Source organism: Musca domestica, unplaced genomic scaffold, assembly GCF_030504385.1.
Source record: "Musca domestica strain aabys unplaced genomic scaffold, Musca_domestica.polishedcontigs.V.1.1 5, whole genome shotgun sequence".
Classification (NCBI taxonomy): domain Eukaryota; kingdom Metazoa; phylum Arthropoda; class Insecta; order Diptera; family Muscidae; genus Musca; species Musca domestica.
Genome location: NW_026712346.1, coordinates 21,341,232 through 21,452,604, shown reverse-complemented (window position 1 = coordinate 21,452,604; position 111,373 = coordinate 21,341,232). Strand labels below are relative to the sequence as shown.

Genomic DNA, 111,373 nt, shown 5'->3' with positions numbered 1-111,373 from the left:
ACATTAACCCCACATCCATCGAACATTTCATGAGAATCGGGCCATAAATATTGTTGAATATTATTAGCGTACTGTCTGCAGATGTTTGTTCAAATGAAAGACGACTGTTGCTGTTGAGTGCTTTATTACGAGTAAAACTTATTCTACTTACACACTATGAAACCTTAACACTTAGAACTAATCTATTTACAAGGCTGTAGGTGTCACACATTGCGAACACACCGCAATTACTCTGTACGTGTGTTGTACGATCGTATCGTGGAGATACTAATATTTCAATACTCCTCCTCAACACACATACCAAAAACATAATTTTGTAAACACATTACAAAATGATTTCAATACACACAGTATTAAATCAGTATATGACAATTTCTAAAATGCTCCTCCTCCATTCGCTTCTTTATGTTGTTGTGTCAGTGGGCTCACCCCTTTCTGATTATCGTAACGGCAACTTGTTGTTTTACTTGCTCGAAACAAATTCGAACCTCGATCGTCTGCTTGTTATGCGAGCTCTCCTCTATTCGACGACCGTAACTGGATTTTATTGTGTTTGTTGTTGCACTCGCCAGAAACAAATTCTCACTTGGCTCCCTTTGCAAAAACAAATTTCCGACCATTCTTGCTGTCAGTCACTGTTTTCCCCTTTCACTGTTTTCCCCTTTCTTACTATTCTGGCACATTTTTCTCAAAAATTTCAAATATTACATCATCTTTTGCCGCTACTCTGCCAACCGATATAAAATTACATTGTAGATCAGGCACAAACAACACATCATTTAACTCGATGTCCCCTTCATTGATCAGCACTCTTCCCCTTCCCTTGGCTTCTATTGTCTGCTTGCCAGCTAGGAAGATCTTTTCATTATGAAGCGCAAAATTCGAAAACACATTACGATCGCAGCATAAGTGTGATGATGCACCGCTATCCAAACACCAAATGTTCTTACCTACATTGTTATTGTTGCTTATAGATCGAACGGCGTATGCGTGCTCGTTGGGGTTTCTCGGCTTACCCTTTTTCTCTGCCGTAGAACATTGCACTGCGTAATGGCCTCTGCCTCCGCAATTGTAACACTTGAAATTACTTCTGCTTGTGCGTGAATCACTTTTCTTGCTACATGCAATTTTGTTGTTGGACCTCTTTACATTTCGATTTTGCGCATTGGATTTTCTGTCTACCATTGTTGTTGCTACTTCTTTTGCTTTGTGTCATAAATACTTGGTTGGAACAATCATCTCTCACATTTGCTGATGATTTTCGCCTTTCGCTTTCCTCTGACAATTTTACCTTTAATGCACACAGCTTAGGTAAATCATCCCGTGTTTCCAACGCAACCACAAAGTTTTCAAATGACACTGGCAAACAGGCGAGAAGTATTATGACTAAGAGTTCTTCAGCTAACTCTATACCTGTCTGATGCAACTTATCCACGACGGACGTGAAATCGCACAGGTATTCCTGAATTCCATCGCCTTCATTCATACGCATGCCTAGCAACTGCTTGAATAATGACACTTTTCTTACTGGCCCTTTTGGTTGATGTACCTGACTCAAACTATCCCAAGCTTCTCTAGCCGACTTACAGCTCTTTATGTAAGATAGCTGGATAGGAGTAACGTTCAGTATGATCGTTGCCATCGCCTTTTCGTCTCTTTTTTCCACTCTGCACTTCTTTCGGCATTATCATTGTCGGAAATTAATTCCCAAAGATCTTGGTGGATAAGAACGGCCTTCATCTGCATACGCCATGACTCGTAATTGTCTTCTGCTAATTTCTCTATGCTGAACATTGAGGACATTTTGCTTGAATAATGACACTTTTCTTACTGGCCCTTTTGGTTGATGTACCTGACTCAAACTATCCCAAGCTTCTCTAGCCGACTTACAGCTCTTTATGTAAGATAGCTGGATAGGAGTAACGTTCAGTATGATCGTTGCCATCGCCTTTTCGTCTCTTTTTTCCACTCTGCACTTCTTTCGGCATTATCATTGTCGGAAACTAATTCCCAAAGATCTTGGTGGATAAGAACGGCCTTCATCTGCATACGCCATGACTCGTAATTGTCTTCTGCTAATTTCTCTATGCTGAACATTGAGGACATTAGGTGTGTCTGGTTACCCTAAAATTTGTAACAATTGTTACAAATTGTTACTGGAAGTCGTATGTTAACCCGAAAGTTCTGCAAAAGAGAGCGGTTGGAGAGAGAAATTTTGACAGTTCTTTCAGTGAGAGTTTGCAAATTCTTGCTGGACAAATTTCTTCTTGCAATCTCTTGCAACTCTTCTTCTTCTCATTCATCGACATTCAATCAGATGTTTTCTATTGTTTATTTATGTCTTTTTGTGATTTTAATTTGAAAATATTGTTTTGAAATTAGCAAGACTAATTGTTTTTGGAGAACAACTTTACAAAATGTGAAAAAAAGTAAATATTAATATGTAATAAGAAAATAAAAGACTATTTCCAACATTTTTAGACAAATGCCATTAGCAACAGCTTTAAAAGATTCCGCGAAACACATCATATCTATCTTCCTTTTATTGCTCATATTTTTATTCTATTGTCAATTTCCTTTTTATTTATAAAACTTGTGAAATTGGTGGTAGTTCCTTTCGTTTAATTCTTTTAATGGGGGACAAACTGGTTTGTTTTGACAAATCAGCTGATTAGTTGCAAGCTTTTGCAGGAATACCGTCTGGTTACTTTTCGCAATTTCCTTGCAAAAGAGAATAAAACTATCTTTCTCTCTCGGAAAGATGTTGCTGGACAATTCCTGCAGGAAAAGTAACCAGACACACCTATTTTGTTCGGGTTTATTATCGACACACGATTGAAATAAATTGACACACAGTCACTGGCGCACAAAATGTCTTGCTCTTTTGTTTTCTATGCACTTCAACTTATCAATCAATCACGCAGATTGTTATTCACTCTCTATTGTCTTTCCGTTTTCCAATGCGTTGTCCTTTAAATTATCCTGGTCACCAAATTATCAATTTTTATTTTTCCAATACTTTGTTCCAATGCGTTGTCCTTAGAGTGATTCTGGGCCCATAACCTGTTGAATATTATTAGCGTACTGTCTGCAGATGTTTGTTCAAATTAAAGACGACTGTTGCTGTTGAGTGCTTTATTACGAGTAAAATTTATTCTACTTACACACTACATATGAAACCAAGGTAGATCTAACAGGTAACCGCATCGGCGAATTGCTACAACAAAGCAACTTTTGTGGTACCCTCAAATGTCAAAATTGGCATCTAAGGCGAAAAATATATATTCGCCATGACATTTAAAGTTTGCGGCAAATTTGTTTCAACCAATCGGAAACGAGATGATTGTTTACATTTATGTTGTGTGTGGGGACCATTGCAAAAGCCCCAAGTTGATAGCTAGCCCTAACTAGCTAGCTAATATCTTCTACGTCTGGACCGCCTGGAAATGTCCACGATAAATTACATATTAAGGCCAGTGCTGGACATAATCTCAACACCAAGGATTTGAATGACATTGCACCACATGGCATGGATTCACCCGCTAGCATCTCCAGCAACATTGCCCAAAATGTATCGGATGTTAACAGTGTACATATGCAGCAGCAGTAACAACAATTCGAAACGTTCCATGCAAAATCAGGGCACCAACACTCCAATGCATACACCACATATTCAGAATATGAATATCAGTAATCAAAATCTTAATAATTTGACCAATAGCCAACAACATAATACCCAACAACAAAACCTTTTTCATTTTTTACTGGCAATCAGTTCAGAAAAAAATACTTTTAGTGAAGAAGACATAAACAAACTTTGTTTTTGTGTTGCATTCATTTAGGGCGAATTCAGCATTACAACAACTTGTTTTGACATTTAAAGGTACCGTCAGCTGGGCTGATGCGACTACCTTGTAGATCTACCTTGTATGAAACCTTAACACTTAGAACTAATCTATTTACAAGGCTGTAGGTGTCACACATTGCGAACACACCGCAATTACTCTGTACGTGTGTTGTACGATCGTATTGTGGAGATACTAATATTTCAACAAATATGCCCCGTATATAATATCCTAACTATATAGTGTTGTAAGGAGGAAAAATATTACAAAATGTAAGATTCAATATTGTAAGTCAAAATAAAAATACCTCATGCGACAAAAATATGACAAAATGGAAAAATGAAAGTATCACAAAATCAATATTATCATCTTTTTTAGCTGCAATACTATTTTAAATGTGGCCACAAAAGCATTTTGGTGATAATTTTCCAGAAAAAAAGTTATTCGTGATGGAGTTCAAGCGTGATAGTGTGATTTTTTTTTCTATTTGGCTGGAAAACCACAAGCGGCTATCGTTAGAGCACTCCAGCATTTAAATGTAAATAAATCTTTTGTGTCTTGACTCAAAAGAGCTTAAGAGTTGCTTGGTCGAAAGTGGTGAACTGCCGATTTTGGTTTTCTCTCCGTTGTCCAGTAGTTTGTAAACAAACAAAATGATCTTGTTTACTTGCCAAAGGGGTCAGCTGAATATGTGCCATGGTGATGGTGTGGGCCGCCATAGCAGCCGGTGGTCGCTCTCCGCTTGCATTAATCGACCGTGACATCAGAATAAATGCCGAATATTATCGCGAAAATATTCTGGAGGGTGTATTAAAGCCTTGGGCATGCAGACATTTTGGCCACAGACCTTGGACATTCCAACAAGACTCAATACCATCGCACTCAGCACGCGCCACCCAAGAATTGTTACGAAATGAGGTTCCTCGCTTCATTTCCAGCGCATAATGGCCACCAAAATTTCCGGATACCAATCCGTTGGACTATTGTGTCTGGAGTATTTTGAAAAGCAAGGTTTGCACGAAAAAATACCAAAGTGTTGATCACCTCAACCAAGCGTTTCGTCGGGAATGGGCCAAAATACCGCAGAGCAATATTTGGGCAGCGTGTGACGGTTTCATTGGCCGATTAAAGGCCATAATTCGTGCCAAAGGCGATCATTCAATAAAATTTAAAAAAAAAAATGTATAAATGTTGGCGTTTGACTTTGATGCAGTTTTTTTATCTCACCCTGTACTAGCTGAACACGGTGTGCTTTGCTACCCCTTTGGATTTTATATACATTCAAAATTTTACGAATTTTGGTTTAAAAATAATATAAAACAAATTCAAAAATATAAAAACGTAATTATTGCAAAACTTTAATGCTTAAATAAACAAATAGCTCGGTCTACCTACGCGTGAACATGCCAGGGACAGCTGACCATGAGAAAATCAGGAACATGTCAAATTTAGTCGAAGGGTTTGTCCTTCGGATTTATTACTTTCATAGCATGAGAAAATCAGGAACATGTCAAATTTAGTCGAAGGGTTTGTCCTTCGGATTTATTACTTTCATAGCAAATGCCAAGCGAGCACGAAACGGCAATCTTTTGAAGTTGAGTGGCATTTCTGTTGCTGTTATAGAATTCAAGGTAGCAACATACTTCCCGAAAATATATATGGGAAGTATATCAAAACCTCAACCGATTTCAATATAATTTGACAAAATTTACTTTTACACCAAATTCCGTCAACCTAAAATATTTCATTGAAATCGGAGGTATATACCTTGTTTGGTGCGTCAAATATGTAAACTCGGCCGAAAATATATATGGGAGCTATATCCAAATCTGAACCTATCTTAATATAATTTGACAAATTTTTTTCCTGAACAAATCCCGTCCCTCACTCCAAATTTCATTAAAATAGAATATACATATCGCGTTGGGTGCATCAAATATCTAAAACCGGTCAAAAATGTATATGGGAGCTATATCCAAATCTGAACCGATTTCAATATAATTTGACAAATATATTTACTGATCAAAACCCGAACCACAATCCAAATTTCATTGGAATTGAACATACATATCGTGTTTGGTGTATCAAATAAACGAAATCGGTCGAAAATATATATGGGTGCTATATCCAAATCGGAACCGATTTCAATATAATATGGCAATTTTTTTGTACCAAATTTAGTCACTCATGCCGAATTTCATTGGAATCGGACATACGTATATATCCACATCTGTACCGATTTCAATATAACTTTGCAAATTTGTTTTCTGATCAATTCCCGTCACACATTCCAAAGTTCAAATAAACGAAATCGGTCGAAAATTTATGTGGGAGCTATATCCAAATCTGAACCGATTTCAATATAATTTGGCAAATGTTCGTTTAAAATTCCGTTACACATTTCAAATTTCATTGAAATTAGAGATGCATATCGTGTTTGGTGCACAAAATACTTGAAATCGGCCGAAAATATATATGGGAGCTATATCCAAATCTGAACCGATTTCAATATAATTTGGCAAATTTATTTTTTTTTTCAAAATTCCGTTACACGTTCCAAATTTCGAGACTGTATCTATAATTGATAAATAGATATGTGCATATAAAATCTAAATTTTTGGAAGGTACCTCCGATTCTGATGCTATATCTCCAGTTCCAAGTGGAATTTAAAAAACTTATATAGCCTATGTTACTTTCAGGCGATGTTGTAGTATATTTGAAAATTTTCAGGAAAATCTGTGCGTGTGTTCATTGTTCCAGCAGCTGTGTCGATGCGTCTACCTATATTCTTCTACCACGGTTTGTGCATAAATGTTATTAATAAGCATTTTCATGGTCATAAAATATTTTTCGATAATATTTAATTCACATATTGCTGAAATCTATTTTATTACATTTGTTGGCTATCGCTTATTTTCCAGCCAAATGTTAAAAAATATATGAATTTTAAAAGTTAAGATATTTGAAAATAATTTTTTTAAAAGATGCAAATTGGTGCAAACTTTTTATTTAAAATATGATAGAACGCTTTATTACCTTTCACCACATCTATATTGTTTGCCAAATACGCCCCAATACCGAAAGTTCTACTCCAAATGACACACGGACGAGAACAAAAGCTATATTAAAAGACACTACACATTCACCCAAGAGAAAATTACTAACTTCAAAAAATGATTTTTTGTCTCAAAACCATGCCATGGGCCCCATAGTGGAGCATAAGGACAAACGCAAACTAAGTGAGTAACCTTCAACTCCTTTGCTCCTCTCCGAAGAAGCCGATGACTTAAGCCAGTCAAAAAAGCGTTTTATTTAGAATCTGCGAGAATGTAAAAAATGTGTTTCTACGATATTCGATTTTTCCTTTATGATATGGAAACCATTGCTAAACTTGTAGATTCCGACAGAGCAGATATTTAATCAAAGTTGTCAGTCAAATGGTATAGTTAAGTAGATAAAAAAGTGAGAAGGCAGCAAATAAGCTTCTTTCTCAGACATGAGGGAATGAAATCGAACCTATTAATAAACCTAGGTCCACGCTACCCTCATTGAACAAAAATTGTTACACAAAAATTGTTCTGTTCCAGAACTGTAAAAATTGGTCTGTCCCAGAACTGCAAGGATGTAAAATCTTTAATACGATAACCGAATTTCGCTTTGTGATATCAAAAAATTGCAAGTAGATTCTTGCAGGTTCCGGAACATCCTTTACGATATCAACGAAAATAATAACAATAATAATAATATAATATAATAATAGTCGATACGTGCAGGTTCTGGAACCATGGTATTCTTCTGCGATGTCTGGAACAGAGCGTCTGATGACTTGAACAATAATCGATTATTCCAGCAGATTAAACGTTTTGTCAAGTATCGGCTTAAGTATCCCTGGTTGTGGTACTAATGAAAAAAAAAACATAAACATGAGCATCCAATTAACTGCAAACCAAAACATTACGACCTAGCTTTCAGTTTTAAAGAGTAATAAAGTAATTAAACACATGAAATGGTTTCACAAACACGAAAGCGTATATTAATATTACTGAGCGTTGTGGTAATACTTTTCCTCCTGGTACGTTATGTTTTCTTCAATGGATCTTTAGAGGCAAGTATTTCTTCTGCACCTCAACTTGTGATACCACAACAACAGCACGAAAGCCACGTAGGTTATTTATGGAAAATACATGCCATTAATCACCTAATTTTGACCATTTTCATCTTTAGGATTCCCAAACATATCGTCGTGCTCCTGGTGCTCCAGTAATAGTAACAGTGTTCTATGAAGCATTGTGTCCAGACAGCAAACATTTTATAACGAAACAATTGATACCGGCCTTTAAAGAAGCGTCCATTTTAATGGATACGCGACTAGTGCCATATGGAAAGGCCTCTACTATGACGAATCCCGATGGCACATTTCGTTTCGACTGTCAACATGGCCAAGTGGAATGTGAGGCAAATACATATCATGCATGTACAATAGAAGCAGTACAGGAACCGCAGGCGCGTCTTGACATGATCGCCTGTATGATTCGAGATAATCGTTTGCCGAAGGATGCGTTGCATAAAGTAGGTCAAACTAATTGTAACATTCCGAGGTTTCTTTTTATATTTTAATTTTTCATTACGGCCTCTTGGTTCCCATAACGCTTCTGTTTAACACCACAGGTAGTTAATATCGTTGGTAAGGCCGGTATGTTAGGCATGTGAATAAAGGTAATCGGCAAAGAATTGCTAGTACATTCAGTGTAATTAGAATAAAGATAGGGTTCCAAACAATGGTATATTTGTGAACGAAAGAGTTACAAAAAGTTCGTCTTGGAGAGGAGAAGCACAGCCACCTTCATATTTAAACAAGTATTTAAAAACCGACGCACTCAAAACGAGGATTTTGGTTTAGAGGCATATAGCGGAGGATATTGCCAACATTTCGTTTGAACACGATGGCGCAACGGGCCACAAAACCCAAACTACAATCGATTATAAAAATTTATTCGGCGGATCTTATTGGACGTGTAGAAGGATATGTGGACGAAGAGCAACTTTGGAAATGAGTAATAATATTTGAGGCAATAATTGAAGTAGAATAAATAAGATATGATTTTTAATGGATATAGATAAAGAATAGAGAAAGCACGAAGAAACTATCGCTTTAGTTTATATTGACACAAAAATAATTTTAAATAGAGATAATTGGAATAAAGGTTCCTAGTATGAGTGAAAGTGGATATAAGCGGCCAGTATTTTGGCGATCACTGGTCTGCCATGTCATACTGTGAGGGCTTACCTATCGAAATGCTCCCGAATAATTAATTAGTCTTACTGCTCGGAAAAGCTTTTTTCCAAACATACAAATTAAGTTAACATTTTAAAACAATAATCGGCATGTCTTTATATTTTCAGTGTGCCAAGCAGCACAACATTGATAATGTTGATCTCATACAAAAGTGTTTTGACAGTTCTCATGGAAGTGAATTGTTAAAACTAAATGGCGACCTAACCCATGCGTTACGGCCTTCAATTACATTTATACCCACCATTACATTGGACGGATATCAGGGAAAGCAAGCTTTAATACTAAAAAATCTTTTGGCGGAAATTTGCAAAATTGCTGGTGACAATGAAAAAGCGGATGAAATATGTGGCCAACATTCGTAAACATACAAAGAACACAACACAAATGTCTTCAGATAACGATATTGCACGATATTTACTATTCCAAATGAAAACAATAGCTGCCTATACATGCAGGCAATCCGGCATTTATTTTATATTGATTTGTTTTTTTAAATCAAGCAACGACGAAGGAATCGCTTTTTCATCCCCTCTCATTCTTTTTAACACCAAAGATGACATATTTTTTAGAACAACTTACTTCTGGTCAAAAAGTGTATAGAAAGCAAAAGCAACAAAAATATAATTATTTCATAAGTCTAAAAATGGTTGACAGTGGTTTCTTTAAAAACTGAAACAAGTAAGGGAAAATTTGTTAATAAAATATTTAAAAAACCCATTAATGCAATTTATTGATATTTCGGAAAAACCCGAACATTTTATTTAAAAATACAAAGTACATAATGAAAACAATAAACATAATGAAACAATTGGTTCAATATTAGATGTTAAATGTTTAAATTAGATGTATTTATTTGCGATTAAAATTATTTGACAAAACCCAACTTCTGTTTTCAATTGGCAATGTACGGGCAGCGATATAAAGTTTAAGAAGCAATATAGGAATATTTAGCGTTACAAAAAATTATTGCATGAAATAAGTTTTAATCGTCTTAAGAACTTTACTTTGGTATAGTTGGTATACGTAAACAAGGTCTTTAGGGTCGGGAAAATTCCGAAAATTACGGATTTACACATTTTGTGTATTTGGACCTTCAAAATCAAAATAAAACTCGTAAGTTCTTGCAGATTTAATTAAGGTTTGCAGATTTGATTTGATTAAAGATTTTATTTTTTTTAGTAACTCAAATGTAAGTGGATTGAAACCAAGAAATCTATAAAGTATATTCTTTTGCGTAAAACTCTAAATCGATTTTGTGATGCCCGTCTGTTTGTGTGTCTGTCTGTAATCACACTGTATTTCGAACGAATTTAGATAGAAGGGTAACATTTGGCATACCTATCGTAGGCGTCCATATAAAGTTACTTTTAAATATTCGGTAGTTTGACAAAGTCACATTGGAAATATTTAAAATTCGACCCTTAGATTTCGCAATGGGTTCTACCTCCTTTGTCAATCAGTTTATTGGCTGTTCTTTTAAATAATATGTAAAGCAAGTTGTATTTAAAAAGGTGTAATTGACAATAATATGGTTTTAAACTTCTTTCGTTTGTGCATAAACCTGTTTTGTGGCGGTAAAAGTTTCTAAATTAATATCGGCCAAAGGCTTTTTGTACGCATTGACGCAGCGAGCCACAACTTAAGGACTTGTTGCCTCATGATACTGCCGTTGTGTTGACTGTAGAGTTTTTTTTTGGCTATAGCCATTTTTATACTCTCCACCATACTATTGAGGGTATATTAATTTTGTCCTTCCGTTTGTAACTCCTCGAAATACTCATGTTAGACCCAACAACGTATATATATTCTTGATCAGCGTAAAATTCTAAGACGATTTAGCCATGTTCGTCTGTCTGTCTGTCTATTGTAATCACGCTATCTATCGAACAAATTGAGATAGAGGGCTAACATTTTGCACACATGTATATTTTGCCAGTAGGCAGGTTAAGTTCGTAAATAGGCCATGTAGGTCCAAGTTATCATATAGCCCCCATATAACCGTAAGCCCCGATATTCGGTATTTTGATGATTTTGGCGACATTATTCACCGGAATTGCTTCGAATTTGGCATTTGAAGTTCCTAAGACAGAATATTATCTGTGCAGGTCCAAGTCTTCGTATAGCCCGCATATACCGTACCCCCCGATATTCGGTATTTTGATGATTTTAGCGACATTTTTTACAGGAATTGTTTCAAATTTCGCATGTGAAGTTCGTAATGGATCCCCATCCCATGCCAGAAAATTTTCTGTGCAGGTCCACGTCTTCGTATAGCCCCCATATAACGGTACCCCCTACATTCGGTATTTTGATGATTTTAGCTACATTATAAACGGATTTTTCCTCAAGTTTTGCATTTAAATATTGTAATAACTTATGACAAAAATTGTCTATGCAGGTCGTTGCCAAATTTGTACCAAATGGTGAAGGGTATTAAAAGTTCGGCCCGGCCGAACATACATCTTTTTTACTTGTTTATTGATGAAAATCTTAATAACTAGACAGCATGGCTTAGTGCTAATTAGTCTTATAATCCAAACACGGAGTTCTTTGTGAGCACTTTACCCCTGAAACGGAATTGTCTATATAGGTCCACAATATCGTATATCCCCCATATAACGGTACTTCCCTATATTCGGTATTTTGATGATTTTAGCCACTTTTTCCAATGGAATTATCTGAAAATCCACACAAGGAGTTCCTTGTGAGTACTTTACACCCAGACATAGATTTGTCTTTATAGGTCCACAATATCGTAAATCCCCCCATATCGCCACCTTCCTATATTAGATATTTTAAAGATTTTAAAAGAATTTTTAATGGATTTTATTTTTTTGAAAATTTTCTAATTCGTTCCAAATGGTGGAGGGTGATCAACGTTCGGCCCGGCCGAACTTACTGCTTTTTTACTTGTTTATATTGATTTTTTTGGCTGTGATTGATTGAACTGTATAAAAACAAAATTTTGATGTAGATAACTATTAATAAGTTTGTAGTTGTAACTATTAGATTAAAGAAGGTGGCGTTACGTCGTACCGTTATATGGAGGCTATACGATATTGTGGACCTATATAGATTATTCTCTGCCGAGGTATAACGTACCCACAAGGAACTACTTGTGTGGATTTTCAGACAATTCCATTGAAAAATGTGGCTAACATCATCAAAATACCGAATATCGGGGGTACCGTTATATGTGGACTATACGATATCGTGGACCGATATAGCCCATCTTCGAACTTGACCTGCCTGCAGACAAAAGAGAGATCTGTGCAAAATTTAGCTTCCTATCTTAATTCGTTTAGACTGTAGCGTGATTACAACAGACGGACGGACAGGGCTAAATCGTCTTAGAATGTTACGCTGATCATGAATATATATACTTTGTTGGGTCAAAAATGATTATTTCGATGAGTTACAAACGGAATGACGAACTTAATATACCCTCCATACTTTTTTTGGAGGAGGGTATAAAAAGGTATTCACTTAGAATCTAATCTTAAATCTAAAACATAAAACATATACTAAGGGAAGGGAAACTTAAAGCTGCTATTTACATGTGCATGTACAAATATTGACTGCGTCGTAATGTATACGGTGTCAGTTACGTTTAATGTATTAAACCGTCGATGATAAAACATTAAATTGTTGTAATTATTATAAAGGAGGTTCTGCGCATTAAGTTTTAAGAGAGCTACTGGCGGGAAGAGTTTGCGAATCGCTAGAGTATCTGCATCAATATGAAAATCCAGGGATTCTCTTAAAAGTTCATTTTCAACAATCTGTGCTGTCCCAAAAAATCTTAATGCTCCTTTCATGAGGAAGAGGTCAATTCTCTCTAGTTCGGCCGCGCCGTAAATTGTTCTACATAAACGTCTTCTAAAAGAACCATCTGGTCTTATAACAAGCCCCATACGCAGACAGTTAACGACGAATTTGAAGTAGTCGCTAAGGCCAACCGATAGATACCAATGTTGTCAACTTTTGTTTCTTTTTTATATAAAAATGTTGGGTATAAAAGTTACGGAATACAGGTAGATGCATCAAAGCATGGGAGCATTGATATGTCAAAAAAATTTAAATATTTTTTTAAATATAAGTAGATTTGTATATGTTTTCTTATACGACGTCATTCGGAGGTTATTATAATTCATGTTTTTCAACAATTTTTATGAATTTAAAATAAAGCCCTGGTAAAAAGTTGCATTTTTTTCTAGTTTCTCTGAGTTTGAGCAACCTTTCTTATTGGACCATGGCTACAAGCATGGTAGACAACCATGGTATAATTATTACAGGTAACAGCAAGTCCCAACTGATTTGAATCTATAGTAATACTAGAGTCAAATTCGATATATATATATATATATATATATATATATATATATATATATATATATATATATATATATATATATATATATATATATCATTTACATTAAATATTTTAAGAAGTATTCTTCTGCATTTTCGATTTAATAATCCGAATTCCAAAAATTTATATTTTTCAAATTTAAATAATTTATTGAAAATTAATTATTTTGTTATTATTCTACCATGGTAGACAAGGCATGGTAAAAGACGCTTGGGAACATCGGTATGTCGAAATTTTTATACCCTCCACCATACATAGTATGGAGGGTATATTAAGTTCGTCATTCAGTTTGTAACTCATCAAAATAATAATTTTGGACCCAACAAAGCGTATATATTCTTGATCACCTAAAAATTTATATTATGAGGATGATTTTACCCACATTTTCAATGGAATTGTCTGAAATGCTAAACAAGGGGTACTTTATGAGTACTGAAGGAAAATTCTCTATATCTGTCCAGGATATGGTATAGCCCCCTGAAGGAGAATTGTCTATATCGGTCCAGGATATCGTATTGCCCCCACATAACGTATAGCCCCCTCTAGAAGAGAAATATCTGTATCGGTCCAGGATATCGTATAGCCCCCATATAATGGTACACCCCGATATTCGGATTTTGACGATTTTAGCCACATTTTCAACGGAATTGTCTGAAATTCTACACAAGGATTTCCTTGTGAGTACTTTATACCTCCCGATATTCGGTAATTTGGTGATTTCAGGCAAATTTTTTTAATGGAATTGTCTTAAAATCCACACAAAGGGTTCCTTCTGAGTACTTTACCCCCTAGAGAATTATCAAAATAGTTCCACGTTCAAGATAGAGGGACAATGTTGTTTTATGCCTGGTACAATGAAGACAAGCGCCATTTTTTTTCTCGAGAGAGCTGCAGTCATAAGTTGAGTTTAGGGGCTATGCTTGGATTGACCTGAAATTTTTACCGCAGGTAGGTATTTGTAACCTGATTACGGCAATATAATTTTTTTGTGGGGGAAATACCCGGTTACCCGGTTATTCGACCCAAAAGTTCGGATACAACATCCGGTTTATATCCGGTTCTACGTAACCGATATCAATAATATGGGTATCATTTGAAAGCTTATGAAAATATCTATCCAACGGGGTAATTGGAACCTGTTTCGGAGAAATTTAGGAAAATGTATGAGTAATTTTTGAAAAACCCATAAAAACTCGAAAATGGACCCATTATAGGGTCTTAAAATCTATACACAATATTATAGCTAACACTATTGCCTTTCCAAAATGGTGTCATATGTGTTGATATCTTTTGTAGTTCCGAAGATATTGACTTTTAAAGTCGTTACTTATGAAAGCAGTTTGAGTGAACCCAAGTTTTGTGTCGGGTTTAACGTTCTTGTTAATCTGCTTTGTTTTTAATTTGGTGTTGTTAGAATATTATGGATCGCGTAGTGGGTGTTGGACATATCTTAAGCCCCGGCCGAAGGCCGGCTACTCACAAAAATTACAATTTTTAGAAAAACTATGGATCGCGTAGCCGGTGTTGGACATACCCCAGAGGAGAAAATCTTAAGCCCCGGCCGAAGGCCGGCTACTTTCGAAAACTACAGTTTTTAGGAAACTATTGATCGCGTAGCCGGTGTTGGACATACCCCAGAGGAGAAAATCTTAAGCCCCGGCCGAAGGCCGGCTACTTACAAAAATTACAATTTTTAGAAAAACTATGGATCGCGTAGCTGGTGTTGGACATACCCTAGAGGAGAAAATCTTAAGCCCCGGCCGAAGGCCGGCTACTTACAAAAATTACAATTTTTAGAAAAACTATGGATCGCGTAGCCGGTGTTGGACATACCCTAGAGGAGAAAATCTTAAGCCCCGGCCGAAGGCCGGCTACTTACAAAAATTACAATTTTTAGAAAAACTATGGATCGCGTAGCCGGTGTTGGACATACCCCAGAGGAGAAAATCTTAAGCCCCGGCCGAAGGCCGGTTGCTTAAAAAAGCTATAAAGGTCAAAGTCAAATGCATCTAGACTGGAGAAAAATATAATTTAATGAATTCTATCTCTTATATCCACGGAACCACAAAAGATATCAACACATATGACACCATTTTAGAAAGGCAATAGTGTCAGCTATAATATAGTGTATAGATTTTAAGACCCTATAATGGGTCCATTTTCGAGTTTTTTAGAGTCATATGACTACGTAGAACCGGATACAAACCGGATGTTGTATTCGAACTTTTGGGTCGAATAACCGGGTAACCGGGTATTTCCCCCACAAAAAAATTACATTGCCGTAATCAGGTTACAAATACCTACCTGCGGTCAAAATTTCAAAATGATCCGAGCATAGCCCCTAAACTCAACTTGCTCCGAGCTGCAAGTTTTGCTAGTTTTTGGAGTACGGGAACGCGTTGTATCAGAATTAGTATTAATTTGTAGGTTCTGGATCACAACTTAACTTAGTATTTTTTGCACTATTACATGATCCAAGTATAAGGTCCTCTTCCAGCGCAGCTGATTACCAGACGATCTGTCAATTAAATTTGAATTCGCTGCAACAAAACCAAACTTCAAAACCAAGGTAGAAGAATACAGGTAGTCGCATTGCATAGCTGCTGTGGCAATGGACTGTCAAACCAATTTTTAAGTTAAAATTTTAAAATGAACCAGTAAAGAAAGTCCTAAAGTCGGGCGAGGCCGATTTTATGATACCCTACACCACTTTGCTAATTTAGTTGAGCTCCACTTAATAATTAAAAGTTTTTATGGGAGAATTCAATCATACACGCTATGATTATAGTTATAATTTAAAATTCAAAGGACTAAATATGCCGAAGCATTTGTATCTTTTAAATTCGGACTTGTATTGCCCATTTGGTGCAAAATTAATTTGAAATCAGATAAAGATATATATGGGAACTATATCCAAATCTGAACCGATCTCGATAAAATTTGGCAAGATAATTTCTGAGGTGTATTTGATATATTTCCCTGAATATCGTTATTACGGAGTGCATATTACGGCTGTAGGTAACAAATACAACAAATCGGATGAACAATATATATGGGAGCTATAGCTATATCTGAACCGATCTTTGACATACTACCCTCTAGACTAAATTCGGTCGTATGTGCCAAATTCCATCCCATTTGGGCAAAAATTAGACGTTTGGTGCACAATAAAAGGTAAATAGGACGAAGTTATATATGGGAGCTATATCCAAATCTGAACCGATCTCGATAAAATTTAGCAAAGGTATTTCTGAGCTGCATTTGATATATTTCCCCAAATATTGTTGTTGCAGAGTGCATATTACGGCAGCGGAGGACAAAAATAACAAATCGGATGAACAATATATATGGGAGCTATAGCTATATCTGAACCGATTTCGATCAAATTTGGCATACTTATTTTCAGACTTAATTTGGTTGTATGTGCAAAATTCCATACTATTCAGGCTGATATTACACGTTTGGTGCACAATAAAAGGCAAATCGGAAGAAGATATATATGGGAGCTATATCTAAATTTTTACCGATTATCTCAATCAATAGGGTTCGTCCTTGGGCCAAACAAATGTTGTTTGCAAAATTTCATCTCAATCGGATAATGAATGGACCTGCATTTTGTTCACCAGAATACATGGACAGACGGACGGACGGACAGACGGACTGACATGCATAAATGAACTCAGAAAGTGATTCTATGCAGATCATCAAAAGGAACTATGAGTCTATCTCGTTTCCTTTTGCCTGTTACAAACAAATGCACAAAGACATAATACCCTGACCACCTTGTGGTGTAGGGTATAAAAATTGTTCAAAAAATTATTGCAATGCTTGGGAACATTGATATGTCAAAGTTCTTAAAATGTTTTGCCAAAAATAAGTAGATTTTTATTGTTTTCTAATACGACGCAATTTGGAGGTTGTTATGACATGCAATTTTTACAAATATCAACAATTTTTCGTTTAACATTTTTAATTTCAAATTCGGTTTGACGGTTCATTGTCCCAGCAGCTGCGTCGATGCGTCTACCTGTATTTTTCTACCATGTGTTATACATACAAAAAATGACAACAAACATATTCGCCACAAAATTCTTCTGTCTCGGCAAAGAGTAGCAAGTTGTCTTTTATTGGGTGGTACTGTTTAACGACGATGCTAAAAATAGTTCAGCTTCGACATCTGAGTTAAAGTTGACAGAGTTTATGAGGTTTTTTAGGAGATCGAAAGAAGTCCTTAGGAGGTTGTTCAATATAACCAAAATGGAAACGGAAGATTTAGAGCCAAGTGATCTTCTATGTTACATTACCGAGGATCTGCAGTTACGCTATCAATCAACCAAAGATGTGGCGCAACAATCGCAAATATTTCAAGACTTTCTTCGACGTTGGGAAGGAGACACCGCTCTGGATGTGTTAAGAAAACAAAAATATGAATTTGGAAAGGGTGAATAGAGCAAAGAATTTTTTTTGGCTTTTTGTGTGCAACATAATGTTTTCCCAATTTGTAGATTTGGACTGGTTCAATGTGAGTCATCACTTAACCTTGGAGGGATTACGTGGTAAATTAGTTATTTTGGACTTCTTTACCTATTGCTGCATAAATTGTATGCACATATTACCCGAACTTAACAGCTTGGAAAAGCTGTACCCCATTGAACGTGGTCTAGTGGTAGTGGGTGTACATAGTCCCAAGTTTGAAAATGAGAAGGATGCGGTGAATATTTTGGCTGCAGCGCAACGCTACAATATTGAGCATCCCATTGTAAATGACCCTACCATGTCTTTGTGGCGAAATATAGGTGTTCGATGTTGGCCAACTCTAGTAGTCTTGTCACCATCTGGTGCGCCACTACTTATGCTAATGGGAGAAGGCCATGGTATCTTTCTGGAACGTTTTACAGAACAAGCGCTGCGATTCTTTTCACAGAAGCAAGAGCTTAAAGAATTCTCTTTGCCCCTAAGGCCTTCAGTCGATTTGCTACCGGCTTCAAAGCTAAAATTTCCAGCCAAAATAGCTCGAAGTGAAGAAGGACGTTTTGCAGTAGCGGATGCCGGAAATCACCGCATTATTGTTTTCAATATCGAGGGAGATGTTCTTCTAAAAATTGGTAGCGGCTCGTGTGGTTTAGTAGATGGCCATATCACGTCGGCTCGTTTTAATTCGCCACAGGGTGTGGCATTCCTTAACGAGAATACCCTGATAGTGGCCGATACCGAAAACCATGCAATTCGTCAAGTAAATCTGTTGACACAGATGGTTGAAACATTAGCTGGTACAGGTCATCAGGGCCACGATCGTTCTGGTGGAAAGGAGGGGCCTCTTCAACAAATATCTTCACCATGGGATGTAGCTGTATACCGCACACGCGATATGGATATGTCATTCCACTTGGATGAGCAAAATGTACCTGAAAAAACAATAATATTGATATCCATGGCGGGAACTCATCAAATATGGGGATATTTTCCAGAAGCAATGATTTGGTGGAAGTTCCGTAAATTTGAACCCCGCACTTGTGTATCTCTAATTGGAAATGGCATGGAAGAGAATCGAAATAATTCATATCCACAAAATGCGGCCTTTGCTCAACCTTCAGGTCTGGCCATGGGTAAAGATTTTCTATTTATTGCCGATAGCGAGAGTTCGAGTATTCGAAAGGCATCAATGTTAGATGGAAAAGTTTTAGCAGTAGTAGGAGGAGATCGTAATCCACAGGTATGTAAAAGAGAGGGGTATTTTTAAAATTAAATGTAATATTAAATAGCTCTTACTTCACAATTAGAATCTTTTTGCATATGGCGACGAAGATGGCAAACAATTTTCTGCTAAATTACAACATCCTTTGGGTGTTTGTTTTAATCACACCAATGGAAAAGTCTATGTGGCTGACACTTACAATCATAAAATCAAAGTAATCAATGTCGAGAATAATGTTATCGAGACTTGTAAATATGTTCAGGATGATGGTGCCACCATACAGAATTTCAACGAACCGGCTAGTTTGTGTTTTGATAATAGCGGCCGATATTTACTTATATCCGATACCAACAATCATCAGTTATTGCGAGTAAATGTAGAAACAAATACCACAACACAGTTTCTATTGAAATTTCCTCAAAATGCTGCAGAAGATGAAAGTGATGGTCTGCTGCGTTCGGGCTTAGAACTATTTAAGCGCTTGCCCTTGACCAAAAGCAAACAACTAAAGTTATCGGTTTCTATATCTCTCGATGACAAACTTAAATTCACCAATGAAGCACCTCAAAAGTGGAGTCTCAATAGTGCCAATTCAGCTTTAAAATCATTAAATACTCGGGGATCTATTTCGGATGGCAAATTTGAATTACAACTTAAACGATTTGACCCCTCTGCTCTAAACCTGGAGAATCAGGCCTTGAAATTAGACTTGTCTTTGAGCCTTTGTGATGACAAAAGATGCCTTATGAAACGATTTTCGTTAATTCTTAATGATGACGATGTTGATGGTACTACTGAAGAAGAATATGAAGTCAAGGTTCATGTTACACCTAATAACATAGAATTAGTGTAGCTGTAAATTCGAAACAAATATTATTTTATTTTTTAAACTAACATATATTGTTTTTCAAAAATATCGCATATATCTTTTTATATATTGGCAACTAACCAAATTTGTAAAGCTAGTTTTACTAAGCGCATATACCAATAAGATGTTCGTTGAGTGTTAAAGCATTTTCTTATCAGATTGTAATTGTATTTATATATTTATATATATGTTTGAAACAGGCAAAAGGAAACCGATAGACCCATAATTTCCTTTGATGATCTGCATGGAATCACATTCTGAGTCGATTTATGCATGTCCTTCCGTCTGTCTGTCCATATATTTTTGTAAAAAAAAAGTACAGGTCGCATTTATTGTCCGATCCAGTTGAAATGTTGCACAAGTTATTTGTTTGACCCAAGGAAAACCCTATGAAATTGGAGGTAATCGGTCAAAATTTAGATATAGATCCCATATATATCTTCGTTCGATTTGCCTTTTATTGTAATTTGTACATATGGAAAAATTTAGCCTGGAATAAGTATGCCAAGTTAAGATATAAGTATGCCGGTTAAGATATAGCTATAGCTCCGTATACACTGGTGGCCAAAACTAAAGCAACTGAAATTACAAGGAGAATGAATGCTCTGTAACCTTTTTCAAAATTAAGAAAATGAGAAAGTTTTTTTTAGTTTTTAATTAGGTACTTTATTCACTTTTTAAATACTTAAAACAAAAAACCAAAATTCATATTTATACATAAAATAATGTATGGTGAAGTCAACTAACCCGATTTTGACTTGGACAAAACAAAAGCAACTCTGTTGTACATTCATATGATCGCTGCAATTTCAGTTGTTTTTGCTGTTATATTTTTCGCTTTTTGCTTCCTTCGACAATTTCGTTTGTCATAAATCATTTTTGAGAAGTTTTTTTACATCAGCACGTGTTTGTTTTCGATTTTTGAATACTGCCAAAAAAGTTTAATGGCTAGAAGCAAATACAGTACATGCATAAAACAGCAAATTATAAGTGACAATGAAAACAAGCTATCGCTCGTCGAATACTAAGTCGGTTTTATGAAACTGAAACTAACAGTCTATAACGGATGATCATTGGATATAAGCTCGAGATCAATGCGCAGACGAGTAGTGGCAGCCATCAAAAAAGCCATTAAATCGGAAAATATCGGAAAGCCAGGATGGTTTTCGGAAACGATAATATTAACTGGAATCCAGCTCAATAGAAAAACATTTTATTCTGGGATGAGTCTACGTTACGGGGGGGGTGGGGTCAAATATAGTGTGGTGTTGCTTTTCTTTTTCTTTCATAAAATAAAGGAAGTTATGAATCGGTTTGTTTACAAAGATGTTTTGAACATCAGAAATACCTTTGCCAAATTTTATTGAGATCGGTTCAGATTTGGATGTAGTTCCATGTATATCTTTATTCGATTTCAAGTTAAGTGTGAACCAAATGGATAATATAAGCCCCAACTGAAAGTGCACAAATGCCCCGGCAAATTTAGTAGCAAGGATATTACTTTCCATTGGACTTTAAATTATAACTATAATCATAATTGGTATGGTTCTCACAAATTCCACATAAAAACATTTTTGTTATGTGAAGCTCTACTAAATATACAAAGGGGTGTAGGATATCATAAAGCCGTCCTACTTTAAAACTTTCTTTACTGTTTTTTCGTTAATTTTCCAATTTGAGGAAAGTTATTCAGCCCAATCATGAAAATCCGGGCGGAGGCAAATCCAAAGACTAGTGTATCCTACTTGTTTTATAAAAAATATGTTCCTGTACCGCCAATTTCACCAATTGAAGTGAAATCCTAAAAGAAACACTTGCAAACTTTTTACCCTAGTGGAGAATTTTGATATTTGTGTATGCTACGTCAAATTTAAAGTAACACTGCGACACTAAAGTGTTAAAGTGTCTAAAGCAACGATTTTTTTTTGTAATCGAATCATCTTTTAAAACATCTGTGCTAGAATATCTCTTAGTGAATAGTCTATACTCTTTTGGTCTGTTCCAGAACCTGCAAGAATGTACTAGTTTTGCAAGTTTCTCCGATATTATAAAGAGAAAATCCGTTATGATAGTAAAAACTTTCACATTCTTGCAGTACTGGAACAGACTATATACATTCCTGCTTTGAGCATGAGCAGAGCATGTATTAATATAGAACTGGTTGCCATTGCATTTTTAAAAATTTCTTGTATTTTGTATTACAGCGTTACCTAAAATTCGACGTGAGTCACACAAATATTCGACTTCACCTAAAGGGTAAAACGTTTTGTACGTCCGTATTACTTAAATACATCAGGTCCAAATATTAGAATCTACCAAATAAAAACGTTTTTAAAATTGATACTTTATTAAATTCACCACATTGTATTATTTTCCGATTCACATTTTTTGTATTATTCATTTATATTTTCAACACAAAAAAAAAGAAATTGTCAATGTTGAAATTGTTTCACTTTAAAATTTCGTATGTATTTGGGTATTTGGGTAACTACATAGCTCAATAAGACAGGTTGCTCCACTTCAACTCTGTAACGGAGTTTATAGTGTCAAATAGACTTTTAAATGTGCAACAGTTGGCTTTCTTTATGTTTATTTTTTTCTTATATTCGGGAAAACCATCGAAACAAGAATGGAGTTTCGGGGATATAAAATTGTAGGACAATACAGTTTTATCACAAAATTTTACAATTGTTTCCCATTTACATCGAAATTTTGAATTTATTTTGCAAACAATTTTGAACTAATCTCAAATTAATGATTTTTTTTTCAAAACAATACACACACATACACAAAATGTGTATACGTTTTGACCAGCGTTCGAAAATAAACAGTATGGTACTGTACCGTAGTTTTCTGTACCGTTCCGAGGTGGAATGGTACACTAAGATAATGTACCGTACACAACCCTTAAAAAATATTTTAGTGATACTGTACCGGAGCACAACGAGAATCGTACTGTACCGCAGTCGGAGTACTACGAAATCGTAGTGTTCCGCAGCCGGAGAACTACAAAACTGTACACTACGATGGCGGAACATTAAATATATTAAAATAATGTACCGGTGTTGAAAAAATTAGATGTTTTTGATAATGCAAAAAATTGCTAATACAATTCAATATCATGAAAGTAAAAGCTGAGTTTTTTATTTGTGATGTATGTTAAGATTGGTTGCGAAATTGGAGATAATAGAAAAATATGAGAATAGGTAGAAAGAATAAAAAAGGACTAGATCTGAAGTGATAATAATTTGTATTCAACCATTGAAAATTGAACATTTACAGGGTTGCCCATATTCGACCCATTGCCAGATGGGTCCGGCAACGCCATAACTTTTGACAGAGACGTACCGCGTTTGACGTACCGCGTTTGAAGCGTCAGTCCAAGCAGATTTTTACCATGAACCAATACACGCCACGCGAGCGCTCTGAAATAGTTGAAATTTACATTCAACCGAAGAAGTCAATTGTGAAAAAAATGTGAGAAGTGCGCCTTCTAAGAACATCATTAAGCGTTTATACGAAAATTTTTCGACTGGTAAGGCTCTTTCTAATCCGAAGAGGCCATATAAAAGTCGACCAAGGCGATCGGCCGGGAATATCGCTGCCGTACGAGCCAGTGTTGAGAGGTCCCCAAGAACATCCCAAAAACGCCGTTCTCAGCAGTTGGGCGTGGCTCGGTCCACTTTACAACGGATTATTCGCATTGATTAGCATTTGTTCCTGTACAAAATTTAATTGACGCAAAGAATGTTGCCTGCGGACAAGCCTCGTCGATTGGAATGGGCCCAAAAAAAAAACATGGGTCCGTCGAATGTGGGCAACCCTGTAAATATTCCGCGAAAAAGGGTATTTGAGTGGTTGCGTTGTAATGGGTGGTTATGAAGATAATTTATCTGCTATTTTGTGGTACTGAAAATCAATGAATGTTGGTGTAAAAATCTAAATATTTTGTAAAGTATTGCTGAGTGTTTAATATCAGTTTTATGATTTCGGTGTAAATAAAACCGAACTACAGGTACTACAACAAGATATGTGCTGACATCTAGAATATAGTCTGTCAGAATTTCGCATTTTTAGAACAGTATTTTTTTTACAATATATGCAAACATGCAAATGTCCTATCTTTCAATTCTTATCAAACGTTCAGTGAATAATTACAAAAATGCGGGGACCTAAAAATATTATTCTTTTAGATATGTCCAATACAAATGAATCAAACGTTAACGAAGTTGTGTGTAATTTGCAACGTGTATCATTTCTTTGCCATTATACGGACATATTTATATGTCATATGGTATTGGGTTTTGATGCAAACTTCTTGATCAAAGTACTAAGAGTTTGTTATATAATTGTAAACAAGATTTTAAGTGTATTTACAATCCTTAATTTATTTCATTATAATCATTTTATTCATTATCAATGCTAAAGCATTGTTCTAACTTTAGTTATTTTGCCATGGGTAACTCTAAAAATACGTGTGTTTAAATTGTGTGGTGAAAAACATTGACTGAGTATGCGAATTTTAGGTAACTCTGTTATATGTTGTTAATTATAATTTTTTCCACCAAATGCCATTAAACAGGTAAGTAGAATGAAATCATTGAAAACCCCTAAAACACCTAAAAACAAATCCCAAAACACCTTCAATCTGGCCGAACAATTATATGGGAGCTGTATTAAAATGTGAATCTATATAACCCTTTTTCAATAACAAATTCAAATTCAACGGACCTGAAATGCATCTGAACAAAATTTTATTAACCTACTTCATTTAGTTCGGAATCTGTATAACCCATTTTCAATAACAAATTCAAATTCAACGGACCTAAAATGCATCTGAACAGAATTTTATTAACCTACTTCATTTAGTTCGGAAGTTATAGTGATTTCCCAGAAGGATCGACAGGCTAAATCGACTTTTATGGGACGCTTATCAACAATATACATACTTTGTGGGGCTAAAAATGCTTATTTCGAGGAGTTACTTACCATGTGTGGTGGAGGATACAAATTAAATAATATGAAAAGAAAGGTATGCCCTTGGCATAATTATAGAAGGTAGAACAAAGCTACCCCCTATTATGTCAAAACATATACACAGTTTGTATATATGTGTGTATTGTTTTGAATGAAAAGAAAAATAATTTCAAATTATTTCAAATTTAGGGACAATATAAATGCATATTTTTCACGTTAACGCATAAAAAATGTATAATTTTGGCATAAAACAATTTTGTCCTACTATCTTGGATTCAATTTTTTTGAGAAAACCCAATATTCCATTCAAGTTTTTGCATAATATTTTTCTGAAAAAAAAGTTATTGATAAACAAAACCAATTGTTGCATGTTTAAGTCTATTTGACATAATAAGACACCAGCACAGAGTTACGTTTTTCTAGTTTCCTTGAAGTTAGCAACCCTTCTTATTGAGCCATGGGTATGCCTTTAATTAAATATAAATTGTAAACAATATATATGATGATAATTTGTCTGCGTGTTTTCGCAGAAAACAAAAATAAACTCGTAAACACTGGTCATCAGCTGGAGTAGAGATTCTTCTTGAACTTTTGGCAAATGATATGGTTAATCTTCAAGGAGCCAGAAAAATAATAGATGGAATCGCTCAAAGTCCATCCGGAAACTTTCTCAAAAAAAAAAAAAAATAAATAAATAAATAATGTGAATCTAGGGATATCCATGTCTCACTTAAAATACAAATACATATTTACATACGTAGACAAATTCATGACACAACCCTGCAGCGAGTATCTTTAGTAAAATTGTAGTGTTTTGCTGGTGACGTTGTCACCAGTACTAATGCAAAAGTGTACCCAAACCAATGTAATTTCCTATTTTCGACTCTTTTTTGATCCGGTTGCGCGATTAAAAAGCTGGAATATGAGCGCATTTTCTGCTCATAAAAGACTCAGTTGTCGGGAGAAAAACGTGACCTCCCGCGACTCTTCTAAATAAATCACATATGAGCCTTCATCTAGATTAGTTAAGAGTCTTTTTCGACCATTTTCTGATCGTTCTACGAGTCTTTTTCGAGTAGTTTTCTAATAATTTGTTGCGCTAAAACGCTTAATTTGTGAATCTTTTTCGAGTCTTTTTTAATTCATTTTTTGGATGTTCCGTAAAAAAGAATTTAATTATATATGTTCATATAATAATTTATTTAAAATAAAAATAATTCAGCTTTTATGATTATAATTTGTACCGTAATATCAATAAATGCGATTGTAAAAAATATAGTAAAAAATTAAATAAGAAAATAAAAAAAAAAATGTAAGAAAATGAAATAAAAAAATGAAAAATAAAAAATCAGGAACTGCAATTGGGCAGTCTTCTATTTGTAACGCGGTCTCTAGCGTGAATAAAATGTTTTTGTAGGATTGTGTTCATATCCTTGTCGTTGCTTGAGTATTTGAGATGACACATATCTGAAATAATATATGTACAAGTCTGTCCATTTTACTAAGTATTTATATAAGTGTTTAAAAGACAAACTAACTTTTGATTACTGTAAATAAATAACACTTTTCTCCACTCAGTTGTACCCTGTCCCCTTCCAGCTGTATTGGCAGGCTAATTTATCTGTTAAAACCTTTCGCAATAAACTCTTTCTGGAAATAGATTATCAAAAAAATATATAAGTATTATTAGTTTATAAAGTAGTGAATTAATCAATCAAATACCCAATTTTCTATACTTACAAATCATGTTATGTATCATTTTGCTTCACCAATTCACGTTTCTGGACATTTTCTTCATTTTTCTCATATTCAGTTTTACTTCTTTTTTCCAAAATTAAATTTTCTGCCTCTCTTTTGCCATTGTTTTTATTTGAGACTTTTCTATTTTTGTAATTTAACTTGCTGACATTTTTTTTTTTATAAAAATTAATAAATAAACAAAGAGATAAAGGTACACTTTTTCATATTTTTTTTACTTTTCAATATTATACACTTTTGCTGTTGACGCCTCCATGCACTTTTTATAAATGAACAGTAATTCAACTTTTTAATAGTCAGTCAAGAAACAAAATGACCCTTGCATAACAAAAAAAGCAGCATTTATGCACTTATCTGTGCAAAATGTGATCAAAAAATACATAATTCTGATCACTTTTCAAACAGCTGCAAGATCTTTTTAAGACTAATCATTTTTCAATCTTTAGATGATTGCAATACAATAATAAATAACGGAAAAATTGTCACATTTTGCACATCTCAATGACTGATTTGCGATTCCCCTACATTTTGTTGTTGTATATTAAATTTATCTCTTTCCACTCATTAGAGAGAGTCATTTTCGAGTCGCTTTTCGATCATACAAGTCAGTTAATCATTTTTGGTCGCCAAAAGGATTCGAAGAAGACTCACCAAAGTGATTTTTTCAAAAACAATCTTCCAAATGCTAGCTGGGTATATTGACTAAGTAGTTCTTTTGGAACTATATGGTAACATTTGCACAAAAAAGTCACCAGAAATAAATATTAAAATTTAAGAGATTTAAAGAAAATAGTAAATATTTTTATGCGAATAATTGTTAATCTAAAAATGTAAACCTCTTGTGAGGAAGGTCACAGAAGGAATGAACTGATAAATGTGAACTGATAAATGATAAACATATTGCAATGTGTAAAATTTGGAGAGGATTTAATGTTTATTTCACAATTTATTAGCGTTTGGTTATTCAAAATTTTGACGAATCTGTGAGAGATTTACCACAATAAGTGAAACCATATCTACCATCTTCACACTACATCTTGTGCTAGAAGAAATATTGGGATGTGTAAGGTTTGAAGAGAATTGAAGAATGCTTATTTCGTATTTTATGAAAGTCGTATTTATTCAAAATGCTGACCCGTTGTGTGGGAGGTACAAAAATAAGTGGTCCGACACATTCCTTGTGTTGTGTGTTGATAGAAATATTGGAATGTGCTGAATGTGAAAATAATCGAGTGTTTATTTTGAATTTGATGAAGTTAATGTTGTCCCTTTGTGGGGAGGTACTTGATAGAGTTGTCTATTTTCGGACCTGACCGAGAACTGATCATAATATCAGGATTTATCGTGCACACCAGCCAGCAGACAGACGGACCCTAGATCGACTTAAAATGTCCTGAAACGGATTTGGTCCAAAGAGACCCACGCAAAGACATAGAAGTATAAAGATAGTACAAGACAGAGTCAAAATATGGCAATCCCGTGAAAATACCTCTGTTGCTACGATATCATAACAACAGTGTTACAAATGTTAACTGATTAAACCGCTAAGGCTATATGCGAATTTTTGGAAAGGTGTATGGAATAGAATTTTGAAACCAAAACTTTGTATTTTTCAAATTTTTATTTATTATTCCATTCTGTAATTGTGTTTTTTATATTAACATGCCTCTGTCATGAGCTGATACTTTATATATTGTGACATATACCCATGGTAGAAGAATATAGGTAGAAGCGTCGACACAGCTGCTGGGACAATGAACTGTCAAACTAATTTTAGAATTGAAAATGTTGAATGATAAATTATTTAAATTTGTAAAAATTGTTGAAAACCCCGAATTATAATAGCCTCCGAATGACGTAGTATAAGGAAACATATAAAAATCTACTAATATTTGAAAAAAAAAAAAACATTTAAATTTTTGACATATTAATGCTCTCAAGCGTTGATGCATCTACCTGTATTCTTCTGCCATGCACATACCTTTTGCTCAAAATGCATTTTGTCTTGTCTTTACCATGGTACATTAAAAAGGTAAGGTAGAGCTCCCAGCTGATTATAATTTTCTTCTAAGTGTGCCCGACTTCTGCCAATTTTGTGTATGTATTTGTTGTTTTGAAAAATAAAAACAATCAGGGCTGTCACAGAAATCATGTCTGTTTTGCTTATTGTCGTTTTTGTAAACCAATGTTGGTTTCATTTGGTGTCATGAAACCAAGTTGGTTTTGTCAATTTCAAATGTAAATAAAACCAATGGTCGAAACAGCTTTTGTTGCTTACATGTGTTGTTTGTTTATTTGTCATTGAAATATCAGTAAAAGTAAAGTAAATAAAAAAGGAATAAGTCGCTATAAATAAAGTAAGATGGCATCAGCAGTGGTAGTTTTTGTGTTGTTGGACGAAGAACGCTCAGAAAAGGTGACGAGAAAAGCTTTTAGAGATTTTAGCAACCCACTGGAATTGCCGGAGACAGCGTAAGTAAATTTTTTTATTGCGAACTTACTCATAAAGCTGCATTGCAGATTTATGGTTTATGGTCCTTTAAAAAATCTTTACAAAATCCTTAAAATATCCACGTTAATGGACCTTTAAATATCTTTTAAAAAATCTTTAAAAAATCAACGTTTATAGTCCTTAAAAAAAACTTTAAAAAATCCTTAGAAAATCCACATTAATGGACCTTTAAATATCCTTTAAAAAATCTTTAAAAAATCCACGTTTATAGTCCTTAAGAAAAACTTTAAAAAATCCTTAAAAAATCCACGTTTATGGTCCTTTAAATATCCTTTAAAAAATCTTTAAAAAATCCACGTTTATGGTCCTTTAAAAATCCTTTAAAAAATCTTTAAAAAATCCACGTTTATGGTCCTTTAAAAATCCTTTAAAAATCTTTAAAAAATCCACGTTTATAGTCCTTTAAAAAATCTTTAAAAAATCCTTAAAAAATCCTTTAAGTATCCTTTAAAAAATCTTTAAAAAATCCTTAAAAAATCCACGTTTATGGTCCTTTAAGTATCCTTTAAAAAATCTTTAAAAAATCCTTAAAAAATCCACGTTTATGGTCCTTTAAGTATCCTTTAAAAAATCCTTAAAAAATCCACGTTTATGGTCCTTTAAATATCCTTTAAAACCACTTGAAAACATCCTTAAAAAATCCACGTTTATGGTCCTTTAAATATCCTTTAAAACCACTTGAAAACATCCTTAAAAAATCCACGTTTATAGTCCCTTAAAAATTCTTTAAAAAATCCACCTTAATAGTCCCTTAAAAATTCTTTAAAAAACCCACGTTAATAGTCCCTTAAAAATTCTTTAAAAAACCCACGTTAATAGTCCCTTAAAAATTCTTTAAAAAATCCACGTTAATAGTCCTTTTAAAATTCTTTAAAAAATCCACGTTAATAGTCCTTTAAAAAATCTTTAAAAAATCCACGTTTATGGTCCTTTAAAAATTCTTTATAAAATCCACGTTTATGGTCCTTTAAATATCCTTTAAAATTCTTTAAAAAATCAACATTTTTAGTCCTTTGAATATCCTTTAAAAATTGTTTAAAAAATCCAAAGCAAATGAAAAGTGACAGCTCTAAGCAACTTGGTTTATTTCCAATAACAAAACCAATAACATTTGCTTCTATGACAACCAAAACCGACAAAATTCTAATTCGAAAATAAAACCGATAACATTGATTTTCATGACACCAAAGTATTATTTCTTGTCGTTTTTAAAACCAATAGTGACAAAATTGGTTTCTATGACAGCCCTGAATATATTTTCAAAATTAATGATTGGAAGAGAGACGAGATTTGCCATGGAATTGAAAGATTAAACACTTAGGATCATATTTTTGAGAGAACATCCAGGCATTTCATTCATCTTTCGCACTATTTGACTCATTTTAGAAATGAACAAAAAATATTAAATAAATGAAAACAGCTTGTTGCATGTAATTTTGAATAATTCTGACAAGAAGCGGGCATAGCCTCAGGACTGTATTTCTGCAGTTTTACGAAGCTGTTCTACCTCCTTATTGTACCATGGTCTTTACCATTTTAGGTCTTTGACCCAGGGTCAAAAACTATTTTTTCAATGAGGAACGTTTTGGTCGTATCAAATGATGTATACCCTTTGTAGGGTATAAGCAAAGACATAGAAGTAGAAAAATGGGACAAGGCAGAGTGAAGATGTGGCAACCCTGTGAAAATACCTCTGTTGTTATGATATCGTAACAACATAGTTAGCAATGTTAAGCGATTTAAACCGCTTAGGCAATATGCAATTAATTGGAAAAGTCTATGGAATAGAATTTTGAAACCAAATTTTTGGAGTTTTAAAGTTTTGTTTGTCATTTTTTTCTATAAATGTGTTTTTTTATATTAACATGGTCCTGTCTTGAGCTGTTATCTAGACAGTATAGACACAAACCATTTGCTCAGAATGCATTTTGTCTAGTCTTTACCATTTTAGGTCTTTGGTGTAAGAACTTAAAATTTTATTTGTCGTCAAGGTCACCAATGTGAATAAACACTTATTTTTCAACGTCGATTGTGTTTGATACAACATTTTTGAATTCTTTTTTGGTTGCTGTGCGGCATTTAAGGTGTATGTACATAAAAAGCTTAAAATCATGGCATGGCATATTAATGTCAATTTATAATGGAAAACGACGGCAGGATTTTAGTGCGGCTCTGTAATCCCTTTATGAAATGTCACAAAATATGCCTAGCCCTTTATATCCTCCTAAGGCATGGTAGAAAAATACATGTAGTCCATCGACACAGCTGCTGGGACGATGAACTGTCAAATCGGTTTTGCGATTGAAAATGTTAAATGAAAAAATATTGAAAATTGTATAATTTGTTGAAAAATGTATATTATAACTAACTCTGATTTGCGTCGTATAAGAAATCATAAAAAATCTACTTATTTTTGAAAAAACGTTTTACAAATTTTGACATATCAATGTTCCCAAGCGTTGATGCATCTACCTGTTCCCTTTTACCATGTCCTAAGGATTTGTCACACGATTAACCACTGGATTTAATAAGCCCAGTGGGCATGATAGAAGAATATAGGTAGACGCATCGATACAGCTGTTGGGACAATGAACTGTCAAACCAATTTTGGAATTGAAAATGTTGAAAGAAATATTATTTAAATTTGTAAAAATTATTAAAATACTCAAATTATAATAACCTCCGAATAACGTCGTATAAGAAAACATTTCAAAATCTACTCATATTTGAAAAAAAAACATTTAACATTTTTTGACATTGATGCATCTACCTGTATTTTTCTGCCATGCCAGTGGGTTAATCTTCAATAGTATAAATGAGTTTTACATGTTCCTTGGTATTTGGCCAGCATCTGGCAACACATTGCCAGCATCTGGCAACATTGCAAACTTGGCTATCAATTCAATTACTCTTCTTTTTTTCTGTCTGTTATTAATGCATGTTGGATTCCCAAAATTCAGCACTTGTCAATTGCTAATATTTTGATATTTTTCTTGTAGTTTTAGTAGCCACCGAGTTTGCATCTAATCGGAAGGTTGAGTGGGCTTTGATTTGTATTTGCATTGCGAGATAAAAGAAAGGTGAAGCTGGGAGAACATTTTTTTTCTGCCAAAATAAAACAAAATTCAAAGGAAACTTTTAACAGACAACCGTGAACCCGTGCAAGAAATTTGAGGTGGATAGTGCCGTGTGTCTTATTGTGTGTTTTTGCTTCACGTCTCTTATTTTTTTTGTCGTACAATAGAATTAAAGAATAAAGTGATAATCTAATTTATTTTCTTTTATGATTTCTCTTCAAGTGAATAAATTGTGTCAATTTTTTATACAATGAAAATGGAAAAAGTTAAACGTTTGCCCTGTTCTGAGAATTGCCAAAGACGGACTAGAAATTCTAACGAGAAATATAAAACTAATAGTAAATCGATAATGCTTAAACATAATCGAAATGTGAAATCCATTGAAAATGAAAAATCAATGGGATGTCCCCGTTTTGGTGGTATCCAAATTAACGCCCCCTCACCCACCAATTTAACCATCTCACCAGGGATATCAACAAAAAACCCGGTCAATATTGTTATTTCCACGTTCTCTTCTGAATTGTCGTCAAAGAATTTTTTGCGTCGTCTTTGTTTTTCACCTCTACTTGTGTACGCATTGATTTTCTTAGTCTTTACGAGCACTTTTAGTTTTGGAAGTTGTTCCGTTAGTAGCGCTGGTGATTCATTAATAAATCAAGCTCACACAAGTGTGGAGGATCCAACAACAACCACATCATCAACAAAAATTCTAAATGCATTGAACAACAAAAACATCAACAACAATCCGAAGCTGAATGATACTCACAATTTACTGTTGCCCAAATCAGCTGAATCACAAATCAGGTAAATCTTTTATTCCAATAAGAATATTTTGGCTTAAATTGACTTAATTGGGGATCCCAGGCATTAAGTTCGTCCATAGGTTGTTTGTTTTGATGATACTCAGTCTAAACGTCTATTTAGAAAAATATTTAAATGTTTCTTTTGAAATTTGGAGCAGGCATACGTACCACTTCATGAAATGGTGAAAGGCAAGTGTTTCCCAGACCTAAAAATGCCTTATTATATAAATAAAAAATAATTTATGAACATTTTAAATACCAAACAATGTGAACTATGTTATATTATTTATTTTAACACTGGGTCAACGTCATACACATCTAATACATCATTCTATTTAATGTTAAAAATTATGTTTAGGGTCCGTTTACGATATGATATGAATATGAAAGTATTGTTATTCTGTAAAATAGCAGCGAATAAAAATATTTAAATAGATATTTCTTGTGTTGCTGTGCATTATTTTTGTTTAAAAATACTTTTGACTGTTAATGCAAAACAAATTTTAGACTCATGCGAACATATGATATAGCCATGGTACAATGATATAAAGGTAGGGCTATGATACCATATGATTTCATTTTTTTTATTTTCTTGGCTTAATATGTCATCTATATTTGTTTATGTATGTGTTTTCTTTTCAATAACAAAAAATTTGTTCAGAAAACATTCAAAATCGGGTGTTTTCAAAATGTTTATTACAACGTATGCATCGACAAAATCTAGAGTTTTTGTAGCGAAATAATCCTTTAGAGATATATAGTACATGATTTTGAAAAGAAGTGTTGACCTTTCATTCAGTTATCGCGGTTTTCAATTATTTATTCAAAATAAATGCAACAAGTTGTTTGATTTTTTATTGTTTTGATACTAATTCTGACATTACAAGCCAAACAGGTAGACCTCTATACTTGCAATTTTTTCAAAATTGACCTACCTTCTCTTCATTGTACCATGGATATAGCTACAATTTTTATATTAAATTTTCATTGACAACGTGAATGGACATTTCTTTTTTTACTTCTCGAAATGGTAAAAGCATAAACAAAAAAAGGTGTAGACTAAAAAGTTGTCTCATGTGTTATCTTCGAAAAAAGTGCTTCAATAGATGTCGGTCATGCTGTGAAAGAGCTTAAGTCTGGTCACTCTATTCTCTCAAAATACAAAATATTTAATATTTTTATGATTTCCTATCATGTATCAATTGAAAATAAAAAGATAAAAAAAAAAAATATTGAAATATACAACTTAAATAGCAGAAAAATCAAAAAATTGTTTTCGAATTCGAGTGACTTCACTAGCCTTGAGTGACTTTACTGTCCCAATGATCAAACATTGTGACATCTGCCGGAAGGGGTAAAATTTAAAACTTTTTAGTACATACCTTTATATGTCTATGGTAGAAGATTATTGCACATAAAAGAGCAAAGCTAAAGTAAAGGATTGCAAAAACTGTGTGGATATTAGACGAAGTAAAATTATTATCTTGCATTTACAGACAATATGGCCTGATAACATTATAGGTCTTCTTTATTTTTTATATATAACAAGTAAAAAATCTGTAAGTTCGGCCGGACCGAACTATGAATACCCTTAAAATTCTGTTAAAGTCTTAAAAATACCGAATGCAGACATAACATACATTTGAGTAAAATTTTATCAATCTACTTCAATTCGTTCGGAAGCTAGAATGATTTCCACAGACGGATAGACGGACGGACATCGCTAAATCGACATAGAAAGCTGATCAAGAATATATATATACTTCTTGGGGTCTAACATGTATATTTCGAGGTGTTATAAACGGAATGACAAAATTAATATACGCTCCATATCATGGTGGAGTATATAAAAATCAATTGTTGTTCGTTGGTAATTGCATCAGTTGAGAACGGCTGGGCCGATTTGCATAATTTTTTGTACAAACTTTCGCCTGAAATCCTTATATTTTGCAAAATAGTGAATTAATCGGCTTGGAACAGTTTAGAACAGCTGAAACGATTGGATAATTTTTTTAAATGTTCGTCCCAACCCGGATTATGCAAAGCATAAAACCCATTTTTTCGATTTACCTAAGATCCTAATATTTTCCAAAATAATGAAGATGTCTGTTCCACAGTAAGAATACAACGTATTCTTCACTCTCCTTCCAACCCTATGTATCTTTTTGGGCTCAGAGGAACTATATGTCTATATGTTTTATATTTAAAAAAGTATTGTAACACATCAATTCAGAAAGGCTGGTCCGATTTTACTCAAATTTTCTTTTGGTTATTTATAATTTCAGTGAAAACGTTAAGAATACCTCTAGAAAAATCGCGGAACTAAAAAATTGAATGTTCTATTTTAATATAGAATTTTGTTTAGAATGCGTTTCGAGAATCGAGAAAATTTGCATATATTCTATACATGCCATCATGGCAGCCATACCAACATTTTTCAATTTTGGGTTAAAAATAGTTTTCAAAGCATCAAAACATATAAAATCTCAACGTACTTTTAACTTGTGGCTATGTCTAATGGGGTACCAATAGTAAACAGTTATTGTCGGTATTGATTTCACAATACTGAAAACTTTTAATTTCAAATTACAGTTCATTTGCCAGAAATTTTTAAAAAAGGACGAATGTTTAATGGTATTATTATATTATATTATCTATATACTTAAAATCAATTGTTGTTCGTTGGTAATGGAATCAGTTGAAAACGGCTAAACCGATTTGCATATTTTTTTGTACAAACGTTCATCATATCCCAAGTTAGGTTTTTAAAGAAAAAATATTGACAACGCCTACTTTTACGTCCATTATCTTGATTTATCTAAAATCTTTTTATTTGCCAGATAATGAAGACATCGGTTTGAAAATTATTACACGAGATACTGTTGACTTTTCCTCCAACCCTAGGGATTTACTTGGGGGCTGAGGAACTGACCACGCATACTTCTAATCTATCTATATATTAAATAAAGTTGTGTTAGTTGCTACGCTTATAACTCAAGAACCGCTGATCTGATTTTAACGATTCAAACAAAATCGGAATTGTCTCTTGGAAGAAATAGATAAAATCCAAAAAAATCGCGTAAAAATGTGAAATTTGAAAATGTTCATTTTGACTGTTGAGGTGTACAATAGTAATGTTTTATTTTGCATGATTTTTTCCATTTTGACTTACTATTTTGAAATGTACATTTGTAGTGTTTTTTTTCTTTTGAATTGAATTCTAATATGATGTGTAGTTTTTTTTGGGTAGTATAAAGCGACGACAATTATGGAGTTACGGACCTAAATAGATGATATCAAAATAATTTAACGTGGTCAAACCAAAGTTAAAAGATAACTCCTTTTTTCAAAACTGCTAAAAAATCAAAAAAGAGCCTATTGCATTGCAAAATCTCTAAAATCGGGAAAAAATAGAGAACATTTTTTTCAATGGAATCAAATTTCAAAATAATAGTAAGGACCAAACTTCGTAAGGACCTTTAAACATTCGCTGTAAAAAACCAGCGAACAAGTTGAAGATTTTTTTTCAATTTGTTTATTAGTTACTATGCTTATAACTCAAGATCGTTTTGACGGATTTTCACAATTCATACAACTTCGGAATGGAATCTTGGGGGAAAAAATTGCGTAAAATACGCCAATAAAAATATAAAAGAAAAAATCCTTTTGGCGTGAATTTTTTTCAATTTAAAAACTATATAGAAGTGTACATTTTTTATTGTTTTGATCTCTGAATGAATAATATCAAAAATAAAATTGTACGCAATACGATGTTAAATAGCGACCTTTCATGTCTGAAATTGGCAGTTAGCTTTCAAATGCAGGATCTACATCGTGCTTCAGCTCGAAGATGCGAACACATTTAAACAACAAAAAAAAAAAAAAACCGGCAAAAAGTTATGGGGCTCATATATATATATATATATATATATATATATATATATATATATATATACATATATATATATATATATATATATATATATATATATATATATATATATATATATATATATATATATATATATATATATATATATATATATATATATATATTCATAATCAGCATAAAATTCTAAGTCGATATTCAAACCGTCTTTCTGGTATATAAAGTTTAAAGTGAAACACGCTTGAATTCATATACTTTTATATAAAAATGTTTCCTTTACCCTAAGGTGGATGATAAAAATAGTTCTGCCCGGCCGAACTTAATTTTTTTACTTGTTTTTAAAATAATATGTAGTATTTGTCATTGAAATTGCACGTTGGAGACCCCATAATGTCCATAACTTTTATCATAGAATAATTTAAATTTAAAGGCGATTAAACAAATGTCCGGTTCCTTAAATCATATGATGGTTATACAAAACGTGATCCCAAATTACCAACATTTGCCGAAATTAGTATGAAAATATGGTTAAAATGTAAGATATACTTGAAATCGGGTTATATCCTTATGGGGTTATGACCCATATCATAAACTGCAAAAGCAATTTAAGGTATCGTGAAAGTTTAGGAAGAATTTCTGAAAGAATAGAAATCTTTTTCTTTCTTCTTTTTTGGGCTCTTTATATTCGGTATTTCGCTGATTGCAGTCCCAATGAATTTTGCATATTGAGTTCTCATCGGACGGATTATTGTCATGTAAAAGAAGTAGGTAAGTCCCCGTTTTGAAATGAGCCCCATAACGTTTTGCCGTTTTTTTAATGTGTTCGCATCTTCGAGCTGAAGAACGATGTAGATCCTGGAGTTGAAAGCTAACTGCCAATTTCAGACATGAAAGGTCGCTATTTAACATCGTATTGCGTACTATTTTATTTTTGATATTATTCATTCAGAGATCAAAACAATAAAAAATGTATACTTCTATATAGTTTTTAAATTGAAAATATTTCACGCAAAAAGGATTTTTTCTTTTATATTTTTATTGGCGTATTTTACCCAATTTTTTCCCCAAGATTCCATTCCGAAGTTGTATGAATTGTGCAGTTTTGAAAAAAGGAATTATCTTTTAACTTTGGTTTGACCACGTTAAATTATTTTGACATCATCTATTTAGGTCCGTAACTCCATAATTGTCGTCTCTTTATACTACCCAAAAAGACTACACATCATATTAGAATTCAATTCAAAGAAAAAAAAAAAAACACTACAAATGTACATTTCAAAATAGTAAGTCAAAATGGAAAAAATCATGCAAAATAAAACATTACTATTGTACACCTCAACAGTCAAAATGAAAATTTTCAAATTTCACATTTTTACGCGATTTTTTTGGATTTTATCTATTTCTTCCAAGAGACAATTCCGATTTTGTGTGAATCGTTAAAATCAGATCAGCGGTTCTTGAGTTATAAGCGTAGCAACTAACACAACTTTATTTAATATATATACATAGATTAGAAGTATGCGTGGTCAGTTCCTCAGCCCCCAAGTAAATTCTTAGGGTTGGAGGGAAAGTCAACAGTATCTCGTGTAATAATTTTCAAACCGATGTCTTCATTATCTGGCAAATAAAAAGATTTTAGATAAATCAAGATAATGGGCGTAAAAGTAGGCGTTGTCAATATTTTTTTCTTTACAAACCTAACTCGGGGTATAATGAACGCTTGTACAAAAAATTATGCAAATCGGTTTAGCCGTTTTCAACTGATTCCATAACCAACGAACAACAATTGATTTTTATATATATAGATATAAAATAATTCGTTTCCTTGCTATTGAAACAGGAAAATTATGTAACAAAATCTCATATATATATAACATTATGTTATATAATTTGCCTGTTTCAATAGCAAGGAAACGATTATCTCAAACTATGTAATTTATATTTTTTTAAAACAATGAGTGACATATTTGTTAAATTAAATTTTCTTATAAATAGATTCCCGATGGTAGGACAAATCGCAACACGCATAGGTTATATATTTCGCCGCCAATTGTTGTCGTCAGATTTGTATGTTTTGTTATTTTGTTGAACATAATTTGTATTTTCCTCTTGCGTTTTACATCATCCACAAGTGTACAACCACAAAATATTCTATGTCGGCTGTTTGCGGAGCAAACCCAATGTTTTTGCAAAGATAAACACTGGGTTCCAACAGCCTAAAAATATTGATTTAAACGTTGGGGCAAAAATATTTCACACATTCACAAAATGATGACAAGCATATGTTATGTATAAGATTCCCACTGTTTATCGTTCAACATTAACATAGCGAGAAAATAAGGAAACATTCTCAAACATTGCCAACCCTGACCAATTTCAGCCACCCAAGAATCCTGGCACATTACTCAACGCAATTTTCTTTGCAAAACAAAATATTTGCTAGTTTGCTCACTATTTGTGAGCATTTTTTACAACTGTCTCTCTTATATTTGATTTTGGTATTTACTCTCCCTCTCTCGCTCTTTATCTTCCTGCATACTTTTTGGTAGATTTATTGTGTTAAGGTCAGTGTGACGTAGATATTGTTGGAACGCCAAATGAAATTGAGTCGTCGTAATCGACATCATCATTGTCTTCATGGTAGCTGTTTGTCTAGCAATTGGCGGCAAATGTTTTTTGTTTTTGTATAAGGGGGTGAGTTAAAAATTACAAAACTAATTATTAAGTCGTTTATTTGGCTTTGTTTATTGTATTGCTGGTCAAAATTGTGTCCACCTTCAAAAGTTACCATTATGTTGAAACAATATAAGTTAACGTAAATCGGTCATACAAAATTTTAAAATATTCTTAGACAAATAACGAGATATTCTGTTTTGGAATTCTCTTTGCAGTCTTTGGCATAAGGTTTAAGGTATGTCAAAGCGAGAAGAATTCATAAAACAAACACTGTATTCAAAGAAGGTAGTATTCCAGAGAATAAATATTATATAATCAGCAACAAGCTATTATATAGAGGTATATTAGAACGCCGCTCGATATTTTCCCTTGAAACTCTCCAAAGCATTATTATAGATTAGGCGTTGTAAGCTGTTCCTAGCTAGTTATTCAGCTTTCCCATTTCCAAGGCCAATAAACATTCAAGGGTGGTATGAATTTTATATTGGACGATCCGATGATTTTAACAATTATTTACATTGGCGGTTTCCGATTCAAAGATCCCAGTATCCCTGAATCAATTAATTCGGTTATAAAACCAGGGGAAGTAAGCAGAATTACTTTTATTTCTTGATTAATGTTATGCAATCGCTATCGCATTCAAGAAAGAATTACGGGGAAAATCCAGCAGATTATGAAAGCAGTTGTAAAAAAGAAGGCACTTGTGTTGGCATTGTTAAAATTAACATCAAAAAGTTACCAAAATAGAGATGGCAAGTTTCCCCTCATCCACATTTCTGGGAATTTTTTTTATTAAGATTCTTCGGAATCCGTACATTTTGGATATATATATTGCTTCGGCCACATTATAGATACATTTTCAAGGAATATTTTGGCCAACAAAGGGGACTTTTTTGTCCTTTTTTGAATATGGCTTAAAACTGGATCGTAGCAAGTTAATATATTATTAGCAAGTTATAGCATATTTGAAACACATTTTAGAGATAAAGCCGTACTTTGTGTGAATTTGTGGAAACATTTCCAACAAAACATCATTTTAGATAGATGGCTTCAAACAGAAAAATATTCTTCATCAAGTTTTACTAAAAGTCAACAAAGAAAAGAAATCTCTATTTCACTGTATATTAAAAAATGAATCAATGTTCCGAAAAAACTTTCCCGTTTGTTTTTTTTTTTTTTACTTATTGACGATGAGAGCCCTTTTCGAGTAAAATTAGGTCAAACACAGCTTTCCTAAAACAAGCTTCCTTTTGGTCCTTATTTACCTGTGACTTTGATCTGTGCTAAATTTTTGGGAGGACTTCGATGAGCAAAAGTAGTAGTAAAATTCGTCACATAGATAGCAGCCACATAGCATTTGAAAAGTATGTGGATTGCAGAAATTGCTGTGGTTAAAACAGTTTTAGGTAAAAACTGAATGACTTTAATACTTTAAGCCTGATCTAGTTGTACTTTGAAACCGTGTTCCCATCAAATTTTAAACATTCCTCATAGTTCCCACTGAATATGTATAGAATCTCCATGCACTCATTACATTTTGAAGCAAAAATTAAGATTTAATAACTTGTTTGTTGATGGTTTCTAGTTGCTTGTTGTTTTTCTTTCACTTGATATGCCAAACCAAAATTTTATACGTTTTTATTCGCTTTTGTTTATATATTATTGCTTCCAACGGATCATATTTCATTAGGCATAAGTAATTGGGTCTATATATGCAAATTCTTTTTCACTGCTACGCTCACTCAATCCTTTATTTCTTATTTTTTATTTAGAAATTTGCTGACAAATCAAATTCTTGTCGGCTTAACCATTTTTTTCGTTGATATGTTTGTTTTAAAAATCATGTTATTTATTTTTTGTTTGAGTTGAAAGTGGATATGAGACAACAATTGGGCACAATCACATTCTTTTAAAATTTTTTGTTGTTGACAATTTAAAAAAATACACTACTGACTCAAATATCATCTTATAACTTATCGTAAGCCAAGCGAATGTAACCCTAATATAATTTTTTGTAATATACGAAATCCATGTAAATAGATGCTAAAGCTTTATCTTATATGAATACAGGGTGAGATAAACTGCAACAAAGTCAAACGCCATAATTTTTACATTTTTTTAATATTATTGAATGAAAGCAATTTTTTCGAATTGGTCGCCTTTATCACGAATTATGGCCAATGAAACCGTCACACGCTGCCCGAATGTTGCTCCGCGGTATGTTGGCCCATTCCCGGCAAAGCACTTGCTTGAGGCGATCGACACTTTGGTATTTGTTAGTGCCAACCTTGCTTTCCAAAATACTCCAGACACAATGGTCCAAAGGATTGGTATCCCGAGATATTGGTGACCATTTTTGCGCTGGAAATGAAGCGAGGAACCTCATTTTGTAACCATTCTGGGGTGGCGCGTGCTGTGAGCGATGGTGCTGAGTCCTGTTGGAATGTCCAAGGGGTGCGGCCAAAATGTTTAATACACCCTCCAGAATATTTTCGCGATGATATTCGGCATTTATTTTGATTCCACGATCGATTTATACGAGTGGAGAGCGACCATCGGCTGTTATGGCGGCACACAACCCACACAATCACCATGGCCGGCACTTGAGTCCTGGTGGCCAGCCGAATGTCATATTTACAGCTGACCTCTTTGGCAAGTGAACACGAGCATTTTGTTTGTTTACAAACTGCTGGACAACGAATGTTTTCTCATAGAAAAAAATCAAATTTGGCAGTTCACCACTTTCGGCCACGCGAAGCAACTCTTTAGCTCTGTTGATTCTATTTTCTTTCTGTTGCGGTGTAAGTTCTTGCACTTTTTGGAATTTCAATGGCTTTACCCCGAGCTCATTTTTCAATATTTGCCGAATGGAATATTGCGAGATGTTCAGCTCACGAGCCATTGTTCGGCTACTGAGACGCGGGTTTCGATCAGGTCGCTTCTTTACTTTTCAAATCATTTCTACTGATGTTGCTGAATTCTCCCGTCCACTTTTTTGACGTCGGACACAAAAGATTTATTCACATTTAAATGATGGAGCACTCTAACGATAGCCACTTTTAGTTTTCCAGCCAAATATAAGAAATCACACTATCACGATTAAATTGCATCACGGATAACTTTTTTTTCTAGAAAATTCTCACAAAAATGCTTTTGTACGCTTGTAAACAATATAATGAGCTGTCACTGAAATAATTTTAACAGCTGTCTGACGAGTGGCTTTGAAATGACAGTAGTCTGAAGTTGGTTGCAGTTTTTTCATCTCACCCTGTATGTATGTGATGTTTTTGCCTCAAAGAGGTAAATCTACCATTTCATAACAACTTCACATAAATTCTCAATATTAACGTTCATTTTTATTTTTAGTGGTGAAGAGTACCATATTGTTGGCCTGCCCGATTTTTTCCTTTCTTTACAGGTTAAATGATCTTATAGGCCTTGTATACACAAATGAAAAAATAATGATAAAACCAAACTGTATTAAGTATCGAATAAATGCTTTCTATTCTCAAAATATCAAAAATTTTCTAGTTTAACGCGATTTTTTCTGGATAGTATCTGTATTACGTGCATGTTTAATCAATATTTACTTCAAGTTGTTTGACTTAGTCCGGATAGATAAAGATATTTTCTTTATTCTCAGCGTGAGTTTTGTTTTCGTAGTAACAACATACACATATTACGACATAAGCAAAAGGTAGTTTTTTTATTGCCCCGTATATAGACAATACTCAACAATATAGATCACAAATCAAACCAATTGACATTTCGTTATCACATCCATATATCTGTCCTTCGTTATTTTCTTTACCTATTAAGCCAAAAAATATCTGAATCAGTATTTTTTTCAAATTTAAGAACTTCTCTGATAATTCACAACTAGCGATAATCGTCTTCGTCATATGAACGTAATACAAATCACATCGAGTACTGTGATAAGTGGACAGATTATTACGGTAAAATGACGCAATTTGCAAATCAATGCTGAACGTATTTGACAAATATTGAGAGAAATCAATTGTATTGTAAATAAAAACCTATCGCTCGCGTGCTCTACAATTTGTCATTAAAAGTTCTTGTAAATCTCAACGTAAAGCAAAAAATATAATATTATTTCGAACTCGATCTTTTTAAAGATCTATTTTGACTTATCACTTGCTCCATAACATGAGACATGTGAAAAAAATTCGTATATGTACGCTTTATGTGCATATAGTATTTTTTTGTCAATGTGTGCTGTTCGTATTCAAGATGCTTTCGTCATCACGATTGTTGTGTTTTTGTTTAAAAAATGATTTTGTTTCAGAGAAATAAATTTAAAAAATGTATAAATAGCCTCTCAACGAAATGGACAAAAAGGTACAGTGGGTGAAAAAATTTTATGACAGCTGCAAAATTTCTCAATTCGATAGATACAAATTATTAATATTTCATAATTTAATAATTTACCTTATATATAGGTTTACCCCCAAACTTAGCAAATCCTAATATATGTATCAGTGGACCTAAATTTTAACGGACAGCAGGACATAGAATTTTATGATGCTGTTGCAAAGGAACTGGCAATTTAATTATGAATAAAAATGTTACAAAAAAATCAGAAGTTTTTTATGTCACTATTTTCGGCGCACATTAAGGGTTCACATTATTGGACCAGAGGAAAGCTCAGGTTTCAAAGAAAATCATTCCACATTCGTAAATGATACACCAAAAAATAGTTTTTAACAGGTCAAATATGGCGCTGGAGTCTAGTCAATATGTCTTTATTCGGCAGGCCTTGTAATGAATATATGGAAATCTATATCCTATATCTTGGTTAGTAAAAGATCGAAACTGCATGTAATCCTCAATAACCAAGGTGTTTACTTGCAGGCTTGTGATTTTGTAATGCCTAAAATGATACTTTTTAGCGTAACAAAATTCACAAAAAATCATCCAGACAACACAATTTAATTTGTACAACGGTTGTACAAATGTGTATATTGTTTATTTCTAAATTCAATAATAAAACTATATTCATTGCTAATTAATGGTACAGCCTGCGACTGAGACAAGAAAAAGAAAACACGCACACACAGTCGCGAAGACATGTACTGATTTATGCCGCATCTACAAATGACATTTCTTTTATTTCAAAAAAAAAAGTGAAATGATAGGAAAAATGTCTGCTTACAGTACTTTCAAAAATAAATTGCCCAATAAAAATCGACACACAGAGATACTTTTTACAGAAAATTGAGTGCATATACTGCCGATTTCCCTTCGTTTCGCAGATATTAGTTCTGCAATAATTTATAAGGTTTGAAGAAATTTGCAAAATACACGTAACTACCGACGATTTTAGTCAAAAAGTGTTCTATCTATCGCGAACATCAAAAACCAAACTGTAGTCAATACATTTGAGAAGTGTGACTAGTACCCTAAAAATAACATTTACATCTAAACCACTGTAATCGGCTGGTGCCCCATATGAGGCCAATTTCGTTGAAAATTGTGGTGGAAACCATGGTTCAACACAATGCTAGGGCAAGAAATAATTTTCTTATGGTAGACTTGTAATGTTAAAATAAATACACAGCTTCTTTTATGTGTATATATTGTAATGAATAATAAACCAATTAATTTTAAAAATGTTCAAAATCTGTTGAAATTCTTCGTTTTGGGATATTGTGAGAGACGTGTCAAATAAACAAAACAACTTGTTTCATTTATTATTAGAAAATTTGAACTTACAAGACTCTAGCTTCAGTGTTGTGTTTCACAAGTGTTTGAACCTATCCTGCTTTTTAATTATTGTATTACCGTTGAAACCTTCGAAAAATTTTAAGCACCGCAATATGGAGTCTACATCAGCGAATCAATATCGAAAAGGGTTATTGTAGGAGTTTATATCATATTAGAATCAGAAACGTCACATTACAAATAATTAAATTCGAATATGCGTCGGAATACTACAAAATACCTTAAATCGATAGGTAATGATATGGTACAATTACATAAGATAGAATAATGCTTTCAAATTATATAAGATAAAGAAGAAAACAAATTAAAATAAATTTTGTTCTAGAACCTGCATATTAGTACTATTTTTTCGATATTATAAAGGAAAAAAGTTTTTCGTAGTAAAATATTTGGATTCTTGCAAATTCTGGAACAGAGCAATTATTTAAAATTCAGTAGTAAATAGTGCATATTTTTAGTCTTAGGAAAAAAACAATATTTTCCTCTAATCTTCAATTTAATTTTCAATCATGTTTTGCATTTTCGACAATGTAGGAAATTTGTAGATAAAATGTGAAATAAACAAAAGCAATTATTTCATGCTTCAGATGTCTATTTGACACAATAAGACACACTACGAGCTTTGAAATTAAACTGTTTTTCTGTTCCATAGCTACCGATATATTGAGTTTATATGAAATAGTTAAGCTATAATGCAAATGTTGTTTAATTAATTATATAGTTTTCATTCATGTTTTCTGAAAATGTTGACATTTTAAATACATTTTTAAGTTTCAAATTCTAATACATACTATGGGAGAATTATTGGAAGATAAAAACAAATTACAACAAATCAACTTAAAAGAGCACACATAGAAAAGAATTATTGTGACATATAATAGTGTCTAAGTTATATCTCCAAAAATGCGAACTAAACAATAAATTGTTTTAATTTGAAAAATGTACATTTTTGTGATTTGTATTGTAAACTTAAATTTGGATGTAGTACCCATTGCAAACTCAAATACCAAATTTGAAACAAATCTGGTAAAAAGTGTGACACATTTCAGCTTATAATCTGCCAGAGACGGTAGTTCATATTACAAACTACAAATACCAAGACATACGAAGGTGTGGACCTGTACACGAAGTGTTGTGACATAGAAAGTAGTACCCATTATAAACTCAAAATACCAATTTTCAAACAATTCCAATGTGACACAAATCATCAATATACTGAATATCTGCAGGAAGAGTTATATAGGGGTTTATACCAAAACTTGAATCTATATATACAGTTTTCTGCAAGGATGTTTCCTGCATAAACATATTTCCATTATTACTCCCAATTCGGTTTGAAATTGTGACTAAAACTGCCAAAAAACCTTAAATCGTGGACCTACATAGACAGTTCTATCCAACGATGTTTCCTTCATACTGGTAACAGAAACTGTCAATTAATAGCAAATTCGGTTTGAAATTGTGGCTAAAACACATGTGGGACCTATACCAAAACGTGGACCTATGTAGCCCATTTTCAATACCAAAAGTCCTACAGATCTAACACACTTCTGAGAATTTGATCAACCTACATTTCGTTCTGAAGCTAGAGTGATACGCACAGACGAACACTAACTTTACAGCACAGTCTAACCAGCTGGCTTATTGTAATTTCACCGTGAAGACGGACCTTCAAAAATGTACGCATCTTTAAAATCGTGGGCAGGAAGAGTTAGCTACTCTTCCTCTTCTTCATGAGAATGGAAACAAAATATACTTTCGTTTGAATGTGTGTATGCCATTCACCATTATACAATAAAATATAAATTTTATATTTTAAATTTTAACACGTCATCATTTATTTTTTTTGACAAATGCTCACATTTGCTATGAATTGTACAAAGTTTTTCGTTGTTCAGAAAGTGGTTTGAATTGGTTGTTCGCGGAGGATATTTTGTGCAGCGTACGAAAATAAACTTTACCAAAGGTTTGCAATCGTTTTGTTTTGTATTTCCTTGAAGTACGAAACGAAACAAACCCGATATTAAGATAACGGGACTTGCTTTGTATTTTTTGTACTGTTTGCGTAGATGAGTGGAAACAAAAACAAAACTGAAATGTACTCTACTGGATGACGCAACATTGGAAACGAAACAGTACAAAACACATTGCAAACGCTTCCCTGTATATTAACTCATTACAAATAAAATAAAAAAAAAACTAATATTAATGTAAATGCATACATTTTTATACACTCCACCTTGAAAATAAGGGTATATTAACTTTGTCATTCCGTTTGTAACATCCCTAAATATTCATCATAATTAGCATCAAATTTGAAGTCGATTTAACGATCTGTCGGTCTGTCTGTTGAAATCACGATACACCCCACATTATTTGACGGAGAGCCTCGAAATTTAGCAGAACAATTTGAATTGTGTGTAGGATGTTTGGTCTTGAAAATGAGATATACCGGTCCACGTTTTGGCATAGCCCCCATACAATCGTCATTTTGATGATTTTTGCCACATTTTTTCGATACCTCTCGATATTTGGTGTTTTGATGATTTTTGCAATTTTTTAACAGCTTTGTCCAAAAATTGGTATTTGTAGTTCGTAGTGGACTGTAACTCGTGTTGCGAAACATTCTATGTGTAGGTTCACATTTTGGCATAGCTGCCGATCACATTTACTCAAATAATTGTTTCAAATTCGGTATTTTAGAAGATTTGATAGATGACAATCCTTGAAGTATAAAGTGGTCTACAGAGGTTCCCGTTTTGGTATGTTCCCATATAACGGCCTCACCCACTTTATGGTTTTTTGATAAGTTTAACTTCATTATGCAAAAGGTCTTACTGGTATATGAAGTTTAAAGTGAAACACGTTTATATAAAAATGTTTAATGTTTGTTTACTTGTTATTTATTTATTTATTTATTACGTCCATCATACAATGGAAACATTGTAAAAAATATTTAGAATGACGACTCTAAATGTAACAGTCATCATTTCTCACAGCAAACGTTTTCCGGCGATTCGTTCGCAAACGATACACCTCGGCAAACCACAGCCGAAGTACATTAAGGCAATCGTGTTGTTTGTGTACTTCTGGTATTGAAATGTGACTTCGTTTGGTTTGTTTTCGAATAGATAGTGAGCCAAGTGCAATGGAAATTTTTCCTGTATTCTTTACAAATCCATTTGTAGTACATCGGTGAATGTTTGGATGATGTGAGATGTTTCATGAACGTGATATTTCTTGTTTGACTTTTCTCTCTTTGCGAATGGACCCCTCTACCATATATATTATGAGATCTTGACAAACGGAATGGGAAAAGTAATATATCATTCATTCATTATATAGTGCAGATGTTAAGGCATGAAAAAGCAATTGCTTGTCACTTTTGATCCTCATTGTATTTATTTCTTGCTTATAGGGTAAGTTCGGCATGTCCCAGTAGTCGTAGTAGTTTTTATTTTTAAGCTCAAATAAATGAAAAAATTATAAGTAAATGAAAACAGAATTTTTGTTTACTTCGAATATAATGCCAATTTCGCTAAGAAAAGATGATTTATTATAATAAAAATTAAATTTTTGTCTGCGAAGGTCCTCAGCATGAACGGGACAATCCACATTCTTAAGAAAAGTACAATAAAGACGTCGAATCAGTTTAACTAAAGAAAAATATAATATTTTAATAAATTATTTATTTATTATCAATTATCCTTACAAAAAAAAAACGGTATGACGACTGTTCGAACATGTCATACCGACAATTGGCAAGTGGTGCTGCCTATTGGCAAAAAAAGCATTATTTTTATAAAACTCCAAATTTATGAACTTTTATAAAAAGTTATTAAAGCTATTAAAACTTTATTTATTATTGCAAAAACTATACAAAATGTCGAACCTGAATAAATTAACTTTGAAATAATTGAAAAGTTCCACTCAGAATGATGAACGAATTAATACGCGAAAATCCTAAAAGTGCCGACTACTGATTCACTTACCCTAACTAAAAACCTATTTGTGCTCAATGGTCAATTTTATTCAGATTTATTTCAGCCCGCTGCGCTTATTTGTGTTTGTTTCTTTTTTAAAAATAGTGACATCCTGTTATGATTTTGTATTTTGTTTTGTTTTCGTATCTTGTTCTTCAATTTGTTTTTCTTTTTTTGTTTTGCGTCTTTTTAGTCTCCGCTTATACACATTTACATTTGCTCAAGTGAAATGTAAACAATGCCGATGAAAGCAATTTTTATGGGGGTACGGTTACGTTTGCTTACATCGGCACATTTGCATTGCTTTAAACTTAAAGGGAATGATTTTCTCAACAGTTATGGAATGGGAACATTTCTTCTTAATTTCTATATATATTTATTTGCATATGCATATCCACAATAAATTGACACTTTTAAAATATAAGTGAACTAATAACTACACATTTGTTTGTTTCTTTTTTATTTTAAAAACTTTTCGGTGTTTGTATAACGTTAAACCATGCCCACATTTGTAATTGGATTAATAATTAACTTAAACAAAACCCAGAAAGTGCAAAACTCTTAGGATTTTATACGTCTGCTTATCCTTGACGACACAACTAGTACACACATACATATGCAAACATACATATACATATGTATACTTATGTGTTGATGAAAAATGATGTAGTCTCAAGGTCTATTTTCTTTATTTTCACATACATACGTACTTATTTGTTATGACGACAAGTATTTAATGGAAAAGTAAATTGCAAACATTTTTTCCTGAATACACGCAAACACATATATTTCTATTTATAACCCCATGGGGAGTAGAACTAAGCATGATAGTTTCTAATTAAATTTCCCAATTTTTGTAAAAAAAATAATAAAAATAATGAAATATATGTCTTTAAGTATAGGTTTTTTGAAACTTATTTTAATTGATAATATAAAACATTTTTTAGATCCAAGAGTGCAACTGGCACTCAAAACTTAAACCGAAAAAATAAGCTCCTTATCGCAAACAAAACATGTGTAAACATTTGCTCATAAATATGTATGGCAAAGTCATTGCCTTATTGTACTGTTGTGAAACTCTAAGATAAAAATAAAGATTTTTTTGATAGAGGCGATGAAGAGCATTCGGTAATCTTGTTTTTTGAATCGATGAAAAACACCCGTATAAAAGAACAGAACAAAAAACTCAACAAAAACAATACAACAAATACAATCCATTCAAAATATTACTTTTGACAACATCTTATTGCCCGAATTCGGGCTAAAAGACCATGGCGTTAGCTTGGTTCCAGAACTTGCAAGAATAAATTATATTTACAGTGTTTTACAATTTAGCAATTTTGTAACAAAAAACTTTTCTACGGAAGTAGTGAAAGTTGAAGCCAATGACGGTGACTTTAAGGACCATGCCTAATACCGGACGTACGCTTTCAACGTGTTTCCCCACAAAAAAATAACACATGTACTTTTTCGTAATACGTGGGGCGGTACTCTAAAATGGGATGGCTTCATCTCGTTGTTATTGTTTTTATAAAAACAATCCTCTTGGAGAAAACTGAAAATGTCAGGAAAGGGTTAAGGCAAGTAGTTAAAAAAATTGGCTGGATAATAGGTAACCTTAAACTAATTGTTTTAAAGCTATAAAATTATTAAGAATTAGATTTCGAACTTTAGGTGAATGGTTAAATGTTGCAATTAATAGTGGGTTTTTAGTTTGAATTATCAGTTTAAGTTTTTATTATACGTTTTTTGAAAGTTTGATAAATGATTTTATAAAAATACTAGCTAGCCCGGTCCGCGTTGCCGGCCCGTACTTTTAGTCTTTAAAGCATAATAAATCACAGATCTGACTTATGTAGGCGGCACAATTTTGATTATAAGTAATGACGCCATTATAAATACTCCAATTTTGATTACAAGTAATGACTTGATTATGAGTAATGACTCCATGACTAAATATAAATTAATATTCATGGCAAAAATTATAATTACCGTCGGTTTTAGATATTTTGAAGAGCCTGATCTTATTTTTTAGCTATAGGCTTTAATTTGAGTGTTAAATACCTATATGATAAAGAACATCTATAATAGCCCCATGTGAAAATTCAGCTCAATTTTTGGTATTATAAAAAGCATTCAAATGAGCTATAATTTGAAATTTGTATTTCTAACGTTTAAAATCCCGTACTGCGTAATATTCAGTTTTGTCCACCTCATACTTGAAGGCAGAATGTTGTCAGAATAGCCAAAAAAATTACTCTTTTGCTCCGATTACCGTAAGATGGACATTAATTGTTTGTCATTTAAATTTTGCGGTGGAGATTCAATAAAGTTGCATTATAATTTCGTATTTTTTTTTCATGTTTCTGCCACAATTTCCGACTGAATGAGTCCCAGATTGACATTTCGGAGTTTATTTCGTATAGACGTACATCCTAAATCTACGTTCCCAACCAATATTCTCTTGGGGGTTACAAATTCAATAGAATACCAAATTTTCTTTTCTGACCACACATTGGTTGGGAAAGTGGACTTGGGGGTATACTAATGTGGGGACTATACTTAAATAAATTCCTATGAGGATAATTATCTGTAAGATGATTTTCCACCCCAGGGTTTTTTACCCCAAGTAGCCTCAAGACTAAGATGCGCGCTTTTCCGAAAAATAAAAATTTATAAGAAGAGGTTTTCTTCCCCCTTAGAAACAAAGATGTCAAATAAGGGCCAAAAAATGAAAAAAGTGAGTAAGACCCCGAAAATACCTTAAATCATATGATGGTGATACCAAAACGTGATAATTTTTTGCAAAGATGGTTTCTTCTTAAATTATCAACATAAGCTAAAATTAGTACAAAAAATATGGTTAAATGTAGAATATACTTGAAATCGGGTTGTTCCGTTATCAGGGGTTATGATCCATATCATGACCTGGCAAAGCGATTAAAGGTATCTTGAATGTTTAGGTAGAATTTCTATTTTGCGTTCTTTATAGTCGGTATTTGACTGATAGCAGTCCCAATGTATTTCGCATTTTGTGTTCTCATTTGACAATTTATTGAAAGAAGTAGGTCCACTTTTTGAAATTAGCCCCATAACGCTTCTTTGGTCATTTTTGTTTGTTTAAATGTGTTCGCATCTTCCAGCTGAAGCACGATGTAGGTCCTGGAGTAGAAAGCATTTAACATCGTATTGCGCCCTCATTTCATTTTTAATATTATTCATTCAGAATTCAAACCAATAAAAAAATGTACACTTCAATATAGAAAAAAGAAAAAGAATCTTCAACTGGTTCGCTGATTTTTTTGCGCAAATTTTTAAAGGTCCTTACGAAATTTGTCGGTAGAATGTACTATTATTTGGAAATTCGATTCCATTGAAAAATTGTCGATTTTTCTCGATTTTAGAGTTTTCATATAAAGCGACAACGAATAAAATTGTTATTTATAGATTTTATGTTTTTATTGGGTATTACGAATAAATACATAAAATCTATAAATAACAGTTTTATCCGTTGTGGCTTTATACTACCCAAAAAAACCTAAACATCATATTAGAATTCCAAAAAAAAAAAAAAAAAAAACACTACAAATGTACATTAGAAAATAGTAAGTCAAAATGGAAAAATATGCAATATAAAACATTACTATTGTACATTGTAAAAGTCAAAATGAAAATGTTCAAATTTCACATTTTTACGCGATTTTTTTGGATTTTATTCTTTTCTGCCAAGGCAATTCCGAATTTTTCTAAATCGTTTAACATAACTTTCTTTTACATATAGAGAGATAGATTTAAAAGTAGGCGCGTTCCTCAGCCCCTAAATAAGTACTTAAGGTTGGATGGAAAGCCAACAGCATCTCGTGTAATAATGCTCAAACCGATAACTTCACTATTTTGGTCAATATTTTTTTCTTTAAAAACCTAACTCGGGGTATGACGAACGTTTGTACAAAAAATTATGCAAATCGGTCCAACCGTTTCCAACTGATTCCGTTACCAACAAACAACAATTGATTTTTATGTATATAGATAGAAGATAATAGTAGAAGTAGTAGTAGTAGTTCATACATTTGGAAGAGCCCTACCTTGTCATATGAAAGAAGTAGGTCACTCACTCCAAAAGATTTTTTATTTAAATTTTTATTGGTATATTTTACCGCGATTTTTTTTGCCAGGATACCATTCCAAAATTGTATGAATTATCAAAATCCGCCAAGCCATTCTTTAGTTATAAGCGTAGTACCTAACATAACTTTCTTTTATAATGTGAAAATGATTATCCATTTTGTTTAAAAAAAATCGTTTGAATTCAATATGATAAGCCAAATTGAAAAAAACGTACATTATATGAAATTGCAAAAAAAAAAAGAAAAACAAATGGAAAAAAGAAAATCTTCTTCAACTTGTTTGATAATTTTTTACAGCAAACGTTTAGTGGTCCCTAAGAAGTGTGTCAATAGAATGTACTCTTATTTTAAAATTTGAGTCCATTGATTTTTTTTCTAAATGTTATCGTGATTTTTTTTTTAGCGATTTTGGAAAAGTAATTATCTTTAAACTTTGGCGTCTGCGTTAAATTATTTCGATATAAGCTTTTCCGTTTCGCCACCACATAATTCGGTACTTCGCTTCAAAATAACCCGTCTTTAATTTCAGTATTAATATTGGAATTCAAAAACAAAATATAAAAAAACCAAACCAGAAGTAAGTCAATATATATATATATATATATATATATATATATATATATATATATATATATATATATATATATATATATATATATATATATATATATATATATATATATATATATATTTATTTATTGACTTCTGGTTTGGTTTTTTTATATTTTGTTTTTGAATTCCAATATTAATAGTGAAATTAAAGACGGGTTATTTTGAAGCGAAGTACCGAATTATGTGGTGGCGAAACGGAAAAGCTGATATCGAAATAATTTAGCGCGGTCACGCCAAATTTTAAAGATAATTACTTTTCCAAAATCGCTAAAAAAATTACGATATTTAAAATAAGAGTACATTCTATTGACAATATATATATATATATATATATATATATATATATATATATATATATATATATATATATATATATATATATATATATATATATATATATATATATATATATATATAAGAAAACAGCAACATCAGTAATAAGGGTTCGGAGTGGCAGAAAAAAAATATATATTTTTTTTCTGCCACTCCGAACCCTTATTACTGATGTTGCTGTTTTCTTCCGTCCACTTCCTTGACGTCGGCCTACGCTACCAGTATCACAATAACGAGCGATAGCATGAGAAACAAAAGATTTATTCACATTTAAATGCTGTAGTGCTCTAACGATAGCCACTTGTGGTTTTCCAGCCAAATATAAAGAAATCACACTATCACTATCACGGAAAATTCTCACCAAAATTCTTTTGTACGCTTGTGCACATTATAATGAGCTGTCACTGGAATAGTTTTAACAGCTGTCGAATGAGTGGCTTAGAAATTACCGCTGTCTGTAGTTGGTTGCAGTTTTTTCATCTCACCCTGTTGAGGATATTTGATCCGATAATTTCTGCTTCCTCTCTGAAATGTATGCAGAAATCAACTCGACTGAAACGGCTAATGAACGGACCAACAAAAAGTATGAAAGAAATTTAACATAAGCTCATTTCAAAAATTCTAAAACCAATTTATTTTGATTAAAACTCAACTTTTTATCAGTTTAATATCTACGCATTTAATATTTTGGATTATAAGTAGAATCCACTAATTGGCAATGGAATAGCGGTAATTCAAGAATTAAGAACAGTAAAGAAAGAGATAAGGTTTATATATATATATATATATATATATATATATATATATATATATATATATATATATATATTTTTTTTTTTTTTTTTTTTTTTTTTTTTTTTTTTTTGTTATGGGTGCAGGGTACAGGGTATAGCGTATAAAATAACCAATACCGCCCGACTTTTGTCCTTTCCTTGCTGGTTTTATTTTGTATTGTGCATATTATCACATGTTCTTCATAGCAAACCTTAACCATCAATTCCGCTTTTCATTGTTCAGGCATAGTTCTTTACATTCATAATCAACATTTGTGAACAAACTTGCAAGACCGAATGGTACACATTGCATATATTGTGTACAATATATAATTGTACATATGTATATATCGCTCTTTGAGTAATAAAGTGTAACATCTAAGAAAATACACGTTCGTATGTATTGCATTCGCAATACATACATTCAGAGGCTTAGTACGGACCGTAGAGAGATGTGTTCTTGGCCTAAAAATTTGCTGCAACTCCCTTTGAAGCCTACGTTCGCTTGGCTCGGACCTTAGCCTTACTAGTCTGAAGATTTCCCCTACAATTCTCTTGGGGCCAACGTTGGCACAGCTGTGACCGTAGGCAACTTTTCCAAGTCATTTCTTTACAGCTCTCTCTCCCTCTGTCCGTGTTGCTGTTAGAGATTTCCTGGAAGTATCGGTGCTTTCAGCCACCTTAGTGCATTGCGACTTTGTTTTTATATAGACACTCTTTTGCTAGCTAAGGAGCTAATCGCATAAAAAAAAGTAATCTGTATACTCGGGTTGACAATATCTCACAACATCTATAAAAGGCCATTTTATTTAAATGGCCTTTTTATTTAAAACTAAACCTCCATTGTTTATATGGCTGGGAAGAACATTCTCATAGGGAGAGAAACACATACATACCCTTGTAGTTGCCCAAATTCGTTTATAAATGAAATTTTTTATCTCACCCTGTAATTTTATTATATTTTTGATAACACTATTCTTTCTCATTCATATTCATTCAAATACTAAGGCTTTAGTATTCTTTGGAGTTAATTATGCTGTTGCTCTACATACATACACCTGATTTTGTACGATTTTTAAGTGTTCTATCAATAATTAATTTTTTGTCTGACAAAGATAAGAAATCTTATTTTCTTTTAAAGCGAAATTAATAAGAACATAATATACAATAAGTATTTCCATTAATGTGTACATACACACACATATATTTGTGTTTGTTTCCTTAGCAGATAGACATTACACATTGCAAAGTACAAGTACAGTCGCGACCAAAAGATTTATTTTTATTGAAATAAAACAAAGAAAAACATAAACTTGTATTTAAATGTAAATACTTATAATAAAACAAGTAAGCATAGGCTATGGTACAACACTACAATATGTTGAAAGGCCCCTTATGTCCGAAACCATTTTGGAACATTTCGCTTTTGAAATTATGTTAAGAGCACTGCCGACATATTACCCTTAGTTTTTTTTTTTTGACCAGGGACATTTGCCCAATATATACGCACTTCATCGTGCTGTTAGTTGTTGTAGTCCATTTTACAGCTAAATATAATCCAATGGTCATCCAAAATGCTAGACTTCTTCCCTGTCCTTAACTCTCTTTTCATGTAAAATTCCGTGTCGATTGGTTTCAAGTGTGTGATCAGAAAAAAAATTCTGTTTCTGGGTCATTTGAACCCCTAAAAATTTTGCGATAAATCTCCAAAAGCAAGAGGTCCTTCTGTATCTACAAATAGACTTATCTATATGATTAGCTTATCTACGATATTTGACTATATTCGTCAACGAAATCAGCATACAAAAGGGGGAAGTTCGCCTTTTCTGTATTTTGGATTAAGCCTTTAATTTATTTTCAGCGTTTCGGTAGAATGGATATGTTGGTATTTTTTTCGCACAAATGTAGTGGTCCTTTCTACCTTTATTTCGTGTCCTTTGGTTTCTATTTGTGACCATTATAACGCCTGCAAAATCACCCCTAAATATATTTCGGACATTCTTGAAAACAATAGGCCTAGCTCTTCTGAGCCTAACCCTACCCTTCTGAAAATTTTCGTGAAGAACGGACGATAATTGTCATCTGTATATAATAACCCCAATCTGTGTTGTAAGATGAAAAAATATTACAAAATATACACTTCAATATTATAAGTCAAATTTAAAAAATCGCATGCGATCAAAAATATATAAAAATAATAATATATCACAAAATACTACAAAATCTATATTAACATAATTATTGGCATCTTTTAATGCGATTTTTTTAGATTTTATACTTTTATGCCAAGAGGGCATTCTGAATTGACAAAATTTGTCAAATTCGGTTTAACCATTCTTGAGATATAAGCATTCTAGCTAATATCCCCTTCCTTCCTACACATTTGATATATTTACTATCGGCATCTACATAACTGTGAGAATTGACCTGTTCGTCTATTTGTGATTTCGCCGGGATTTAAAATATTGGCGGTTTAATGAAAACTTTTATTTAACACAAAGATTATGGTCTATTTCACCCACTAAATATTACCCGATGACCATCAAAATTGGAGGGCTTCTGCCCAGCCCTATGCTCTAGCCCCATGCTAACTTGGTTTATAATTGTGACCTGTAGAGCAACTGCAAAATCAGGAAATTTTTCAGTTTCAACCCCTAAATATTATGCGATCATCTCCAAAGGAAATAGGTTTCTATTCTGACCTTAACCGCACCTCCATTTTTAATTTCGTGAGGATCGGGCCATAATTGTGACCTGTAGAGTGATTACAAATTAAAAAGGACAGACGGAAGGACGGACGGACATACATAGCTAGATCGACTCAGCTCAGCGAGGTAGGAAGACCCATATATACTTTCCTATGTGGGAAACCGATATTTCGAGGTGTTACATAATTTTTGGCCCAATCAAACTTATAATACCCCCAACACATAGTGTTGTAGGGTATAAAAAGCAAAAAAATCTGTGACAAAGTCAATAAAATAATATTATACTAAAACAATAAAATGACTGCAGATATCGGATTTTAATATTTTGTTCGTTCCCCAGATTAGGCAATGACTGTCTGTAACCGCATACATTGGTGTTGAGAAACCTATTTTTTTCGTTTCATCTGAGGTTACATTGATACATTCTGGTTGTAACCTCTCATTTGTCATGTTTTCTAATTTCACATCGTAAATTGTCCCAAACAGGTTCAATGACATTCAAACCTGGAGTTTGTGGTGGCGTATGTAGTTGACGGGGGCATGGTAAGGCAACATCATTATCTTGCTGAAAGAAATTTATCGACTGATGCCCTTTATTCATATGCTTCTTAGCAAATTCTAAGCGAAGTTTTCTGATTTTCTTACTTATAAATGCATTTTTGCGTGGAATTAAAAGTCCATCGCATACTACTTGGATAAACAAATTTATTAGACATAGCCGCTAAACTTTCGCAGAGTCTAGGTAGACTTTAGTGATTTATTCCTAAAGGCGCTTCTGAATAAAAATGTATCACTACTTTTCTGGATATCCTTAACAGACTCGCCATATAGCAAAAAAGTGGTTCTACGTACTTATGGCCACGACTGTATATATTTTGTGATTTACGTTTTGTTGCTTTTGTCAAGTGTTTGCCTCACCTCAAATTTATAATCCCATCCGACTATCAGTTGCGATTAAATAGACCAGCCACAACGTTCGTCGACTACCTTTGATTGTTATAAACTATACAGAAAATCTTATCGCTGGTTTGTGTTACTTTTTCCAATATTTAAGTAAATATAATAAATTTTAATATCGTTTTTTTCTATTGTGTGCAAAATAAATGACACATATAAACTAGTGAAAGAGAGAATTGTTATATTTGCTCTGAGAGATCCGCTTTGTCCAGAAAGTGAGATAATAGAAATCTGTTAAAAATCTCAAAGTTAAAATTTTGGATTACAGATATTGTTGTGCGATACTAGTAACGATATTGCAAAGCCAAAAAGTAGTAATATAATTTCGGACTTGCATCTTGCATTAAAAAGTCGTAATTTTTTAAGGGGCTGGTACGGTTATGGTGCAGCCAGTCTAACACCTCATGTATACATATAACATATTAATATAGGGGGCTTTGCCAGAAAATCATTAAAAATTCAATAAAATAGAAAATGTATATTGTTAATGGATCAGCGTAATGTAAGGGAATTTTGCCTTCGATTGTACTATTGATAATATTCTCTATGCAGTAAAAGCTTTAATTAAAACAAGTTGGTCATTTTATTTTATGGAAAAATGTCATATCAGAATCATGCAATCATACACAAAGTAGAAATGCCATTCAGTACTAAAGTAAAGGAACACTAAATTCTGTAATATGCGTAATGAATTTACTAGTATGCTGCCCATCAGCTTCAAAAATAAAATTCTATCTGCAACTATAGATATTAAAGAGCACAAAGAAATGAATAATGAATGAGTAATAATGAATTCTTCAACGTCTGGATGATGCTACTTAACTCGGGACATCTTGTACTTCCCACTATGAAGTTATGCGATAAACAGAAGTTTTGAAATTCTGGATTCATAGCCCAAGATATCGAATATAGTTTGCTGGTATTAAGAAGGGAGAATTAGTGTAGGTGCGTTCGTGAGAATAGAGTTTCTACTTAAGTTCTAAAAACATTGCGAAGTAGTGTAGAGAAGTGGGAAGACTTAATTGCTTAAAGAATATGGTCAATATTTCAAATCGAAAACTCTCGTAATAGAAATAAACCTATAAATGTTCTTTTCTCGACACTGGGACACATTTTCAAGTTGACCCAATTGCCCTTCGGTAAGGTTGATAATCATATGAATTTGTATAATCATAACGATGTATACTTTGAAATAGATATGCAAAATATTTCTCGTCTAATTTCTGTAAATATTGTTATTTTTTAAGAATTAGAGATTTTTTGAATTCACAGAATGATTACTAAAACTACAGACACATCTAAATTGCTTTCTCGATCATAATTTACCACCAGAATGAGGGCTGCCTAGTTTTGTGTTTACAAATACCAAATGTTGTCAAACACACGGTCACATAAACAGGGGCCCGTGATAGGCAAAACGAACACGTTACGTACAATGTGTTCATAAAGTCATGCCGAATGAATCATTAAATTAAAACATAAAATGATTTGTCACATAATTCATAAGTCATTTTGACAAATAAATGCTAATTTAAGTGATTTACAATTTGTTAAAAAAATATGAATAGCTTATATTTTTATATATATATAATAATATAAACAAATTATAAAACACATATTCCAGCAAGTATAATTGTTTCGTCAAATATAATTTCCTTTAGATTGCTAAAAGAAATTTACGCAAACCTTAAATATGTAATTTCAGTGGTATCAGTGACGCATTTCCGTTCCTACGAAATTTATGAATATTATTATGAAGACTTAGCAGATAGTTATTCCTACAGGAAAATATTGCTTAATATTTGCAATAAATTGTTGGTTTTCGGCGGTTATCGACAAATATACTACAGCATCGCCTGAAAGTAACATAGGCTATATAAACGTTTTGAAATTCCACTTGGAACTGGAGGCATCAGAATCGAAGGTACTTCCAAAAATAAAAGATTTTGGATCTATATAGTCAATGCTCTGCCAAAGGAGCTATTTCAAGTTTGCCATCGTTTGTGCAAATATTCTGTGAAAATCAATTGGATATTCGTTTCTTACTTAGCAAAGACTGTATGTCCCAAAATATTTTAGTTTATGTAACTTCTAAAATCCAGCCATTTCCCTGCTATCAGCTTATCTCAGAATAAAAATACTATTCAAAGTATGAGCATGCGTTTTACACCGAAAGAAAAAACTTCATACCAAAAATTAAATCCTACGTTCCGTCAAGGAAATTTGTTATTGATTTTGAATCAACGTAGAGATTCATTGAATAAGTGAAAAAAGTTTCATTGAGATTCATTAATGTAAAATTAACGAAATTGTTCATTAATATAATGAAAATTCTTCCTTAAAATGAAAATAGTGGAGGGTATTAAAAACTCGTTCTGGCCGAACTTTGCTTTTTTTACTTCTTAATACCTGCACCACACTGTGGTAGAGGGTACTTTATCGTTGGGCATTTGTTTGTAACAGGTAGAAGTACGCGAGATAAACCCTACATTTTTGAATGATCTTTATAAAATCACGTTCTGAGTCGGTTTATGCATGTCAGCAAGTCTGTCCATGTATTTTCATGAACAAAATGCAGATCGCCTTTATTGTCCAATTGAAATGAAATTTTCCATGTATCATTTGTTTGGTCTAAGAACAAACTCCATAACGTAACGTTTTATCCATTTCATGAAACTGCTTCATTAAATTGGAGCACAAATTAAAATAAAACAATTACCGCAATTTTCCCACTAATTGTAAATACTTTGTTTGCGTATTTATTTGTATAAGACAGCGCCATTATGTATAATTTCTACAATCACATTTTTTCTATTTCTATTTTTACTAAATTTTGTAAAAATAAGTAATGAAATCCGCTTCATATATTCAATGAAACCAAAAATCATTGAATTTAAAAGCAACGTAAGTTTTCATTGTATGAACAAAAAATTTATTATATTAATGTAGCTTTTCATTGCATCAATGAAAAAAAAATCAACGAAACCGGTTCATTGATACAACGAAGCATTTTTCTTTAAGTGTAACATTATCTTCTATATATATAAAAATCAATTGTTGTTTGTTGGTAACGGAATCAGTTGAAAACGGCTGGACCGATTTGCATAATTTTTTGTACAAACGTTTGTCATACCCCGAGTTAGGTTTTTAAAGAAAAAAATATTGGCCACTCCTCCTTTTACGCCCACTATTTCGATTTATCTAAAATCCTTATATTTCCCAAATAAACAAGATATTGGTTTAAAAATTATTACACGAGATACTGTTGACCTTCCCTCCAACCTTAAGTATTTGTTTGGGGGCTGAGGAACTGACCACGCATACTTTTTAATCTATCTATACATCTCTATATATATATATATATATATATATATATATATATATATATATATATATATATATATATATAAATGAAAGTTGTGTTAGTTACTACGCTTATAACTTAAGAACCACTGAACTGATTTTAATGATTCATACAAATTCGGAATTGTCTCTTACCCGAAAAGGATAATATCCAAAAAAAATCGCGTAAAAATGTGATATGTTAACATTTTCATTTTGACTTTTGAAATGTACAATAGTAATGTTTTATTTTGTACATTCTATTGACAAACTTTGTAAGGATCTTTAAACAGTTGCTGTAAAAAATCAGCGAACAAGTTAAAGATTTTTTCAATTTGTTATTCTTCTTTTGTCAATTTTTTTCAATTTGTAATACATATTGAATTCAGTGGATTTTTTGTGAACAAAATAAAGAATAATTTTTCACTATATACAATTTTTCACCAAAAAAATGAAATAAGTGCGAAATACGATGGTAACTGACATCTACCTTTCAACTCCAGGGCCTACATCGTGCTTCAGCTGGAAGATGCGCAGACATTTAAACAAACAAAAATGACCGAAAAAGACTAATGGGGCTTATTTCAAAGCGTGGCCCTACTTCTTTCATGTGACAATAATCCGTCCAATGAGAGCTCAAAATGCAAAAATTTTTGGGAGTACAATCAGTAAAATACCAAATATAAAGGGTGCAAAATAGTAGAGCGAATGGGACTTTTAGTAAGAAAAGGATTTCTATCCTTCCAAAAATTCTGCCTGAACATTTAAGATACCTTAAATCGCTTTAGCAGGTCATGATATCGATCATAAATAATCATCGTATGATTTAAGCCATTTTTGGAGTCTTCGCCATTTTCTTCTATTTTTGGCCCTTATTTGGCATCTTTGTTTCTAAGGGGGGTAGAGAACCTCTTCGCATAAAATTTTCGGAGTAGGGCCCATATTGGTCTTGACCACTAAAAAATTTTATTTATGCTACCCTGGGGTAAGGAACCATCGTACAGATAATTGCCACATAGAAATTTATTCATGTAAAGTCCCCACATTGGAGTATCCCCAAGTCCACTTTCACATCTAATGTGTGGTCAGAAAAGAAAAATTTGTATTCTATTGAATTTGTAACCCCCAAGAGAATATTGGTTGGGAACGTCGATTTGGGATATACATCTATATGAAATAAATTGTGAAAACATGAACAAATTACAAATATAAGAAAGTAGCACGGGACCGAATATTTGTTGAATCGTCATTAAATTATACTATGATGAAAAATATGGACTCCAACTTACAATTTAAATGGCAAATAAAATTAATTCCCATCTTACGGTAATGGATGTAAAATAGCTATATTTTTGATTTGGCCTCTATTTGTCATCTTGGATTATAAGAGGTGAAGAAAGTTTTCAATGTAGGTCGATGTTTCGCATTTTACCATATTTCAAAGGATTTGGCTAAAAATGAGTATTTGGGGATGAAAATCTTACACAAAAATTTCAACATATCTACAAATTTTAGGATTTTCTCCATGTAATAGTATCCCCTCAAGTCCACCTTTTGGCGGACAAACAGACCGACATGGTTAGGGGGACTTATGAGGACTCTAATGCACAATCTGAGGTGCTAATGGGTTCAAAAAAGTAATTAACTTTGCCTATTCTTAAATCAATTAGCCCTCAATTACGAGTTGTACAAAGTACAGTAAATTCCAAATTACTGCTCATTTGACTAAAAATTAAAAACTAATCGACCAGTACGTGAACATTTATAACATTCATATCTTTGAATAATCATGCTTTGACAAATATGCATAATAGACAAAAACTATGGGCCGGCAACGCGGACCGGGCCAGCTAGTTATTTATAAATTTTTTGCAATTTTATTTCGTTGCAATATTTTGTTCTCCTACGAAAGTTATAATAATCGCAGATAACTCTTTTCATTTGAAGTGTATCTTGTATAACATATGCATACGTATTTGTTTTTGCACTATATATTATTATATTATATGCCCTAGTTATGGTCATTCTCCTACTATATATTATTCTTCAGAAAATACTGATAAAAGTATGAATTATAAGAAATAGCAAAAGAATTATGATAACTTAATCAGCAATAAGAAAACAGCTTTAAATTATAGTTAGGTTAGGTTTGGTTAGAAGAGCACCCTGACAGAGTGAAAATAAAGAAATAAAGAGAGAAAGAAAAAGCTTATGTTAAAAGGGTGTTTCCACTAAGAAATTATTGTGTTGTCTTTAGCCAGTGTAGCCTTGTAGCTCACTGAAGAATAATTGACGGGTAAGTATTGGAGGGTGAAGACAGATGAGCCTCATTCTGACTCTAAAAAGAGTTGGACATTGACAGAGTAAGTGTTCCACAGTTTCTATATCGAGAAAGCCTACAATAGTCAGTATCGTCACACCCCCCCACTTGCAAGTCATGGAACTATTATTACGGCGACCTGTGATTAAGCCTACTACAAGTTTTAGATCCGATTTCGCCAATTCATCTGCAGATTCATTACCAGAGATGTTGCTATGACCAGAAAGCTTAATAAAGGACTTCACTTTTTCCAGAGCAATTCTGCATTCCAGGACTGCCATAGGTTTGATGGTGGATGAATTAAGCACTTTCAGGGCCGACGTGTATAGTCACCGGTCCATCCAGTTCAACTGTTCGATTCATCAGCAATTCTACGGCTTCCCTGACAGTAAAGATTTCTGCCTGGAATACGCTACAATCTTTATTGACTTTGAATGAATTCCGTATATTCAGGCTTTCGCAGAAAACAGAAAACACCTGCACCCGTTCCACTTTCCATCTTAGAGCCGTCGGTATAGATAGTTATACCACTGAAAGGTGGAGTTTTCTGGGTCCAAGTGTCTCTGCTGTGATCGAAGTATAGCCTAGGTGATAAATAGTCACCAGTTAAAACCCGACCCCCTAAGTTCTCCACATAATTCATTATGACCGAACGGACGTAAGATTGTCTACGCCATTGACCAAGTTCCTTGAGTCTCAGTGTAGATCTCGCAGCTTGTTCCTCTAGAAAAAGACTTTAGGCTTTCCAGTTAAGTAGGGTGTTCAATGCTGATTGAGGTGTGCTTCTGAAGCCACCTGTAATTAAAAGTGATGCTGCTCTTTGTACTTTGTCAATGTTTTTAGAGAGTGCCACCATAAATCAGAATGGTGTAACACTAATCCCCCACGTCCACTTCTGGTGCGATCTTTCTTTAGTACGTTGTAACCATAACAACGTTGTAGGCTGCAATTTTCATTCAGCTTGGTTTCCGGCATCGCTGCGATCTTAATATTCCTCCGACTCATAATTTTCACTATCTCATCTATTTTGATTCGAAGTCCGTTGCAATTGAATTGCAAGAATGGCGTTAGGTGCTGCGGTGTTGGTTGCTGTTCTGGAGACTGCGGTGCCATACTCCGACGAAGTCTCTGATGAGGACGACGAAGAAGTGGACTCGCTGGGGACTACGTTACTGCAGCAAGTCGCAACATAATCCCTTTCGCTGTAGTCTCGCCTCAGTCCGGACCCATTCTCTGCATCCATTACATCGCACCGAAACAGATCTGTGGTGGATGACGTTCTGACAAACCGAGCAGAACCAAGGTCCGGGGTTTTCCTCAATCCCGGCACGGACCAATAAAATCCGGAGCAAGCATTCCGGGATATGCTGCTCCCAGTGCAAAAAAATAAACAAACACAAACATGTTACACCATTCTGTTCAGGGCAGACCTATCTCGCTTGAGCTAGTTACATGAAATGTATGGGGGTAGCAGTCAAGTGTGGAACTGCCGAGGTAGAGGTGCTTAATGTGTATATCCCGCCGATTAATAGCTGTGAACCGCGTTATTTGCCTGATATAAGCCCATTATTGGTAGGCAATAACCGCCTGGTACTAGGGGATTTTAATGCCCACCATGAGTTGTGGCATTCCGTCCTAGGTAATGACCAGAGGGGATCAGCGCTGGCAGAGCAGATTGACTGCTCCACATTCTGCACGGTTAACGATGATGCCCCCACCCGAATAAGAGGAGAGTGTCACAGTTTGCCAGACTTAACCATAGTGTCACCCGGTCTAATAAATGACGTGACTTGCAACCCGTCATTTCTCTTGGCTCAGACCCTATCCCGATAATCGTCTCCATAAGCAGGTCGCCCGATTTCATAACCTCTGAACGCCGCACTTTCCTTAACCATGGGAAAGCTCACTGGCCAGAGTTCAGCGAATTCACCAACCGCCGCTTCAGAGAACACCTTTTTAATTGCTCAGCCAAACCTACCCAACTCTCTCCAGAAGATCTCTGGCTACAGCCCGTTAAAGTAGCCGGATTTCTAAACCTGGAGCTGGAACCAGATTAGCAGAACGCAAACACATACATGTACTACTGCTACAACAACAACAACCATAAGTCAGAATCGGACGGACGATTGACTCATATAACCATTTCCCTATGGAGTTTTTGCAGGAGTAGAGTACTATCAAGCCTCGTTTAACGCGTTCCTCGATGTTCCTCCTCCAGTTCAGACGCTGGTAGGGATGGTACCGAAATACTTGGCTTCAGACGAAAGATTAATGTGACGCCATCCAGCGATGGTGAATTTCCGGGAATTTCTGTTTCCTCGTAAGATTTAAATGATTCTTCGACCAACAAAGGTGGGCCCGACGATGTAAATATTCACCCAAAGAACACTGTCCCCTATATACTTCAACTAAAAGTTGAATTTTAGAATGTTTAATAGGTTTCTCCAAACAAGTTGAAATTGGTGCCCGAAACATTAAAAATGTTACTGGTCAAATTTATATATAGCTATATCTCAACCAATTTTCACAAAATTTAATTGTACTCAAAAATCCATCTATCTTTTCAAATTTTCGAACTTTCAAGGTTTTATATGTCAAGGTCATATATGTCATAGTTCGCACACCTAGTACACATTCCTAAATTCATCTTCATATGTCCAATTCACTTGCTCATACAAAATTTCAAGTTTTTATCTCTACCAGTTCACATAATAGCAAATGGTGTCATTTTGAAGTTTAGTACCCTTTTAGAACTTTTTGTAACCTTTAAGTTCGAATTTTCAAGAACCCTTTGATACATCTACCCTGCACTCCGTCAGTGACTCTCAATAATTCATTGGTCATAAAATTAATATATTATGATCAGATATTTAAAAATGTAAAGCATCGGTCGCTACAAATTTAATCTAGAAAGTATTTAGAAAAAATAAGAGGACGCTCACTTATATTGCTAAACGGAAAGTTCTGCCAGAACTTGTATCATTGACTAAGGCGGAAAGCATAACAACATTTTGTTTCTATATTATCGGTAATGTAAACAAGTAAAACACGTCTCGTTCGGCCAGGCCGAACATATAATACCCATCCCAACAGGTGAAGAAAACATTAAATAAAAAATTACTCGGGTTCAGTATTCGAACGAACTTAATTTAAACTGCAATCCCATCAAACATTTTCTGGATTTTTCAAACGTTAAATATTATAATGGGTTCGGCAATGTTAATTGAATACCATATCTTCAACGTACATAGACTATTTTTCGCTACAGGGGTTGGAATATATTCTGAGTTTCAAGTACTACAGTTGAGAAAATCATATTGAAAATGTTGTAATAATCTTGAAAATTCCCCATAATGCGGACGTAGCGTTATAATATATAAAAACATGGACATGTAGACAATGTTCCGTCACCACATGTGGATATTAATATGAATTTTAAACGAATCCGTTAGAAAAAATGTTAAAAATAATAAGAATATCAAATATCGGTAGGTACCGTTAGATGGGGGCAATCTTCAATTGTTATCTACAGAGGTTGGAATCTTTAGCGAATATCAATAATCAAATTAAAAAACTTCCGTTGAAAAATGAGGCTTAAATCTTCGAAATTCTTAGTACTTCGAGATACTGTCATATATATAGTCCCCATATGAAGTGTACCTATTTAGCCAATGATCTGCCACAAAAGGTAGAATCTATTACGTTTAGAAATCGTAATACTGAATATGATATAATTCTATTAGAAAATGTGGCCTATATCTACAAAATACCGAATATCGGAAGGTACTATTATAAGGAGAGGCTATACGAAAATCTCGACCTCGACGTGTTGCAAAATGCATCCACTTTTGCCCACTCCTTCTATTTTTGGCCCCATTTTATATGAAATCGCGATATAGTGCGCACGAGGGACTGGCCCTCGAGCAAAATTTCAAGATTCCAGCTTCAGCCGTTTGGTCTGGGAGTTGATTCTAGATCAGTCAGCTAATTATTTCACCATTCTTGTACATATATAGATAACAACCGTGGTGCTGCTTTGTACACGTGGCTTTATACGAACTGCTTAAGGCTCTCTACTTCTAAGGCGTCATTTTGCTTTATTGTATTTGTTCAGGGAATTGAGTAGTTATTTTAAATTAAGGGGTTATCAACGAATAGAGAGCAAATAAGACCAGTAAAAATGTTAACATTAGATATCAATCCTTTGAAAACGACGTATGATCCAATCAGAATGTGGCAATTATGCTGCTGCTGCCAAATAAAAGTTTTTAAACAAATTTACAGCCAAATTTGCAAAGTAATATAATTATGTTAGGTCACTGATTAAGTACGATTATTACTATATTTTCCAAGAAAACTTAAACTAAACTGAACTGTACCAACAAATTATATTTTCGCTTTTGTGCGAGTTCGTCATTGTCAAGAACACAAGCGCCGGCTGCACATTTTTATTGTCAATTTAACCCGTGCGCAAAACGTTTACATTCGCTCCCAACGAATGAATATTTGTTCATTTGGTCGCTTTTTTTAAGTTCATTACAAACTAAATTGAAAAATGTATACACAAAAACATTAAAGACAATTAATTCTAATTTGTTCTTCGTAATAATAAACTCAGAATGAAAACCAGATCAAGGCACACAGAAACTTTTATTCTGAAGAAATATAGATTTGAATTAATGTACAACTCGTTACATAATTTAATAATCAAATTAGGAAACTCGCAATAAAGAAATGTGTATTGACAACAATTATTACGTTCATCATTTAATGTTATTATTTCATTTCGTTTAATTGGGTTCTATCCAATTTTTGTTACATTATGTTTTATGTGTTAAATATTAATAAGTGAACTTTACAACGAGAGAGAGAAAGAGGGAGAGAGAGTGCGAGATTTGTTTTCTGGTAAAAGGTATCAATTCTCTACAACACTATATGTTGGGGGTATTACACGTTTGATTGGGCCAAAAATTATCTAACACCTCGAAATATTGGTCCTCGACATAGGATAGGATCTTCCTACCTCGCCGAGCTGACTCGATCTAGCTATATATATCCGTCTGTCTATATTAAATTGTAATCAAGCTACAGGTCGCAATTATGGACCGATCCTCACGGAATTGGGAGTGGAGGTGGGGTTAAGGTCGGAATAAAACCCTATTGTTTTTGGAGATCATCGCTAAATGGGCCAAAAACAGAAAAAAATCCTGATTTTGCAGCTGCTCTACACGTCGCAATTATAGATTAAAGGGCTGCAAATGTGACAATTTTCTCAATTTATGCCATGCAGAGAAAACGCTCGTCATGTTGTGCCCTGTTTTATCAAACGCATAACAGTACGTGAATCCAACCAAATGCTCGATGTCTCGTCATGTCGGTCACACTCAAACCCATCGTCATAACATGTAATGACCAATAAAAGGGGATGTTGAATAGTGCGTCATACAAAAATGTTCTATCAAAAAAACAACAACAATTATGAAACAATTGCCAACGAAAAATACACACCTGATAAAGGCAAAGCGCAATCGCTAACTGCTTTTCCGATATGTGAAAAAATAAATTTTTAGTAAAGAAGAATTTCTTCGCGATTACTAAAATATTAAAGGTACTTCTAATTGGTCCACACAAAATTTTCACATTTCGTGGTTATTGACGAAACAATCTAATCCTTGTTAAAAAACAATAATCCCCTGAAAAATTTTCTTATTTTGATTATAATTTCATAAATGTTTGCCGCCGGTATTGAGGTGTTAATGAGAATGAGTGCTACTGTAATTCACGTAACAACACTATATACTTTCATTGTTCAATTCTGTGCATATTCTGTTTTTGAATGAGAGTCAAATCTCTGCCCACAAACTTTAATTTTAAAAGAACACTATATGTAGATAGAAAATAGGCAAACAATATTTACCTCTTTTTTATGACCAAAATTTTATGATAATCACCAATAAATTGGGATTGTTCAGTACATATTTCATTTTTTGTATTCATTTGTTGATGTCTATGCATTTTTTGTTATTGTACTGAATTTTATATTTACGCGGTGTTTGTTACTTCAAAATTACAGCACACACAAAAACACACTCTCACCATCGAAAGTAACACACACACTCTTTTAATTTAAGCACACGTACACAAATGACACACAATTTGACGATGACACGGTTCGATGTCATCGTTGACACCCTGCATTTATGGAGAACACCATGCAAATATTCGAGTCAGTCACGCCACGATCGAACCTTAGACAATGGCACACATGAATCAAAATGGGGGATGTTGTTGGTTGTCATTGTCTATCAAATACATAGCACCTGATTGAGTAGACAAAGTCAGTGTGTCGAAAAAAGCATAATTCATACAATTCGTCTTGTGCAGGCCTTGTGTGTGTGTCTTTTTCGTTGGCAATTGTTTCATAATTGTTGTTGTTTTTTTGATAGAACATTTTTGTATGACACACTATTCAACATCCCCTTTTAATGGTCATTACATGTTATGGGATGGGTTTGAGTGTGACCGACATGACGAGACATCGAGCATTTGGTTGGATTCACGTACTGTTATGCGTTTGATAAAACAGGGCACAACATGACGAGCGTTTTCTCTCCATGGCATAAATAGAGAAAATTGTCACATTTGCAGCCCTTTAACACGTAATGAAGGCAAAGCGCAATCGCTACCTGTTTTTCAGATACATGAAAAAATACATTTTTTAATAAAGTATTTCTTTGGAATACTAACATATTTCAGGTAATGGTCCAATATTCATATATCGCGGTTATTGACGAAACGATCCAAATTTGTCAATTATTTAAAAAACCTTACAAATTTTCTAAATAAAAACACAGTTTTTGCATGCAGTACTGAGGTGTAATTGAAAAAGAGTGTTATTTAAATTTACGTAAACAACACTATGTACTTCCATTGTTCTATTCTGTGGATATTCTGTTATTGAATAAGAGTCATATCTCTGCCCACATACTGTAATTATTAAAAAGAACACTATATCTAGGTAGAAAACAGGCAAACAATATTTTCCTATTATTTTATGACCAAAAATTTATGGTAGACACTAAAGGGCTGCAAATGTGACAATTTTCTCTATTTATGCCATGGAGAGAAAACGCTCGTCATGTTGTGCCCTGTTTTATCAAACGCATAACAGTACGTGAATCCAACCAAATGCTCGATGTCTCGTCATGTCGGTCACACTCAAACCCATCGTCATAACATGTAATGACCAATAAAAGGGGATGTTGAATAGTGCGTCATACAAAAATGTTCTATCAAAAAAACAACAACAATTATGAAACAATTGCCAACGAAAAATACACACCTGATAAAGGCAAAGCGCAATCGCTAACTGCTTTTCCGATATGTGAAAAAATAAATTTTTAGTAAAGAAGAATTTCTTCGCGATTACTAAAATATTAAAGGTACTTCTAATTGGTCCACACAAAATTTTCACATTTCGTGGTTATTGACGAAACAATCTAATCCTTGTTAAAAAACAATAATCCCCTGAAAAATTTTCTTATTTTGATTATAATTTCATAAATGTTTGCCGCCGGTATTGAGGTGTTAATGAGAATGAGTGCTACTGTAATTCACGTAACAACACTATATACTTTCATTGTTCAATTCTGTGCATATTCTGTTTTTGAATGAGAGTCAAATCTCTGCCCACAAACTTTAATTTTAAAAGAACACTATATGTAGATAGAAAATAGGCAAACAATATTTACCTCTTTTTTATGACCAAAATTTTATGATAATCACCAATAAATTGGGATTGTTCAGTACATATTTCATTTTTTGTATTCATTTGTTGATGTCTATGCATTTTTTGTTATTGTACTGAATTTTATATTTACGCGGTGTTTGTTACTTCAAAATTACAGCACACACAAAAACACACTCTCACCCTCGAAAGTAACACACACACTCTTTTAATTTAAGCACACGTACACAAATGACACACAATTTGACGATGACACGGTTCGATGTCATCGTTGACACCCTGCATTTATGGAGAACACCATGCAAATATTCGAGTCAGTCACGCCACGATCGAACCTTAGACAATGGCACACATGAATCAAAATGGGGGATGTTGTTGGTTGTCATTGTCATGCGGAAGGGGATGTTATCTAGAATGCTTATATCTCAAGAATGGCTGGACAGATTTTGACAAATGTTGACAATTCAGAATGCCCTCCTGGCCTAGAAGAATAAAATATAAGAAGTTCGCATAAAAAGATGCCAATAATGACGTTAATATAGATTTTGTAGTATTTTGTGACATTTTTTTATTTTTCATATTTTTATCGCATGCGATTTTTTCAATTTGATTTTTAATATTGAAGTGTCTATTTTGAAATATTTTTTCACCTTACAACACAGGTTGGGGTAATTATATACAGATTGCAATTATCGTCCGATCCTCACGAAAATTTTCACATTTTTAGACCCAGAAGGTCTAGGCTTATTGTTTTCAATTATATCCGCAATATATTTAGGTGTTGAAATTGACCTGATTTTTAAGCCATTAATAATGTCACGAATAGAAACCTAAGGACGCGCAATCTCGCATGAAATTAGAGTTTAGGACATCGGGTGGAATGGACCACTACTTTTTTTGTAAAAAAATACCAACATTACTTACAGGCGATATCCGAAATACACAAAAGACCAACTTCTGGCTTTTTGATGCTGATTTCGTTGACGAATATCGTAGACAAGCAAATCATATAGATGAGTCTAAATTTGAAGATACAGAGGGGCTTCTTAATTTTGGAGATGATCGCAAAATATTTAGGGGTTCAAATGAACCAAAAACAGAAAAAAAATTCCTGATCACACAATTAAAGCCAATCGACACGTCTGAGAAGAGAGTAAAGGACAGGGGAGAATTGCATTATATGGATGACCATTGTATTATATTTAGCTGTAAGATCGACCACAACAAATAACAACACGACGGAGTGCGTAAATATTTTGTAAATGTCCATGGTCAAAATGCTAAAGGTAATATCTGGGCAGTACTCTATATCATAATTTCAAAAGCTGAATCTTGCAAAATGGATTTGGACATAAGGGGGCTTCTAACATATTGTAGTGTTGTAGGGTATCACATGCCGCGTACGAAAATAAACTATTGCAAACGTTTGCAATCGTTTTGTTCTGTATTTTCCCGAAGTACGAAACAAAACCGATACTCAGCTAACGGCACTTGTTTTTTGTTTTGTACTGTTTGTGTATGTGAGTGGAAACAAAAACAAAACTGAAATGTACTCTGCTGGATGACGCAACGTTGAAAACAGAACAGTACAATACACATTGCAAACGTTTGCTTGTATATTAACTCATTACAAATATTATAGAAAGTAATATTAAGATGAATTCATGTATTTTTATTCATATTTGAAAAAGTTTTAATAATATAATATTATAAAAATGGTTAAAAAAATAATTTGCCTTCATATTCAAACGCTCCATTTACTCTTGTTAATAAAATATGCTCCAAGTTTGTTGGTGTTGGACGAAAACAATCTCTCCACGCTTACTTGTGCACGTGGAATGAATGCAATTGTTGTTAGGGTATTGTTTTCTGTTGTCCAGTAGTCTATAATATTTCCATTTATTGCTAATCTGGGCTGTCTTTCATAAATTAGGAGGTCACGTTCAATATTTTTATGAGTGGCTCACTGCAGGAAGGTCTATCACAAGTTTTAAGGTAAGCTTCAAGTGCATCTTCAGTACTACTTGCTTCGGCACAAGAGGTTGAATTAGAAAATTCTGATTTAGAAAAATATGTAGTTGTACCATAATTTCCTGGAAAATATATAAAATCTTAAATGGCCGGTCTTCTGTCATACGAAGTGGTCTGCCATTTTTAGTAAACAATTCCACTATAGCATTTTCCACACTATTCTTATCAATTATGCATGAAATTTTTAATGCATTTTTATTAATTGACTGTTCATTTTCCATTTGTATGTAGTTTTGATAAATATTAGGGTGTGCAGTTTTTAAGTGTTTACCTTCTTGTCCGCATAATATTTTATGGCAGTCTCCGTTTCTGCGCATAAATTGTTTATTTTGATTGTCGAAATCAAAGATTTCTAGTGTTATATCATTTTTTGGACGCGGCATGGTCTTACAAATATTTAACTGCTAATTGTTATCGTAGATAAATATAGGTAGATTCATTGGTATAAACAAATGTGAACAATTTAATGTGAACATTGAAAATTCATAAATGCTATAGTAATACTTTAAAAATAAGTAGATTTTTAAATAATGTTTTGTACAATGTGATTGGTGTCGTTTTTATTATAGTTAAAAAAGTTTAACAAACATACAAATTTTTAATTTAAATTTACATTTTTGACAGTTCATTGTATAACTAGCCTGTTGAATACACTCAGTGTTGCCAGTGTTGTGCAAAAATAAACTTATAATTATATCTAGCATACAACGGAAAAATATAAAAAAATATTATTTAGAATGGAAACTTTAAATACACCAGTCACAATTTCACTCAGCAAACGTTTGGAAACTTTTCCTGGCAACTCACGGCCATAGTACATTAAAGCGAACGTACTGTTTGTGTATTTCTGGCATTGAAAGGTTTGTGGTTTTGTTTTGTATGAAGTACAAAACGATTGAAAAGATTTTAAAAGTTTGTGACTTCGTGCGAGCGGTACGTTAATCGTTTCGTTTGTTTTCGTTCGCTGATCACATGGTCGGCCCCGCACAACTATAGCCTTTGCTTACTTGTTTTAATTATTGGTTTGATATTCAATTTTATATTTACGCGGTGTTTGTTACTTCAAAATTACAGAACACACAAAAACACATCCTCACCGTCGAAAATAGCACATACGCACACTCTCAGTTCAGTTTAAGAACACGTACACAAATGACACACAATTTGACGATGACATGATTCGATGTCATCGTCGACACCCTTCATTTATGGAGAACACCATTCAAATATTCGATTCAGCCATGCCACGATCGAACCTTAGACAACGGCACACATGAATCAAAATGGGGGATGTTGTTGGTTGTCATTGCCTATCAAATAGACAGCGCATGATTGAGTAGACAAAGTCAGTGTGTCGAAAAAAGCATAATTCATACAATTCGTCTTGTGCTGGCCTTTATTATAGATCAATCGACGTGGAATTTAGCATGGGGCTAGAGTTTAGGGCTGGGCAGAAGCCTAACATTTGGTCATCGGACAATATTTTGCGGTTAAAATAGACCATAACTTTTATATTCCATATACCATATACAAATTCATTGCAGGTTATTCCTGCAGATTTAGTTCCATCTTTAAATAACAAAATATTTCAAAATAGTAAGGTTCAATCCAGCCATGAGCATTCGCTTATTATATCGACGTTGTAAATATCGTCCGATTCTCACAAAATTTTGCATGTAGGTAGGTTTAGGTTCAGAATAGAAGCCTATTCTTTTTGAAGATGTACATTTAGTGGTTCAAATGGACCAAAACATTTAAATTTTGACTGATTTTGCAGTCGCTCTACGGGTCACAATTAAAAACCAATCGACACCGAATTTTGCATAAAGAGAGAGTTAAGGACAAGGCTTTTTGGAAATTATTTGTTTATGTTTGGAATACCAAACAATACGACAGAGAGGGGTAAATATAAGGCAAATGTCCTGGTCGAAAACAAAAACTAACATTTGTGCAGAGTTTGGACCTAAGGAGGTTTTTCCATGTATTGTAGTGTAGTAGGGTATCACATGGTCGGCCCCACACTACTATAGCCCTTGCTTACTTGTTCTTATGGTAACATTTGTACTTAGTTTAAGTCACGTAACGTAAAAAATATTAGCATACATTGGTAATAAAAAATGAGAACATCTTATGATATACAATACTGATTTTTTTGGTACATTTCGATGGTAAAATCAGACAGGTTATTGCATGCAATCAGACGACTACATTTTTTTTCTTTATCAGCAATTAAAATTTCATAAAAAACATTATTTGCTAATGTTCGATTGGCATCAAATAAATGGTGTCGACTATCGTTATCATTTTAATCCCTCCATCAAGCAATATCCATTTAATGTTGGTGCTACTTTCGGAGACCTTCCGCTTAGAGAAAGGGTGCACAGAAGAAGTATGATTCGGAAAAAATATTGTTACGGGTACCACAAGTAGTTGAGTACCTTAACAACCAGCCATGACATGTTTTATATTTAAGTTCTTTTAGAATCATCATCATTTCTCTAGAGTTGAACGAATATGGAAATTTGCGAGTTTCAAGACAACATTTTGTTTATGTTTATAGTTGACGGTAACTATCTGTACAAACGATATTATGTCTTATGTTTTATAAGTGAATATTTACCGCTCAAACAAAAGAGGTTCGAGGTTACACATATTGTTGTGGTACTTCATGAAAACTATAAACAATTCTTTACGAAACTCCAATTATAAATACTACTTTTATTATAACTCAAACAGATGTACTATTTGAACGAGCATACATATCATCTCCAAGTCCTACTTCCACAAACTTTTTTTTGCGAATATTGTTGGTGTCTCCTCTCAATAATATTTGAGTAGCCCATTCGATTATCATCGTTCAAGAATAAATTAATTAATAATCTTCATCACAAAATGAAAAGTAAATAAAGAAGTATCTCAATTGATTGCTTAAATACTACGTTTCGCAGGCACATATTTACTTTTGGATTGTTATTCAAACATGACCCAATGATTACAAATATACATCGAAAATATGGAGCAAGGTTGTGCGTTATTCTGTCAGACATAACGGCGTTAATTGTACAGCAATTAAAGAATCTCCAAAAAAACTTGAACGATTTTGCAGACGTTTTTCGACATTCAATCAACAATTAAAAATATGGTGAATAAAATTCATATAATTAGTGCTTTTGGTCCTAAAATACAAATAAGAAAATCCCACTGGAATTTATACGGAAGATTAAATAAGATTCGCTTTTTCTATAAGTTCTTTAACCCATTAACGCCGGCTCCCTTATTTGTGGGAGAAAAATGTTGAAACTTTGTGGAGGATACCATAATGTCACTCATATTCCGCGCACAAAAATTCAGCTCCCTATCTCTACCCCTTGCTCGTGCAGGGGTTGGTGGTTTTCGCACCCGTCGGCGTTACTGAGTACAATTTCAGTACTAGAAAATGTTTTAATAAATTAATAGCATTGTAAAGGAAAATACGTGAATTAAGTTGGCATTTTAATAAAGTTACTCAAAAATTAGACGATAATATTAAAAAAATAGTGAAGTAATACATGTTCCAAAGGTTGCACGTTATCATACCCTCCACCTTGGAAAGGAGGGTATATTAACTTTGTCATTTCGTTTGTAACATCCCTAAATATTCGTTGAAGACCCCATAAAGTATAAATGTTCATCATTAGCACAAAATTCTAAGTCAAATTAACGATGTCCGTCCGTCTGTCTATCTGTCAGTTGAAATCAAGATACAGCCCCATTATTTGACGTAGAGCGTCAAAATTTAGCAGAACAATTTGTATTGTGTCTAGGATGGTTGGAATTGAAAATGATATATATCCGTCCACGTTTTGGTATAGTCCCCATATAACTGTACCCGCCGATGTTGGGTATTTTGATGATTTTAGCCACACTTTTCGATGGAATTGTCTGAAATTCAACACACGGAGTTCCTTGTGAGTACTATACCCTCTGAAAGAGAATTGAATTTATAATATCGTATATCGCCCCATATATCGGCACCTTCCGATATTCGGTATTTTTAATTTTTTTTAACATTTTCTAATTCGTTTCATATGGTGGAGGGTATTCAAAGTTCGGTCCGGCCGAACTTACTGCTTTTTTACTTTTTCTAAATATGAATATTGGAGAAAATTTGTTTGAGAATATAGCAACGCTAATGGGATTTGACGTGCCTTTTGCACCCTATTTATTTATTATTATACTATACTTTTTATAGTAGTTAAATAGCTTAATTTAACAAATTTTCAATATAAGGATTCGAATATACGTGCTGGATGCTGATAAGTCTGAAGAGTAACATAAAAGATCGAAAACATGATACTAAACGACCAATTTTATTTATGTCTCCTTTTCGCTTTTCTGCAACGTCAGTCTTATGACTAAGAGGGTAATGTCATTTGATACAAAGAAAATATTTTACCTTATAAAAAGAGAAAGAATCATCCAATTGAAAATCTATGGAAATTGTAATTAACGGATCAGATTTGAATATAGCTCCCATACATAGTGTCGTCCGATTTCATAAGTAGTGCACAATACAATATAAATGCGGATACAAATGCGTAATATCCGTCCGAATCAAATCAATTTAGGTACACGCAGCCAGGTTCAGTCTAGAAGTATATCTGACAATCGGTTCAGATTTCGATGCTCCCATATATATTTTCGTCCGATTTAAATTTTATTGTGCGCCACATGTTTAATATGTATCCAATGTGGATGGATTACGACATATTCGAATGAATTCAACCCTGAAACAAGTACTTCTAATTTGGTGAAAATCGGTATAGATATAGTTATAGCTCCCATATATATGATTCATCCGATTTGGGGTTTAAGTCCCTCACATTCGTAATCTGCACAAATATAATCTAAAAACATTTCTGACAAATTCCATCGAGATCGGTTCAGATTTGAATATAGATTGCATATATATCTTCATACCATATATATATGGTATGAAGATATATATAGTTAAAATTTTTTGAAACTTTTAACTTTAAAACAATTTCAGGTAATAAAAATGTTGTTTTACTAACAAATACCCAATTAAATTAAAAATTAAAAAAAAAATAAATATTTGTTATCTTTTTATTTTAAATAATTTGCAAATTTTATTTATTTCTCAATTGACGAACCAAGTTATTATCAAATTGTTGTCACATTATTTTTTTCTTGAAACCCAAATTTTCTTTAAAAAAGATTATTACGATTGATTAATTGCATGGCAAAACAATAAAGGTAAACTCATTTGCTAAATTTAATATGGCAACCCTTTTCTAGAGAACTCGACCTTGTGATTTTTTAAAAAAAAAATATTTTCATATCTAAAATGCTTTCGTATGACGAGTTACATATTTTACAAAAATAATAAATAATCTATTATTTTCGGTATTCCTTTTCACATAAAAAACGTTCCATATCTTGGACTGAAACATATAAAGATAAAGATTTCCACCCCTTCATCTTAAGGAAACGTTTTCAGTGATGTTAGTTCTTGTGTAGGCCTCGAATGACGTTTTATTTAAGGTCTGCCTTTAAGAATCAAACCCTCAGATTTACCAGCTGAGGGGTAATTGTACCATTGATAAATTGAAGCAAAGATAAAAAACAAAAAACACAGAAAAGGCATTTTGTGCAAAAATTTAAGTATTTTTTGATATACATATTTTGAAATTTTATTAACAAGTATAATTTTAACTTATAAATAAATGCCGGTGCTTGCCCCTATATGATTAAAACATTAAAATAATTTAATGTATTTATTTATAAGTTAAAATTACACTTATTATTAAAATGTTCACAATGCACTAGGGTAGGACGAGGGGCTCGAAGCATCTCTGAAATTCCTACAGAGTATTTTTTCAGTATTGTGTTCATTACTCTCCGCTTCAATTACAGATACAATCGAAACTCGCGGCATTTCATTTATTTCATACTATTCAATATAAATAACAGTAAACAGTGTAAATACACAGTATAAAAACATCCTAAAATTAGATTAATCTCAAAGATTAAGAGCAAGTTTAGAGTGAATTGCCAAAAAATTAAAAACAAAATGAAAAATTTTCCGGTGGGTGAATCCATGCCATGTGGTCCAATTTTATTTAAATCCTAGGTGTTGAGATTATGCTCAGCAGTGGCCTTGAAATCTAATTTATCGTGGACATTTCCAGGTGGCTCAGATGAGCCGGCGGCTGCAGGAGTCGCTGCCATGAAGGCTTGCAGCATTCGTGGTTCCTCCTCCTTGAATTGTATTTGTCCATGCTAGCCCTTTACGGTCTGACTCTGTTGTATAGCCATTTTACTTTGCTGCTCCAGCTTTTCACGAGAGCTATGACTCTTATCCAAACTTCCACTATCCCCAGCTTTAGCAGCCTTCTGTGATCTGTGAAAACTCTTTGTATGGGTTGGGGAATTCGTATCGGCTTTGCTACCAAGAGGGGTGTGGTATCCACCAAGTAGTTACTAGCTTGATTGCTGGGCATTCTTAAGGAGCTTTTACTGGTGGCGATATTGGTGCTATGTTCCCTCTTTAAAACCATTTGATCGGGAACACTTGCTACTGTTGTGTCATGTGGTGGAGTCGGTGTAACCTCCGGTTACCAACATTGGCTGGAACATTAGTGGTATTTGTCGATGACGTAGAAGATATTACAGTTGTGGGCTTGTATAAACATTCCGGGGGCTAACTATCAACTTTGGGCTGTTGCAATGATCCCCGAGAGTCGTATTATTACTTGGCTTAATTTCACACACAGCATAAAATGTAAACAAACACCTCGTTTCTGATTGGTTGAAGCAAATTTGCCGCAAACTTTAAATGTCATGGCGAATGTATGTTTTTCGTCTTAGATGCCAATTTTGACATTTGAGGGTACCACAAAAGTTGCAATTCGCCGATGCGGTTACCTGTTAAATCTACCTTGACTGGTACACTATGCGTTGTTATTCTTAATATGTTTTTATACCCTACACCACATAGTGGTAAGGGTATTATGTCTTTGTGCATTTGTTTGTAACATGGAGAAGGAAACGAGATAGACCCATAGTTACTTTTGAGAACCTTCATAGAATCACTTTCTGAGTCGATTTATGCATGTCCGTCCGTCCGTCCGTCCGTCTGTCCATGTATTCTTGTGAACAAAATGCAGGTCGCATTTATTATCCGATTGAGATGAAATTTTCCAAACAATATTTTTTTGGCCCAAGGACGAACCCTATTGAAATTGGTGAGAATCGGATCAAATTTAGATATAGCTCCCATATATATCTTCATCCGATTTCGGGTTAAATGAGCACCAAATGTCCACTATCAGTCCAAATTACCTGAATTTTGGCACACCCAACCGGGTTCGGTCTTGAAGCAAGTATATCAAATTTGGAGAAAATCGGTTCAGATATAGCTATAGCTCCCATATATATCTTTCATCCGATTTGATCTTTAAGTCCCTCACATTCCTACTATACACTCCACAACCGTGATATTTGGTACCAGGTATTAGATGGAGCACAGAAATAGCTGTTTTAAATTTTATCGAAATCGGTTCAGATTTGGATATGGCTCCTATATATATTTTCATCCGATTTCGGGTTAATTGACCACCAAATGGCCAATATCAGCCCAAATGGCCCGAATTTTGGCACATGTGACCGAGATTAGCCTTAAAGTAAATACAACAAATTTGGAGAAAATCGGTTCAGATTTGGATATAGCTCCCATATACATCTTCATCCGATTTCGGGTTAATTGTGCTCCAAATGGCCGATATAAGCCCAAATGGACTGAATTTTAGTACATCGGACCAAATTCAGCCTAGAAGCAAGTATATCAAATTTAGTGAAAATCGGTTCAGATATAGATATAGCAAGCATATATATGTTTCATCCGATTTAGTGTTTTAGTCCCTTACATTCGTAATGTTCACTCCACAACCGTGATATTTGGTACCAGATATAAGGTACAGCCCAGAAATAGCTGTTTGTAATTTTATCGAAATCGGTTCAGATTTGGATATAGCTCCCATATATATCTTCATCCGATTTCGGGTTAATTGTGCACCAAATGGCCGATATAAGTCCAAATGGACTGAATTTTAGTACATCGGACCAAATTCAGCCTAGAAGCAAGTACATCAAATTTAGTGAAAATCGGTTCAGATATAGATATAGCAACCATATATATGTTTCATCCGATTTAGTGTTTTAGTCCCTTACATTCGTAATGTTCACTCCACAACCGTGATATTTGGTACCAGGTATTAGATGGAGCACAGGAATAGCTGTTTTAAATTTTATCGAAATCGGTTCAGATTTGGATATAGCTCCCATATATATCTTCATCCGATTTCGGGTTATTGATCACCAAATGGCCGTAATAGCATCAATTTTGGCAAATCCGACCGAAACCAGCTTAGAAGCAAGTACACCAATTTTAGTAAAAATTGGTTCAGATATAGCTATAGCTCCCATATATATGTTTCATCCGATTTCGTCTTTAAATCCCTCACATTCGTAATATGCACTCCACAGAAATGATATTTGGTACCAGTTATCAGATAAAGCCCAAAAATAGTTGATTTTAATTTTATTAAAATCTGTTCCGATTTGGATATGCCTCCCATATATATCTTCATCCGATTTCGTGTTAATTGTGCATCAAATGGCCAATATCAGCCCAAATGGCATGAATTTTGGCAAATCCGACCGAAACCGAAAAATTGCAAGCGCACACATTTTAGTAAAAATCGGTTCAGATATATCTCTAGCTCCATATATATGTTTCATCCGATTTGCTCTTTAAGTCCCTTACATTCGTAATATACTCTTCACAGGAATGATATTTGGTACCAGATATCAGATAAAGCCCAAAAATAGTCGATTTTGATTTTATAAATATCTGTTCAGATTTGGATATAGTATAGCATAGCATACTCTTCACAGGAATGATATTTGGTACCAGATATCAGATAAAGCCCAAAAGTAGTCGCTTTTAATTTTCTCAAAATCTGTTCAGATTTGGATATAGCACCCATATGTATCTTCATTCGATTTCGAGTTAATTGTGCAACAAATCGCCAATATAAACCGAAATGGCATGAATTTTGGCATATCTGGCCAAATTCAGCCTAGAAGCAAGGACACCAATTTTAGTAAAAGTCGTTTCAGATATAGCTATAGCTCCCAAATATATCTTCATCCGATTTCGGATTAAATGTGCAGCAAATGGCTAATATTGGTACATCAAATTTAGTGAAAATCGGTCGGATACAGCTATAGCTCCTATATATACCTTTCATCCGATTTGTACTTTAAGTCCCTCAAATTCGAAAAATGTACGATACAAGAATAATATTTGGCATCAGATGCAGCCAAGAAATATCTTCTTTTTCAGTTTTACAAATATCGGTTCAGATTTGGATATATATATATCTTCATCCAATTTCGTGTTGATTGCGCACCAAATGTCCAATATCAGCCCAAATGTCCTGGGTTTTGGCAAATCTGACCGAATTCAGCCTAGAATCAAATACATCAAACTTGGTGAAAATCGGTTCAGATATAGCTATAGTTCGTAAAATGCACGATAGAATTAGATAGATTTTGATTTTGTACCAAATATCTCATAGAGCTCTGAAATGCTCTGTATAAACCTTTTTACGAGAGCTCTACTAAATATGCATAGTGGTGTAGGGTATCATATAGTCGGCCCCGCCCGACTTTTGAGCTTTCCTTACTGGTTTGTACTTGTTTTTTTTTTCCACTTAGACTACACATATATTAAATTCCTGTTTTTTTATGCCTTCAATCTGAAATGAGATTGAAATAATATATATCACAGATTCCCGGATTTATTATTTATCATTACCTTAAGAATTCGGTCCAGAAATGGGTCCTTAATTTGCGTGATTTTGCTTTTTACCAAAGAAAACTATTTTTTGCTGACAATTTTCACAAAAAATCAAAACTAACAAAGGACAGATTTGAGAAAAGTTTGTGGAACATAAGTGTTTCTCAAGCATTGTTGAAAAATTATATTTTTATAATATTATTCTCAAGATGTATTGTATTCTTGGTATGTTGGATATGGAAAGACCCACCAACACTTTTTGTCTTTGTGTGTGTTTTTTTTTTAACTGCAAAGTTTTCAGATTTTGAATTTTCAAGAAAGCATTTATATTTTTTCATTCAGTGGAAACAAAAATTTTCAGTGTGGAACCAAAAATTGTATATCAAAAAACTCTCTTGTGTTTTAAGGTCCTTTCCTCACATTTGTACAATAAAACTTAATTGTACAATTCCATTTCAAAAAAACGACAAAGATAAATTGTGCCTCCGTGTAAAGGATGGCTTTGGTGAAGCCGTTGTACAAACTTAGCGAATGTGTTTTCAATTTTTTTTTTATATTGTTTAATTTATTGAATCTTTCATATATTTAATGAAAATAACAATAAGGTTTCATATCTTATATACTAATATTTTTATAGGGAGGTTGTCAATACAATCACCCCATATTTTTTTCATGCTTTAATTATTATTGTTTTTTTTTATGATATATAGATGTGTGTTATTTTGTGGGCTTGTGGATACAGTTATATCCATGAATTGATTGAGTAGGTAGTTAAGATTAGTTTGGATACAGATATATCTAAGTGAATCGCGGACTACAGAAATAGTCTTACGGATATAATGTTGCTTTGTTTAGATACAGTTATATCTAATCATCCCGCGGACTACAGTAATAGTCTTATCGATTTCTTCACTAATCTTCCCGCGGACTACAGTAATAGTCTTTTCGATTTCTTCACAGAAGCAGCTTCCAATTTAGCATACTACTACCTGTAGTAGTATAACAGTGGGCGACGTTCAATTGGCCAGACAAGAGCTGAAAATAATGAGAGCGTAAGACAAAAAAAAAAAAAAAATAAACTATATGATAGAAAGAGTGTCACGTCTGCGCAGTCTATCGTGTCCTCCGAATAGTAGGAGTTGGCGGGCCAAGTTATTTGGGTGCTCGGATAGTTTGTTTAAGTACTTGCGGCAAAGCTTCTTTATTTCTTCTTCAACAGTAAGTATATTTAGGTCCTTGTGGATGTTTGACTGTCTTCTTTGTAGTTTACTTACGTTAGAGGCACTAGCTGTGCCCCAGAGCTGTATGCCATACGTCCAAATTGGCTTTATTATAGTCTTATATAATAGGACTTTATATTCTAATTTAATAGAAGAACGTATACCAATTAACCACTCAAGATTGGCCTTTATTAGTTTAATTTGTGTGATTTTTGCATCGATGTGTTGCTTCCATGTAAGTCTTCGGTCCAGGTGCATTCCGAGATATTTTACGGTATCTTTCTGTGGAACTTGAGTATTAAAGATTTTTATCGTGGGGCAAAGTTCACGTCTTAGAGCAAAAGTAACATGTATGCACTTGCTTGCATTTACCGATATTCTCCATTTTGTCAGCCAATTTTCGAGAAGATATACATGGTATTGTAGTTTTTCCGACGCAATCAGAGGATCCTTGTGTATGCTAATGAAAGCAGTATCATCAGCAAACGTTGAGGTTAGAGTTTCATTGGTTGTAGGCATATCGGCAGTAAATAACACGTACAGAATTGGTCCTAAGATACTACCCTGTGGGACGCCAGCCAATATTTTTCTCGAATTTGAAAGTATGTCTTTCGATTTAACAACAAACGTACGATTTGACAAATAACTACAAAAAAGTTTATGAGTGTTTTTAGGTAGAGTTTCACAAATTTTGTATAGAATTCCAAGATGCCAGACTCTGTCAAACGCTTGGGAAATGTCTATAAATAGCGCCGAGCAGTACTCCTTCCTTTCGAATGCCATTCTAATGTTTGTGACTATGCGGTGCACTTGCTCAATAGTACTGTGGTTCTTACGGAAGCCGAATTGGTGGTCGGGGATAATATTGCTATTTGTAATATGGGGAGTTAACTTCCTTAGTAATGTTGTTTCGAACAGCTTTGAGAGTATAGATAGAAGACTGATGGGTCTATACGATTTTACCTGCGTTGGATCTTTTCCAGGTTTCGGAATCATTACTATTTCAGATTCATTCCATACAGACGGGAAGTACCCTACTCGAAGAATGCTGTTAAATATAAATAACAATAGTTTAACGGCCGGTGTTGGTAATTTCTTGAGCATGTTTGGAGTAATTCTATCTTTACCCGGGGATTTTTTTAGTTTTATCGAGGCTATAGAACTTTCGATTTCTTTTAGAGAAAATCGTATTGGATTCGGAACAATGTCGTCAATTAAAGGTTGAACAACTGTCGAAGGTCCGGGATTTGGGGTAAATACAGATTCAAGATGTTCGGCAAATGCGTTTACCTTTTCTTCTGTAGATCTTGCCCAAGTCCCATTTTCTAGGCGTATTGGAGATTCGTGGGCGATAGGTCTTCTCAAGTTTTTTGTGGCTTTCCATAAGCTGTAGTCAGTTCTCTCTGTGGGATCCAGGTTATTTAGGAATATTTTTAGGTTTCGCTCTTCATTTAATCTGAGTGCTTGTTGTAAGAGTTTTTCACATTCTTTTAGTTTTTTCCGAAACCTAGGTGATCGGTGCTTCTGCCATTCTCTTCTGGCCTTCCTTTTATCAGACACGAGTTTTCGAATGGTCGATGGATTATAGGAATTATTTTCTAGTTTTGAAAATTTAGTGGGAGTGGCAACATTGACAGCAGTGTTGACTATCGAAGTAAATATTTTAACTGCATTGTCAATTTCTTCTCCGGACTTTAGAGGAGTGTTAGAATTCACATGTGTACTGACATATTTTTTGTATTGCGAGTTGAACATCATTTAATGTTATTATAGTTGGGGAATGGTCTGACGACAAGTCAAACGAGGGTACCACGGACATTTGTTCCCTCTTAATATTCTTTGTTACCGCAAAGTCAATTAAGTCAGGACGTTTTTGCAGGTCTGAAGGCCAGTAAGTAGGCTGGCCAGTAGATAACACGTCCAGTTTAGCGGACGAAATGGAGTTTAAAAGCTGTCTACCTCTGGGTGTAATAAGTCTAGATCCCCAGAAGGTGTGTTTGGCATTATAATCTCCAGCTGCAATGAATCTACTACCAAGTGATGAGAAAAAGTGTGCGAATTCATCTTTGCTTATACTATGTCTCGGAGGACAATATATTGCAGATATAGCTGTATTCGTTGAAGATAGTGCAACTGTTGTAGCTTGTAGGTGGTCAAACTTATATTCTGGCATGGGGTAATGCTGAATTTTATTAGAAATTATCACCGCGGTGCCACCGCAAGCTCTCCCACTAGGGTGTTTAGTGTCGTATGTACTGTAACCGTTTATTCTAAAACAGTTTCTAGAAGTGAAATGAGTTTCAGATACCAGTAAAATGTGTATGTTGAGTGAGTGAATAAAGTTTTCGACCTCGTGTTTATGTTGGCATAAGCCGTTTGCGTTCCAAAAACAGATTCGAATTTTATCTATTTTTGTTTTAAAACTATTTGCATAATCATAGATTGATTTCTCACAATATCTTGCATCATGCTTTGCATACTTGTCATAAAAGAATTCATGGTGACGATTAGTTTTTCGATAGATGATTCTATATTTGAATTTTTATAGTTGGGTGAGTCATTTCTCAAAGTATCAGAATATAAGTATTGCATATTCTGTGAGGGGAGATTGTAATTAGGAGCGGTGGTTTCATTCCTCTTGTTTAGCTCAGGGAACTCAGCTGTTTTGATATTAAATTGTGGATTTTCCCGTACCCGGTAGCTTGTAGGCTTTTTTGTGGCTAAGCTAGATTTTGTTAAGATTTTATAGGTATATACTATTACAATATAATTATATTCAATATTCTATATCAATATTTATGACAAATAGTATTATAAAAAATATATAAATCAATTCTATTAATAGATTAATAGACTATTTATCTAATAGACATCTTATCTCTCTTTTCAGACCCTACTCCTCGCCACTAATTATCACTGGCTTCCGTTTGGAGTCTTCCAAACATGAAGTCGAATATGATGATGGTATACCCAGTGTTATGAGTGAATCAGTTTTTACTATAAGAATTTTTGGCTTGGGCATTACTGAAAATACTGTGATAGCTTTTACAACTGAAGTCAAGGATGCCGGTACTTATTGCCAGTTTCCGGCAACATTATTGCACAAAGTTATTAATGGCACCGTCACGGGCAATACGGCACTCTATGAGGCATCCTTACCGAAGGGCAAAAAGGATTTTTACATATGTGCTAAGAATGATGTCAATGCTTTTCGAGATGAGGACGTAGAAAATCCAATACCCCTTCTTCATCAATGCAAAGATTCGTGGTGTATTGTACGCAGCCATGAAAGTTTATTGCCGCTTTGGGTTTCCATAGTTATTATTTTGATATGCTTATGTTTCTCGGCTCTATTTTCGGGCTTAAATTTAGGTCTTATGGCTTTGGATCGAACCGAGTTAAAGGTAAACTCTATTTTATCCGATTTCCATGTTATCGTTGACTAATTTTCTTTATAAAACATGTAGATTTTACGCAATACTGGCTCGGACAAGGAGCGTGAATATGCGAAGAAAATCCAACCAGTTAGAGATCAAGGTAATTACCTGTTGTGCAGTATCTTGTTGGGTAATGTGTTGGTTAACTCGACATTTACCATTCTCTTGGATGGTTTAACTTCCGGCCTAATTGCTGTCGTTTTCTCTACCCTTGCCATCGTCATTTTTGGTGAAATTACACCACAGGTTAATTGACATTATTTAGCTGTTCTCTTCAGCAGAATTGTATATTGAATTAAAATATATATTATTTTCAAAATTTAGGCCATATGCTCAAGACATGGTTTGGCTGTTGGTGCAAAAACGATTTTAATTACTAAATTCATTATGCTGGTCACTTTTCCGTTGTCCTATCCCACATCGAAAATATTGGACGTGTTATTAGGCGAAGAAATTGGAAATGTCTATAACCGTGAACGCCTTAAGGAATTGGTTAAGGTAAGTAAAACCTTTGAATTTAATCCGCAATGCGATAATGCAGCTGTGAAATGGATATCAATAACATACCAATTTTCTGCTAATTTTATAAATTTGATGCTTTTGTACACGATAAAATGTTGTTTTTCTTGTTCATAGCTTAACATTTTCTGAAATGATATTATTCGTAAGGTTCCACTTACCCAATAAATACATAGTAGCTATAAATAACAGTTTTGTCCATTGTCGCTTTATACCTCCCAAAAAGACTACACATATGATGTGTAGAATTCAAAAATAAAAAAAACACTACAAATGTATTACGTATTCAAAAATTCAAAAATAACGCGAATCAAAAATTGTGTCAAAATAAAAGAAAAAATGCAAAAACTGGTGGTGGTCGGTTCATATGCAATGTTACTTTCTGCAAAAAAAAAAACGCTTTAAAACTTCTACAGTGTTACTAATCATGTATTTTGTTTTGATTCCTCATTCACCCCATAATGTTACCATATTGAATATATAATGTTGCCATATTAACACTGAATTCTTAGCTCACCAAATCGTACGAAATCTGAAGAAGCTAAAACAAAGTCGAACGATTTTGAATTAAAAATGTATGTATCAATTTGAGACGTTTTATTGATAGTCTTTTTTTAAAAGTTGAAAATGAATTATTGTCTAGTTTTAGCTTTAAAATCATTCATGAATTAAGACTCAATAGCATCAAATGAAAAGAGTTCAGACCAAAGGGCAAAAATGCTCAATGCAGGGTATTTTTCCGAGCTTATTTTCCGGAACACTTTGAATATTTTGATTTTAATTTCATTATAGACTTGGTATATACTCAAGCATAAAATATGTTTAATTCCAACATGTTCTTAAATCTTGTTTTAACGTTTAGCTCCGAGTATTAAAATATCTTATACTATCTTCAACTTCAAATTCATTGATTAAGCAAACTAAATCTATACAATATAAAATCGTTTTATGTTTAAACTAAGGTACAAACTGAATTAAGACTAATCTGATGACGATGATTTGGATGCAAAATCCAAATATAATAAAAATAGCTCAGTTACATATTATTGTATAATAGTTTTGCTTAAAAATATGTTAGAAAACTGCATAAAAACATTGACTTTAATATTTAGCAAAATCTAATCCGCATTCGACTGTGTTAACATAATAATATAATTGTTTCTTAAATTCGTTAAACTTAAGGTGCAGGTACATACAAAGCTTGAGCTAGGCATATTAATGTCAAATTATAATGGAAACGACGTCAGGATTTTAGTGCGGCTCTGTAATCCCTTTATGAAATGTCACAAAATATGCATAGCCATGACTTCAAGCTTCTTATGTACTTACCCCCTTAATTTGCCGCCGAGCCGAACTTTGAATACCCTCCACCATTTGGAACGAAATAGGAAATTTTCAAAAAAATAAAATCCATTAAAAAATCTGTTAAAATCTTAAAAATACCGATCATCAAAAGATACCGATATATGCGGGATATACGATTCTATTTCAGGGGGTAAAGTACTCACAAAGAACTTCTTGTGTAGAATTTCAGACAATTCCATTGAAAAATGTAGCTAAAATCATCAAAATACCGAACATCGGGGAGTACTGTGATATGGGGGCTATACGATATAGTGGACCTATTGAAAAAATCCTCTGTTAGGGGCTAAATTACTCACAAGGAACTCCTTGTGTGGAATTTCATACAATTCCATTGAAAATGTGGCTAACATCATCAAAATACCGAATATCGGGGGGTACCGTTATATGGGAGCTACACGATATCGTGGACCGATATGGCCCATCTTCAAACTTGACCTGCCTTTAGGCAAAAGGCAGATCTGTGCAAAATTTTAGCTTCCTATCTTTATTCGTTTTGACTGTAGCATGATTACAACAGGTGGACGGACGGACAGGGCTAAATCGTCTTAAAATTGTACGCAGATCAGGAATATATATACTTTGTTGCCTCTTAAATTATTATTTCAATGAGTTACAAACGGAATGACGAACTTAATATACCCTCCATACTATGTATGGTGGAGGGTATAATAACAAATTTAAATGTGTATTTGTAATTAAAACCACAATTTTTAATACATAAAAGTCTTTTAATGTTATAAGTTATCATTATTAGCTTCGTTTTCTGAAGAATCTAAATACGGAATTATTACAGTCTGTTTTTGTAAAAAAAAATGTTATTCTTAAGTTTTTGTTGTGCTGCTTGTGGCAACCCCAAGAAAATATTTCAAGAATATGGACCTGCTAGATGCGCCAGCAAAATGTTGATGTGTTAAAACAGTTCATATGTTAGTTTCCCATCATACGCATACAATTTTGGCATAATTCTGTACCAAACTGCCAATTTCCGTTCAGTACGATAGGTCTCTTTTTACAGATTTTTTCTCACGTTCTCTCTTGTATTTGTTTGTAACAAAATCCCAGCGTTCGAATATAAAAAGTACACAAAGATAGTGTACTAAAATCACTAAAAAATCGTAGTGTACCAGAGTCGGAGCAATAAAAAAAAGTGTACCGCATGCACCATGTTAATCATCAATGCATCAATGTGCCTTATGAGATTTGGAAAAAATATGATGTTGGTAAAATAGCATTGATAATGAATAAAATGATTATAGTGAAAGAAATTAAGGATTGTAAATTTAATATTTACATGTAAACAACAGTATCTAATTGAGCACCCTTTCCGACTTTGCTAAATTATACAAAATTCGATATGAGAATCACTGTTTGTATAAGTGGAAATTAAAGAAGAAATAAAACAACGCACTTAATTAAACATACTTAATACTCATTTATTTATAAGTATTCAATTTTTATTACATAAATGTATTTTTAATATAAAAATTTAATTAATTAAACAAGTAAAATATAATAAACATAATCTAAATAGAAAATAATAAATAAGGAAAAGGTTATAAATTAAAAATATAACTACACCAGTAAGAACTTTAATCTGATCCCAACTGGTAATTAAAAATTCCATTTGCTTTTACACAATTTTGTATTTTTATTGTGCGTTTTTCTTCGATGTAGTTTGCATATTGCTCAGGATCACATCCTCTTTAAACATCTTCCTTCATATATTTCCGGAATGTACGCTTAAAATCTTGTAATTACAAATCTGCAAATTAACGTTTGATTCATTGAACTGAACGTTTAATAAGAATTGAAAGACAGGACATTGGCATTTTTACATATATTGTAATAAATATTGTTCTTAAAAATAATAAGACTACCTGTTCTTCGGTGCGAAATTGTGACAAACTATATTCTAGATATCAGCACATATCTGGATGTATAAGCTGTGGTTTGGTTTTATTTACACCGAAATCATGAAACTGATTCGAAACTCTCATCCATATTTTGTAAAATATTCAATTTTTACAGCTACGTTCATTGATTTTTTGGTACCACAAAAGAGCAGGAAATTTTTCTGCATAACAACCCATTACAACGCAACAACTAAAATAATCTTTTTCGCGGAAAATTAAAAATTTCAAATGGTTAATATAATAATTTGTGTTATTATCACTTCTATTTGGTTTTTCCACTATCTTCAATTTCGCAATCAATCTAAACCAGCGGTGCTCAAAACCGTGTTCTAGAACATGAAGAGAAAAAAGAGATAATTTAAGAGAAAATTAAAATTGTGTTTTTCTTTATATTTTACGTTTCTATTTAATTGTTTTTAAACACGAATGTTTACCAAAATAACTCATAAAACAAAAAAAATATTTGTATAAATAATGACTTAACACTGTTTTGTTCTTGATTTAAATAAGCAAAGAGAAATTTGACTGAAAAGAGATATTTCTTCTTGAGCATCGCTGATCTAAACATACATGACAAATAATATAAATCCAGCTTTTATTTTCACAATATTGAATTGTATTAGTAATTTTTGCATTATCAAAAACATCAAACATTTAATTTGTCTCACAAATCGTAAACAACACATACGTGGCAGACTACTGGTACATATTTTTTGAATGTTCCGTTATGTAGGGCTCCGACTGCGGACACTACGTTTTTAGTGCTCCGACTGCGGTACAATACGACTCTCGTTGTGCTCCGGTACAGTATCACTAAACGGTACAGTACCACACTGTTTATTTTCGAACGCTGCAAAAACCCAAAAAAAATGTGAAGTAATAGCTAGACATAAAAAGCATTTGCTTCAAAAAACGCAAATATTTTTTTCAGTCGACAATTTTGGAATGATTGGTATAAATATACTTACAAAAAAGGCTATTTAAATCACTTCGTACGGAATTCGTTATGAAATATTTATTTAATACATATTAGTTCAATATAATTTAAATTAAATATGTTTTGAATTTTACCTTCATTTCTACATGAAATTAATCTACTCTTTCAGGTCACTACTGGCATTAATGATTTGGACAAAAATGAAGTTAATATTATTTCTGGTGCACTAGAGTTGCGTAAGAAAACTGTAGCCGATGTAATGACACACATCGATGATGCTTTTATGTTGCCCTTGGATGCTACATTGGACTTTGAAACTGTCTCAGAAATTATGAAATCTGGATTCTCTCGCATACCAGTTTACGATGGCGACCGCAAAAATATTATCACCCTATTGTACATAAAAGATTTAGCCTTCGTTGATCCGGATGATAATACTCCATTAAAGACGTTGTGTGAATTCTATCAGAATCCTGTTCATTTTGTATTTGAAGATTATACACTAGACGTTATGTTTAATCAGTTCAAAGATGGTACAATCGGGCATTTAGCCTTCGTGCATCGTGTTAACAATGAAGGCGATGGTGATCCATTCTATGAGACAATTGGTTTGGTAACTTTGGAAGATGTTATCGAAGAATTAATTCAGGCAGAAATTGTGGACGAAACAGATGTCTTTGTTGATAATCGTACTAAAGTAAAGCGTAATCGCAATAAAAAACAAGATTTCACAGTTTTTGCCGAACGACGAGAAAACCAAACAATACGCATATCGCCACAATTGACTCTGGCAACATACCAATTCTTAAGTACTTGTAAGTTGAGTGTGACATAAATTTATAAATTAAGTTGTTCAATGCTATATTTTTTTCATATTTAGCTATTGACGCTTTTAAAAAAGAACTAATATCTGAACAAATATTAAGACGTCTTCTAAATCAAGACATAGTTCACAGTATTAAATGCAAGGGCAAGGAAAAAGATGATCCTTCCCTTTTCATCTTCCAACAAAACAAAGCGGTTGACTTCTTTGTACTTATATTGGAAGGTCGTGTTGAGGTCACTGTTGGCAAAGAGTCTTTACTTTTTGAAAGTGGCCCGTTCACCTACTTTGGTACTCAAGCATTAGTATCTAATGTTGTTGTAGGTACGTTGAACTTTATGTCCATATATTCTTATATCCATATTATATTGTTGTTGTTTTCAATTTTAATTTGTAGATTCTCCCTCTCAAATGGGATCATTGCAGTCGTTGACACTAGATTCCAAAGTTCGTCAGACATTTGTCCCTGATTATTCAGTTCGTGCCGTTACAGATGTCATTTATATTGCCATCAAACGAAACTTATATTTAACAGCTAAAAAAGCAACTCTACTGGAGAAGTCTCGAAAATCTGGTGCTGAGCCTAGTACAGCTGAATTTGATGATGAAGTGGAAAAGGTAAAATGTTTTCCTAAGTACGGTAATGGATTTATGAGGTCAAATTGATTCATATTTGAGTATTTCATAGCTCTCAAGTGTGGCATGTTGCCGCATATGGAACTTATACTATTTAAAACTTATTTTTTCTATATTGCCAATTCACACATTGATCTGAAATTAAGACAGTGCATTTTATTTTCTTACTTATTTCTATGTTTCTCCTATTTAAATTTTAGCTATTGCACTCCATACATGAAGACGATAGACCACATCATATACGCAGCAATCAAAGTATACGCAAAGGATCTACGGCAGTGGGTAGCAATACAGCTTCGCCATCTTTTAATGTAAGTTTGCCACGTAGTAAGTTTTAAAATGAAATGTTGTCGTTTCAATACGATTAATAGTCGTACCGAGTCGTACTTGTGTTAGGTATAGGAATGAATTAATTTTCGCACAAGGGTTTGCCAAGTAAATGAAAGTGAAAAGAAAGCTCAGCAAACTTTTAGAAGTATTGACCTTTTTTACTCCCACTTTTCATCTACCTGTGTTTCAAAAGTACCTTTTGGAATTTTAAAACTTGCGGAAATATCACTTTGCAATTGTGAATTTGTGATGTAAAACGATAACAAAAAAGTTGCAACAATATTTAACTAAACGAACAAGATTATCTACATTTTCTTTGTCTTTGTAAAAATATTAGAAGTATTTCAAACTTTTTTTTCTTGAATCATGTCAATGTTTGTAAAGCGGTTTACAACTATAAAAATGTACACATTCTCATTATTTAACCTATGGAATTGTCCAAATGGTCTTTCCGTGATCACTTCATTATCGATGGTAGAGTTCATATACTAGTTTGATGATTTATTTATTTTCTATTTTATTATTTTTACTAGCTGGCCCAGTCCGCGTTGCCGGCTCGTAGTTTTAGTCTTTAATGCATAGTTTTAAAAATATAACAATTCACAAATCTGGCGCACAATTTTTAGTATAAATGATGACTCGATTAAATATAAATAAATACGGCTTTCAAAAAACCTGATCCTATTTTCAGTAAGAGGTTTTAGTTTGTGAGTTAAAAGCCTAACTCACATGGGCCTGTTTATAATAGGCCCATGTAAGATGGTTCTCTACCTCCAAAGTAGCCTAAACACACATATTTAGTCAAATCGATTCGAAAATTTAATCAAAACCTCGAAATAGGTAAAATCAGGAGGTACTTTTATATGAGCGCTACTCCAAAACATTGACATTGAAAAATTTCCGCGAAGAGGTCTTCCAGAAGCTAGATGCCAAATAAGGGCAAAATCAATTGAAAAATGTTACCGAGGCCCTGGTATTAGCTAAAATCATCGGACATCTTCACATAAGAGTTACATTGAAGCATGGTCCTATACTTATAATTATTTGAACGAATTTGTTTTTTTTTTATAAAATCTCAAATTACCAACATGTGAGGAATTTTAAAGGGGCTATGTCATTTGAGGGGGGCTATATCACAATGTAGACAAACCTGATACATATTTTGTACAATTGATTCCTCATGTAACCCCTAGAACTGTATCAAATTTAAAACTTTATCGTAACTTTTGCGGAGTATGGGGCAAAATATTTGCGGCCCTTTGTGTATGGTTAAGCTATATAAAATGGACTCCGGGAACCCCTCTTTTGGGATTTTTATTTAGCAACCAAAAGATTGTCTGCAGCGCAATGTAATTACTGACGATAGCGCATAATGCCCGTATAACGTTACCTATGATTTAGGATTACTTTTAAGGGTTCGGAAGAATTTTCCGAGCATATGAATCCTTTTCATACTATATTTTCAATTCACTCCACTATTTTTTTGCACAATGAATTTTGCATTTTTAATTCTCATGGGATGGACTATTTCCATATCTAATCAAAATCGAACATTTGGGTATGGCAACCATATAACAGCATGTATAGAACATATGCAACTTGATCAATTTTTCGGTTTTTCAATAAATATTATCATAATAGAACAGTCAATTTTTTTAGTCTCGCGATTTTTCTCAACATTTTATTTCATGACAACGTTTTCACTGTAATTACAAATAACCAAAAGAAACCTTTGAGTCAAATTGTCCCAGCCGTTCTCAACTGATGTGTTACTATACTTTTTCAATTTTTTTACATATAAATTTAAAGAAGTAGGTGTAGCCAGATCCTCTGACCTCAAAAAGATACCTAGGGTTGGAAGGAGAATCAAGATTACGTCGTATACTAACTGTCCATCTTCATGATTTTGGCAAATATAAGGATTTTAGATAAATTGAAAAATCGGCGTAAAATTGGGGGTGGTCACTTTTTCTTTGCATAAAAACCTTAACCTTAATGTTCGTCCCGGTCTCAACTGAATCAATTACCAACGAAAAACAATTGGTTTATATATAGATTAAAAAGTAGGCGTGGTTAGTTCCTCAGCTCCCCAAATAAATACTTAGGATTGGAGGGAAAGTCTACAGTATGTCGTGTAATAATTTTAAAACCGATATCTTCATTATTTGGCAAATATAAGGATTTTAGATAAATCGAAATAGTGAGCGTAAAAGTGGTCAATATTTTTTTCTTTAAAAACCTAACTCAGGATATGACGAACGTTTGTACAAAAAAAAATCATGCAAATCGGTTCAGCCGTTCGCAACTGATTCCATTTCCAACGTAAAACAATTGATTTTTATATATATAGATCACAATTCCTGACGTACTGCTTTATTTGCGACATAATCTTGGGACAGCAATAAACAGATCTTATACGGTTAAGCGTTTTGTCTGTGCCATCGTGCTGCATATTTTTGTAGTTGTACGCCTTCTCTATTATGTCATGTAGTATCCACAACTTCCACTTGAATTCTATTACATCTGCATGGAAATGTTTGTTCTGTATGTACATTTTGTTGTCTTTCACTTTCAAATATGGCAACTTCTTTTTGTTTCTGAGGATTGTATCCTGTAGTTCTATTCGAAATTCAGTAATTCATTATCTAAATCGATTCCATCCATTATCATGCCAGAGACAAAAGCCAAGCGGGATAGATTGTCCGCTACGACGTTCTCGGATCCCTTGCGGTGTTCAATAAAGAAATCATACGCTTGTAGTTGTATGGACCACCGTGTAAGCTTTTCATTAAGATCCTTAAGTGTCATTAGCCACTTCAGACTTGCTTAATCGGTCATAATCGTAAACTTCATAAGTTGTACACACGCCCGGAATTGCTAAGTATGGAGTAATTCCTTTAACACGAATTCAGTTTCTGCTAATGAAATGCGATCGGATTTTCTTCGCCTTCATCATTTTGCAATGCAATATATTGTATAAAAAATGTTCGAGGCAAGTCTGGGAGTCGGTGTCGGAGAGTCGGCCGAGAATAGTTTTGAACCCACTTCCTTCAACAATTCAAAGTGTTATTTGAAGTCGTTAGTGATTATTAGAAGATATCATACCTACAATGTATTTGAGCCGCATTACATAAGTGTGTAGCGTTCGAACTGTAAATGCAGTATATGATTTAGCTTTTTCTTCTAAGTTCTATCTGCCAGACGACTTATTTCAGGTTGACGCTACTTATGTAATGGTTCTGATCTGAGAATTATTTCTAAGTAAATCTGAATTAAATCTATTCTTGTCAGGTTCACGGTTGCTCCATGCAAAATCACTTTCTTTGCAAAATCGCTTTCAATTCAATTGCCCACAATTTCTTCAACGGCTGGCGACAAGGGATTATGGTTATCTTCAACTTAACATTCTACCAATTTAACCGTATGCTTTTCTAATTTTCTTTCTTAACTTCTAATGGCAAATAATGTTGGATATTTCCAAAATTATTTTCCTTATTGGTTTGGGATCTTGAATTGCGGGTTTCCCTGAGGATTGATGGTTCCCCGCTACAACCGTGTTCGACCTTCAGTTTCCCGTCCTACAATTAGAGCATCTTAGGATGATGGTGATTTGCTTGTCACATTTAAAACAAAACATTTTTTTGACCCAACAATTGGGGTGGTAATTGCGGAAACTTATACACTTTATTCACATCGTCAAAGGTTCGAATATTTTCTAGTTCTTCTTCTTAAATTTCATTTACTCAAATGGGTTTATTGAAATTTGATGCTGAGTCCCGACGGAAAAATGTTTTCTCAACCTTTTGGCATCCCACTCGTAGCTATTCTAACGATGAAATTGACATCTAATAAACTATACTCTAAAGATTTTTTCTTAAATTATTTTTTTCCAGGGAGATCATCTCAAATTTTGATACTGGTTTTCCCACCTTAACCGCTTCAAATTAATGTGATGGGAAAGTTCATATATTGTTTCATTTAGCAATTGTTTGTGTTCCAGCAAAACTCTCATTTCTTCAACTCACATGCTTTGTCCACCAGAAAATTCAAAAAGACGGTGTAATCGCTTTCCTTCGACTACGTCTCGATATAGTTTTCAGATGTTGAGCTATTGTTGTCCGAAGGTATTGATGGTGTCTGACAATCTCATTCTGTGATGATACTATGGATTGGAGGGAAAGTCTACAGTATGTCGTGTAATAATTTTAAAACCGATATCTTCATTATTTGGCAAATATAAGGATTTTAGATAAATCGAAATAGTGAGCGTAAAAGTGGTCAATATTTTTTTCTTTAAAAACCTAACTCAGGATATGACGAACGTTTGTACAAAAAAAAATCATGCAAATCGGTTCAGCCGTTCGCAACTGATTCCATTTCCAACGTAAAACAATTGATTTTTATATATATAGATCACAATTCCTGACGTACTGCTTTATTTGCGACATAATCTTGGGACAGCAATAAACAGATCTTATACGGTTAAGCGTTTTGTCTGTGCCATCGTGCTGCATATTTTTGTAGTTGTACGCCTTCTCTATTATGTCATGTAGTATCCACAACTTCCACTTGAATTCTATTACATCTGCATGGAAATGTTTGTTCTGTATGTACATTTTGTTGTCTTTCACTTTCAAATATGGCAACTTCTTTTTGTTTCTGAGGATTGTATCCTGTAGTTCTATTCGAAATTCAGTAATTCATTATCTAAATCGATTCCATCCATTATCATGCCAGAGACAAAAGCCAAGCGGGATAGATTGTCCGCTACGACGTTCTCGGATCCCTTGCGGTGTTCAATAAAGAAATCATACGCTTGTAGTTGTATGGACCACCGTGTAAGCTTTTCATTAAGATCCTTAAGTGTCATTAGCCACTTCAGACTTGCTTAATCGGTCATAATCGTAAACTTCATAAGTTGTACACACGCCCGGAATTGCTAAGTATGGAGTAATTCCTTTAACACGAATTCAGTTTCTGCTAATGAAATGCGATCGGATTTTCTTCGCCTTCATCATTTTGCAATGCAATATATTGTATAAAAAATGTTCGAGGCAAGTCTGGGAGTCGGTGTCGGAGAGTCGGCCGAGAATAGTTTTGAACCCACTTCCTTCAACAATTCAAAGTGTTATTTGAAGTCGTTAGTGATTATTAGAAGATATCATACCTACAATGTATTTGAGCCGCATTACATAAGTGTGTAGCGTTCGAACTGTAAATGCAGTATATGATTTAGCTTTTTCTTCTAAGTTCTATCTGCCAGACGACTTATTTCAGGTTGACGCTACTTATGTAATGGTTCTGATCTGAGAATTATTTCTAAGTAAATCTGAATTAAATCTATTCTTGTCAGGTTCACGGTTGCTCCATGCAAAATCACTTTCTTTGCAAAATCGCTTTCAATTCAATTGCCCACAATTTCTTCAACGGCTGGCGACAAGGGATTATGGTTATCTTCAACTTAACATTCTACCAATTTAACCGTATGCTTTTCTAATTTTCTTTCTTAACTTCTAATGGCAAATAATGTTGGATATTTCCAAAATTATTTTCCTTATTGGTTTGGGATCTTGAATTGCGGGTTTCCCTGAGGATTGATGGTTCCCCGCTACAACCGTGTTCGACCTTCAGTTTCCCGTCCTACAATTAGAGCATCTTAGGATGATGGTGATTTGCTTGTCACATTTAAAACAAAACATTTTTTTGACCCAACAATTGGGGTGGTAATTGCGGAAACTTATACACTTTATTCACATCGTCAAAGGTTCGAATATTTTCTAGTTCTTCTTCTTAAATTTCATTTACTCAAATGGGTTTATTGAAATTTGATGCTGAGTCCCGACGGAAAAATGTTTTCTCAACCTTTTGGCATCCCACTCGTAGCTATTCTAACGATGAAATTGACATCTAATAAACTATACTCTAAAGATTTTTTCTTAAATTATTTTTTTCCAGGGAGATCATCTCAAATTTTGATACTGGTTTTCCCACCTTAACCGCTTCAAATTAATGTGATGGGAAAGTTCATATATTGTTTCATTTAGCAATTGTTTGTGTTCCAGCAAAACTCTCATTTCTTCAACTCACATGCTTTGTCCACCAGAAAATTCAAAAAGACGGTGTAATCGCTTTCCTTCGACTACGTCTCGATATAGTTTTCAGATGTTGAGCTATTGTTGTCCGAAGGTATTGATGGTGTCTGACAATCTCATTCTGTGATGATACTATGGGATTTTGGGTTGCATTTTGTACGGTAACGGTAATTTTTGACACGGCATCACTGAGTCTGTTTATGACTCCGTATACTCTTTCCATCTCCCTACTTACAATCTCCTGCCCAAAAGCTCGAAGATTATTGTTGAAGATTACTGAGTCTGTTTAGGACTCTTTCCAACTCCCTACTTACATTCTCCTGCCCAAAAGCTCGAAGATTATTGTTGACCTATGCCAATCTCTATTATACTAAGTTCCTCACTAAATTGTCTACCACTACTGGGTGAGTTGACAGATTTGATACTTAGAAAATGTGACATATCGACTTAAAATATTTGACCCTATTGTCTATGCTGTGTGCTATAGTGTACGAAAGGCAGTGCTATGATGAGATTCCGAACAAACATTAATCAATTATTTTATACAACGGGTATATTTAACACATGCTATCGCAACTGTGCAATTCGGAACCCAACCATAGCCCTCCATTAAGCGGTACGCAGCAATAAACCACTCAATAAAAATTGACCTCTTTACTCGCTTTCATTTACTTGACTTTAGGGTTATCGATCAACATTTGGACAAAATATTGGATTATCGTTCAAACTTATTTTTTTCTTGCTGGATTTGACTGAATTGTTGTTGTAGCAGTGGTATATGCATGTGTTTGCGTTCTGCTAATCTGGTTCCAGCTCCAGGTTTAGAAATTCGGTTACTTTAACGGGCTGTAGCCAGAGATCTTCTGGAGTTAGTTGGGTAGGTTTGGCTGTGCAATTAAAGAGGTGTAGCATATTGTGCGGGCCTGTATCGCACGCCGGGCAGGCGAATTGAACGTAATTTCGCCAAAACTACCCTGGTTTGTCTAGGCAGCTGACGTTCTTCAGCTGCAATGGATGGGGGTGGACTCCGAGGACGGCATTCACTTTATAACTGCTAATAGCATCCGCGACTGCATCGGTGTGAATGCCACTCAGACCTGCCTGATAGGCTTCTTGATCTAGAGGTTCTCTCTTGTAGCGCTCGACGTCACTCTTTAGATCATGTATGTCCTTCCTGACACGCCTGGGTGGGGGAGATTTATCCACCATATGATGGTTGGGATGACTCTCACGGTAACACCCAAGCAGGTACTGCAACGAAAGCATATGATTATGCTGACGTAAGGGAAGGACTTTCGCCTTCTCATGTAGATGGTCCACTGGTGTCATGAGAAGGCACCCTGTCGCAGTTCTCAGGGCAGCGTTCTGGCAGGTCTGGATATGCTTCCACTGCGAAGCACTAGTATTCGCAGACCACACTGGAGCCACATAGCTGACCACAGACCGACCTATCGCGTTATAAGAGGTCAACAAGGTTTCTTTGTCCGCACCCCAAGAGCTGCCGGCTAGCGCCTTGAGGACCTTGTTCCTACTTTTAATCTTGTCGCAGATAGCTGTGGCTTGTGCGGAAGACTTGAACATGCTGTCGAACGTGACCCCAATAATCTTGGGGTAGTTCGTGGTCGGTATTAGATTCCCCTCGACCTGAACATTCAGCTGTTTTTTCATCTCCGCAGACCATGTGGTAAAGAGTATGGCCGTTGATATTGTGGCGGATATTTTCATATTCTTCGCGTGGAAGTATGCGGCAAGTTCCGCGAGATAGGTGTTCAGCCTTTCGCATATGTCATCGACCACTGGACCCGACGCCATGATCGTACAATCATCCGCATACATTACGATCTCAATGCCGTCTGGAGGACGAGGAATTCCGGAAAGGTAGAGGTTAAAGAGGTTCAGGAGATATCACCCCACCTTGCGGAACTCTCTGTATCACTCTACGGGCTTTGGACTTCTTGTTCCGGAATTCCACGTACGACTGGCGTCCACACATATAGTTGATTATCCAACGTTTCAAACTTGGCCGGAGGGTAGTTCTCTGCACGCCCTCAAACAGTGTGGCATGATTGACCGTATCAAATGCCTTTGATAGGTCAAGGGCTACCAACACTGTTCTGTCACACGGCCTGTTCTGGTTCAGTCTTCTACTAATATGTGTGGAAATGGCGTGTAATGCTGTTGTGGTACTCTGTTGTGGACGGAAACCGTTCTGGTGGTTCACAACTGTATAGCTTCCTCTAATGCTGGGGAGGAGTAAAGCCTCAAGAGTCTTAGCTACTGGCGACAAAAGCGAAATCGGCCTGTACGATTCGCCTTTATTGGCATCCTTGTCTGGCTTCAGTAGCGGGACCACCCGGCCCATTTTCCAGGTTTCAGGCACTATGTGGGTGGCTAGCGACAAATTGAGAACTTTCGTTAAGTACTCGACTCCCGGCATATCCGGTTCCTTAACATTACCATTGAGATTCCGTCCGGGCCCAACGCTTTGGATGACTTAGAGTTACTGATGACATTTGCAACATCACCCATCGTAAACTGTGGTGGTTCCTCCTCGACGGGAAGAGATCTAAAACGACGTAGTACTCTTCGCTTCGCCCTATCGCTCTCGGGGTGCTCGACAAATTGTCGGCTAAAATATTCCGCGCACCTCTTCGGATCAATCACCGTTACGTCGTTAAAAGTGACTGAGGTCCTATCATCCTTTTTTCCAGGGTTCGAGAGCGACTTAACCGTTACCCACAGCTAACTCATATCGGTTTCAATGTTGCAGCACTTCAGATGGTCTAGCCACTTTTTCCTCTTATGCTCCTGTACCAACCTGTTGACTTCCACTGTCAGTTCACTGATTCTAGGATTAGTAGGGTTGGTACGACGAAGATCATCATGCTCGTTTGCTAATCCCGCTGCCTCTGCCGGGAAGTTTGGTCTTATCTCGGGTATTCGACCAGCAGGTATATAGCGAGCGGCTGCAGCTTTGATGATGTTTCGGAAAATCCTTTCTGCTACCCGAACATCAGAAGGGTTGGGCAGTTCTCTGAAGCGGCGGTTGGTGAATTCGCTGAACGCTGGCCAGTGAGCTTTCCTATGGTTAAGGAAAGTGCGGCGTTCAGAGGTTATGAAATCGGGCGACCTGCTTATGGAGACGATTATCGGGATATGGTCTGAGCCAAGAGAAGTGACGGGTCACGTCACGTCATTTATTAGACCGGGTGACACTATGGTTAAGTCTGGCGAACTGTGACACTCTCCTCTTATTCGGGTGGGGGCATCATCGTTAACCGTGCAGAATGTGGAGCAGTCAATCTGCTCTGCCAGCGCTGATCCCCTCTGGTTATTACCTAGGACGGAATGCCACAACTCATGGTGGGCATTAAAATCCCCTGATATAAGCCCAATAATGGGCTTATATCAGGCAAATAACGCGGTTCACAGTTAATAATCGGCGGGATATACACATTAAGCACCTCTACCTCGGCAGTTCCACACTTGACTGCTACACCCATAAATTCCATGTATGAGACAAGCTCAAGCGAAATAGGTCTGTACTGAACAGAATGGTGTAACAGGAACGCTAATCCCCCAACTCCACTTCTGGTGCGATCCTTCCTTAGTACGTTGTAACCATAACAACGTTGTAGGCTGAAATTTTCATTCAGCTTGGTTTCCTGCACCGCTGCGATCTTAATATTCCTTCGACTCATAAATTCCACTATCTCATCTATTTGGCCTCGAAGTCCGTTGCAATTGAATTGCAAGAATGATGCACAATCCGGAACAGCAACATGTGGCGTTAGGTGCTGCGGTGTTGGTTGCTGTTCTGGAGACTGCGGTGGAGTGCCATACTCCAACGACGTCTCTGATGAGGACGACGAAGAAGTGGACTCGTTGGGGACTACGTTACTACAGCAAGTCGCAACATAATCCCTTTCGACTTAGTCCGGAACAGTTCTTGAAGTGCACCTATTCTCTACATACATTACATCGCACCGAAACAGATCTGTGGTGGATGACGTTTTGACAAACTGAGCAGAACCATGGTCCGGGGTTTTCCTCAATCCCGGCACGGACCAATAAAATCCGTAGCAAGCATTCCGGGATATGCTGCTCCCAATGCAGAAAAATAAACAAACACAAACATGTACATACTGTGTTGGCAGCCGCTGGCCGAAACTGGGATCTTCTTGGTCAATCCGGTATCGTAGAACCCGCTGCCGTGGGATTGGGATTTGACTAAATGTTGTTCGATACATGTTTGCAATATTGTTCATATCAGAGAAATTCTCCCGATACAAGTTATTGTTCTTGCCTATTTTCTTCCTTTGTTCTAATAATATGCTCCAATAAATATAAAAAAGCTTATTTGTAATTTTTTTTCATAATAATATTAATATTATTATTGCTGTTGTTGTTGCATATTGTTGACATATTTATTTTACTTATTTGGTTAATTGTTTGGTTTAAGGTTATTAAAAACTATGTTATTTTTATTTTTGAATTTTTCCTTTATTATTCATCCTATATTTCGATTTCCTCCGGAAATCATCTTCAGGGATCTGTTTTATAAAAAAAACACAAATTACAAACTGATTTTAACACTATATAACACAATAAATAACATACATTTTAAAGTAAAAGCTCGTATATTCAGTTTAAATGTCACTATCAAACTTAGTTTTCTTTCGTCTTTACAATATAATATTTCATAGCTATTAAAATTGATCTGTTGGACTGAATAATTAATCTAATCATCGTATTCTCTTTCGATTTGCAGGACTTTTCTTCACAACACAGTCGTAGTATACTAGCAGCACCTAATCAACCGATTTCTGGAAGTAATAGTGGCGATATTAACGATGCTGTTTCATTGAGTAGTCTAATGACTTCTGAAGCGGCCGCTGCAGATTTCCATAATGCGGCAGTCCGAAGAAGCAGTACAGGCGATAATGCAAGCCACGCCAATAACTGTGAAAAGGTTAATAACAACAATGATGTAGTGACTACGCCGTTGTTGCCCAAAACTAACAATTCTAATGCAAAATAACAACGAGCTTTTTAACAGTACCGGTTGCTGTTAACCACACTTCCTAAGATATTAAAAGAAAACCAAAAGCAAACAAAAAACTTAAAGAGAAACCAGTTATGCACTTCAAACTTAAATTTCTTCTTTCCTTTATAAAATAATTTAATTTTAAAATAATCCTTCTGGCCTATTGTCCACAAACCATTATGTTAATAGAAGTATATCTTACAAACGTTTAAATATTAATTTTTATTTAAAATAATACATAAGCAAATAATGGCTTAGCGAGAAGATCGAGAAAACTGCATAGACATTTTTCTTAAAAACGAATCGCATTGTGTTATAATCATGCATTTATTTGGATTATCACATATTGGATGATCTAGATGAATTTTTTCGCAATTATTCAGGTAGCCCTAACTCATTCATAAATACAAAAGTAAGGCGCATTAATATTGCGAATGTATCTTTAATATTTGCTATCTTTTAAATGTAAATAATTTAAATATTTGCTATCGAATAAAATAATAATTAGATTTTAAATTTTAAACTGGTTCATTCATTACACATTTACGATGTGGGATTAGACAACACTAATTTCCTAGAATGTCAATATAAGTCGTCATATAATTTTCTTCAAATAATTACTATTTAATCTAACAAAATTGTACTATGAGTTTACCAACCACCATTTACGAAAGATAATTAAATATCTATGCAATTTTCCTACATTTTCTTGCTCGACCTAACGAAAAAAAAAAACAATTATAAAATTATTCAATTAAGTATTAGAACTATCGAAAACTATCAGAAATAATAGTAACAAAGCAATCTTAAACAAGAGATATATAGTTCTCAATTAAAAAGGTTTTTCTTATTATTTGAAATTTGATATTACCTTTTAAATAATAAAATATAAAAACGAAATGTAACGTTAAAATCTATAAATACACACTTACACATATATGTGTGATTTTCCAATTTTAGTTTTAAAATTTAATAGGAAAACGAATGTAATAATTTAATGTTTAATACCTCATTGCGTACAACAAAAGAATCCTGTTTTTATATAAAAAATGAGAAGTGAAACAAAAAGTAGTATTTATACGTTTGCAAACTGTAGAAAACAACAACTAATTTACTTATCGTATGTACTTAAGCCCAAAAATACAACACTATACTATGATGTATTATTAAAAAATTTGAACGAAAATGTTTTGTTTTTGTTGGTTATAACATATACTTTATTATATTGTTTAAAAGTTAAGTTTTGCATTGATTTCTTTTAAGTTTCATTTTCTATTTTCTTATATTCAGTCCAAAATATTTATATTTTATAATTAGCTCATAATAAAGAATTTAATATTTGATTCTCCAATATTGTATGGCTTTAATCTGGCCAATAAAAGTATTTGAAATGCCTTTAAATATGAATAAATTTCGACATTTTTAATTGAACAATACCAACTATTTAGGAAAAACAAGTAAAAAAGCTGTAATATGCCCTCCATCGTTGGGAACGAATTTGGCAATTTAAAAAAATAAAATCCGTTAAAAATTCTGCTCAAATCTTAAAAATACCGAATGTTGCCGTTATATTAGGGTCTATATGACGACGTGGTCCTGCATAGGCTATAGTATCCATTACGATCTTCAAATACCAAATATGAAACATTTTCTATAAATAATGTCGCTTAAATCACCAAAATGCCGAATATTGGGGCTATACCAAAACGTGCAACATAATATACATTTGAGTAAAATTTTATCAACCTACTTCATTTCGTTCGGAAGCTAAAGTGATTTCCACAGACGGTCGGAACTCTTTAAATCGACATAGAATTTTATGCCGATCAAGAATATATACTTTGTGGGGTCTAAAATGTATATTTTGATGTGTTTCAAACGGAATGACAAACTTAATATGCCCTCTATACTATGGTGGAGGGTATAAAAACGACGTATTTAGCTTTGTGGTTGTTTAACATTATTACATTTTTAATGAAAAGAAGTTTTTTTTTCATTCAAAAGCAATAGTTTGCCCTGAAAATTTACACTCATTACTCGATGGCACACCCGGAACGGTAGATTAAGCTTGAAGGAGGTGGGAAAAATACAACTCTGAAGTAGAATCTCATTTTGTCAAATGGACTTGTAAAGCATGTACCAATTTATTTTGATAATTTAATGTCTCAAATTGAGGAGAAAAGGCAAAGCATTGTAGGTTTCCACAAAATTTAATTGAGGATAAGAAGAAAACTTTGTTTCTCACAAAATTTATGTTATAAATGAATTTAATAATATTTAATTTTTTTACTTTATTAAGGGCTTGTTACGGTACGACGAACGAATGACACAATATTGATTGTCATGACTAATTGTCAAGTAAAATTGTCTTGAAACGGAGCTGTATTTTACTCTGTCGCATACACACAAGAGTGCTTCAACAAGTATGATGAAGTAGTCTTGATCATACTTAGTAGAAATCGAAGCAAACTAACATGTTTATTTGAGTTGAGTAAGCGAAACGAAAAAATTGTGAACAAACACGAATTGATCAAAGCTCTGTGTTCGCAATCAAACAGCTCACATGAGTGATTTAATAAATTGGTACAAATGGTATATTATCAACATATTTTTTATTTCATTTGGCTTTGTGGTATATTAGACCTCAGGGGCTTATATCAAGGAAATCGTTATTTAAAAAAAAGGAACACATCAATGGCATTGAATAAACAAAATATTTTTATTTATTTGTTTTTATTTAACCATATAGACTAAGAATTATAACACAACATTTCGATCATTTTGTTTACCAGACAGTTTGTTGTTGTTGTAGCAGCTCATACATCTGTGTTCGTTCGGTTTCCATTTTCTGACCCAATTCAATCAGGTTCTGCCTCTAAGTCCAGTCTCAAAAAGGTTGCAACCTGTACGGGTTGTGTCCATAACGAGACTGGAGTTCGGTGAGTAGGCTTGGCTGGGCAGCGAAATAGGTGCAGCGTGTCATGTGGGCCTGTGCCACATGCTGGGCAGATGTTCTGCACGTCGCCGTTAATCCGGACCCAGTAGGAATTTAGGCGGCTGCACCATCCGGATCGTAATTGAGCCAAAACTACTCGGGTTTGTCGGGACAACTCTCGTTCCTCAGCTGCGACGGGAGTGGGATGGTCTCCTAGAACAGCATTCACTCTATATCCTTTAATGGCTTCTGAGACCGCATTAGAGTGAATACTATTCAGTCCCGCTTGATAGGCCTGTTGATCTAGAGGCTCTATCTTATACCTCTGTACCTCTCTCTCTAGATCATGAAGGTCTTTCCTAACGTGCCTGGGCGGAGGCTGCCTATCCACAAGATGGTGATTTGGATGGCTTTGTCTATAACACCCAAGCAGGTATTGCATTGACAGCATTTTGTTATGCTGTCGCACCGGTAAGACCTTCGCCTCCTCATGTAGGTGATCGACAGGTGTCATGAGAAGGCACCCTGTTGCGGTTCTAAGGGCGGCATTCTGGCAGGACAACATTTTTCCACTGCGTAGCACTGACGTTGGCGGACCACACCGGAGCCGCATAGTTTACCACAGACCGGCCTATCGCGTTGTTAGAGGTCAACAAGGTTTCCTTACCAGCTCCCCAAGTACTGCCGACCAGAGACTTGAGGACCTTGTTCCTACTTCTAATCTTGTCACAGGTAGCTGTGGTATGCGCGGACGATTTAAAGAGGTTATCGAATATGACCCCTAATACCTTGGGGTAGTTGGTGGTCGGAATAATAGCACCATCGATCTGCACATTCACGGATAGCCCCATCTCTGCAGTCCATGTGGTGAAAAGTGCGGCTGTCGACTTAGTGGCGGATATCTTCATATTCCTCGCAGTGAAAAAGGCGGTAAGGTCAACAAGGTAAGCGTTTAACGGATCGCAAATGTCATCAATAATGGGTCCGGACGCCACGAGCGTACAATCATCTGCGTACGTTATAATCTCTATGCCGTCTGTATGGCGTGGAATGTCAGAAAGGTAGAGGTTAGACAGTTCCGGAGATATCACCCCACCTTGGGGAACTCCCTGTTTAACTCTATGGATGCTCGACTTCTTGTTTCTGAATTCCACGTACGACTGGCGTCCACACATGTAGTTTACTATCCAACGTTTCAAACTTGTCCGGAGGTGTGGCATGATTGACTGTATCAAAGGCTTTTGATAAATCAAGTGCCACCATAACTGTTCTATCGCACGGCCTGTTCTGGTTGAGACCTCTGCTGACATGTGTGGAAATGGCGTGTAAAGCTGTTGTTGTGCTGTGCAATTTTCTTATGCTGGGGAGGAGAAAAGCCTCAAGCGTGTTTGCTACTGTTGACAAAAGTGATATCGGCCTGTATGAATCACTTTTGCTGGCATCCTTGCCTGGCTTCAGTAGCGGGACCACCCTGACCATTTTCCAGGCATCGGGAACTACTAGGGTGGCTAACGACAGATTGAGAAGCTTTGTAAGATACTCAACTCCTGGTTCATCCAGTTGCTTCAACATCACCATTGAGATTCCGTCAGGACCAAGCGCTTTGGATGACTTTGCGCTTCCGATGACCTGTGCAACATCTGCCAACGTAAATTGTGGTGGTACCTCCTCGGCTGGAAGGGATCGTACACGGCGTATGATCCTTCTCTTCGCCCTGTCACTCTCGGGGTGCTCTACAAACTGCCGGTTAAAATAACACGCGCACCTCTTCGGATCTGTCACTTCTACGCCGTTGAATGAGACAGATGTC

General features: G+C 34.1%; 3 protein-coding genes and 1 long non-coding RNA gene across 9 annotated transcripts; 3 read left to right on the top strand and 1 right to left on the bottom strand.

Annotated features, from left to right (window-relative positions):
* The first annotated feature begins 7,727 nt into the window (after positions 1-7,727).
* Positions 7,728-10,020, top strand: LOC101887848 (GILT-like protein 1). 2 transcript variants are annotated; one of them, XM_005184979.4, is made up of 3 exons: positions 7,728-7,951; positions 8,071-8,415; positions 9,250-10,020. In XM_005184979.4, exons 1-3 carry the CDS (start codon positions 7,853-7,855, stop codon positions 9,502-9,504), a joined length of 699 nt encoding a protein of 232 aa, XP_005185036.1. In that variant the 5' UTR covers positions 7,728-7,852; the 3' UTR covers positions 9,505-10,020. The 2 variants fall into 2 exon arrangements, with proteins under 2 accessions (XP_005185036.1, XP_011293137.1); XM_011294835.3 differs by having other exon boundaries at positions 7,728-8,008.
* A 7,577-nt stretch (positions 10,021-17,597) lies between these two features.
* LOC101887682 (NHL repeat-containing protein 2) lies at positions 17,598-20,428 on the top strand. Its single transcript, XM_011294834.3, has 3 exons — positions 17,598-17,955; positions 18,020-19,227; positions 19,295-20,428. The coding sequence occupies exons 1-3, from the start codon at positions 17,715-17,717 to the stop codon at positions 20,060-20,062; spliced, it is 2,217 nt and encodes a 738-aa protein (XP_011293136.1). The 5' UTR covers positions 17,598-17,714; the 3' UTR covers positions 20,063-20,428.
* Positions 20,429-26,034: 5,606 nt separating this feature from the next.
* LOC131805121 (uncharacterized) lies at positions 26,035-27,453 on the bottom strand. Its single transcript, XR_009343520.1, has 3 exons — positions 26,795-27,453; positions 26,593-26,704; positions 26,035-26,521 (listed from the first exon to the last, which is right to left on the bottom strand). It is a non-coding gene; the product is annotated as an uncharacterized LOC131805121 (long non-coding RNA).
* A 4,814-nt stretch (positions 27,454-32,267) lies between these two features.
* On the top strand, positions 32,268-106,669 carry LOC101901699 (unextended protein). Of its 5 annotated transcripts, none has more exons than XM_059128134.1 (10): positions 32,268-32,358; positions 32,624-33,205; positions 88,420-88,933; positions 88,997-89,212; positions 89,291-89,464; positions 93,870-94,515; positions 94,581-94,847; positions 94,921-95,141; positions 95,360-95,470; positions 106,353-106,669. In XM_059128134.1, the coding sequence occupies exons 2-10, from the start codon at positions 32,652-32,654 to the stop codon at positions 106,620-106,622; spliced, it is 2,973 nt and encodes a 990-aa protein (XP_058984117.1). In that variant the 5' UTR covers positions 32,268-32,358; positions 32,624-32,651; the 3' UTR covers positions 106,623-106,669. The 5 variants fall into 5 exon arrangements, with proteins under 5 accessions (XP_058984117.1, XP_058984116.1, XP_058984113.1 ...); XM_059128133.1 differs by having other exon boundaries at positions 32,288-32,404; XM_059128130.1 differs by having other exon boundaries at positions 32,308-32,499.
* Positions 106,670-111,373: the final 4,704 nt, after the last annotated feature.

Coding starts and splice junctions, on each gene's coding strand:
- LOC101887682 (XM_011294834.3), top strand. CDS start 17,715: ATGAGGTTTTTTAGGAGATCGAAAGAAGTCCTTAGGAGGTTGTTCAAT. Junction 17,956..18,019: donor AAAATATGAATTTGGAAAGG/GTGAATAGAGCA, acceptor CCCAATTTGTAG/ATTTGGACTGGTTCAATGTG. Junction 19,228..19,294: donor GAGGAGATCGTAATCCACAG/GTATGTAAAAGA, acceptor CTTCACAATTAG/AATCTTTTTGCATATGGCGA.
- LOC101887848 (XM_011294835.3), top strand. CDS start 7,853: ATGGTTTCACAAACACGAAAGCGTATATTAATATTACTGAGCGTTGTG. Junction 8,009..8,070: donor AACAACAGCACGAAAGCCAC/GTAGGTTATTTA, acceptor TTTCATCTTTAG/GATTCCCAAACATATCGTCG. Junction 8,416..9,249: donor CGAAGGATGCGTTGCATAAA/GTAGGTCAAACT, acceptor TTATATTTTCAG/TGTGCCAAGCAGCACAACAT.
- LOC101901699 (XM_059128134.1), top strand. CDS start 32,652: ATGAAAATGGAAAAAGTTAAACGTTTGCCCTGTTCTGAGAATTGCCAA. Junction 33,206..88,419: donor TCAGCTGAATCACAAATCAG/GTAAATCTTTTA, acceptor CTCTCTTTTCAG/ACCCTACTCCTCGCCACTAA. Junction 94,848..94,920: donor AGTATCTAATGTTGTTGTAG/GTACGTTGAACT, acceptor TTTAATTTGTAG/ATTCTCCCTCTCAAATGGGA.